General features: G+C 43.5%; 4 protein-coding genes, 2 long non-coding RNA genes and 1 pseudogene across 15 annotated transcripts; 2 read left to right on the forward strand and 5 right to left on the reverse strand.

The window, feature by feature from the left end:
* Positions 1-3471: 3471 nt before the first annotated feature.
* LOC146658104 (GTPase IMAP family member 8-like) lies at positions 3472-35698 on the reverse strand. 3 transcript variants are annotated; one of them, XM_085426523.1, is made up of 6 exons: positions 35595-35698; positions 30143-30202; positions 12065-12109; positions 9383-10021; positions 7593-8762; positions 3472-7502 (listed from the first exon to the last, which is right to left on the reverse strand). In XM_085426523.1, coding segments are annotated over exons 3-6 (3366 nt in total). In that variant the 5' UTR covers positions 12066-12109; positions 30143-30202; positions 35595-35698; the 3' UTR covers positions 3472-5946. The 3 variants fall into 3 exon arrangements, with proteins under 3 accessions (XP_085282649.1, XP_085282650.1, XP_085282651.1); XM_085426524.1 differs by lacking the exon at positions 30143-30202 and having other exon boundaries at positions 35595-35687; XM_085426525.1 differs by lacking the exons at positions 12065-12109; positions 30143-30202 and having other exon boundaries at positions 35595-35685.
* LOC146658105 (uncharacterized) lies at positions 13377-23681 on the reverse strand (annotated as a pseudogene).
* Positions 35699-44819: 9121 nt separating the features above from the next.
* Positions 44820-49929, reverse strand: LOC146658106 (actin, cytoplasmic). Its single transcript, XM_085426543.1, has 9 exons — positions 49775-49929; positions 47672-47796; positions 47471-47599; positions 46803-46913; positions 46547-46631; positions 46177-46338; positions 45886-46077; positions 45593-45774; positions 44820-45294 (listed from the first exon to the last, which is right to left on the reverse strand). Exons 2-9 carry the CDS (start codon positions 47792-47794, stop codon positions 45151-45153), a joined length of 1128 nt encoding a protein of 375 aa, XP_085282669.1. The 5' UTR covers positions 47795-47796; positions 49775-49929; the 3' UTR covers positions 44820-45150.
* Positions 49930-60005: 10076 nt separating this feature from the next.
* On the reverse strand, positions 60006-61523 carry LOC146658107 (uncharacterized). Its single transcript, XR_014914148.1, has 2 exons — positions 60720-61523; positions 60006-60634 (listed from the first exon to the last, which is right to left on the reverse strand). It is a non-coding gene; the product is annotated as an uncharacterized LOC146658107 (long non-coding RNA).
* Positions 61524-63692: 2169 nt separating this feature from the next.
* Positions 63693-90696, reverse strand: LOC146658108 (uncharacterized). 6 transcript variants are annotated; one of them, XM_085426509.1, is made up of 9 exons: positions 90528-90696; positions 88878-88965; positions 88102-88173; positions 83417-83489; positions 79405-79461; positions 78217-78801; positions 78077-78133; positions 68427-69539; positions 63702-68317 (listed from the first exon to the last, which is right to left on the reverse strand). In XM_085426509.1, the coding sequence occupies exons 4-9, from the start codon at positions 83433-83435 to the stop codon at positions 65946-65948; spliced, it is 4203 nt and encodes a 1400-aa protein (XP_085282635.1). In that variant the 5' UTR covers positions 83436-83489; positions 88102-88173; positions 88878-88965; positions 90528-90696; the 3' UTR covers positions 63702-65945. The 6 variants fall into 6 exon arrangements, with proteins under 6 accessions (XP_085282639.1, XP_085282635.1, XP_085282637.1 ...); XM_085426511.1 differs by lacking the exon at positions 90528-90696 and adding an exon at positions 89163-89485; XM_085426507.1 differs by lacking the exon at positions 88102-88173.
* Positions 69614-73727, forward strand: LOC146658109 (uncharacterized). The gene is made up of 3 exons (XR_014914149.1): positions 69614-70072; positions 71212-71334; positions 72597-73727. It is a non-coding gene; the product is annotated as an uncharacterized LOC146658109 (long non-coding RNA).
* An 18559-nt stretch (positions 90697-109255) lies between the features above and the next one.
* LOC146658110 (uncharacterized) lies at positions 109256-112860 on the forward strand. Of its 3 annotated transcripts, XM_085426550.1 has the most exons (5): positions 109256-110395; positions 110730-110821; positions 111200-111394; positions 111483-111559; positions 111806-112860. In XM_085426550.1, the coding sequence occupies exons 1-5, from the start codon at positions 110245-110247 to the stop codon at positions 112443-112445; spliced, it is 1155 nt and encodes a 384-aa protein (XP_085282676.1). In that variant the 5' UTR covers positions 109256-110244; the 3' UTR covers positions 112446-112860. The 3 variants fall into 3 exon arrangements, with proteins under 3 accessions (XP_085282676.1, XP_085282673.1, XP_085282674.1); XM_085426547.1 differs by lacking the exon at positions 110730-110821 and having other exon boundaries at positions 109261-110395; positions 111306-111394; positions 111806-112854; XM_085426548.1 differs by lacking the exon at positions 110730-110821 and having other exon boundaries at positions 110223-110395; positions 111806-112847.
* The last annotated feature ends 16379 nt before the right edge of the window (positions 112861-129239 follow it).

Consider the following 129239-nt stretch of genomic DNA (forward strand, 5'->3'; position numbering starts at 1 on the left):
GGAAGGTACCATCTGTGCAGTCTGCAATTTTGTTGAAGAAAGATGTTGAATCTATTTAATATTTCTTGAAAAATAATTGATTTCTGTGCATTTTTTTTCACACTGCATCAAATTAAGGTTGATTACGTCGATTAAGCATCATGAGGTGGCGCGTGAGGGGTGGTTCCCTATTTTTTATTTATTTATTTTTGTTGTTGCTGGGAGTTGGAACCCTATTAGTTAGGTTGCTTAATATTTACGCTAAGTACTCTTTAAAATACCAGAATAGGGAGGATGGTGTAGGTTTAAGTTTATTAGATTGATCAGTATTGCTGAACTATGAAATATTTTTTTTTGCATACAGGTATAACAGAATAGCTTTAGTGTAGTTGTTGTTTTAAACTTGAGTATGAACTTGCAGACTTTCAAAATGCAGCAAGATATTTTAAAAAAACAGTTTTGTTGATTAAAAAACACTATATCGGATTCATATCGGTATCGGCAGATATCCAAATTTATGATATCGGTATCGGTATCGGACATAAAAAAGTGGTATCGTGCCATCTCTATTTTGTACATAACTTTTTTGTGCGGCAAAGAAAAAACAAGAAGGTATTGGAAGCGGAGAAATAACATTTTGCGGTGCTGCAAATGCTTGCATTTGATGCGGTACTTGGATTGTTTTGCCACGAGTTCCTGGCATGCAATGCGCGAAAATCACGTGAGTGCTAAACAAGGGGGAGGGTGCATCCGGCCTCCTCGGCTGTAATTGGTCCAGCCCAGAGTCGATCATGACCAATTGGCCAATCCAACACCTTTCATTATATATACCCTTCCTAAAAAAAAAAGAAAAAGAAAAATCCATCGGCCCATAAAAACAAAAAATCGCCAGCGGCCCACCGGGCAATTGCGCGGTATGCCCGATGGCCAGTCCAGCTATGGTCTCAGCTGACTGCAGGTTTCAACCTTATAAACAGGACATTTGCATAATGACTGAAACCAGAACACTGAAGGAACAATGGGCTGGGAGGTCAATTCATTGATCATTAATATGCAAATTGTCACGAGCATTGATCAACAACCACTTATCAAAGCCTTGGGGAATGGCTGCAAAAAAGCACTTAATTTTTCATGGTGCATTTTATTTCTTCTTTCAAAGTCAATGGGTGTAGCAAGAAAAATTAAGAATAGACAAAAAAGCCGATCACATATAAAAGGTTACTGAGCAAAAGTTCTTATCATTTTCTACTTTAACTAATGCAAAACACACATTGTAATCTGTAATCTGTAATGACTTTGCCAGATGAAACGTATCTCATTTAAATAAACTGGTAAAATATCAAAAAGATAAAATAAAACATTTTCATTATGTTTGTTTGTTTTTTTTCCTTTAATATGTAACTTTGACCTTTGACCCAGGCGATCGTGACTCAAGAGTTGGCAGTTCATCTTGTAATCGGAAGGTTGCCGGTTCGAGCCCCGGCTTGGACAGTCTCGGTCGTTGTGTCCTTGGGCAAGACACTTCACCCGTTGCCTACTGGTGGTGGTCAGAGGGCCCGGTGGCGCCAGTGTCCGGCAGCCTCGCCTCTGTCAGTGCGCCCCAGGGTGGCTGTGGCTACAATGTAGCTGCCATCACCAGTGTGTGAATGTGTGTGTGAATGGGTGGATGACTGGATATGTAAAGCGCTTTGGGGTCCTTAGGGACTAGAAAAGCGCTATATAAATACAGGCCATTTACCATTTACCACTGTGCCAATAACACTGTTGGAAAACCATATTTAATGACCAAGTAAAATGAATCCATATGTAAAATTACAGTGAATTAAGACAATGCCCAGTCTGTCTGACACCGTCTTAATAAAATTGTCAAACATCATCTGTTTGGTTTGGCTCAAATGATTTGGTTTGCAGTTCTTTTCATTGGTTTGAGTTTTCTCAATTTGTTTTTCTAAAAAAATCAGGTTTGCTTTTTGAAAGAGGTGAAAATATTTTTCTAGCTTGCTTTTGTTTTGTCTATAACGATGAGAACGGTGTGTAGTTATTGGTGGCTTCCTTTCCTCACCTCCAACTGGTCACAGCAGATGCTCTCTCTCTCTCTGCTCTCTAAGGTTTCTTCCTGTTAAAAGGGAGTTTTTTTCTTCCCACTGTTGCAAACTACTTGCCGATCTGATTGTTGGGGCCCTTTCTGTATTATTGTAGTGTTTCTACCTTAAAATATAAATCCACTGTTGTTGTGACTCAGCACTATATAAACAATTGAACTGAATTGAGTTAAACTGATGAAAAATACAAATTAGAACGTTCAAAAACTCTTAAAACTGAAATGGTATCATGATTGATTGATTGAATCTTTATTTTGAACATGTTGAAAAAGTACAACAAAATAGAATTAAAAGAGACAAATGAACAAAGCAAAACAAAAGGAAAACGAGCGACCACCACTCCAAATAACGTTCATGTTCAAAAAGGAGCAGGAAGAAGCATAAGCTTATTTAATCCCACCCCTTTTCCACTATCTAGTATCATTAGACTACAGAAATACCTCCTTGCAATTACATTATATGTCATGTGTAATTTTATTTATTTTTTATATATACACATATATGTTTCTATCTATCCATACATACGTATATACACACATAAGCACATATACACATTTTCAATAACCCCATTAACACCTCAAGGATACACAACCTACAAATATATATATATATATAATCACTAATCATGGCAGCACAAGAACAAGCTCTGAGCACAAGATCCATAGAGGCTGGGGTCTATCACACCAGGCAAGACCCCAGGTGCAGGCTGTGTAAAGATGCCCCAGAGACAATCCAGCACATAACAGCAGGGTGCAAGATGCTAGCAGGCAAGGCATACATGGAACGCCATAACCAAGTGGCCGGCATAGTGTACAGGAACATCTGTGCCGAGTATAACCTGGAAGTCCCGAGGTCAAAATGGGAGATGCCCCCAAGGGTGGTGGAGAATGACCGAGCTAAGATCCTGTGGGACTTCCAGATACAGACGGACAAAATGGTGGTGGCTAACCAACCGGACATAGTGGTGGTAGACAAACAGAAGAAGACGGCCGTAGTGATCGATGTAGCGGTTCCGAATGACAGCAATATCAGGAAGAAGGAACACGAGAAGCTGGAGAAATACCAAGGGCTCAGAGAAGAGCTCGAGAGGATGTGGAGGGTGAAGGTAACGGTGGTCCCCGTGGTAATCGGAGCACTAGGTGCGGTGACTCCCAAGCTAGGCGAGTGGCTCCAGCAGATCCCGGGAACAACATCGGAGATCTCTGTCCAGAAGAGCGCAGTCCTGGGAACAGCTAAGATACTGCGCAGGACCCTCAAGCTCCCAGGCCTCTGGTAGAGGACCCGAGCTTGAAGGATAAACCGCCCGCAGGGGTGTGCTGGGTGTTTTATATATATATATATATATATATATATATATATATATATATATATATATATATATATACCCATACCAACATACCATACCATGCAAGCTCCTTTGACTACGATGACCTGGATGACTGAGAACCTTCACAGACATACCATACCATGATTACACTTAATATAAAATTAATATATGCACCATATTACCTTATTTACTTTTCTTTTACTAGATGCACAAAGCATAAGCCTAGAACTTCAGAATCTGTCATTAAATCTTCTGATTTGTCTCATTTAACACCCAAACTAGCGTACGCGTACCCCGAGGGTACGCAAGTGGCTGTAGGGGTACGCGGGTCAGGGTTGGAGTGGGGATCAAAAATTTTAAAAGCCGAAATTTGCGCTAATGCAGTTTTATGTGGCTATCAAATTCATGACTACATACCACCCTCTGGTATATAGTTCAGCAAAAAAATAGCTCTGACAAAATACATGGGCGTGACTCGCCTAAATGACTGACACCTAACAGTTGACATTGCCTCCAAGCATTCAGTGCAGTGCGAAAATGGACAAGTGGTTAACATGAAAAAAAGGCCCTACCACAGAGACACTGACCACAACAACCAATCAGTTCATATCTGAAGATGCATTTTCCAGTGACCGCACAGGTGATCAACAATGTGTTCGTCAGATTTGGATGCTAGCATGGATGTATCTGTGGTTACTAGCCAAGTGGCTAGCATAGCTAGAGCCAGTCATGTGGAAAGTGATGAAGTGTCTGATGCGGAGCGTCAAAGTGGGAGAAAGCAAGACAGCTCGGACTGTAACACAACCTCATCAAAGAAGCGCAAATATGATGACAATTATATTTCGCTGGGGTTCACGTGTATAAATATTGGTGGATTTTCACGGCCACAATGTGTTATTTGTGCAAAAGTATTTTCTCAGAACTCAATGAAACCTTCACTTTTGCGCAGACATTTAGAGACAAATGATCCCCATTTGAAAAATAAATCAAGAGAATATTTTGAGCGACAGCTAAAATCACTTTCAACAAGTAAAACCTGCATTCAAGGGCCAGATATTGTGAATAAAAACAGACTACAAGCATCTTACATGGTCAGTTACAGAGTGGCTAAAAACAACAAACCCCACACTATTGTGGAGGACCTCATTCTCCTTGCAGCTTTAGATATGGTAGGGACAATGTTGGGGGAAAAGGCAAAAAAGACGATAGAGTCCATTCCATCATCAAACAATACTGTCTCACGGCACATTAATGCAATGTCAGAAAATGTTTTACAGCAGCTACTTCTGCGCATACGCCACAGTGAATTTTATGCAATACAGCTAGATTACAGCTAGAGCTCTGGGTAGCTCCCCAGCAGGGTCTAGACTGGGTCTGGAGAGTATTTTAAATTCAGGGAATTTAAAATAGAAAGTAGCTCGTCCACAGAAGGACTGGTAGCTCCCCTTACGATAAGGGTTCAGATCGCGCGAACAGGTGTGAAATGTGTGTGTTTAGTTAGTTTGTTTGCTTGTTTTAATCATTTAAATCATGCTTTTTATTTGTTTTTGTTTCTAATGTCTCTGTAAAGCACTTTGAATCACCTTGTTGTTGAATTGTGCTATACAAATAAATTTGCCTTGCCTTGCCTTGCCTTGCCTAGATGAGTCCACGGATGTGGCTGGCCTGGCGCATCTCCTCGTATATGTGCGCTACATTCATAAAGGAACCATCAAGGAGGACATGCTGTTCTGTAAACCGCTGGAAGAAAGGACAACTGCTGCAGATATTTTTCAACAACTATACTGCAACTAGACTCCGGGTACTCCGGCTTCCTCCCACCGTCCAAAGACATGCAAGTTTGTGGGGATAGGTTAATTGGATAATCCAAATTGTCACTAGGTGTGAATGTGAGTGCAAATGGTTGTCTGTCCCTCTGTGTTGGCCCTGCGACAGACTGGCGACCTGTCCAGGGTGTACCCCGCCTCTCGCCCTATGACAGCTGGGATTGGCTCCAGCACCCCCCGCCACCCTGAAAAGGATAAGCGGTAGCGAATGGATGGATGGATGGATGGATATACTGCAACTATATTCAATGTTCAAGATAAAGTTGAGGCCATGATAAAGAAGTTAAACCTTTGGAAGAACTGCATGGATACAAACAACACTGAAGTCTTTCCCATGCTGCATGATTTTCTGCACTCTAATGATCTCACACTATCAAAAAGTGTAAAGCACGAATGTAACGTGAATGAAAAAAAAAAATCTTCCTCAAGCAGCAGGACAAAGTCTAATGACAAATTAGAAATGCAAAATAGACAGTAACAGATAAACTGAGTGTGGGTGTAGATCTCTGCTTGCCTGATCACAGAGTATATCCGTTTTGTTCTCTTAATGCCACCGTCTGTATTATTAAAGGAAATTAATCAATGAATCATCAATAAAAGAACAAATAACTGTCCAACTTCAAATTGCACCTTTCATTAAAAGTTGAAGTTTCAGGAACTCACACTTATAAAAAATTCATATCACAATCAGTTTATGAATGATGGTAGAACATCACGTGATCTTACAACTATTTTTGTATTTCTGTTGCAGCTCATTCATTTCTTTCTCATGCTCTCTCTTCAGTTCTTCTATTTTGTCCTTTAACTCTTTGACTTTGTGGGTTCCGTGTTCCTCTAAAAGTTTGTATTTCTCCTCTTTGTCTACAATTTGTTTCATATGTTGTTGCCTCAGACAATCAAGTTCCTTGCTGTACTCGTTACTCAGAGCTAAATAGTCGTTGGCATATTTCTTTTGGAATCCATTCAATATTTCAGCTTGCTTTCTGGCCTCTTCCTCATATTTGTTCTTCATAGTCTTTATTTCAGTCCTGAATTGTTTCTCTAATTCTTTTTTCTCTCTATCCTCTTCTTCTTTTCTGGCTTGTTCGTCTTTCTTCTTCTTCTTCTCTAAATCATCCCTTTCTTGCTCATATTCTTCCTGGAGATTCTTTAGTTTTTGTTCCTCCTCTTGGTGTCTCTGTTCTTCTTCCACGTGTCGTTTTTGCCACCAATCTTTCCGTTCCTCCTCCCAAGCTTCAATTTTATCTTTCATCTCTTTTCTGCTGTTTTCCAGTTTTCTGTCAATTGTTTCTTTTTCCAATTTTTCTACCTGGATTTGCTTCTCTAACTCATTCAGTTTACTTGTCCACTCCTGTCTCTGAACTGCTTCCTGCTCTTTCTTCCGTTCATCTTCTTCTTTCATCTTTTCCTCTACTCTCTTTCGTTCTTCACGCTCCCTCCTAATATATTCCTCTTTTTCCTCCAGTTTTTTGGCTTTCAGGTTCATCTCCTTCTCAATTTCTGCTCTCTGTTCCTCCATTTTTACTTTTATTCCTTTCAGTTCTTCCTCGTGTTTTCTTTCCAGCTCCTCTCTCTCTCTCTTCATCTCTTCTTCCTTCTCCTTCAGGATTCGCTCCATTTCCTTCTTTATTGCTGCTTCAGCCTCTTGCAGCATCTCATTGGTGAAGTAGTTTCCTCCATTGTTCTTCACCATGGTGTCAATCTTTGTTATCAGCTCACTAACTTGCGTGCGGTTTTGTTTATCATAGTTATTGAACACATGGTATCTTCCTCCACAGTCAGAGATCAGCTTCTTACAGGAGTCATCACATTTCTGATCAATGTACTCCTCTATGGACAGTTCATCATTTTGCAGTGAATCTCCTCTTGTAAAAAGAACAATTGTGAACTTTCCACAATTTTTTCCAAAGGCTTCCTTTATAAGTTTTAATGTCTCCTTCTCTTCATCTGTGAATCTTCCAACCTGTAACACCAGCAGGAAGACATGTGGTCCTGGAGCCAGAAGACTGACACATTTCACCATCTCCTCCTGAACTTCTTTGTGGGTCAATGTTGTGTCAAACAGACCAGGAGTGTCGACCACAACAACAGGACGACCGTCCACCTCACTCTGTTCTTTTTGACAGTACCTGGTGACTGATGTTTGTCTTGATTCAGCTTTAAACGTTTTTCTTCCTACAATGGTGTTTCCTGAGGAGCTCTTTCCACTGCCAGTCTTCCCTACCAGCACAATCCTAAAAGGCTCTGGGCTCTCCTGCTGAACATCACCTGCAACATCAAATGAGCTCAAGTTACTTCAGAGATTTTCCAATATATACATTAAAAGTTAGGAAACCCATAACATGTCAAAATACTTACAACTGGATGCAGTGTCATTTTTCAGCATCTGGAGCTCTGCTTGTTGCTTGGTGATACATTCTGTTTGCCTATAAATTTTATCTATTTGGGCATATGCAAATGTTTCTAATGTATAGCTGCCTGGTTTATCCTTATTGGTTCTAACATGGTCCACAATCTGCAACAATTCTGGGATCTGCTGTTTGTCCTTGATGTTGAGAACAACTGATCTTTCTCCACAGCTCTCACAGAGCTCCTGGATGTCCTTGCCTTCCTTTACAAAGTTACCAACAGCTGGATCTGTAGGATCTGAGTCCACAGTGAACAGAATCATGGTGAAGTCATTGACTCGAGAGCTGAATGTGTCCTGGATGGTCTTCAACTCTCCCTTGTCTTCATCAGTGAGGGGAGCCACAGGTAGGACCAGGATGAAGGCATGGACACCCTCAGGATCACAGAGGGAGATACACCTGAGTGATTCCTCCATCACTGCCTCCTGAGGTTTTCCATACAAGGCAGGCAGCTCCACCAGGGAAGCCCAACGTCCACACACCTCTCCCTGATGTTTAACACACTCTGATGAGTTGGAGGCTGAATGAAGCTCAGTCTGACCTAAAATGGCCTTGGCTGCTGACATCTTCCCTGCTCCTCTCCTCCCACACAGAACCAGGTTTAAAGATGGTTTGATCAGGTGATTGTATTGGTTTGTCATTTCCTGAATCTTCTGCATTAATGATCCATAGTTATTGTCAGACATGTTGCAGTACCTTCCTCCACATTCTCTGAGGACTTCATTCACAGAGAAACTCGTTTCATTCTCACGTGTGATGACGACCATTGAGTGTTTAAAGGCATTGTGACCAAACAGACTCAGGATGAACTTCAGAGTTTTTCTGTTCTCCTCAGTGAAATCAGAAGGTTTGACCAACAGCAGCAGAACATTTGGTCCAGGATGACAGAGACTCACACAGCTCTTCACTTCTCTTCTCATGTCCTCCTCAGACAGACTGAACAAGTTTGGAGTTTTGACCACTGTCAGTAGTTTTCCTCTCCACTCTCCACAGGAGGCCACGCAGTGAATGATGGGGGATTGTTTCTGGCAGTGAAATCCTTGGTACCCAATGATGAAGTTACCAAGTTTTGTCTTCTTATCCTCACTTTTGCCCAGCAGCACAATCCTGAACGCAGACACTGTGATACAACAACAACACAACAATAACACAAATTAATCTAAAATCACAACATTTGGCTTATATGAGGAGATCTCTTCAGTCCTCGTAATGCTCAGAGAACCTTTAGTGTTACTCATTGATTGACTTGGTCAAATGTGACGTGATTGTCCAAGTCACACTTAAAGATACAAATCCAGTTACCAATGCCGTCAGCAATTATGTTTGTGAATGTGTTAAATATTTAAGCTATTTGCACAACTGTTTGTTTAAAGTCAAAGTTAACTTAAACAAAATTGTGGTGTTACATTCTGAGATTACAAAGTTTAGCTGAATAATTTCTTTATTTTTAGAATTGTCAAGTTTAAACAACAGCTGACCAACGTGCTGCACAAGCTATAAAAATATATACTACACATAACAATTCAAACAGTTGGATGGATGAGCTAAGAAACAGAATGAGCTCTGAGATAATTTTATTTACTGTTGGTTGAAGTTGGTGTTTTTCCAGAAACTTGAGGAGTGATTAGTTTGAATTTATTGGACAGTCCTGTGAAAATGACACATTGCTACGTAACCTATTGATGCATATGTTATATATTCTGTGTATTTCATCCTTGTCAGAAGAGTTTCTCCTCTTACCTGCAGCTTTAACAGCATCAGTGATTGGAGTCTCTGAGTCCTTTTGTTTTTGGTATTGTTGATCTCCTGCTGAAGTCATTGCTGTGTCCTCAAAAGCTTCATAGCTGACATGCTCTCCATTGTTGTCCTTTGTAATTTCCCCCAAATGTGTTAACAGCTCTGGAAGTTCAACGTTGCTCCTCTTCAAGTATCTGCATTTACATTTTTTGATCATTTCATTTAATGCTGGACTCTTCATGAAGTCTTCCACAGAACCTGAGCTCTCCTCTCTGGGTGCTGAGGTCAGTATCAGTGAATGATCAAATGATCGATCATTGTAGCCTTCAAGGACTCTGCAGAGTCTCAGTTTGTGTTCTTCTGTAAAGTTTTCAGGCTGTACAAGCAGCAGGAACACATGAGGTCCAGGAGAAGAGAGTTTTGCACAGTCTTTTATAAACTCTGTCAGATCATGGTGGGAGGTGTTGAGAGGAGGCAGGTAGGGGGTGTTGATGACAGCAATTTTGTTGCCCTCCAGTGGTCCACTAATTCTCACACATGCTTTAGTTTTACTGGTGAACACAGTCTCTCCCAGTAACAGATTTCCCACTTCATTTTTCTCAGTCCAGCTGCTCCCCAGCAGAACAACCCTCAGCTCAGACACTGCGGGAAACACAGAATAGAAAAGCAAAATTAATTGTGTTTCAGTGCTGTTTAAATCCAGAGTTACTTTATTGCTAAGATACTACACCAACAAAATATTATCAACCCAGATATTCCAACAGCAGGTTGACACAGCTCAGTCTGACTCACTGTTTGGAACATAAGGACAAAGTTTGTAACAATACATTTTTTCTCCTCAGTTAAATGCATGTAGTCTAAAGAACTTGGAAAGAAAAGTGTCTGGACTTTTTTGAGTTGCATGAAGACATTTCCCCTCTCACCTGAGAAGCTTGTTCAGTTCTAGGGTCAGATCAAATCAAATCACTTTTATTGTCACATCACATGTGCAGGTACACTGGTGTAGTGCATGCGAGTGAAATTCATGTGTGCGAGCTTCACAGGCAACAGAGGTGACCAAAACTACAATAACATAAGAGCAAGCAAAATATAACAATGGGTAAATCTGAGAATTATATGAATAAATATATGTATAATATAAGAGTGTATGCGCATTACTGAATGTTCATACTAAATATGTATATCTACGTGTGTGTGTGTGTGTGTGTGTGTGTGTGTGTGTGTGTGTGTGTGTGTGTGTGTGTATTTATATATATACATATTTTAAAAAATTAAATAGCATAAACAAAATAAAATATACAGAGGTTGGCAGTTGGAAATGTGCAAAACAAATGGCATTTATATACAGTGTGGAGTATATAAATGCCACCTGTTGAAGCTCTGGTAAGTGAAGCTGAGGTGTCTATGAAGTGTTCAGCAGTCTGATGGCCTGATGGAAAAAGCTGTCTCTCAGTCTGCTGGTATGGGACCGGATGCTGCAGAACCTCCTTCCTGATGGAAGCAGTCTGAATAGTTTAGTGGTGGAGCGTCCCAGATTTAAGTCCTAGGGAAGTCTCCCCCAAGGGGGACAATGGACCACCTGATGATCCTCTACCTAATCCATTGGTTCTTAACCTTGTTGGAGGTACCGAACCCCACCAGTTTCATATGCGCAGTCACTGAACCCCTCTTTAGTGAAAAATAAAATGTGATTTTTTTCAAATTCAAGACATAGATATGTTTTTACTGGTGCACAAAATGAGCCGTGCATGTCACGGTGGAGGCTCTGCCGAACCCCTGAGACCAACTCACCGAACCCCAAGGGTTCGATCGAACCCAGGTTAAGAACCAGGTCCTAATCGCCTGAGCCAAGGTGTGAAACTGGGTGTGGGTCCCAATCAGCCAGAGTTTCGGGTGAGTTCATTGTGAAACCTGGCCCCACCTTATCATGCGAATTCCTGAGGTCAGATGGCCCAGGATGTGAGTGGGCGTTAAGGCGTCTGGGAAGGATCTCAAAACTGGATTATAGATGGCAGAGAGTTGGTGTCGTAAACCCCGCCTCTATTCAAAGATGGTCGCTCACAGTGGACATAGATGCTTCTTTCACTCCTCTTTCAAACCATCTGTCCTCTCTGTCCAAAATGTGAACATTGGCATCCTCAAAGAGTGTCCTTTATCCTTTAGATGCAGATGGACTGCTGAGTCTTGTCCTGTGGAGGTGGCTCTTCTGTGTTGTGCCATGCGCTTGTGAAGTGGCTGTTTGGTCTCTCCAATGTAGAGGTCTGGGCATTCCTCACTGCACTGTACAGCATACACCACGTTGTTAAGTCTGTGTTTTGGCGTTTTGTCTTTGGGATGAACCAGTTTTTGTCTGAGTGTGTTGCTGGGTCTGAAATGCACTGGGATGTCATGCTTGGAGAAAACTCTCCTTAGTTTTTTTTTTTTTTAAAGCAACTTAAAGAAGTCCAGACACTTCTCTTTCCAAGTTCTTTAGACTACCACTGAGAATCTTCACTACAGTGATAAAAAATTTTAGCAACAAAGGACATAGACAATATTTGGTCACTTTTTTGCAGTGTCTTAAAAGTGTGTGATTGCTCTCTTCATTTAAAGTAATGCATATTCTTTGTGTACAGTCTGTTTAATTAATATTCAATTTAATCATGAAATAATTAGCATAATATTTCTGGATTCAGAATGACTCACTGCTGTATGAACAACTGCTCTGAAGGGGCTGGGTCTCCACTGTGACTGTAGGAATAGAAACATGTTGAAACATGAAACCATTGCATCATCATCTAAATGAACAACAGTGGTAGATGTGCCTTTTTTACTTTTGGCTCCATCGGTATTTGGTGACATTGTTGGAATTTTGTACTCCACCATATTTGCACATAAATAAAAAAATCTACTTTAAGATAAACTAGAATAGTCATTGCATACATGTACAATGAGATTATAGACCAACACCCGTGGTACAGAATACTGAAAATGCAAAAGAGACTTAAAGTAAAAGAAGTATAACTTGTTTTTAAAATAAATTATCTCTCATAGTGAGAAACAGGTATATCTAATCAGCACAGGTCATTAAAAGTCATTAAATCATTTTTTAAATTGGTATTCTCATTGAGATCTCTTTTTCCAGAAAAACCTGTGTGCAAAACACATAAAACTATGACAAACTGCTAGACGATAAAAGGGCACATAGTCACGATTACGCCGACGATCAAAATCGTCAACAACTACTTTAATAGTCGACGCGTCGTTTGAAGCTTTGTAAGATCCCAAAAGATGCAGGAATAAGTAGCAGGATTTAAGAGTGTAATAACGGACTGAAACAGAAGATGGCAGCACTGCATGTACAAGGATGCCAGCTGCCGTAAAACCCCGAAGAAGAAGAAACAGTAGCTGTGTCCAAATTTAGGGGCCACATTGTTCGAAGATTTAAAGGATGGGTCAGGTGCAATGTTCCCTCTAAGCTGCGCACCTGCGCATATTTACTGCAGGAAGAAACGGTAAAAACTGCGTTTTATAAGGAAAACGCTCGAAAGCCTGTGATCAAAGACGAAACCAAAAAACCCCTCCCTTTCCTATTGGTGGAAAAATGTACCATGTTGACAAATCAAAAAATGATATGGCAACATGGCATTTAGTTGTTAAGAAACAGGAGGAAGTTTTAGGAGTGACGGCGTGTTTTGAGATGTGAGAGATTTGCAACTTTTAGTGCAAATCTTGTGTAGTTAGTGTGTAGTTAGTGTGTAGTGTAGTCAGTAGTGTTGTTGTGTGTCAGAACAATGAGGCGACTGCTGAGTGTTACAGGTGTTACAGCAGTGACACATCTGCTGCTGTCAGGCCTGCAGGTATCAGGCTGTTGTTCTCCTTCATCTCATAGTGGACAGGAATGATTTTTTGGAGCGGCACAAATAATTTCTGTGGCCTGTTTAGAGACAGTTACTCTCTCCAGGGCCTCCCTAGAGGCTGAGGTTCAGCTCTTAGCTGACTGTGGACCCCTGGAGGCTTAGAAGCCAGCTGAGGACTGCACCCCGGTGTTGGTTTCCACACTGTCACCTGCAGCGTCACCACCATCTGGTCCTGCGACTGCTACGCCGCTGTCCAGTCCACGTCCAGTGCCTAAACATTGCCGGCCTATTTCCAGGTTGCTGGCTGGACATCATTGCCGTAATGGACAGCCTCCTGAATGGTGTTGTTGCTGCCTTCTGCCTGGCCGGCCTCCGGACCCATTTAGTCTCCGTCACTACTGCTGCCTTCTGCAATTTTCTAAAAATTTCTTACACATAAATTCAACAGAAGTCAGTAGCCACGTGCACAAAGCCATCAGAGACACAGTGTCTGCTTTGCGAGTGCTGTAGCAGATATCCATTCACTTGGGCAACTCTGCTATTGAAGTTAAATACCGCTCTCTTGAAAAGTCAACCAACTTTTGACAATTTTGGAGGAAGAAGGGTCCTAATGTAATGTTAATGACCTGCAGTCTATCTGGGTCAGATATAAACCAAGTTTAGGTGCAATTTATTTTCATTGTGCTGACTTTTTACAGTCAGTTACGATAACTCGTACTGCGTGCTAGCTAGCATGACAGAGTTTCTACAGCTGGGTGGGTGCTATGATGTTACTGATAGTGAACTTTATTTTATTTATAAGGTTACTTATTAGAGTTTCCAACCATCATGTAACAAACTGAATCGTCCCGCATTCAGAGAAAATATTACGCGTTTCGTGTTGAGCTGAGAAGGAACACAGTTTGTCCCGAACTTCAGCTACAATGAAAAAGACACAAAGCTGGATTTATTCTGTCTTTACGCTGCAGCTGCCTCTTCTTCTCTCATTCTCCCCCCTCCCTCTCCTGTTTCTACTTTAATCATGAAACTGATCAATGATCAGCTTTTCTCTCTTGTTTATTTATCGCCCACTTTGCGGCAGAAACAGGAAACCAGCAGATGTCGTGCTTAACAACAGCAGCACGTTTAAGCTTGATCAGCTGTTGTTAGAATTTATTTAATATTAATTTCTAGTATAAGCTGATGCTTGCTGGAGCCACAGCTGTATAAGCTGCTGGTCATGATGTCGGTTTGGATATGTGGTGAGAGGGAAACATGAAGATGAAACCAGGAGATGTCCTTACTGAATCATCAGAGCTGAACAGGTGATGGAGAAACAGGTTTACCTTTTAGGTGACATGAATGAGTGAAAGGGACGTTATGAACAGTTTCTGAGCGACAAATAACACCAGGATCCTTTTCTAAGTAGCTGACAGCTGGTAACTGTGCAGGGGCGGATCTAGCAAAGTGTTGCCAGGGGGCAGGTAGGGCATTAACAGGGAGAGGTGGGAACAAAGAAATACTTTTCTTTCTTATCAGCAGTGTGCTCAGTGTTAACAATGGCTAACACTGAGCAGTGCTGATTTTCTAACACTGGAATATTTCTAACATTTTGAGTTATTTTCCAGTGTTAGAAAATCAGCACTGCTCAGTGTTAGCCATTGTTAATCTTCAAAACTGACTAGGTTACTTTTAAACATATAACACTGTCAAAAGTGATAATTTAACACTCAACAGTGTTGTATTTAACACTCAGAGTTGTGGACCCATATAGACACTCTCTAGTGTTAATTTAACACTGGAGATTTTGCTGTGTACATAGCTGATTATTAGAGATAAGTTGATCATATTTAAGATCGAAGCATTAATTAATGGTACTAAAAGTAGCTGTAGATAATATTACATCTATCGGATGATTATTGGTAAATTTTTTGTCTAATGATTAAAATGTTATTTGTGAAGAAGTTCATGAAGTCATTACTAGTTAACGTTAAAGGGATGGTTGGCTCAACAGAGCTCTGACTGTTTGTCAGCCTGGCTACAGAGCTGAAGAGAAACCTGGGGTTGTTCTTATTTTCTTCAATCAGTGATGAATAGTAAGATGTTCTGGCTTTGTGGAGGGCTTTCTTATGAAGCAACAAATTATTTCTCCAGGCTAAATGATGATCCTCTAAATTTGTGACACGCCATTTCCTCTCCAGCTTACGAGTCATCTGCTTTAGGGTACGTGTTTGAGAATTATACCACGGAGTCAGGCACTTCTGATTTGAGGCCTTAGTTTTCACTGGAGCTACAGTATCCAGAGTCGTACGTAGTGAGGAGGCAAAATTATTAACAAGATAATCGACCTCTGTTGGAGTAGCGTTCAGATAGCTGCTCTGCTCTGTGTTGGTACAGGGCATTGAAGAAGATAACAGTGGGTGGATTATATTCTTAAACTTAGTTACAGCACTTTCAGAAAGACATCTACTGTGATAAAGTCTACTCTCCACTGCTGTGTAATCAATTATTGTAAATGTAAATGTTATCAGGAAATGATCAGACAGGAGAGGGTTTTCAGGAAACACTGTTAAATGTTCAGTTTCTATGCCATATGTTAAAACAAGATCTAGAGTGTGATTAAAGTGGTGGGTGGGTTCTTTTACATTTTGAGAGAAACCAATAGTCTAATAACAGATTAAATGCCATGTTTAGGCTGTCATTTTTAGCATCTACATGGATGTTAAAATCACCCACAATAATTATTTTATCTGAGCTCAGAACTAAATCTGTCACGGCGGTGGAACGGACTCAGGCGCAGACTGAGGTAGCACAGTTCAACGATACTTTATTAATTACACTGGTGCGCTATATACACGTGAAGGGGGGGGGGGGGGGGGGGGGGGGGGGAACACCAGGGTCCCGGGGATCAATTGGCTGGGGAGACACACTTCCTCGCACTCACTCTGCTCCTCGTTCAAACAGTCTCCACACAAGCAGCTCAGCTCACTCTCCTACTCACGGGGTCCAGGAGTCACAAAAGGGCTGATCCAGGTAAACCTGTTTACACAGACGAGGGTAAGTCGAAGGCAAACACAGGAACAGTAGAGTCACAAGGAAGCCAGGCAATACTAACGAGAGTTATTCAATATTCCAGCGACAAACAGCTCAGAGCCCCAGCCTTAAGAGCCAGAGAACTGCAATCTGCTCGAGATCAGCTGCAGGTGCGTGGGCCAAGGGCAGGAGCCCAATCAGAGCTCCGCCCAGGCAGACAGGTAGGAGAGACAGAGTGAGAGAAAAACAACAAACACTTGTGGCCACACTGGGCTGGCCGGGGAGGCACAGGGACCATGACAGTACCCCCCCCCCCCCCCCTCAACGGGAGCCCCCCGGCGACCCACCAGGCTTACCCGGGTGCAGGCGGAAGTCACGGAGCAGGTCCCTACCCACGATAGCTGACCGGGGCACCCAGGAACGTTCCTCTGGCCCGTAGCCCTCCCAGTCAACCAGGTACTGAAAACCCCGACCCCGGCGGCGGGAGTCCATGATGCGCGAGACGGCGTAAACCAGCTGGCCACCCACGAGCCGGGGGGGCGGCGGGGGCCTGGAAGGAGGGCACAACGGGCTGGAGACCACCGGCTTGACCTGAGAGACATGGAACACATCATGAATACGCATATTGCGTGGCAGCGCCAAGCGGACGGATGCAGGGTTGATCACAGCACAGACTTCAAACGGGCCGATGAAGTTGGGGGTGAGCTTCCTGGATTCGGCACGTAAGGGCACGAAGCGAGTGGAGAGCCATACCTTCTGCCCCACCACATACTCAGGGGCGGCTGTCCGGTGGCGATCCGCGAGTGCCTTATTCCGTTCCTTCGTCCGGAGTAAAGCCACCCGAGTGGCCCGCCAGGCCCTGCGACACCTGCGGAGGTGATGTTGGACAGACGGAACAGTATGCTCACCTTCAACCATGGGAAACAGAGGTGGTTGGTATCCCAGAGACGCCTCGAAGGGTGACACACCGGTAGCAGAGGACGTGTGACTGTTGTGAGCATACTCTATCCACGGCAGGTGTTCACTCCAGATGGCCTGGTTATGGGAGGCGACACAGCGGAGGGCGGCCTCCAACTCCTGGTTGATGCGCTCCGTTTGGCCGTTGCTTTGCGGGTGGAAGCCAGAGGAGAGGCTCACCTTGGCACCTATGGCAGAGCAGAACTCCCTCCACACCCGCGACGTGAACTGAGGGCCCCGGTCCGAGACAACGTCCTCAGGGATGCCATGGAGCCGAAAAACGTGCGTGGTGAGGAGTCGGGCAGTGTCCAAGGCTGTGGGGAGCTTAGGAAGCGCAATGAAATGGGTAGCTTTGGAGAAACGGTCAACGATGGTCAATATTGTAGTGTTACCTGCAGATGGTGGCAGACCAGTGACAAAATCCAGAGAGATGTGGGACCAGGGTCGGCTGGGTGTGGAGAGTGGCTGCAGACATCCAGACGGATGTTGATTGGAGTGCTTATTTCGAGCACAAGTGGTGCAGGCGGTGACGTACTCCCGTGAGTCTTTAATGAGGGCGGGCCACCAGAAATACCTGCGCAGAAATGCAGTGGTGCGGTGAACTCCTGGATGGCAGGAAAAACGGGCCGTGTGAGCCCACTGGAGCACCCGGGACCGGACAGCCGCCGGAACAAAGAGTCGATCAGGGGGGCCCGTGCCAGGATCAGGGTCAGTTTCTTGTGCCTCCCGGATGAGCTCTTCGATCTCCCACGTAACTGCTCCAATAACGCAGGAAGTAGGCAGAACAGATCCAGGGTCGGACTCCTCTCCGACTGGGGCGTATTGCCGGGAAAGAGCGTCTGGCTTAACATTACGGGAGCCTGGCCTGTAAGTGATGGTGAAATGAAACCGGGTGAAAAACAAAGCCCACCTGGCCTGCCGTGAGTTGAGCCGTTTCGCCGAGCGGATGTATTCGAGATTTTTATGATCGTCCATACAATGAACGGCTGTGCAGCTCCCTCCAGCCAGTGCCTCCACTGCTCCAGAGCCAGCTTTACGGCCAGAAGTTCGCGGTCTCCGATGTCATAATTCCTCTCAGCTGGGGAAAGACAACGAGAGAATAAAGCACAGGGGTGGAGCTTACCCTCGAACCGTTGGGAGAGCACGGCCCCTACTCCAGACTCCGATGCATCCACCTCCACAATGAACTGCAGGGAGAGGTCAGGCTGACGAAGGATCGGGGCGGTGGCGAACCGTTCCTTGAGGCGAGAGAAGGCTTCCTGAGCCAGCTGGTCCCAGTGGAATGGCACCTTGGGTGACGTTAACCTAGAGAGAGGCAGAGCCACTTTACTAAAATCCCTGATGAAACGCCTGTAGAAGTTAGCAAACCCCAGAAAGCGCTGAAGCTGCCGGCGATCGGGTGGTCTGGGCCAGTCCAACACTGCCTGAACTTTTGCCGGGTCAGGTTTCAAGTCCCCTCTGGTGATGATGTAGCCCAGAAACGCCACTGAATCCATGTGGAAGTCACATTTCTCTCCTTTAACAAAGAGCCTATTCTCCAGCAGGCGCTGCAGGATCTGCCTTACATGGACCTCATGTTCCGCTTTAGATTTGGAGAAGATGAGAATGTCATCTAAGTAGACAAAAGCACATCGGTTAATAAAGTCTCTGAGAACATCGTTAACAAGAGCCTGGAACACGGCTGGGGCGTTGGTCAGGCCGAACGGCATCACAAGGTACTCGAAATGGCCTAGGTGAGTATTGAAGGCCGTTTTCCACTCATCCCCTTCACGGATTCTCACCAGATGGTAGGCGTTGCGCAGGTCCAACTTACTGAAGATAGTGGCACCCTGAAGTAACTCAAAAGCAGAAGAAAGAAGGGGCAGAGGATACTTGTTACGAACGGTGATTTTGTTAAGCCCGCGATAGTCGATACAGGGGCGAAGGGTCTTGTCTTTCTTAGCAACAAAGAAAAACCCCGCTCCCACTGGGGAGGACGACGGCCGAATGATGCCTGCAGCGAGAGACTCAGCAATGTAATTCTCCATAGACTCCCTCTCTGGCTGAGAAATGCTGTACAAACGACCAGAGGGAAGCGGAGCCCCAGGCAGGAGATCAATCGCACAGTCATACGGTCTATGAGGGGGAAGTGAACGTGCCCCATCTTTACTAAACACTTCAGCCAAATCATGATAAACACGCGGGACCGAGGTCAAATCCGGAGGCTCAACCGGCTGGTCAGGCCCTGGAGATGTGGTAGGAGCGGGTGCAGCTTGGAGACAGTTCATGTAGCAGTCAATGCTCCACCCGGTTACTCTCTCTTTCTTCCAATCGATGTGCGGATTGTGTTGGAGCAGCCATGGATAACCCAATACAAGGGGGGTGCGCGGTGCTTGAAACACGAAAAGCTCGATGCGCTCTGAGTGGTTACCCGAGAGAGTAAGAGACAGGGGTTCTGTGATTTGGGTTATGTCCGACAAGCGTTGCCCAGACAGGGCTGTGACAGCAAGTGGATCGGGTAGGGCGTGTAGTGTGACGTTTAGCTTTTTCGCCAGAGCTGCGTCAATGAAACTCTGCTCAGCACCTGAATCCACTAGAGCTTGAAGAGAGTGGGTAACATTCTTAATGGTGAGTTTTGCAGGTAACATAAGCCGGGGGAGAGAACTTTTAGTAGTTATATCGCCCACCAGTATTCTCTCAACTACTGGCGAGCGCGCCCTTTTGCCCGTGCGCGGCATGAAGAGGCAAAATGGCCCTGACGGCCGCAATATAGACACTCACCGGCAGCCATACGCCGTTGACGTTCTGCGGGTGAGAGCTGCGATCGTCCAAGTTGCATGGGCTGCTCCTCCTCCTCAACCTCGCCGTGCTCGAGTGTCGCTCCAGGCCCCGGTGAGGCGTCCCTCGGTGGCCGAGGCTGAGCGAAGCGACGTTGCGTGCTTCGCCGTGCACGCAGGCGATCGTCTATTCGGATGCATAGGGACATGATCGCACCTAAAGAGGAGGGTAACTCACGCACCATCAGTTCATCTTTAATCTCCTCACTCACATTGTTTAGCAGTGCCGTCTTTAATGCTTCCTGCCCCCACCCCGCTTGCGTCGCTAGTGTCCAAAAGTCAACTGAAAAATCTGCCATGCTCCGCTTACCTTGCTTCAGGTTCATGAGGCGGAGCCCAGCCGCCGCAGCAGTGGAGCTTTTATCAAAAACACTCCGAAACAGAGACAAAAAATCATCATAAGTAATTTCGGGACTAGCGCTCAGCACGGCTTGTGCCCAGGTCAGCGCACGATCTCGTAGCAACTGAACAAAATATGAGATCTTACTCCCGTCATTAGAGAAGGCATGAGGCCGCTGGCGAAACTGGAGAGCGCACTGCATAAGGAAACCCGCACACTTCCCTACATCCCCTGAAAACAGCTCAGGTGTGGGGAGATGAAACTCACACACAGCCGGGACCGGAACCGGTGAGGCAGCACTTACTGCGGAGCTTGATGACGCCTGGGCGGGTTCGCTGGTAGGGGAGGGTTCCGGCAATGGAGTGCGCTGAGCAGCTGCTAGAGTTAAGGCAGCGACATTCTCACCGAGGTGAACAAGCATTCGCTCGTGGCGTTGTAAGATTGCTTCCAGCGTGACCGGGGCGGAGGGAGACGGGGAGGAAGCAGAATCTGCTGAGTCCATGGTGGCTGGAATATTCTGTCACGGCGGTGGAACGGACTCAGGCGCAGACTGAGGTAGCACAGTTCAACGATACTTTATTAATTACATTATACACGTGAAAGGGGGGGGGGGGGAAACACCAGGGTCCCGGGGATCAATTGGCTGGGGAGACACACTTCATCGCACTTGCTCTGCTCCTCGTTCAAACAGTCTCCACACAAGCAGCTCAGCTCACTCTCCTACTCACGGGGTCCAGGAGTCACAAAAGGCCTGATCCAGGTAAACCTGTTTACACAGACGAGGGTAAGTCGAAGGCAAACACGGGAACAGTAGAGTCGCAAGGAAGCCAGGCAATACTAACGAGAGTTATTCAATATTCCAGCGACGAACAGCTCAGAGCCCCAGCCTTAAGAGCCAGAGAACTGCAATCTGCTCGAGATCAGCTGCAGGTGCGTGGGCCAAGGGCAGGAGCCCAATCAGAGCTCCGCCCAGGCAGACAGGTAGGAGAGACAGAGTGAGAGGAAAAACAACAAACACTTGTGGCCACACTGGGCTGGCCGGGGAGGCACAGGGACCATGACAAAATCAGATATAAAGTCTGAGAAATCAGACAGAAACTCTGTGTAAGGCCCAGGTGGACGATAGATGATAACAAATAAGACTGGTTTCTGAGTTTTACAGCTGGGGTGGACGAGGCGAAGCATCAGACTTTCAAATGAACTAAAAGTCTGTCTGGGTCTTTGGTTGATTAATAGGCTGGTGTGAAAAATTGCTGCCACACCTCCCCCTCGGCCTGTGCTTCGAGGTTTCTGGTAGTTAGAATGACTCGGGGGTGTTGATTCATTTAAACTAACATAATCATCTTGCTGCAACCAGGTTTCTGTAAGGCAGAGTAAATCAATTTGTTGATCAATTATTAAGTCATGTACTAATTAATAATCCACATTTCACTGTTTTACTCTTTGGTTCAGATGTGGATACTGTATTGTTCTTTCTTTGTGATTGTTTATGCTTAAGTTGTTTGTTGCTGGTTTTTAGTTTGTTTTTTGTCTTTTTGGAAGCTGACACAGTCTCTATGGAGATGGGTTTTTGGGGGGGTAGCAGGGGGAGAGAAGCTGCAGAGAGGCGTGTAAGACTGCAACTCTGCTTCCTGGTCCCAACTCTGGATAGTCATATTTTGGGGGGTTTAATAAATTTGCCCATATTTCTAGAAATGAGAGCTGCTCCATCCAAAGTGGGATGGATGCCATCTCTCCTAACAAGACCAGGTTTCCTCCAGAAGGTTTGCCAATTATCTTTGAAGCCCACATCGTTTCTGGGACACCACTCAGACAGCCAGAAATTTAAGGAGAACATGCGGCTAAACATGTCACTCCTTGTCTGATTCGGGAGGGGCCCAGAGAAAACTACAGAGTCCGACATTGTTTTGGCAAAGTTGCACACCGATTCAATATTGATTTTAGTGACCTCCGATTGGCGTAACCGGGTGTCATTACTGCCGACGTGAATTATGATTTTACTGAATTTACGTTTACCCTTAGCCAGCAGTTTTAAATTTCCTTCAATGTCGCCTGCTCTGGCCCCTGGAAGACAATTGACTATGGTTGCCGGTGTCTCTAGCTTCACATGTCTGAGAACAGAATCACCAATTACCAGAGTTTGACCTACGGCGGGTGTGTCGGCGAGTGGGGAAAAACGGTTAGACACATGAACAGGTTGGTGGTGTACCTGGGGCTTCTGTTTAGGACTATGCTTCCTCCTCACCATCACCCAGCCGCCCTCTTTCCCCAGCTGCTTGGGGTCTGCCAGGGAACAGCTAGCTATCTTTGGCTACAGGGGCCTGGCTAGCTACGAGTGAATGAAGGGTGGGAAGCCAAGTCTCCAATTCAGTAATCCTGGCCTCCAGAGCTGCAAATATGCTACATTTGTTACAGGTATCATTACTGCTAAAGGAGGCCGAGGAGTAACTAAACATCTGACACAATGAGCAGGAAAGTGCAGGAGGGACAGGTGAAATAGCCATGGTGCTAACGAGTCGCTTACGAGCTAAGCTAAGCTAGCGAAACAGTAAAGAGACAGTGAGTGAATACTTTGGCTATAAATTAGGTAGTGAGTACACAGAAAGTGTGCTTTGTATGAAGCACGTGAAGATTATACTATGAAAAAGGAATGTATTTTAAAGTTGTTAATTAAATTGCTAAGGAAATAAGCTACTCAGAAACACCACTGTGTTTGAGCAGGAACAGAAAGTGAGACTACCACAGAGCGAGCGAGTGACAGCGCCACCAAGAGTCAGGAGTCAATGTGCTAAAGCATTCCCATTCTGTGCTGTACTGACCGCAGGTTCAGCCTCCGCCTTCTCTTTCGACTTAGTTGTAGACATACAACTGCTTACCTCACTCCACACAAAAGCCGTAGCGTCCGCGGGAGAAAACCGGCACAGCCACGTTTAGCACCTGCTGCCCGCTAATATCCTCCCCGCTATCATCCACAGCGGGTCACGCTGCAAGCTGTCTGTGAGGACACATTATTTTCTTATGACCCACATCCCCACACTCAAAACATTTCATGTTCCCGGAACTAGCATACACCATGTAGAACCGTTCTTCATGTTTTACACAGAAGGAGACATCCAGTGTCTGTGTGGGGGGAGTCTAAAAACATGAACACTTGCCTCCGAAGGGACTGAACATGCTTTCACTTGGCGTCCTTACAGCCCAGACTCACCGTCCTCCAGCCACTTGCAAATTTCCCAAAACCGCTTCAGTTCTTGCTCCAAAGCCACATTGGGAATAAACGGAGGCGCCCCCGACACAGTGATCCAAGTGGAGGGCACTGCGAGGGGTGAAACCTGCATAAATTCCTCATTTAAATACAGGCCACTCTCTATAAGCTGATTGACAGACCCCTGCTCTTTCAAGAATATGATAACCGCTTTATTCATACGTGAAGCGTATGAAATGTTTCCATGTCCCACCTGCTCACCTACAGCCAACAACAACTGCTCGACAGTAGTGCTTGGCTGCGGCAAAACCCTGACTCCATGCTTCAAAGACAGGGATAGCATCCCACTCCCTGTCAAACTGAAAAACAAACTACACAATCACAGACAGCTATGAAACTATCATACATAAACACAGCGAGAAAACGGAAAAAAAAGCATTTAATGAAAAACTTACACACTCTCACTCAAACACACCAAACTCACCACCATCAAACTCCCAGCATGCAGTGCGAGAGAGAGAGAGACAGGAAGGGAGGAAGAAGAAAAAAAAACACAGCTCACAATAAGGAGCCGGCTCCCATTGTTCACTTCCAGTGTTGCCAACTTGGTGACTTTATCGCTATATTTAGCAAGTTTTCAGACCCCCTTAGTGACTTTTTTCCCAAAAAGCAACTAGCGACAAATCTGGCAACTTTTTCTGGTGTTATTGGAGACTTATTTCGACTTCGAGTTATTTCTTACTCTCAACAAGCACCGGGTGCTTCCGTGGGCAGCTCGCCCGTGCCATGCGCTCAGAGGCATCAGATACTCTTCACACAGCAGTCGCCCCAAGCAGGAGCAGGAGGTTTTCCCCCTTACGCGCCCAAACTGCAAATGAATCTCAGACGAGCGAAGCCACTGCCACTGGTGGTTCCATCACACTGTGGGGCTGTGTGGCCAGTGCAGGGACTGGGAATCTTGTCAAAGTTGAGGGACACATGGATTTCGCTCAATATCAGCAGATTCTGGGGACCAATGTCCAGGAATCAGTGACAAAGCTGAAGCTGCGCCGGGGCTGGATCTTTCAACAAGACAACGACCCGAAACACTGCTGAAAATCCACTAAGGCATTCATGCAGAAGAACAAGTACAACGTCCTGGAATGGCCATCTCAGTCCCCAAACCTGAATATTATTGAAAACATGTGGTGTTAGTTAAAAAGAGCTGTCTATGCTCGGAAGCCATCAAACCTGAATGAACTAGAGATGTTTTGTAAAGAGGAATGGTCCAAAATACCTTCAAAGACAAACAAGACTCTTATTGGAACCTACTTAGAGGCTGTAATTTCTGCAAAAGGCGGATCTACTAAATATTGATTTGATTTCTTTTTTTGTGGAGCCCAAACGTATGCACCTGCCTGATTTTGTTTAAACAATTACTGCACACTTTCTGTAAATCCAATAAACTTCATTTCACTTCTCAAATATCACTGTGTGTGTCTCCTATATAATATATTTAACTGACATTTTTTATTGTAACAACCAACGATTTATACAGGAAAATAATGACTATTAACAAGGTTGCCCAAATTTTTGCACTCCACTATATATCCAATTTCGACTGATGCTGTCTGGTAAGTCTTGCTATGTCCATTTTGATTGTTAAGAGTTAAAAATGTTCTTCTTTTACTGTTGCTTTTTTTGGATCACAAGGTTTAAAAGTACTTAAAAACACACACACAAAAAGTAACTCCGCCAAAGTGCCTATTTCGGATCACTTTTGCCACAACCAAGTCTGGATAAAGGATAAATTGTGACATTAAAAAAACAGTAATTGCTGAAATAATTAATTTGTAGATGTAAATAAATTCTATATGCATTTAGGGTGGGTTTTTTAACTTTTCACTATTCACTTTACGCCTTTTTCACAATGTTGTTTCTTTCTCCTACAGCGTCTGTTACAATTACATAGGCATGACCAATTATTCAAAGTAGGCGATGACGTCATTTGGCGACTTTTAGGACAGCCAATAGCAATTTTCCTTACTGAGGAGTTGGCAACACTGTTCACTTCAGAGAGACAGCTCTAAGAGCTGTTTCGTTTGTGACCGACCCATCACTACTTCATTAGGGTTGATATCTAAGAAATCTTTCAGCTGGAGCTTAAGCAGGCTAAGAAAAGTAGAATTAGTTAACAGGGATGTATTCAAGTGCCACCTAGGAGCCCTAGTCTTACTGTTAGGCAGGTCAACACTGCATTATAAAGCTGAGTGATCAAGATCGGCTAATTAGAAATAGATGTATCCGCCAGAGATGAATAAGATTGAGATCTTTTATGAGTGCATTTAACAGAGAAGATGAGAGATTAGATGTTGCATCTGGATTAGATTTATCAATAACAGGGTTGATGATGGCATTGAAGTCACCTCCCAACACTAAGGAACAATCATTGTGTTCTAATAGTATGCTGGCAATATAGATTAAAAAAAGTCTCTATCTGGCTAATTTGAATAGTATACGGATACAAATGCTAATTTGTGATTTAAAATACTGCAGTGCCAGCTGGTCATTTTCATCATTTGTGGTATACCTGATGGCAAAGTCAAATTTCCCCTTCAGCAAGATACAAACACCTTTGGTTTTATTTGGTGCACAGGATGAAGCTATTAATTTGTAATGTTTGTTTTGAAAACAAATATTGTCTAAGATGTGTTTCTTGAATTAGAGCAATGGCAGCCTTTTTACAGTAAAGGTACTCAAGAACGCTTAATGGCTGAGATAAGACCATTACCATTAAATTATAGAATAGTCAATGGTAGCATCGATGTCGCAAATATCCAATATTGGTCCCAATATAAAGATAACCAGAGAGGCACATTGTTGTGTAGATAAGATCGGGGCGATCGTGGCTCAAGAGTTGGGTGTTCGTCTTGTAATTGGAAGGTTGCCGGTTCAAGCCCCTGCTCGGACAGTCGCTGTCGTTGTGTCCTTGGGCAAGACACTTCACCTACCGCCTACTGGTGTTGGCCAGAGGGGCCGATGGTGCGATATGGCAGCCTCGCTTCTGTCAGTCTGCCGCAGGGCAGCTGTGGCTACAACCGTAGCTGCCTCCACCAGTGTGTGAATGTGAGAGTGAATGAATAGTGGTATTGTAAAAGCGCTTTGAGGGGTCCTGAAAAGCGTTATATAAATGCAATCCATTATTATTATTAAGATATACGGCTACTATATTCCTGCCAAGTACCATGATGATTTAGTGGAATTGTAGCATTACATAGGAATATATCTGTAAGGGAGGATCAGGAAAAGAAGAAACTATATACAAAAACTGGTGCAGACCGCACAGAAATCCCTCCATATGTGTGCAAGAACCCAAACTTCTGATTGATTCGTGACCAGTCCTTCCACTCCTACACATAACTACAGTGTCAGACGTGCACACATAGTCAACAAAAATTATGTGGGTGGGTATATCCTTCACCATCCCAACTGAGTAAAATTATCTTATGTAAAATGAAATTAAATGTGAGGATGTAAGACCAGCACTCACATTCACTCTTGGCAAGATTGTTCACATAACCTAATGGATATTGGTTCCTTGCGTGGCTGTTACGCATTCAGCCGCTGGTCTGCGCACAGTTTTTGCTGCAATTCACCTGCCTGCCTCCCTGCCCAGTTCTCCGCCTGCTACAGATCTATTTTTGGATTTGCCCAGCTCACCTCACCCGGGCCACCTTTCCCTCTAAGCTTCACCTCCACCCGCTATAAGTAGGACTGATTGCATATTGCTGCACAATCACGAAAACCTTGTCTAGTCCACTATCAACACCTGTTCTCCCTATCACGGTGACTCTGAGGTCTCTGCCTCATTACTTCACTTGCCTACAGCTTCAAGGTTCCTTCAAGGTTCCTACTCTGGATAATACCTAGTGTCTGGTCCCCTGTTCCTCGTGCTTGACAGCCCTAAGACTCCCTCATAGGAGCCCTCACTTCCCTGTTGTGACTTTGAGCCCGAGTCCTAGCTCATGTGGTGACTCATAGTACTGTTCATAGTGTTTTCCTTTAGTGCTACTGATAGTGTCTCTCAGCGTTGTCTCATAGATTAAAGAGAATTTCTCGTGATTCATTTGTTCATGCAAAGTGACGTGCTACCTTGTAAATTAGTTATTTACCTCATATCTGATTTTTAGGCTCTTGCCTTTAGTTCATGTTTCATTCGCTAAGATTGTTTTGTTTGCATCACTTCTTTTTGTCACACCTAACCTCCTGTAAAAAAACCTCACTTAATTCTACGCCATCAAGCCTCAAGTTTCGTCTGCACTTGAGTCCACTCAAGTCATTTCTGACCGCACAGCTGTCACACTGGGACATGTGATCACATCAGATGGTATCTCTCTACAAAGGATTGTAGTAATCCAATACATTCAACAACAAAAAGAAAACACACAAAAAAAAACCCACAGAAATGTTTTTGACATGATATTATAATGCTCCTGGCGGAGACTCAATTATACTGCGCAAGCAGCTCCACTGTCAACAAGGATACATGAGAATGGACTGATTGCAGAAATGGTGGCAGGGACCATTCAAGGTACTACTAACAGCCCAGACAGAGGTAACCCAAAGAAATAAAAAACAAAATGTCACGTTAGCACTGAGGAACACAACAATAATGTACAATATACTGTGCCCTTTCAACCTACATCTACACTGGAACATGAGTACATTCCCAGCCACACTGAAGCACATCTTGGTTGGTTGTAGGACTAGCCTTACTCAGGGCAGATACACATGGAGACACAACCAGATCCTCAGGTGTCTAGCCGAGCAAGTTGAGCGCAAAAGAAAATCCATCAATGCTCAACCTTTCACGAACCAAGAGGAGCGTCGGCTTTCATCAACATTTGTCCGGAAGGGAGACAAGCCAAGGACAAGCCCCTCAACTCCCGACCTGATTGGTTGGAAGGTTGCCTGGGATTGAACTTGGATCAGAGGCTAATTTTTCCCGCAGAGATCGTAACAACTTCTCTGCAACCTGACCTCGTCCTTTGGTCTAACCCCCAAAAACGTGTGTACATCATTGAGCTGACAGTACCATGGGAGCATGCAATTGAGGAAGCACTTGAGCAAAAGAAGCCGCGGTATGCCAACTTGGAAGCTGAGGCAGAAGACAGAGGCTGGAAGATCAAGGTGCGCCCGGTGGAAGTGGGGTGCAGGGACTTTGTTGCTAGTACAACAGCAAAACTGCTTAGAGAGATTGGGATCAGAGGACAGGTGCAACGGCAGGCTATAAGAGAACTAGCTAACACTGCTGAGAGGACCAGTCACTGGCTGTGTCTGAAGAGGGCAGCTAAGGCTGCAAGACACACGCCCAGGACTGATCAACCTGTGGTGGGCCTGCCTCAGTAGATGGGTCAAAAGGGTAGAATACCTAACATTAGAAATTCGGCTGTTTGACTGATACAGCTGTCTCATGGCCTCCTGGGGACTGTGCAGTTAACCTCATGGTAGTGAAACGTAAAGGAGGAATGAAAGAAAAAAGAAAAGGAAAAATATTCTGCTTTTCTCCCCTCTGCTCATCTTCCCTTTTCTGGGAGGCAGTGGGGAGGTGGAGCGTATAGCAGGATCCGGCGGGGAGGTGCGGGAAGCCAGATCGGGCGCCCTCCTTCCGGCTTTTCTCTCTGCTCTCTCCTATCTTGTCCCTTTTGTCTTACTTCTCTCTACCACCTTTTCTATCCCTTTGAAGAATCCATAAAGTTGAAGTTGAAGAGGTAAGTATTACTTCTCAGTTGCAGTGAATAGATAGAAAATAAATTGTGGAAAACTAAACAGAAGAAAGTAGAAGAGAAACAATTTAACAAAAACCAGTGACACACCTCCAGGGCCTGATCAACCCTGGTAGGGCCTCCTTGGATCAGGGTGTCTACTGATAACGTCGGAAACACCCGATGAATCCAAGGTCCACTACTGATGATGTGTCCAAATTTTAATATGATAATCTAGATCAGATCTCTAATCCCTAACCCTAACAAAGCAACAAAATAAATAAAACAAAATGGCAGATTAGCCTGGGTAAAAGACCAAAACCCTCTGTGAAGTTGAGGCACACAACAATGGGACCTGCTGGTAAATTTTCTGGGCTGCCTTTTCTCATAATAGCCATCCCTCAAGATATTCTCCACTTAAAGCAATGCATTATCAGGGATTGTAACATCTAGTCCTTTTACTGAATCATTAATTACTTAATTTTAAATATCCCACATGTGGCAATATGATTATTGAACATTTTATAGCAAATATATCATATTCATAAAATCAGACATATGAGCTCCTAATGCTTCACAGCAAGCTCTCTAATTTAAGTAGAATTAACTCAACTATATCAATAAAAACGCAAAGGTTTGTGTTTTAAAAATGTTCCAGTTCTGATTATACCCTGAATGAGGTGCATGCATGTCTATTAGAATGCTTTTATACTCTGATTATAAATTATGCTTAAATTAGGATAAAGGCACTATCTGGAATATGCCGTTAACTTGACCCATTGGATTAAAACAGCAATGCTGTTTTGTCTTTAATCATTTATTTTAACTACTGTATGATCAATAGACTCACAGTTAGGACGTGGTCTCTCCGGGCTGCTCTTGCACTTCCGAGCATTTACACAATCTTTCTCTGTAGCAATACAGAAACAATATACATTCGTTATTTTTTTAATTCAAATTCTGTATCCCACAACAAGTTTCAGCAATGAGCAAAAAGAGAGAAAAAAGAGACAGATAAACTGATTCAGCACATCTTTAAATCACTGACATCAAAACACTGTAGCAAAGTAAATAACTGATCACTGCTTTACGGACAGCTGTAGGTTTGAATTCCAAGTCAACCTATTTATAAAGGAAATAACAAGCACTATTAAACCATTTGCTCCATAATGTAGTGATTTACACAATTGCCCAACAAGCCAAAGATTCCAGGTCGTGTGTCCTTAAAAGACACACAACATTTGGGTGGGTGGTTGCATCAGCAAACACATCCCCTGTAAAAACAACAACAACAAAAAACCCAAAACTGTCTAATTAAATATGTGGCACTGCCTCCTGTGGAACCGTTGTTAATGAGGCTACAGCTGCTTCATATGCTGCACCGATGTATACTATTAAAGTACAGGAGGTTTTGTTCATCTAGATGCTTCTTCTTAAATGGGAAAACGTGATGAGTAATTCACTGAACTATTTGAACTAATAAACTACCTCTGGCAGCTCTAAATCTGTGTATGGTGGACTCCGTTATAGAAAACAGACTAGCCTATTTAATCATATTTACCTCTGTTCAACCTCATGAACCTTGTCAATATTTTGTGTCTTTTGGGTTAGATTTAAATCTTGTTAAATAGAAACAAGAATATAATTACTGATGAATAACTTTCATAGCATTCCACAAATCTGCCATATCTCCTTCAAATAATGTTGTAAGCTGAAGTTATTCAGTCAAATCACCTTTAAGACTCACAAATCTAATTTAAGATCTGGAGAGAAAGTTCTATTGTGCAAAATATATTCACATGAAAAAAAGTGCACCTTGCCTATATGGTTGGCTTTATCAACACATTTGAATCACTGTGAAAGAATCTCTATGATAATGATTTACAAACAAATCATAAACTGACATTTGTAACATCATATAAAAAAGATTAATCACACGTGATGTGTACAACTGTTTGACCACAGTCACAGTGGACATGTTTTCCATAGGAGAAGATCCCCATAACTAGAACCCCACAACTTCTGTAACAAATTATAGAGTACCCATAGCCAGTGTTTAAAAGTTGTACTGGAAGTCAGTTATTCAACAGAGTAAAATGTTTTAATAAATAAGCAAAACTGCCAAGGAATTTCCTTGGCAGTTTTGCTTATTGCTTTGAAGGAATGGATGAGAAAGAAATAAAATGCAGAACTTTAGTGAATGGCCAAGTCAAGTTCATCTGGATAAAATTTAAATGTTGTAGAGCAGTACATGCAGGAAATAAAACAACTTCCATCTTGTGTTGGAAGAGTTGTCAAAAATGTAATGACTTCATGAAATTAAAAAGACAGTGACAGCTAATGGTTCCTACTGGTGTACTTTCTTTTTCCATAAATCTGTGATGACTTAACTTATGTAAGAACCAAGTCAAAGAGGAAAGAGGATTAAATATTTGCTTTTCCAACTATGTAAAAAATAAATAAATAAAAATTATATATGTGTGTGTATGTATGTATGTATGTATGTATGTATGTATGTGGATAGTGTAAGAAGAGTTTGTTTTGCCAACACTAATTAATCCTAACAAGACTCACCATGTGCTGCCATTATTTCAACCAGGAAACTGGCTCAGCTGGAGAGAAGAATAAAAAGGCTTTAGATTATCTAATAGTAACTGCCAATATTCCTGCTATTGCCAAAAGCTGTGATTTTTGAAGAAAGAAAAATTTACTTACTTCTCAGTGTTTCACCTGTGTCTTTTGAGATCATGTAAGGTTGGGCTGTAATTAGGCACACAGAAACATCTGTTTTAAAGGCACAGAAACATAATGTTATTTGTCTAACATATATACATATACATACATAAATACATATATGCATATCTAAGTACATTGTGGGTGTCACCCCAAATCCAGCATACTGAGACTGTACGCTAAGAGAAAGGAAGGACGTCGAGGACTGGTGAGTTTCAGAACCACTGTGCAAGATGAGACAGCAAACATCTATGAGTAAGTAAAGTAAAACCTTTTTTATATAGCACCTTTCTAGACAAAAGATCACAAAGTGCTTCACACAACGATAAGAAAGCATAAAACAAAACAGACAACACATCAGGAAGATGGCTTTAACTGACAGTGTGCTCAGTGAATACCTCAGGCAGCAGAAACCCAAGAAAGAGGAGGAGCAAAGGAGGAACCATGATGGAAGGACAGGCCCCTGCATGGTCCAGAAGGCTGGACTGAAAGGCAGCACAGAGGCACTAATTATGGAGGTAACAAACTCTAAGAACAAGAGCCATACAGGCGGGGTTCTATTACACCAGGCACACATGCATCCAGCTGGGGAATACTCTTCATCCCAGCTACCAGTGGTTACACCAGCAGGCAACGCATTGGTGACTAGAACACTATACACTATATTGCCAAAAGTATTTGCTTGTCTGCCTTCACACACATATATGAACTTGAGTGACACCCCATTCTTAATCCATAGGGTTTAATATAATGTTAGTCCACCCTTTGCAGCTACAACAGCTTCAACTCTTCTGGGAAAGCTTTCCACAACGTTTAGAATTGTGTTTCTGGGACTTTTTGACCATTGTTCCAGAAGTGCGTTAGTGAGGTCAGACACTGATGTTGTACAAGAAGGCCCAGCTCGCAGTTTCCACTCTAATTCATCCCAGAGGTGGTGTGTTGGGTTGAGGTCAGAACTCTGTGTAAGCCAGACAAGTTCTTCCACATCAAACTTGCTCATCCATGTTTTGATGGGCCTTTTTTTGTGCATTTATGTACAGTCATGTTGGAACAGAAAGGGGCCGTCCTCAAACTGTTCTCAAAAAGTTGGGAGTCTGAAATTGGCCAAAATGTCTTGGTATGCTAAAGCATTCAAATCAAATCAAATCACTTTTATTGTGATTAACTTCCAGTGAAAGTGAGCTCGTTCACTGGAAGTCAGGGGACGAGCCCAACTCCTAAAAGAGCAACCCAATTATAATTCCCCCTGCACTAAACTTTACTCTTCGTACATTGCAGTCAGACAAGTACCATTCACCTTGCAACCGCCAAACACAGACTCATCCATCGGATTGCCAAATGGAGAAGCGTGATTCATCACTCCACAGAACATGTCTCCATTTCCCTGGAGTCCAGTGGTAACATGCTTTACACCATCCAACAGCATCCAACACTTTGCATTGTGTTTCGTGTTGTGAAGCTCAGTTTGAGCTCTTGGTCATGGAAACTTATTCCATGAAGCTCTTTATGCACTGCTCTTGAGCTACACACACCAAGTTTGGGTGTGTGTAGCTATTGATTCTGTAAAAAGCTGACAACCTCTGCACACTATGGGCCTCGGCATGCCCTGAAACTACTGTAATTTTACGTGGCCTACCTGTTTCTGGCTGAGTTGCTGTTGACTGTGAAATATTTAGTAGTGAGGAAATTTCATGACTGAACGTGTTGCACAGGTGGCATCCTATCCAATTACCCTGCTGGAATTCACTGAGCTCCTAAGAGAATGACCCATTCTTTCAGAAATGTGTGTAGAAGCAGTCTACATGCCTAACTTCTTCATTTTATACACCTGTGGCCATGAAAGTGATTGGAACACCCAAATTCAATGATTTGTCTGGGTAAAAAACCATCCTCTAACACAGAAATAAATCCTAGTGCAAACAGCAGGGTTATAGTGCTAGGCATTCCATCCATGCTTGTACACACACACATACACACAAAGTCAACAAGATGTTATAAAGCCAATGCAGCTTCTATTTTCCCCTTATTCATTGATGATGATTTCATATAGCTGAGCAATATGTTAGACAGTTATCAAATGTGGATCCCCACACTGCTCTTATAATAACTGAAGATTAGTCTTTTGTTATTTTTTAGTTGAACACAATGTTTTTGTGTTTGATTTTCAGCTCAAAGAAGTGAGGATGATGGAGAGAGAGACAGAGGGCACTGTACAAGTGCAGGAAGAACAAAAACGCAAATAGACAGACAGTAAGGAAAAGCAATTGTTTTTTCACCAAATAATTTTTCATGCAATTAATGGATGCTTTGTGTGCTTTCCAGTAGCATGTAGAAATAATTTCAGAGGGCATTTTCAACAGAATATTCTCATTTTACCGGTAGAATTGAACAGAATTCATATCACTCTAAAGGATGGCTGCAACTAGATTACTACAAACTTTGTAATACTACAGAGTCTCAACTCTTGGAATGAGGTACATGATGCTGCACAATAAAAAGCAGCTTTCTTATCAGTTCATGTCCATATAAATGGAATGGCAGTGTAATTTTGTACTATTCTTACTGAATTATACTACTTGTGTTTGATGATCTAGTGGACAGCCTCTATGTGGCTAAGAGACTGAAACATTCTCGTGCATGTTTTCTTTTCATCTCTTTTAGCACAAAATGTTATTTAACTTACTTTGGAAAATTCTGGTCAAGATGACCGAGTCTTTATCTCAGATTTGATACTAAAGTGTCCACCCTAACACCAGTGTTTTATATTAAAACTGTGATCATTCATTTTGAATTATTCTTAGACAGTGCAGAAGGCTATCCAACCAAATCTCCTGAATGTAACCTTGTAATATGTATGCAATTTAATTTGGGTTTGCAAATGTGAAAAGTTGACTGCATTTGCAAGTAGCATTTTCTGTTAATATTAATTACAATGGGCCCCATATTTATGACCATAACCCAAAAGGTTTTATCCTAAAATCGCATCTGCCGAAAACTATTACTTATCATTTCTTAACTGACCAAGCCACTGATCAGACAGCAGCACCACAAGGCTATAATGCTGACATCACTGGCTGAGAGTTTATGGAAGACACAGTGAGGCAGGGTTGACAAATAGATTTGAAAGGTAATAGAACTGAATGGCAGAAGACGCAACCATTTTTGGTTTATCTGGACTAGAGTAAGTCCATGTAAATAAATAGATAACGAAATCCTACAGAAGTGGGTCGTAACCTAAATTTCAGGAATGTATTCAGTAACTTCTTCCTGTATGTATTCTCAGACAGAAGTCTAAAATGGCGGAATCAGCGTAGGCAATATTAACATTGAATTTTTTTTTTAAATAAACAATAAAAACACCGTTAAAGTCGCATATAAACAAACTGATTGTAACCTGTAATTCACCAAGATTCTCTCATTTATATACAACCAAATGTCAATAAACAGCTTTGCTTCTTGATAGCTGCCTTCCGTGTTTAAACTTTCACCAGTGGCGATAGCAGTCCCAATAAATCAATAGTTGAAATATGCGTGTGTTATCCTGACAGTTTAGACAATGTTTCACTTACACAAAGTTATACCCGCTTGATCAAAAACTCTCCTCTTCGTGCTGTCTTCAACAGTTTTAATCGTCCAAATCACCACGAAAACACCGCGGAAGTGAAAGTTTCCAAGGGAAATCTGACACGAATGATATAGACACGCCTTTAACTTTCTGTCCATCCAGTTTTCAATAAATGACGTACTTACGGTACATTTTGATTCATGCAATGCGCATGTAGACGTGTTTTAACATTTACGGCAATATCTTTGAATTTTATTGTATAAAATGTCACTTCATAGCAGTCTGGACGTTAGCTAATCACTTCGGCCAGTCCTACAAATCTGAATACGATTCCCATGAATCAGTGTAGTTTACTGAGACACTGAGCTCAGGTAGAGTGAACGAAAACGGTTGTCCCTGTGATCACTACTGAAACCTTTACTGGGAAAACGCTGGACGAGTCCGTCATCACAGCAACAAACTCCAACGAGAAGAAAAGCACTTATTTGCTGCTCCATCCCCCACCATTTGTTTAAAGAAAAGAAATCTACAGTGAGCTCCAGAAGTTGTATTAAAATATGTAAATAAACTGCAAACTTAGTCTGATACATGTTTAAATTATACACCTTGTTGAAGGCTAGTGGAAGGATACCTGGAGTAAACAGTGGTGAGTCTAAAGGGGGGCAGAGTATATTTATTTTAAGGCTGTCATGGCGTTTTTCACATTAAATATAAAACAATCTAAAATATTTTATAAATTAAATTGCATGAATATTTAAAAATATACAAATAAAAACTTTTTTCACGAGCCAATAAAAAATGGATCTGGGCCAATAAACTCTGAGCCACTGATTTGAGTATTTTTTTCATTGGACACTGAATTATTGTTAATACTAATAATGGCTATACCATCAAACATCTGTTTTCAGCAGCACAAAAACTTGCATCATAGAAAGCCTTCCAAAAAGATGAAGTGATTGACCATCTTGCCAAGACCTTATTGGCTGTGGTCCAAAGAGAACACCAAAGTCTTCAATCTTCAAAACACAAAGGCCCAAACTTTATTTATTCATGTCACCCTCAAAGACAGCACATGCTATTGATGCACCATCGAGAGTATTCAGTCTGTCTGTGGTTCTGTCAGCCATCCAGGACCTCTACAGGTAGACAGGCCTGAAGATCCTCTCTGGTTCCATCCACCACAGCCGCACACTTCACAGAAGCATCAACAGCAGCAGATGGAGGAAGAATTTCTAGCCACAAGCCATCACTGAGCTGCTGAAATATTGGACTGTTTACACCAGGGATGGGCAGCTCCAGGCCTCGAGGGCCTGCAGCTTTTAGATCTCACCCTGGATCAACACAAATGGATCAAATGATTAGTTCATTGCCAGGCCTCTGGAGAGCTTCAAGACATGTTGAGGAGTCATTTAGCCGTTTAAATCAGCTGTGATGGATCAAGGATCATCTAAAACCTGCAGGACACCGGCCCTCGAGGCCTGGAGTTGCCCACCCCTGGTTTACACAATCACTGTACACACTGTGTGTATGTACCACTACCTCTGCACTACAGCTGCTACAGTATTTTTTAGGAATCTGTATTTATTTATTCTTATTCTTTATTCATATATGTTATTTTTATTTATATAGTTTATCTTATTTTTTTATCTAAGTCTTACTTATGTGCAGTTTTCTGTGTGCAATATTGAGGAGGCTGAGTATTTCATTGCTGGCAGTGATGTGCCATTGTTGCCTGTTTATGACAAACAACAACTTGAAACTTGATCTCTCAGATAATGGAGAGGATGTAGTGACTCATCTGTGAAATAACATTTGTGCAAAATCAAATAACACTTAGGTGCATTTTTCTAAATGTTAAATAAAGAATAGAAAACACCTTCAGCTTCTGTGGCAAATTAATTATCTCAACATCAGGCTGTCTGTCCTCTGCTGCTGAACATGATCAAATATATTAGCATACACACAGGTGGGAGCAGTGGCGGTCCTAGCCTGTTTGGTTTGGTGCCCCGGGCGAACACTCCCTCTGAAACACACAGACATATGAAGAGAGAGACAGAGTATGCATAGTATGCAAACAGGCATCATAATTCGTCACACAATGAGAACAGGACAAATCAACAACTGACAATGTAACATAATGTATTGTTTGGAGTTTAGTCTGTTACTGTTACTGTTTTTACCATTTCTTCTTGGTGAAACTGTAACCCACAGAGTTTCATCAGGGATTAACAAAGTATTCTGATTCTGATTGGTTCAGGATGACCTGCCATCATCCAATCACACATCTGCTTACCTGCATCTTTTGCTCGTTTCTCTTCTTTTCTCTTTTTTCTAAACTGAGCACCTGATGGCTTTGAACTTTTCTTGTCCATCTTCCATTGGTTTTAATTTTGCACTCCAGTATGAACACAAATCCCCCAACGAGGATCACCACAACATAACCTAACACACCTACACCTTAGTTCACAGATTCACTTTGTCTAAGGTTTATTTCTGGGATTTCACACAACCCAGGATTCAAATCATGAATACATGATGGGCTTGGATTTAAAACATTATGAATGAAATGTGCTCTATTTGGAAGCAGCCGGCCCCTCCCCTTTCGATGGTGTGTGAAACTTTAAATCATCAAACTGTAAATTATAAATTTTAAATTGTTATTGATCCTTTACCCCGAGTCCTAAAGTGTAGATTTATTTTCTTACTCTTCTTATATTTATTGTTTGTTTACTGCTGTAACTGCAGCCTCGTCGTCTCGTCTCTATATGCTGGACTGTCTGTAGCGGAGATGACAATAAAGTTTACTTTGACTTCAGCACCGCGCAGGCGCACCGAGGGCTCTCGAGCTCACTTTTGGCGTATAGAATTTTGAAAAAACATCGGTGCAAATTATAAGTTTGTATCATGATGTCTGGTGTTTTTGTGTTTGTTGGTTTGTTTTTATTTTGTTTTATTTTGTGAGTTGGTTATTAGACGCCGCCCCGCCCTCTCCTCCCTGCGCCGCAAGCAGCAGGGGCACCTCGCAAACGGAGGGCGCCCTTACTCCCAGCAAATGGGCGATAGAAAACCGATCGGTGCCTGTGACATTCCCAATATGCGCTGGCTGATGTCGGGCAGCATGAGTACGAGCAAAAAACAGTTCAACAAGTTCAAGTTTTTATTTTTACAGGTAACAATGGCATATTACTACCAGCAGTTAAATTCTTAGGCTCAGAGACCCTCAATATTGCACACGAGTAACACATACTGAATTGACTGGTATGAGTGTGGATGCTTCTGTGCCACATGATGAGTGTGTGGCTGTGGTCACAGAGGATCCTCAGGCAAAAAAAAAATTAAAGGTGTCTGTGAAGAAAGCTGCCAGTTTGAGAGCAGGACTGGGATGTTATCTGGTCTGTGTGTTTCTGTGTGTGTTACTGTAAGTGACTAAAAGTGAACAAAGTGTCGGCAGTAAAAAAAAAGAGTGTAGAGTAGTTTATGTTTCTGCTGTGGAAATGGTCTGGAGTTAAAAAGCAGAGTGGCTTTGGGGACAAAGGTGGCGCTCCTCCTCCTCAGTCCTGCAGGAAATGCAGCAGAGGCGCCGCCCAGAGGGGAGCAATTGAAATGCAGGGTGAACAATGTGAGAGGGGTCACCACCATCTCTTTGGTTTTGCTCACGTTCAGTTAAAGTGTGGAGCTGTCACATCACAAACTCCTGCAGAGCGTGGTGCTGTGAGGGCCTGACAGCAGTGACAGAACTGTGTCGTCAGCATATTTCACCAGGTGACAGTTGGGCTTTTTCACTAAGCTTCTGCTTAGAGTGAGTCTGTACAGTAACCCGTGGTATGATGTCATGAGTGTATTTACTGATGCATTCTGTGCAATCATTCACTCTATTGTTGGCAACAGCTTGAAAAAACTTACCACTCAGCAGTGCGGAAGCAGTGACGCAAGACGATGGCGGTCCAGCGCCTCAGCTTCTGCTTATAAGCTGGTAGCAGGACGACCAAGGAGAGATCTGATTTGCTGAAGGCTGGTTGGGGGCGGGCACATGTGAACGAGGTACTTTTGTTCTCACAGGACCACCAGCCAAGCCGGGAACTGAGGAATTCAGCCATTTCTCCGTATAGTATCCTGATGGAAAGTCATCCTGGTCATCCTTTTTCCAAAGTTAGGATGTTAGCTAGAACAATGGTGGGAAGTGAGGAATGGTGCTGTCTGTTCATCAGCTGGACCATGACCCCGGCTCCTTTCCTCCGGCGTAGTTTCTGCTCAGGGGCATTTGTGTGGTCGAAGGTGACCTGTGGCATTTAAACAGCACGTTTCCAACAGCTCATGCTGCACAAAGTACTTTACACACTAAAATGCAACTAAAATAAGTAAAATGCACAACAATCATGCAATACAATTTAAAAGAGAAATAATAATACAATAAGAAAATAAAAAACAACAACGACTAATCTGTTTAAACAAAAAGTGTTCGGGTCAATGTGTGCTAAGAGACAGTCCATAAAAATGTGTCCAGTGTTTGTGCAGATTGAATATTTAGACTCAGACTGTTGCAGAATCTGCAAGTGTTAAAAACACGAGGAAAACGTGAAACTGAGTATGATGGCGAGTGATGGCAGCCATCCTCGTCGGCGCCATCTGATAATCTAAAACACTGCATTAACCATGAAAAAACCCACTGCCATCTTTACACACAGCCCCCTGTTTTACTCCCCAATTATGCAAATGAACACAGTTTTAAAAACAAACAGTTTGATTGACTTTCTCAATCAAACTTTACAGGCAGCTGAAATCTGGAACTCATCCGCGACTCATCTTCATCCTGCCCCAAGTGGAGGAGTTCAAGTATCTCGGGGTCTTGTTCGCGAGTGATGGGAGAAGGGAGCCGGAGATCGACAGACGGATTGGGGCTGCAGCTGCAGTAATGCGGACGCTGCACCGGTCCGTCGTGGTGAAGAGGGAGCTGAGTGTAAAAGCGAAGCTCTCAATTTACCGGTCGATCTACGTCCCTACCCTCACCTATGGCCACGAGCTGTGGGTAGTGACCGAAAGAACGAGATCGCGGATACAAGCGGCAGAAATGAGCTTCCTCCGAAGGGTGGCTGGCCTCTCCCTTAGAGATAGGGTGAGGAGTTCGGCCATCCGGGAGGGGCTCAGAGTAGAGCCGCTGCTGCTCCACATCGAAAGGAGCCAGCTGAGGTGGTTCGGGCATCTGACAAGGATGCCCCCTGGGCGCCTCCTGGGTGAGGTGTTCCAGGCATGTCCCACCGGGAGGAGGCCCCGGGGCAGACCCAGGACACGCTGGAGAGATTGAGAGGTGGCTGGGGAGAGGGAGGTCTGGGCCTCTTTGCTTAGGCTGCTGCCCCCGCGACCCGGCCTCGGATAAAGCAGATGAAGATGGATGGATGGAATCTGGAACCTGCATTTTATCTGCATTTTAATTTTTTCATTTCTAAATGTGGAAATTGTCGTGATGCACAAACAAAATTTATGACATTATCTTATTGTATTATTTTTGTATAATAAAAAAAATGTATTATACAAATCTATAGAAATTCAAATGTATTATTTAAAAACACATGTTGCAATAAAAGATTACATTTGTAGATTCTGTGCTAACTTTTAACATTTTTGTTACCATTTCAGTGTCGGAGACGAGGGCTGTTCTGTGGGGAGCAGCTGGTCTGAGTGGGAAACTTCTTACTGGGAGAGACAAATTTAACAGAGTGGACGAAAAGTGGACTCAAAGCAAAGAAACAGTTCTCATCAACACAGATCTGCTTCATTCCAGCATCTCTGAAGACAAACTAAAAGGGCTCTCATGTGTTCCTGCTAGTCATACAGCCTGAGGACTTGACACAGCAACACAAACTGAGGCTCTCTGTAATTCTGAACATCTTCAGTGATTATTCTTTTGACCATTCACTGGTCCTGACATCAACACCCAGAGCTGATGGAGAGACCTTTGCAGGTCTTGATCAGATTTCAGTCTCGGAGACAGAAATTCTTCAAGTTCAGGAGTTGCAGACAAAAATGGATCTAAGTGTAGAGCGTAATGATGGGAGGCATGTGATCTGTCATCCAAGCAGAGCTGGAGCTCCTGTTAACTTTGTGCTCTATGGTTACGTTTACAGGAATATTCACATTGGTTGCAAGTTTTTATTTTAATACATTTGTAGGAATTTCAAGCTGTTTTTCACGTTGTCATTATGGATCATTGTGCTGAATTTTGAGAAGAAAAATGATTTTAATAAATTGTGGAATAAAGCTGTAACATGACAAAATGTGGAAGAAGTGAAGTGCTGTTAAAACCTTCAGCATGCTGTGTAGTTAGTAAATAATATAAATGTTTCATTTGGAAATCGAGTCAGTGCCAATAACTACACCACCTCCACTGTGACACCCAGGTTTCTCACTGGAAATACAGCACACACAGAGCTGTTACATAAAAGACACTGTCCACAAAACATGTCCAACACCAGCTTCATCTTTTCTGAACATAAGTCAGGATATTGTCTTTTTGAATTAATGGAACTAAAACAACATTTCACCGTTATATGTATACAGTTATAATTTACTGGAAATCACTAAGTAAACCTGGACAACCTGTCAAATAACAATCAAACCTCTTCTCAAACATAATCAGTGTGGAGAACATCTGTTCTCATCACTGGTTTTGTTTTTCCATCTCATAGATTAGAAAAGCTTCATGAAGCAGAGATTAATTTAATGCTGTAATAGAAAGACATGAGAACATACAAGAGAATAAAGGAAGCAATCATAGTAAAAGTAAGTAAATGTCATGAACCGAAGCAAAAGTTTATTTATATAGCACTCTTCACAGACAGACAGGTGAAGAAACATCGAGACGCTTGGGATAAAGAAAGAACGGCGATCTGGGAGCGAATGCATGAGGAGGATAAACTGAACCAGGAGGAGGTGAAAGCAAGTAACAGAAAGCTGCAGTAGGATGAAACACCGCATCTATTCATGGATTATTCTGCTGCTGTCATTGCTTTTATTTTTATGTAACACACTGATGCAAAGACCACAGAAAAAACACACGTGAAGTATTAAAACATGCATGTGTATTTGCATAAAAAGGAAACAAGTGTGTATTTAGGAGGTGAAGAACAAAAATCTAAATCAAAAGGTGACGAGTCAGTAACAGCTTGGATGCAGGTGCATCACCAGGAAGGTGACCTACCCACTGAATGTAAGCTTTTAACTGTCCAAAGTTACTTTACTTACGTCTGTGGTGAAACGTCATCGTTTTATTGTTGTGATTTTCTTTTCTAATTTTAGACAAATGTCCTCCTGACATGTGTGCGTTCGTCTGAGGCCTTTTTAATTTCTCTCATCTGTGAGATTAGCTGAAACACAAACACTGAAACAACAAAGCTGCTACTGATTCCTAAGCCTGTTCCCATGTCGGCAGATCGCAATATTGACATTATTTTGAAATGTACATGTTCATTTGTGTAAGTTACTCAGATGAGGTGGAAAGTTGAGCCTTGGGGAACAGATTTAAACTCTTTTAATGATGGAGCAAAAAAAAAATTACCCTGAAAATCTGCTCAAATTAAAAACAGTCGTGCTTTTAAATGTGATGAGATTGTTTGTTAGTGATGAATGTTTCATACATTTTTTTACATTTTTAGTGTGATGGTTGATCCTTTGTTTGCTAGTGTTTTTTATTTCTTTATCTTTGTTGCAGTTTGAGTGAGTGTGTAGTTCATGTTGAAAACTAACTTCTGGCTTAGCTGCAGATGAAACGTCTACACAGAGCTGAAACATTTTGCAGCAACGTGTTCACTCTGTGTGAGAGACGATTTAAACCCGTGTTCACAATAAAACATCAACTGTGTCCATTGTGAGTTGGATGACTGAGAACCTTCACAGACATATTGTGAGTTATTCTGTAACCAGGAGACATACAAGGCATTATGTCATCGCCTTCAAAGGTGGTTCAGATGCTTTTACAGGATTTTTGCAATTTTTTTTTTTTTTTTTTTTAACTTGTGCTGAAGCTCAGGAAACACAAAGAAATGCCATAAAAAAATACAGCTCACAGTACAGAGCAGTGTTCCTGTTGTGGAGCTACCGCAAGTTTGCAGAATGCAGCAGTCGCAGTTATGTACAACATGTTTAATGTTAATTATACACTAAAATGTTTGTGCAAACAGAAGCCAACAGGTGTGTTAATATATTATTAATACAAGTAATAGTCACACCCAAGATTTGCTGCCCCCCTGCTGGCAAGACCTTTGTTGGTAATAATGTTAATCGACATGCGCATAAGAGGGGAAGTCACCCTACTGCCTCTCAAATATATTAAGTTCAAACATTAATATATTCATTCCTGCAGACACAATTTTTTTCACTCTGTACGTTCCTCAAGATTTCCAATCACCTCTGCTCCGTTTGTATCCTACCACAATATTTTTAGTGGCTCTTATATAGCCACCACATATTGGCCCCTTTTATTTATCTCACACACACACACACACACACACAAAAAAAAAAAATAAAATAAAAAAAAAATATATAAAATGAAGGTCAAACAGGGAAAACAAGTGTCAGAATGAAGCTTATTTATATTCCTTTCCGGTACATTTGACTAAAGACCGTCATCAGGTAAAACTGCCAGCTCAGCCACAGCAGTGAGCTGTACTCTTCAGGTGTGCAGGTCAGTCCGGAGATGGCATTGTATCCTGGGTGAACGTCAGCTGAGCTGAGAGGACAGATCCTTCTGAAATTCTTAATGTTCAACAAATTCTGTATTCAGCAATTAAGCGGGTGACGGTGGGATGACCAACATTATGCACTCACTTGATCAGCCAATCCACAAAGTGGTGAAATGTAGTGAAACTGACAAACTGTAGCACAACACCTCAGTGTTTGCAGGTTTAACAAGACCAAATGTAAACTTACAGAAACTATTTTATAAATCAAATTTTCAAAACCATTTCCTGCATTTACTACAGAAATGTGCTTTTAGAGGGTTTGGATGAGTTTAAGAATTGCAGGTACCAATACTCTACCAGATGATGGCAGCCACTAGTCATTGTTTAAAGTTAGCACAAAGCTAAACTGCATTTAGCGAGAACGGACCATCAACTTTGCTTTCTCTATGCTAATCAGCATAAAATGTGGGATTAGACCAGAGTTCAATGTTTGCATTCAACAAATGCAAACATTGGTGCGGGGCTTATAGCAATAAACTCAAACCACTCAGTGATTAAGTAAATAAATGATATTTTATTGAAAGATTTACCTGAACAGTTTGTAGAGTTTTATGACAGGTTATTTGACCAGAGAGATGCAGTGGAACTTAATGTCTAACAGTTTGCAACAGCTCAAACCAACTTTCCTCAAACTGGACTAGAATTGCTAAGTGTGTTTTAAATGCTGTTTAAGTGAAACTTGTACTGTAACACTAAAACCCGAGTCCTCATATTCACAGCATCTTCAGGCGTGTCCATGCGAGACAAACCAGACGCACATCTAGCTGGGACAGTGGAAGTACGGCGAATCTTGCAAGGGCGGAGGGGGAGGAGCATGGAAGCATTTTAGAAGCACTTGCGGTGAACAATGGCGGGGCCGGACTCATCGTACTCCTGCTTGCTGATCCACATCTGCTGGAAAGTCGAGAGAGAGGCCAGGATGGAGCCGCCGATCCAGACGGAGTACTTCCTCTCGGGGGGAGCGATAATCTGGAGACGAGAACAGATTAGACACGAGGCAGGTAAGTACCTGTAGGCCCGTCTAGAGATGCACAGCAGCAGGTAGTTAAGTTTGAAAAAATGTACACTAGAGGGCAGCAAAACTAGCTTCAGAGATTTATGTAGTGGTGCCAAATGCCAGAGGAGGAGGAGGGTGTAAGTGGCACCGTTAAAGTGCAACACAGCCTCCTGTCATGCATGGGCAGAAGTTGATGACAGATTTAAAGTTTGCAGTTTTTAAAGTGCAACACTGCACAAGTTTACAGCTCAAGAGATCCAAGTAACAAACCTTAATTTTCATGGTGGGCGGGGCCAGGGCAGTGATCTCTTTCTGCATGCGGTCGGCGATGCCGGGGTACATGGTGGTGCCACCGGACAGCACAGTGTTGGCGTACAGGTCCTTACGGATGTCCACGTCACACTTCATGATGCTGTTGTAGGTCGTCTCGTGGATACCAGCCGACTCCATACCTGAATGAAGTTTTAGTGCAGAAGTGAGAGACCTGATGCACCAAGGCTTCAGCACCTTTCAGAAAAATTCAACAACAGGCGTCTCTGGAGGGTCATTGATGATTTACAAACCAAGGAACGAAGGCTGGAAGAGCGCCTCGGGACAGCGGAACCGCTCATTGCCGATGGTGATGACTTGTCCATCAGGAAGCTCGTAGCTCTTTTCCAGGGAGGAAGAGGAAGCTGCTGTCTGCATCTCCTGCTCAAAGTCCAGAGCCACGTAACAGAGCTTCTCCTTGATGTCACGCACGATCTCACGCTCGGCTGGAGGTCAGAGTTGACAGTTAAATGGACACTTCATGGTTTGTAACTGCAGATTATGGCTTTACATCAGCATGCTTGAAGGTAAAACTGCACACATACCAGTGGTGGTGAAGCTGTAGCCTCGCTCGGTCAGGATCTTCATCAGGTAGTCTGTCAGATCTCTGCCGGCCAGATCCAGACGGAGGATGGCGTGAGGCAGAGCGTAGCCCTCGTAGATGGGCACAGTGTGGCTGACACCGTCACCAGAGTCCATCACAATACCTGCAGGACAGAACACTCAGGTCACTCTGGAACCACTGAGCTTTGTGCTTCCTCTAATGGTCACTAGCTGCTGCTCTGAGCAGGGCCAGAGCATACTCAGAGCCTGCTGCCCTAACCCCCAACTGAAGAAACGAGCCCCAAGCTAAACAAGGAAGTTTATCTGAAGCAGAACTCTGCACAGCAAGATCCTGAAATGCTGGAGACCCACCTGTGGTACGGCCAGAAGCATACAGCGACAGCACGGCCTGGATGGCCACGTACATGGCAGGAGTGTTGAAGGTCTCGAACATGATCTGCACCAGAGAAAGACTTTAATGTACAAGTGCTATAATTACACCATTAGCCTGGAAATTAACTTCTTTTTCTACAAGTGCAAAATGCATCCAGGCTAGAAAACCTTCACAGGTACAGGATCAACAGGTTCAGCGTATCAGCGCTTTAATCAGAGATGGTCCTTCACACACCTGCGTCATCTTCTCCCTGTTGGCTTTGGGGTTGAGAGGAGCCTCAGTCAGCAGCACTGGATGCTCCTCAGGAGCAACACGGAGCTCGTTGTAGAAGGTGTGATGCCAGATCTGCACGACAAAGGCAGCTTGCAAGTTAAGTACAAGTGCGATTAAATCAGAAGGTATTCAGTCTGAACTCTGATTCTTCTCAGGTGATGAATTCAAAGTTGAAAAGTTGGCATCTTTCAGCAGCAAGACAAGAGCAAACCAAACAAATAAACCCCTCCCCCCCAAAAAAAAAAAAAAAAAAAATAAAGAAATAAAATAAAACCAGTTTAGCTTTTTGTGGTTTTCTATTGAAACTGGTCAGATTTCATTCAGGGGTTTAACCTCCTAAGACCCAAACTCTTCCACAACAGGCATTTTTAATTTCTCTTTGATATTTGGACATATTGGGGCCCCGATGAATGTGAAAATTAAGAATTGTTGTTTCTACGAAAAATGAGCCACATATGAGGAAACATTTTGACAGAACAGTAGCAGTATAATGTCCTCATAACTGGATATCAGGCCGAAATTGAGTATTTTCATCTTAATAACCCAAAATGTCCACATATGGACGCCAGGTCCTAAGAGGTTAAAGAAAACCTGTAGTGAGAGATGTCAGCTTTGATAAAGTCCTTCACCTTCTCCATGTCGTCCCAGTTTGTGACGATGCCGTGCTCGATGGGGTACTTCAGGGTCAGGATGCCCCTCTTGCTCTGAGCCTCGTCTCCCACGTAGCTGTCCTTCTGTCCCATTCCCACCATCACACCCTGCAGACACAGTTACACGCGTCAGGCTCATGCGCAGGGTTGCAGTCAAATTCCTGAGAGTGATGTTCGTACCTGGTGCCTCGGGCGACCGACGATAGAGGGGAAGACAGCACGGGGGGCGTCGTCTCCAGCGAAACCCGCTTTGCACATACCGGAGCCATTATCAACAACGAGGGCAGAGATTTCTTCATCCATGTCTGAAAGAACACAGTCATTCACATAATCAGAGGGTAAAACTCTTAAAGTAAATAGGTTAACAATTCTGTTCTGCAGTGTTAGTCAGTGACTGGCTGCTCCCGTATGGGATCAGAACGATGCCACCTTATCCCACAGTCCAGCCAATGATGCGATTCACTCGTATATACGCAGCTAATCCACGTGGCTGACAGGCTCTGACAGCGTCCTTATGTGCCGGTGTTTTAGCAAAGAGGCTGATGTGGAGTGAAGCCACGTTAATGACAACGTGTACAACCACTGGAGATGTGAGCAGGACAGACGGAACAACTGACGGAGAAAGTGTGGACTTTATAGCAGCTTTTATAAAAGTTTGATAAAAATATCTGCAATGTTTGGTTTTCTTCCTGAATACTGTCGTCGTTTATATTTACTGCAGGAAGAAACAGTAAAAAAAAACAGTGTTTTATAAGGAAAACACTCTCCGCCTGTGAGCAAACCCCTGCCCCCAGCCTTATGGGGACCAATCAAAAAAATTATATGGGAACATGGCATTCATTGTTGTGGCACAAAATTTGTGTTGTATCAGATTTGATGCAGAACAGCTGATTGTTCTGTAAATAGTTTTAAATGTTTATTTAAAAAAAAAAACAACCCTTGGCTGCATTTTTAGGCAAACAGCTGCAAAAAACTTTGTTGATTGCAAAATTCAGTTACTTTTTTGAAGAACTAAATAATTAATTGCCCAACATTGGTCATTATTTACTGCATTTCAGTTACAGGACTCTACTTATGACTCATTGTCATAATTATGAGTCAGAGCAAAAAAAATAAATACAAAGTTAGTCATTTTTACTTCCAATAGTGTTAACATACTGCACAGGTCCTGAACAAGATTTTTTTAAAACTTTCATTGTAAGTGGGCTAAAGCAGTTAATTAAAAGTAGTCTAACATAAATGCTGTAATTTGATTACTTTAATAAACCATGTAACTTGGATGATTCGATGCTGGCGTGATCACAGTGCACACGTCTGCTGTTGCTCACAGTGACCCAGGGACGCTCAGGGAGTTTGTGTGTTCGCTCAGACACATGAAACATTAGAGGGAACATTGATGGTGGGTGGGGCTTCTGGCTAAACTGAGTTGTTTTGTCACATTTTTCAGTCGAGAACATTTCAACAAGTTCAGACAGAACAAACTCTTCTGCTCTGCAAACCCAGATTCTCATCTGGCTCAGTCCATTATGAACAACGTTTGTAGTTTCTATGCACGTGTCCAGGTCACACATCTTTTTAAGTTGGCTGAACAGAAAACTACAGCAGCAGGTCTGATTATGTAAGAGTTAGAAACAGGAAGCACAGAGGAGCAGCCCTTCCCTCAGGTCATCACTCATTCACTGAAGATGGATTTTGACACAGTTTTTAAACTTGAATAAATCTCATGCAGTCATGAACATTAAAGAAATCATCACATTTCTCACTTTAAGTTTCAGAAAAACATGACCTGCACGTTTTACAAAACAGTGAGATGTTAGCTGACTTTGGCATTTTTTCCCTTTAACATCAGTTTGTTGTATATTTTCCTCCAGTTTTACTTAAAGATCTCAGCATCAATTCAGCTTTTATCGTGCAGGCTGGTTTAAACCAGCATCCTCCGGCCTCACAGAGGCTTTCCTCCGGCCTCACAGAGGGTTTCCTCCGGCCTCACAGAGGCTTTCCTCCGGCCTCACAGAGGCTTTCCTCCGGCCTCACAGAGGCTTTCCTCCGGCCTCACAGAGGCTTTCCTCCGGCCCCTGTGAGCTCAGTCAGATCAGAGTTAGCGGCTTGAGAACCGGTTTGTTCTTTAGCGCCTCTCTAATGAAACCGCAGCTCAGAGTAACATCGTGTTTCAGCTGCGGCAGCTTTAACTTTAAATCTGAGCTCTTTAATTAAACCGAGCTTCAGCCTCATTGTTCCACTTTGACCTCCGAACTACATGAGAAACTGTACTCTGAGTGTTACCTGTGCAGGTGAGTCAGGCGCGTCTGTGGTGAAGTCTCGCGGATGCTTCTCTGGCCCAGCTGTGCGGTTACTGCAGCAACATTAGCGCGAGCGCACCGGCTTTATCCGCGCTCGCGGGACAGCTGGCGTTTCCCATAAAAGGTAACGTTCTGACAGCCGCGCTCTAATTGGTCCAGGTGACCAGGACCTCGCAGGTGCTCTCAGCTGGCGCGCTGATTGGCTGTAGGAGGCATCCGTCAAAGGGGAGGGGCCAGCACCAGAGACGGAATCCTGATTTCTCCTCCGCCACAAAAATCCTGCAAAGGTTTTAATCTAATATGGAGTCCGCCTGAGAACGAGGACGCTGATTGGCCAGGAGCACCGGAAGTAAGCTCTGGATTAAATGTAGTTTATTCTCTGCGCTGATGAATATTAAAGAAAGCCCCAGTAAACCAAAAATAGCTGAGTATACATCACACAGAAGGTCAAACAGGAGGAAATAATAATACAAAAAAAACTTTATTTATTTATTCAAGTTCAAATGTTTGGTCACATGATTGCAATCAGGAACCACTGACTTGGAAAACTGTGACTGGAGTGAAGCGAGAGCATGAGGGGTGAAAGCAAACATCCCTTCATCATTCTCCTCTCTGAGACAGAAACGTGAAAGGAAACGTTTTAGTAGTTGTAGCTGCTCATGAAACAAGACTCCAGGAAACTGTCGAGGAACTCGGTGTGACTTTGTGGCTCTGCAGAGCTGCTCTCAGCCTGATGATCCACAGGTCTGTGCAGGTACAGATAAACGCTCACCTGAGGCAGAATAAGCGTTGGCGTCCTGTTCCTGCCTCTGTGAGCCGGACTGACACAGAGAGAAACAGGCTGAAACACTCAGGTCATGGTCTGAACGCAGTTTTCCTCTTCTAACACACAGAAGGTCTTTCCAAACTTAAGGTTAGTATTTTAACATTCATGGGAAAAACAGAGTTTCACAAGCCTGTGAGCTGAGTCAGATCACTGTGGGTGTGGAATTAATCTGACTCTAACGATCAGTGGCTGTTCTGGGATGTCGGCTGTGCAGCATCTGAGGTTTATAAGCTGTGAACAAATATTTAGTGACCTGAGCTTCATGAAATCACTGAGGTTCCCTCAGAGACAGAACACCTGCACAAACATCTGTAATCAGATATTTGAAATCTATATTGGATGATACAATTAAGCTGTTTCCAGCTCAGTGTTTTCTGCTGCACTCTGGACTCTATCAGATGACTCCAGGACATGCAGATTTTTATCACACAGCAGTTGGTGTCACTCCATGCTGGCTATGAATCCCTGCGGCGGCACGTTTCTGTAATCGTGCTTCTCTGATGTTGTTTTGTGCGGATAAAAGCCGTTCATGCTGAAAGTCCATCCTACCATGGAGCGACCGGCCCTGCAGACTACAAGAATAACTTACTGCAGTAAGCAAACATAACAGCAAATTAAAAACCACAACAATCTGTATTTCTTCTCATTTGTTATTGACTATGTAAAAAAAATATTACATATTCATAATGTAAATAAACTCCTGAGGGTGTCCTGCTCCTGCCTGACCCACCTCAGCGGCTCCTCCACCCTGTCTCTAAGGAAGAGACGGACACGGGACACAAGAAGCTCATTTCTGTTGTTTGTATCCATGATTCCACAGTGGCTCTGCAGCTCCGGACCTTCTCCACCTGAGACCACGGCCTCGATTAAGAGCAGCTGATTATTTTCTGCCTTTGATGCATGTATACAGTCATCATGTGAGAGAGGATGAGTGGAGAGAGAATTTCATACGGATGCAGATTTCTAAAAGTTTCTGATCTGGTGTAAAAGAAAGTGAGTTTTGGTTTTGTGTTAGTTTGAGTCTGCAGCTCCGCTGGATGAGGCGGCTGTGAGTTTACAAGAACAAAGTCACGCTCGCTGTCATCTACGTCCTCTTCTGCTGCGCTTTCTTTCCCTTTGTAAATATAATGAAACTGTGCAGTGTGTTTTTTAAAAGTTATCACAGATCGAACACTTGAAAATGTTTGACTGAACATCAAAAATTTGTCGAGTTATTTTGACTAATTTTGGTGGAAAAAAATCAAATCATAAGATCAACAAATGTATTTTGTGCACAGTTTAAGGAATAGTCGTCTAAGATATGTATATTTTCATTCACACACTCTAACATTATAAATGTATTCAGCATATGAAACAAACAGAAACCTGCTGAAGCAGAAATGCTAAAAGCTGCAGTTCCTCTAACGTCCACCAGGGGCTCCAGCACAGAGTCAGTCCCCGTAGGCTCCCGTGTTTAAACTTTACAGTAGAAATAAACATGTTTACATCCTGATACAAAAAATGTTTTGGTCTCTGTACCTAATGTCCCCCATCATACATCATACAACTGTATGGGAGGTTTTTATTATTATTATTATTAACTCATTTGTTTAAATTACCTAGCTTAAAGTTGGGGGCGTGGCCTCTTTGACTGACAGGTAGGTCTGGACTTTGCTTCTTATGTTTGTGGCTTTTGGAGAATTTGAATCCAGTTTTATGACAAATGATACGATTTCTGTGCCGTTAGCTGCTGTTAACTGTTAAATGTGCCTCGAGGTGACTGTTGCTGTGATGTGCTGTCTAAATAAAACTGAACTGAAATGCTTTGCATTATAAAACGTTGTTTAGTAAACAAAGTATTCACTGTTTTCTCTCTCAGCCACAGCATGACATTTTTACATGGAAAACAAGCTGATTGGTTTCTGTTGTTACCAAATCTAAACATTTATTTGCTCGATTTATGATCACAGAATAAAATGTGCAAAACTGAAATCTTTGTACGTTTGTCTTTTTCAGATCATCTCAGTCAGAAACAGAAATCCAAACTTCACTAGGATTGTGTGACGTGATGGACTATAAAATCCCACTAACTCAGCTGCTGGGCTCGTTCAGGTTTATCATGCTGAGTCCTTTTCTGTTTGAATGTGCGCACATTCATAGACCATCACAGTGCAGTGAAGCAGTTTTAGAGCAGCTGATGCGGCTGAGTCAGATCACTGGTTCAAAAATCAATCAAACAAGCATGGATGTGCATCTTTCCTGCACTGAACAGAGTTGATTATCACACACAGTCATACAGCTTTCAGATGAATTTGTCCTTATCTGCAGCTTCCAGTTTCACAGCAGCACAATGAGTCAAACTGTGAAGGTGGATCTGTGACTGATGCACAGCAGCAGAATCACACTGAGTCAAAGTCAGGCCTTATCTGTGTTCACAGCCTCACATGCTCTCATTTTTTAACTAGACAAACTTTCTTTGTTCTGATATGACACGCTGTCAGTTTCCTGGTACGGAGGTGAAACGTCTCTGCAGCTGCATCACAGACGCTGAACTGTCAGCTGTTGTTAGTTGGTTGTAAATTCAGATTTCAGATGATTTTTCACAGAAAGGTGAAGTTTTTGTGGTTTCAGTGTTGTCTTCATGCCTCTGAGACACGTTTTAATGTTCAGCCTTCATCCTCTTCCTCTCAGTCCTCTGACTCAGTGACATGTCCATTAGAACGACACACAGTGCTGCACCTGTGCTCTCGTGGTGCACACGGGTCAACATCTCCACTGAAGTCAGTTTATTTCTGTTTTTTGCCTCAGTTATTTTTTTACATTTGATTTCAATCTTGATTTGTTTCTGTTTTCCTCGTGTCGTACTCATTTTCACAGTTCAGTAAAACTGCTGTTGTGTTGTGTTCATCATTTATTGTCTTTCACTGTGTGAGGAAGCACCCGCCTGTGCTCGTATCCCCTTTTAATGCAGTCAAAACAAAGGATGAACCTTCCTGCTTCACAGTTGCTGCACATTTGTATGTTTTAGCTGCGCAGACGTGTTCCTGCTTCTGTGACGCGCCCTGAACCTGCACAGACGTGTTTGTGCGTTCAACCGCAAAATACAACAATCAAAAGGCTTCATGTATTTATTTATGTACGTGAGAAACTCTGAGACTCTTCTTGTTTTACATTTCAGGATGTGATTTACAGGATTCCTGGGTGATACCTGAGAGTCTGTCCTCCCTCCAACCCACCCCATCTGTCACTCAGTCTGTCCTTGTACGGACTTCACTACAGCTGCATCCTCCAGCTGACACACCTACTGCAGAGAGGAGGGAGGACGTTTTACAACATGTGGCGTTTCATACTTTCACAGATTTATCTGAACGCTGCAGAAACTTAAATTATACACATGCAGGACTCACAGCAGAGATTCAGAACCTGGGATTCAAATATGGAAATATTTAGAGATGAAGCAGATTTCAAAGCTTTATTGATCATTGAACCGTTTTGTACACATCTGTTAACTCTGAGGTTTGCTGCTTCCTTATATGGACGTACCTGACAGCAGAGCAGCCCGACTCTGCTGTCAGGTACGTCACTGTGCAGCAACACCGGACAGAGTCTAAGTTTCACTGAGAAAATCAATGTGAAGCTGACAGCCTGTGAAGCTGAGAGATCATCTGTAGTGAAAATCAAAAATACCTGTTTTTGTTGTTTCACACACAAACTGCCCAGAAATGTTCACACACATCATTCTGACTGTAGCTAGTTTGTAGATTCAGTCACACTTAAATGAACACATCTTTTTATCACCGTGGATGTTACACCATAACCAGATCACCCAATCTCAAGAGACTGCACGAGATTTGGGGAGACCTAAAAGGAAGTGAACCACGTTGCATTAAAATAAGGGGAAACGTTGAGTTCTTCCTCCCTGTTACTGTTCGGATCGTGTCGCCTGGCTGCAGAGCACCGACCTGTCTGCAGAGAGGCGACGCACCGGTCTGCCTCTGCACGCTGATTTAGATCTCCTGTTTGTCGCCCTGCAGTCAGGCAGAGCCGACATTGTCCACATTCTCCGGCTGGTTCGGGCCTGTTCAGGGAGACGGAGGCGTGTCGGCCCGTCTGTGAAACCAGGCAGGCTCCTCCCTCTCAAACTGATTAACATGGAACCACACAGAGACCAAAAAAGGCCTGAAAGCTGCAGCAGAAACTTCCTGGACTGGTCGGAAAATGCAGTCTCCCTGAGAGTCATGCGTGTTCTTCATGAAGCCAAACTGCTTTTCATGAAACTCGGCATGCAGAGACTTGAAGACCGTTCCACACAGTGTCTGTGTGTCTGTCAGAGATGCAGCTCCGTCCTGTGCATCGAAGAATTAGCCGTCAGGAAACGAAGACTTGCTGACTGACACAGATTATTACTTCAGTGCTCTGCAGGCTGATTGCAGTTAAGTCTCAAGTGTTGACAAGAGTGCATCTAAAAACATTTTTATTCATTAAATGATTAATTAATATTTTTATGTCATGAGTGAATAACGGTGGGAGTTCTGTAAGTAGAACGGGTCATCAGCATCTCTTTTTGGTTTTCTCCTTAAAAGCCTTTATTTCTATGTCTGATTTCTAAGTCCTTCGGCGTACGCAGCTTTTTCTCTTCTTTCATGAGGTTTCGTCTAACACTTTGTACTTTTTGCTGTTCCTTCAGAGCTTTGAGCTCCTCGTCATTTTTTTCCATCAGTGTTTCCTATATTTTTCTTTAAATTCTTTAAATTCTTCAGTTTTCCTTTTCTGCCTTTTTAAACCAACTCTTCATATTTCTGTCTCATCACTTTCTTTTCTTCTTTTTCCTTCTGCTCTTCTCATTTGTCTCTTTCCTTCTGAGTTTTTCTTCATCTTCCTGTTGTCATTAGCTTAAATTAGCAACCTAGTTACATTACTAGGTACTTCTATCAAAAATAACTCAGTTACTTCAAGTTACTCGTTACTTTCAAAGTAACTACAGGAAGTGCAGAATTATTAGGCAAATGAGTATTTTGTCCACATCATCCTCTTCATGCATGTTGTCTTACTCCAAGCTGTATAGGCTCGAAAGCCTACTACCAATTAAGCATATTAGGTGATGTGCATCTCTGTAATGAGAAGGGGTGTGGTCTAATGACATCAACACCCTATATCAGGTGTGCATAATTATTAGGCAACTTCCTTTCCTTTGGCAAAATGGGTCAAAAGAAGGACTTGACAGGCTCAGAAAAGTCAAAAATAGTGAGATATCTTGCAGAGGGATGCAGCAGTCTCAAAATTGCAAAGCTTCTGAAGCGTGATCATCGAACAATCAAGCGTTTCATTCAAAATAGTCAACAGGGTCGCAAGAAGCGTGTGGAAAAACCAAGGCGCAAAATAACTGCCCATGAACTGAGAAAAGTCAAGCGTGCAGCTGCCAAGATGCCACTTGCCACCAGTTTGGCCATATTTCAGAGCTGCAACATCACTGGAGTGCCCAAAAGCACAAGGTGTGCAATACTCAGAGACATGGCCAAGGTAAGAAAGGCTGAAAGACGACCACCACTGAACAAGACACACAAGCTGAAACATCAAGACTGGGCCAAGAAATATCTCAAGACTGGTTTTTCTAAGGTTTTATGGACTGATGAAATGAGAGTGAGTCTTGATGGGCCAGATGGATGGGCCCGTGGCTGGATTGGTAAAGGGCAGAGAGCTCCAGTCCGACTCAGACGCCAGCAAGGTGGAGGTGGAGTACTGGTTTGGGCTGGTATCATCAAAGATGAGCTTGTGGGGCCTTTTCGGGTTGAGGATGGAGTCAAGCTCAACTCCCAGTCCTACTGCCAGTTTCTGGAAGACACCTTTTTCAAGCAGTGGTACAGGAAGAAGTCTGCATCCTTCAAGAAAAACATGATTTTCATGCAGGACAATGCTCCATCACACGCGTCCAAGTACTCCACAGCGTGGCTGGTAAGAAAGGGTATAAAAGAAGAAAAACTAATGACATGGCCTCCTTGTTCACCTGATCTGAACCCCATTGAGAACCTGTGGTCCATCATCAAATGTGAGATTTACAAGGAGGGAAAACAGTACACCTCTCTGAACAGTGTCTGGGAGGCTGTGGTTGCTGCTGCACGCAATGTTGATGGTGAACAGATCAAAACACTGACAGAATCCATGGATGGCAGGCTTTTGAGTGTCCTTGCAAAGAAAGGTGGCTATATTGGTCGCTGATTTGTTTTTGTTTTGTTTTGAATGTCAGAAATGTATATTTGTGAATGTGGAGATGTTATATTGGTGTCACTGGTAAAAATAAATAATTGAAATGGGTATATATTTGTTTTTGTTAAGTTGCCTAATAATTATGCACAGTAATAGTCACCTGCACACACAGATATCCCCCTAAAATAGCTAAAACTAAAAACAAACTAAAAACTACTTCCAAAAACATTCAGCTTTGATATTAATGAGTTTTTTGGGTTCATTGAGAACATGGTTGTTGTTCAATAATAACATTATTCCTCAAAAATACAACTTGCCTAATAATTCTGCACTCCCTGTAGTTACTAGGGAAAGTAACTTTGGTCTTACTCAGATTTCTCTTGTTAATGTGTTGCTTCCATAACTTTGCCAGTCTTCTAGCTTGCTTATTTGCCACAAGTGCACTGTGCCACCTACCAATAGAAAGGAAAAAGTAATGTGCACATTTCCACGAGAGAAATCCCACGCCTGGACCGTCGCTGACCGCCGTATGATTCTAGCCTACGTCACAGCGTCATGTGCACTTTTTACACCCAACACAAAAACTGCAGTCGTGGTGCTTTCGATTGTACTCAGAACTCGGAAATTCTGCCTTTTTAATAGAAAGATGTAGGCAACACCAGACTGCAGATGAGCTGCATACAGGGCTGGACTGGGACAAAAAATCGTCCCGGGCATTTTGACTGGAGACCGGCCCACCATTGTAGGAAAAATCATAAAGCCTTTGAATGAAAACAAACACTGTTGTGACAGTGATGTACACTGTTCTGATGGTATATATGCATTAATCTATCAATTGTTTGTTGTAAGATTCAGATAATTATTTATTAAAAGCTAGACATTTTAAATCAGAATAAGAAAGTATTTCTTTGTGCCCCCCTTTCCCTGTTAATGCTCTACCTGCCCCCCTGGCAACACTTTGCTAGACCCGCCCCTGCACAGTTACCAGCTGTCAGCTACGTAAAAAAGGATCCTGGTGTTATTTGTCTCTCAGAAACAGTTCATAACTTCCCTTCAACTCATCCATGTCACCTAAAAGGTAAACCTGTTTCTCCATCACAGCTCTGATGATTCAGTAAGGACATCTCCTGGTTTCATCTTCATGTTTCCCTCTCACCACATATCCAAACCGATATCATGACCAGCAGCTTTACAGCTGTGGCTCCAGCAAACATCAGCTGATACTAGAAATTAATATTAAATAAATTCTAACAGCAGCTGATCAAACGTGCTGCTGTTGTTTAGCGCGACATCCGCTGGTTTCCTCTTTCTGGCGCAAAGTGGGCGATAAACAAACAAGAGAGAAAAGCCGATCAGCTGATCATTGATCAGTTTCATGATTGAAGTAGAAACAGGAGAGGGAGGGGGGAGAATGAGAGGAGAAGAGGCAGCTGTGCAGCGTAAACACAGAATAACTCCAGCTTTGTGCCTTTTTCATTGTAGCTGAAGTCCGGGACAAACTGTGTTTCTTTTCACCTCAATACAAAACGCGTGATATTTTCTCTGAATACCAGACGATTCAGTTTTTTACGGGACGGTTGGAAACTCTACTACTAACCTTATGAATAAAATAAAGTTCACTATCAGTAACATCATAGCACCCACCCAGCTGTATAGAAACTCCGTCATGCTAGCTAGCACGCAGTACGAGTTATTTTAACTGACTGTAAAAAGTCAGCATAACGAAAATAAACTCCACCTAAACTTGGTTTATATCTGACCCAGATAGACTGCAGGGCCCTGTTTCAGGAAGCCGGTTTGGAAAACTCAGAGTGAAAAACGACACTCACGGTTGAGTAACCCCGAACTGTCCAACTCGGAATATTCCGTTTCAGAAAGGCTGATAACAATTAGTTCAGTCAACGCGGAGTTGCTTTAACCCCAAGTGAAGCGCGCGGACGAGGATACATAAAGCCCTGATAAGCGGAGCACAGATTAAGCGAGTCACCATGGAGACGGAGGGAAAGAAGGCGTGGTCAATGTATTTCACAGCGCTTGAGGCCGAAATTCTGATGGCAGCATATGCCGATAACATGCAAATTCCGCGGAAAAAAGTAACACAGCCACAGCTGCAAAAGAAAGGGAGCATGCATGGCAAAACATAGCCGACAGAGTCAATGCGTGAGTGTTAATTTAAACATTGATCGAGGGATTTCCACCCATATAACACGTTATTTTATCATATGTTATTTTATTTGTTATTTTATACATTTTATTTTGTGATGTGATGTGAGCGCAGGTGCAACCCAACAGGCCCCAAACGTTCCTGGCAGCAAGTAAAAATGAAATATAAAAATATAGTCCAAACAGGTAAGGTGTAATTGTATTATGAGCCATAGTGCTTGGTCTGTTTGTCCCATGTAAATCAATTGCAGTTAGAGGCTACATTAATTTTCTTTCTGTAAGCACTTATTGAAATTATCTGAGCACATTACAAGTACATATTTGCTTACTCTGTATGCTCAAATGTGGCCCGTTATAGCCAACAGAAAAAAAGCAGAGGCCTGAAAAACAGGTGGGGGTCCTCCACCACCACCACTCACAGAGGCTGAGCAGTTGGTCCTCAGCCAAAACAGTGGGCGCCCTGTGGCCGAAGGCATCTCTGCGGGGACATCCTCTGAGTCAATAACCCCACAAGACACAAGTGCCTACATAGGGGGTAAATTCAAAATAATACATGATGTGCATACATCCTTTCTTCACAGTCACCTTTGCAGTGCTACTCATTCATTTGATAAACTCTTTACCATAATGGAGTATTTTGTAGTGAAGTTATTTTCCTACTGATTTTGCCTTCCCTCAGTCGTGGTTGTCTTTGAGAGCATAATGACAATGAAGTGTAAGGTGCTTGGTATGTTTGTTAATTGCCATTTGGTCCCTTGTAATTTATAAGTGACCTGTATAAACCTCATATTCTATCAGTTGATGGTGGTGGTGTACTGCATCTGGTGCAGCCTCCTGTTGAGCCAGACCAACATGCAGTTGTGAGTAATACTCCACAGATTATATGAGTTTACAGTAGAACAGCAATGTTGTCTATTTCTTTACTACAGGAAAATAATGAAGAAACATTGACAGCTGTTACAGAGGAGGAAGCAACAGAGACACTTTATGAGGTTTACATCTTTTAATACTTTGTGTACAGGAAACACAGGCGACCAATAAAGCCAGTTGAACAAAAAATCTGTTTATTCTTCTTTCAACATGTTGAGGTGATGGGTCAAAAGAAATGATTGTGACATATGGTGTCTCTGACTGCGCTTCCATCTTGTATGTCCGTGGGAGGGTCAGGATGTTCATGGTTTGGATCACTGCTGATGTTTGGTTCAGAAGGACAGTGTTCTCCTCTAATTGTGGCAATGTTGTGAAGAATCACACATGCCACAATAATGTCACATGCCCTTTCTGGGGTGACCCTGAGTCTTTGCAGGCACTGGAACCGGGCCTTAAGCATTCCGATAGTCATTTCAATTCTGGCTCTTGTCCTGCAATTAGCCAGATTATATCGCTGCTGTGGGCCCGGTTCAGGGTCAGGGTAAGGGGTAAGCAAATAGGGTAAACATGGATACCCCCCATCACCAAGCAAGTAGCCAGTGAACTCTCCTAAGACAGAAGGATACACTTCAGTTCAAATGTCCCTGAAGCAATTGGTCTTTATATATTTTAAAGTATTCTCAACTCACCATGTCCAAATTTTGTGCTCAGTGTACATTCACGGAATATTTGTGAGTCATGGACAGAGCCTGGCCACTTGGCTTCCACATTTGTGATAATGTTGGCAGCATCACATATGATCTTCACAGTGCAGAGAACACAAATTAGCATCCATTACTATGATGAAATAATTTGTTAGTTTGACATGCTACAGGGAACTATGTACCTGTACATTAATGCTGTGGAAAGACTTCCTGTTCACATAGTCTCCTTCATTTACTGAAGGAGCAATGATTGGAATGTGAGTGCCATCTGTACAGCCAATCACGCCTGGGAACCCTGAAAATAAATGTAAAATTTAAGTAGTAGTTCAAGTATCACCACATCATAAATTAAGTTTTGTTCATCCTGATACCTGCAATTTTGTGGCATCCCTCTTTGATAAATCTTGTGGGTCTGTGACCGGGGAACACCACAAACGGGTACAGGAGACGTTTCAGTGCAACTGTAACATTCCTGACTGCCCGACAGACGGTAGCCTTGGAAACGTGCTCAGCGTCACCAATATTATACAGAAAGCTCCCGTTTGCAAAAAACCGAAGTGCAATACAAATAATATGTACAGAACTGAGAGCATGTCCGCGATGTGTCACATGAGCAATATATGGCCTGAGGATGTTATCCAAATAAATTATAGATTGTGCTGAGAAACGGTAACGTTCGCACAGAAAATCATCAGGAAATGATAAAATGTCCAAACGCGCTCTGATCACTCTCTCCCGGCGGAGAGCTCTGCGGAGAATTTGGGCTTCAACATCTACTGGCTCTTCAAGGAAGTGGCACGCCATGTCCGACACTTCCTACTGTCAGGTTTCCGACAAAGGGGCGGAGACAGTCAGGGTTAGTTGTAGTAAACCTGCTAGGGGGCAGGTTAGCTTCACGGAGTGTGTCGTCATAGTGACTCACTCAGAATTAATCTAAACTCGCTTTGTGAAACCGAAAACCCAGAGTTTTCGTTAACTCAGGGTATACTTACTCAGTTTTTCCACTAAACCGGCTTCCTGAAACAGGGCCCAGGTCATAACTTCTTACCTGAAGTTCAGTTCACCGCCTCGGGTCTCTGCTCCTGCCTCCCCTTCCCTCATCCACCTGCTGGCCTCCACCACTTGCTAATGTGCCCAGGGTTGCCAGTTTAAAGGAATCTTCTCCAAACAAACTCAGGATGAACTTCAGAGTTTTCCTGTTCCCCTCAGTGAAACCAGAAGGTTTCACTAACAGCAGCAGAAGATTTGGTCCAGGAGGACAGAGACTCACACATCTCTTCATCTCCTCTCTTAGTGTCTCCATTGCGGTTTATTTCACACATCAAACATTTAGTAAACAGTTAAGCAAATACAAGTAATCTGCAGGTAGTAATAAAATAAACTACTAACTCTTTTAGGCTGCGTCCGCACCTACACGGGTATTTTTGAAAACACAGCTGTTTTGTCCACGTAAACGATGTTTCGAATCACCGAAAACTGAGATTTTTTAAAACTTCTTTTTTGCGTTTACGTGTGGACGAGGAATAAAGAGTTTCTCACGCAACATCAAAGGTATGTGCCTTTTTCCACGTCACGCTGTGGCCACGTTATTGTTTACATGAGATGAGCTGCAGAATGGCAGATAGAGACGAAATACTGTTAATCTGACTGTCTGCAGGTTTTACATGCAGTTACTGTCCCTCCATTTACAAAGGCAGAGGCGTCACGGTGTCATTATTTTACTGTAGTTGTTTTTCCTGTGTAATAATATTCAACATTGCTGTCAATACATTTTTCAAAAATGTAACACTGAATAAAATGTAATTAAAAAATGAATGCAATGATTGTATAAACCCATATTTTATTCACGATAGAGCATAGAAAACATATCAGATGGTTAAAATTAGACATTTTGCTGTTTTATAAAAAATATGAGCACATTTTGAATTTGATGGCAGCAATATGTCTCAAAAACAAAAGGATGGAGAAAGAAGTGATACTGAAAAAGGAAGAGCTACATTGAACACATCATCATCTACAGAACATAATATCGTCAGAACTGACTGAACTGGCACATCTGGAAAAGCTCCATCAGTGCTGAAAGGTATCTACAGGTTTCTTTTTCAGGGAGGGCTTTCACATTCCTGCAGGAAGATGCTAAACCACATCTGCAGGTAGTCCACCAGCACAGCTAGAAGGGTCTAGGTGTTGAACTGGTCTGCCTGCAGTCCAGATCTTTCACCAGCTGGGAACATCTGGAGCATCATGTATTTAAAAACACGTCAAAGAAGAGCCAGCAGTGCTGAGCAACCAGAATCCTCTATCAGACAAGAATGGGAAAAAATTCCTCTCCCAAAGTCCAGCTGCTGCTCACATCAGGCCACAGACATTTAAAGACTGAAGTTAAAGAAGGGAGGAAAATGAGTTTGTTAATTATGAGGTAATTTTTCCTTTCGAGACTGTTGACATAAGAAGAGAAAATGCTCTCAATTATGGAGACAGTCAAATGGTTCATTTATGTTTGATGTGTGCTTTACATTTGTGTGGCTGTTAATAAAGTTAGTGCGCTCTAGGGGTCGTATGCGTTCATTAAATTGGCCGAAGGCTGATGTGTGTTTATTCCTCCCTAAATATCGTCGGTGAAGTTTGCCATGCACGTCAGATTTTCCTGCGCATTTTCATACCTCTGCCAACAATTGTCATTAACAAATGTTAAATGTTATTATTGAGAGGCACAAGCAGGACTCCGCACGCACACACATTAAAAAAAATAAAAATGCCTCAGCAAAAAGGCACTTGGTGCACCCATCAGGAAAGGGGCAGATGCTCATGGCGTGTTTAATATATAGGGCTTTGGAGTTGACGTCATGCCGCAGTGCATTGTGGGATCGCGGCACCATGTCAGAAGGCCACAAATCAAAACAAACACACTGTGTTGAAAGCAGGACTGCCAGAACCATGCTTAAAATCAGCGCAAAAGACAAAGGGCTGTATCACGACCGATTGCTCCCAGACGCCAAGAGACAGTACTTGGAAAAAATAGCGTGCATCGGTAATGTGGACCCATATGAAAAAAGGCAGCGGAGTGGAAACCCAGACAGCCTACCGCCGTTGTCCTATGCCGATATCTTCGCTTACCCTGTCTGTGGAGTCAGCGAATACACGGCGAATCATTTTTGGAATCATAAATTCCTGGAGACACACATCTAGTTCAGAAATGGTTGGGTACAAGATTTGGCCGTTTTTAAGCCTGCACGTTGTGAGTACGTTGACCATATGGCCAAGATACAGCCAGGTTGCCAGCTGTGCGTTGCCATGTAAATAGTTTGCTTTTCATGTATATGTACTTGCTAAGTAAATGTGAACGGATCTGGAATAAAAAATAAATAAACATACTTTTCTTTCCTGTTTCATATTTCATATGCTGGTTTGCCTGCAATAATGCCAAATAATAAGCTACTCCGTCAACATGACGTGGTTCTGCAGCATCACACATTAGGATGTTTTATCTAATTATCTATGACCGCAGCGCATTCAAAACAAAACTAAAAGCCTATTAAGCGAGATATGAATTTATTTAGAACTCACCGGAAAGAAAATGTGCACAAACCAACAAAAAATTGGGGATGGCAGAGAACTCGATATCCGCTCGTCTCACCGCTGCAATCCAAGCCTGACGTCTTCGTTTAGTAATATCAGATACATGAGATCCCTCACGTTGCCTCCAGGAGGGGAAACGATGAAAAGAGAGCCCATTTTCCAGCTTCTTGCCTTCCCTATCATGTGATCTAACGTTGCAACCGACAACACAGCACGTACGAACCATAGCTGACGCTTCCGTGTGCTTTGTTTGGCCTACTGTCATGGCGGGAGGTGGCATCACGCTCCAAAGCCCTATAATTATAACTTCTTTCATTTAAATTCACAATATGGCAAAACGTGACAAGCTAGTATAACAAGGAAAAGAACAAAGAAAAGTTGCCAAAAAATACCACGAGGACATTCATCTCATAAGAAAAGAAACATCTACTAAACATTGCAAGCAAGTAGGAACCACAGGATGCTGGAAAGCTGCTCGGTCTCAGAGATGGAGAGATAAACACTCCTGTCTCATCTATTCCCTGCTTCTGTTTTCATGTTAGTGTGAAGTGTGTTTTTTTTTTTGTTTGTTTTTGTTTTTGTGGGGTTTGTGTGTGTATATGTCTGTATTTTTGTATTTAAGATATTTCTGTTTTGCTTAATTTTCTTTAGTATAACTCTGAATAAACCAAAGAACAGTGTCTTAAAATCAGTTTTCTTGATGAACAATTCTTATTCTCCATGTGATGAATTAATTCATTGAGTCATTTTTACATTTTCTGTGATTTTTTTTATTTAGAAACTGCATTCTTCCATGTTTACTAAAAATCCTCCATATTAACCATGGAATTAAAAAAAAGTTTTTAATAAGATGCCACCTGCAAGAATTACTTAAAAAAATGACAGGATAAAAACATCATATAGAAGATTTTATAACAACTGATAAAAGTGAACATTAAAGAAAAACCCCCACAAAGATGTTTCCTTTAGAAAATAAAAATACAAGGTTAAACATGATCCTGAAAATAAGAATTTAAATTTAAATCAAATATCTGCTGATTGTAAATTGTTTATGAATCAACCTTAAGATCAGTCAGACGAACCAAAGAGTCTGTTGTGCTCGTATGTAAAAATAATGTAGTACAGTCTCTCCTTTAATGCACCAGCAGCTACATCTGCATTCTCGTACTCCAAACGTAGTATTTTGTGCTGAAATATTACAAATTGTATTAAATGCACCGAAAATCATTTCTCCATGTAGCTGAAATCTGACAATAATTTTAATCAGCTCATAAAACGCTGCAGGACGAGTCATTCAGAAGTTTTTCTATGAACTCTGTGATCTCCTCTTCATGAATTTTCTGCAGGTTTTATTTTTTATCCTCGATGTTTGCAATCTTCATTTGGTCCTTGTGTTTTGTCAGCAAATCTCTGATTTTTGTCAGATTTCCTCTCTTCTTAGACAGACATACTTTTATTTATTACTAAATATTTCTAATTACAGCAAGCATGCAAATATCTAATAAGCTTCTTCTATTGTTTAATACGCTGGTGCCTGCAATAATCTAAATAAAATATACCAAAATATTAAACAGCGTTTCAAATATTTTCTAAAACCTTAAGTTACACGGCAGCAATTCATCCTACATGCATCATTGACATCATTGACATCATATAAGGTACAAAATGAAACACAATCCTGAAAATATAAAAGCTAAATCAAGAATTCCATCTGTAATTGTAAAATGTTTACAAACTGACCATAAAATATATCTCTTTATCTCAACTTTTAATGTACAGAAAATATTTTATCCAGCTGAGCTCCGTCACAAAAAGTAGAAAAAAAAATCTCATAAAATGCTGCAGTAAGATGTTTCAACTTCATCCAGAAGTTTTTGTATTAGTTCACTTATTTCTGTTTCATGATTTTTCTGCAGTTTTTCTTTTTCTTCCTCATTTTTTGCATTCTTCATTTGATCCTCATGTTTTATCAGCAAGTCTTGGATTTTTTTCACGTTCCCTCTCTTCTTAGACAGACACTTCACCACAGCACTGATTTGTCCAAGATGTTTTTCTCTCTTTTGTTTTTCCTTGAGCTCAGCCAGAGCCTTTAACAGGTCATACTTCTCATCTTTGTCTTTAATCTTCTTCTCGTGCTCCTCCTTCTGAGCTGCGAACTCTTTGTTGTGTTTCTCTTTGAAGTCATTGAACTCTTCAGCTTTCTTTCTGGCCTCATCTTCATGCATCTTCTTCAGATTTTCCACACGTATTTTATAGTTTTCCTCCAGCTGATTTCGTTCTTTCTTCTCCTCTTCTCTCCTCATTTCGTCTTCTTCTTTTCTTTTCTTTTCATGTTTTTCTTTTTCCTGCTGTATTTTTTCTTTCTCTTCTTTCAGTCGTCTTTCCTCCTCCTGTCGTCTCTGTTCATCTTCTTGTCTTCGTTTCTCTCTTTCTTCTCTTCGTTCTTTCTCCCAGGCTTCCTGTTTTCTTTTCATCTCTTCTCTGCTTTCTTCCAGTTTTTTGGCCATAATTTTCTTTTCCTCTTTTTCTGACTGAATTTGTTTGTCCAACATTTCAAGCTGCATTTTAAACTCCTGCCTACGTTTTTCTTCTTTCTCTTCCCGTTTCCTGTTCTCTTTTTCTCTTGCTTCCTGTTCTTTCTTTCGATTCTCTTCATGCTCCTTTTTCATATTTTCTTCCATCTCTTTGATTTTCAGCTCTTTTTCCTGCTGTATTTTTTCTTTCTCTTCTTTCAGTCGTTTTTCCTCCTCCTGTCGTCTCTGTTCATCTTCTTCTCTTTGTTTCTCTCTTTCTTCTCTTCGTTCTTTCTCCCAGGCTTCTTGTTTTCTCTTCATCTCTTCTCTGTTCTCTTCCAGCTTTTCGTCAATCCTTTTCTTTTCCTCTTTTTCTGACTGAATTTGTTTGTCCAACATTTCAAGCTGCATTTTAAACTCCTGCCTACGTTTTTCTTCTTTCTCTTCCCGTTTCCTGTTCTCTTTTTCTCTTGTTTCCTGTTCTTTCTTTCTCTTCTCTTCACGCTCCTTTTTCATATTTTCTTCCATCTCTTTAATTTTCAGCTCTGCTTCCTGCTGTATTTTTTCCTTCTCTTCTTTCAGTCGTCTTTCCTCTTCCTGTCGTCTCTGTTCATCTTCTTCTTTTTGTTTCTCTCTTTCTTCTCTTCGTTCTTTCTCCCAGGCTTCTTGTTTTCTTTTCATCTCGTCTCTGCTCTCTTCCAGCTTTTGATCCACATTTTTCTTTTCCTCTTTTTCTGACTGAATTTGTTTGTCCAACATTTCAAGCTGCATTTTAAAATCCTGCCTACGTTTTTCTTCCTCTTCTTCCCGTTTCCTGTTCTCTTCTTCTCTCGCTTCCTGTTCTTTCTTCCTCTCCTCACGCTCCTTATTTAGATATTCCTCCATCTCCTTGAGTTTCTGGTCTCTTTCCTGCTGTATTTTTTCTTTTTCTTCTTCCATTCTTGTTTTGATGGCGTCCTTTTCTTCCTCATGTTTTCTTTCTAGCTCCTCTCTCTCTCTCTTCATCTCTTCTTCCTTATCCTTCAGGATTCTCTTCATTTCCTTCTTTATCGCTGCTTCAGCCTCTTGCAGCATCTCATTGGTGAAGCAGTTTCCTCCATTGTCCTTCACCATGGTGTCAATCTTTGTTATCAGCTCACTGACTTGTTGGTGGTTCTTTTTGTCTGCATTATTGAACACATGGTATCTTCCTCCACAGTCAGCAATCAGCTTCTTAAACGAATCATCACATCCGCTTTCAAAATAATCTTCAGTGGATATTTCGTCACGTTCTAGTGAATCTCCTTCAGTAAAAAGAATGATGGTGAACTTTTCTGAATTCTTCCCAAAACCTTCCTTTATAAGTTTTAATGTCTCCTTCTCCTCTGGTGTGAGACGACCAATTTTTAACACCAGCAGGAAGACATGTGGTCCTGGAGCCAGAAGACTGACACATTTCACCATCTCCTCATGAACTTCTTCATGTGACAGAGTTGTGTCAAACAGACCAGGAGTGTCGACCACAACAACAGGACGGCCGTCCACCTCACCCTGTGCTTTCTGACAGTATTTGGTGACTGATGTTTGATTTGGCATGGCTTTAAACTCTCTCCTTCCTAGGATGGTGTTTCCTGATGAGCTCTTTCCACTGCCGGTCTTTCCTATCAGCACAATCCTGAGAGGCTCCGTGTTCTGCTTCTCTTCATCACCTGTAAAAACATGATTTTCTTAAAATGTGAACAGTTTATAAAGTAGATGTTAGAATATAATGTCGAACATGATTAATGATTAAAAAAACAACAACATTAAATTACTTACGAGTGACCATATTTTTAGTTATCAGATCAATCTGGGCTCGAGCAAATGTTACAGCTGTGTAGCAGCATGGTTTGTTTGTGCATCTCATCTGCTCCACAGTGTCCAACAACGTGTGGATCTGCTCTTTATCCTTGATGTTAACAATAACAGGCCTTTGTCCATAACGTTGACAGACCTCCTGGATATTTGGGTCTTTGCTTACAAAGTTACCAACAGCTGGAGCCATAGGATCTGAGTCCACGGTGAACAGAATCATGGTGAAGTCATTGACTCGAGAGCTGAATGTGTCCTGGATGATCTCTAACTCTCTCTTGTCTTCATCAGTGAGGGGAGCCACAGGTAGGACCAGGATGAAGGCATGGACACCCTCAGGATCACAGAGGGAGATACACCTGAGTGATTCCTCCATCACTGCCTCCTGAGGTTTTCCATACAAGGCAGGCAGCTCCACCAGGGAAACCCAACGTCCACACACCTCTCCCTGATGTTTAACACACTCTGATGAGTTGGAGGCTGAATGAAGCTCAGTCTGACCTAAAATGGCCTTGGCTGCTGACGTCTTCCCTGCTGCTCTCCTCCCACACAGAACCAGGTTTAAAGATGGTTTGATCAGGTGATTGTATTGGTTTGTCATTTCCTGAATCTTCGCCATTAATGATCCATAATTATTGTCAGACATGTTGTAGCGCCTTCCTCCACATTCTCTGAGGACTTCATTCACAGTGGAACTCATTTCATTCTCATGTGTGATGACGACCATTGAGTGTTTAAAGGCATTGTGACCAAACAGACTCAGGATGAACTTCAGAGTTGTTCTGTTCTCCTCACTGAGTTTTGATGGTTTCACCAACAGCAGCAGAACGTTTGGTCCAGGATGACAGAGACTCACACAGCTCTCCACTTCTCTTCTCATGTCCTCCTCAGACAGACTGAACATGTCTGGAGTTTTGACTACTGTTACTAGTTTTCCTCTCCACTTTCCACAGGAGGCCACACAGTGCGTGATGGGTGATTGTTTTTGGCAGTGAAATCCTTGGTGATCAATGATGAAGTTACCGAGTTTCGTCTTCTTATCTTCACTTTTGCCCAGCAGCACAATCCTGAATGCAGAGACTGATACAACAGAGAGAAATGCAATGTTACAAGCACATGGTTAAATCAGGTGTGACGTATTTGTATGTACACAACCACAAGGTACAGAAAATATTGTCTACCCTTTCAATTTGTTCAGTTTTGGTACATTGCAGCCTGATGATACTGTCGTTATAATAATGAGAAACTGATGACAAACAAAGCGAATTTTAGTCTTATCTGTTTGTGGCTTCTTATTTGGTCATTGCAGTATGTATAACCTTCTGTTCCTATTGCTAACCACACTGATTTTTTGTATAGTTTAACCTGTGCAGCTTGCACTGTAAAAAAAATCCGTAAAAATACAGTACTATCTACTGTATAAACGTGAAGGAATTTTCCGTATTAGTCATTTACAGGTATTTTTCTGTATTTCTCAACTACTGCAATGCATTGTGGGAAAAAGAACCCAAAAAGGAGGGAAAAGTAAGCGCAAGAGCAGCCATTAGGCTTCTTTCAGGCTTCATCTGGATTTTGGACTCTGAAGTTGGAGAAACTGCCTTCAAATTTCTGTGGTAAGTATTAAAACTCATGTTTCCTTTTATCAAAATAATAATTTTCAAAAGACTCTGCGTTTTTATTTAGAAAGAATTGTTAATTTATTTGTTAACTGGTTTCGGCTGTCTCCAGACAAGTCAGGAATATTTTGCTGACTCATTTTTAAAAAAATAATTGTTATTTAGGTTTAACATGACTTAAGCTTTATTTTAGTTAATGTTAAAATAATTTTTACTGTGATACCACCAGTTTTGCCCTTCAGTGGCTGAACCAGTTTTCATAAATATTATAGTTAGCTGTCTGTGTCTCTCTGGGTATTACACAGCTGTGACTGCTAACTAGCTAATTAGCGAAAGTCAGCGATGTGGATAACTGGGGAAAGTGAGAACTTATGGTCCTAGAAATTATTCTAGGACTCTCATAAGTACTGTATCAATACCCGTGTTTTACAGTTGGCTCTACTGTACACTTTAAAGGGTTTCGGGCAAAGTTACACTAACCCTAGTTTAACCCTCAGACCTTCCCGGCTGACGCTAGCAAATGCTAATGTAGCATTAGCTTTTGCTGATGATACTTTAGCAGCACTCTGATTTGGGCTGCTAAAGTAAATACTTTTAGCTAGCTGACCAGCATAGATTATTTCGGTGGTTAACAGACTGTAGTGGTAATATTATTGAAAGTATAGTTTCACCTCACCACATGTCTATTTTGTAGCACATAGAAATGTTTAGTTAATATTTATAGACAGACACATTTTCCCTGTAACTGTGTTTTTACTCCAGCATTTGTTGAAAATGTAATTTATGAAATGTTGAGCAGCATTTCTAGTATGTGGAATATTTTTGTCACCCCACTGTGCAAATATGATTAAATACTAATAATTATTACTAAAAAAAATTCAATAATAAATCAATAATAACTATTTCTTGATTGAACTATAATGTAAGCGCAGTGCTGGTGTGCAGGGGCTTTATATGCCTTGTCTATATCAAGCTTTTAGCCAAATATAAGCAGAGATATTTGTATCTTTCTTAAAAATCCAGATCCTTACAGATTATTTGAGAAATGGTTCAACAGCTATCACTACTTGACTCTAAGTCCTGCAGTGGAAAAATATCCCTTATTTCACCTTTGATCACACACTTTGGTTTTCCAGTGCAGAGCAATGAAAGACTTCACCAAGTGAAAAAAAAGATGAAGATACAAGCTGGTAATAATCCAGAGCAGCTGGTCTCAGGAAATGAAGAAAAACCCTGACCACCTTCTCTACAAACACAAGGTGAGTTTAATGTTGTGGTTGATTTCGTTTTTCAAGGTATGTATGTTACTTTAATTATAAACTGCTTTTGTTGCAACAGAATGGTGTTATGTGTATGCAACTCTACGTGAATTATAATCCTTTGTAGGGCTGTGTGATATGACCAAAATCTCACATCCCAATATAAGACATTTCTCTCCTGATAACGATATATATCACAAAATAGTGCATTTTCTGTAAATTCTGTGATTCTCGGGCAACTCGACTTATGTGAAGTGTTTTCAGTTGGGCGTCGTGTACCTGGAGTCGAGTGTTTTGACCGATGCATGAAACTATACATTTTTAGACATGAGTTTAAACGGCTGCCATTTTCTTTCTGAGTATTTATTTCACGGCGTGCTGCGAGGAAAAGCCTGTTCTAACGTTTGAGTCTAAGGATTATTTTGAGCACCTGACGGCTCTTTTTTGCTTTTCATTCGTAAACTCTCTCCATACTCTTTCATGTGATTCTTGTGTAGGTGGTTAAAGAGGTTTGTCGTGTTTGAGTGGTGGTGGGGACCAGTTTGTGGCATAATTTGCATAGTATAGCTTTCTGGGGCGTGTCAGACTTTTCATAACCAAACCATGTCCATGCTACAGAGGTAGCCCCTCGTTTAACAATAAGGTCCTCGATTTCTTTTGTCTGGTCCTTCTGATGGAGCTAGCTGGTTCTGCCTCATCCTCGCTGGTCATGCTGGTATTCTCTGTGCCTTCATCTGCGTGGTGACTGTAAGCGCCATTTATAGTCACTTCATGTTTTTATTTGAGGTCATTTGTTTGATGCATATTCTGAAATTTGATGTTTGGGAATAATGTACATCATTTGAGCTTTATTGTGAAAGGTTTATGTGGAAAATAAACAAGCGGACGGCGGAGCCACGCAATGGTTTTACCGTCATTGTTGGTAACGAAAGTACACGTAAAAACAGTCACTTGTCCGTCCATAGTGTGGTTATTTTAAGTATAAGAGAAAGAGAGAACTTTAAGAAATTAATATAGCCACTACAGTGACCATCAAAATCATGAAAAATATATTGCCATAAACAGTTTATTTTGCAACACCACATAACAAACAATAGTGTATAATATGAAACATACACATTTTTATATTGTCATCTGATATAAATCGTCATATCGCACAGCCCTAATCCTTTTTTGTTTATGTTGTTTATGTTCTAGGTAAAAAATAAAATAAAAATACAAACTTTTTAAAAATGACTTGTTGTTTCTCTTTTTTTTCTCAGAATAAATTGCGACTAGTCTCAATGGCTGACTTGGAGGAGCAACACAGCGACACGTTAATCCCGACTGCTGCAGTTCCTGTATGAACTGAGCAACTCTGAAAATCCAAGGAAAAGCTGAGTGTATTTTACTTAAAGCTCAGATGGACCTTGATGGACTAACATGCAGGCTGGATTCAGGACTTTGTCACACTGGTATATGAAGAGTGGTAACAAGACTTTGTAGTAATTTGCCTTACTATTGTCTTATTTGTTGTGATTTAGGGTCTGTGCGCACAAGCAGAGGTTTTTGTTTGTAACCGTAACCTTGTTTTCAGAGCCTTGTCTAACATTTAATGGTCATGAAATATGTCAGACTTTTTCCTCTACTTAAACAGCTAAGAGCATTTGAACACCATGGAGAAAAAGGTGTGCATTAAGGATTTTGAACTATGATGTTTAAGTGTTGTCACTGCTGAGGATGACACAGATCCTTATTCACTACGCTGCTGTTTACAGTTTAACTTTTCATCAGAACAAGCACTTCTAATTGTACTTTGCTCCTCACTGACAAAACAAGTCCAGTAAATACACTTTTATCTTTAAGTTTGGGACAGTGATCTGTCTTAATTTATTTTGTGTTTTAGTTATCATATGGTGAAAAGTCCTGTGGTTATCCATCCGTCCTGTTCGAATAAACCCAAAGTTCAGGAACATCTTCTTTAGATCTGTTCAGTTTTATTCATGTGGCACCACTTAAACAGTCAACAAATTTTGACTCAAGTATGTTATATTTTAAGGTAAAGAGTTCTCAGACAAATGTTCACACAAATGTGAATGACATTCACTTCATTAATGAAGTGAATGTAATTCAGTAATCAAAGGTGTTTGGCTATAACTGACTACATGTGTATACTGTATCATAAGTGGACAGACATGGATGTAAGCCACACCTTAACCATTTGGCTGAGGCAAAACTACCACAAGGCAGTGATTCTAACTAAAAGGTACTATGGATATTATTAAATGTGAACATATAGTTAAATATGACATTTTTTGTTTGTCAGGTGTCCTGTTTGAAGAAAACACTTGGTAGCCACTTGAATGAATGTAAATAAACACATTTACATGAGGGCAACCTGATTTTAAGGAAATAAAAATGCTCAAATTTGAAAGCTTGTGAGTTATTTTGTTCATGTATCAGCTGTTTAGTAGTTTTATGACAAGATGGATGCTGTCATTATATTTTAGTATAGTTTTAGAGTTGAGGAGAATAAAAGAATATTTAACATTAATTGTACCAATGTTGTTGTGTACGAAGCACAAATTAATTTAAGTTTTAATTTATGAATTTTTGAGTACATGGTGTACTAGGTTGTAATTGCATAGAAATGTACGTTTAAGGATATAAAGAACTATATTTAATGAGTTACAGTGAAAAGAAGTGCTTGGAAATAGTAATATAAACAGAAATTTCAAATTTTCTATTTACGGAAAATATCAGTTAATGATACAGAAAATATACTGTGAATAAACGGAATCTTCTGTTTTATAGCTGAAGGAAATGTCCGTAAATAGTACAGAGAGTATACTGTAAATCTACAGAATTTTCCGTTTTATCGTTTACAGAAAAGTCCGTCAAACTTCCGTAAAAAAACAGAAAATGTACTGGCAGAAAATTACCAGGACATTTTCCGTTTTTCTACGGAATATTTTTTTACAGTGTGTGTAATTATTGTGTAATCTAAAATCAGGCAGAGAAGAAGCCTGTCTAATCTCTAAAGGCAGATCGTTCCACAGTTTTGCGTAGCTATTAGCTTAGCTCTTCATCTTTGTCATCTGCCCCACTGGCACTTTTCTGGTCATTGTGTCACATGTTTTGCTCCTCTTCAGCCTCCTTAAATAATAACTATACTTTTAATAAATGCAGCCTGTTAGCAGCTTATGAGAGAGAGAGGTAAGTAAATATGAGTGTCAGTTTTATGCGCTGTGTCTGCTCAAAGCTGAATCCTACTTGGTTGGATCAGCTGGCTTTTGACAGTTTCGAGGGCAGGGTCCAAAAGAATAGAAGACCTAATGCAATTGGTCAGTTATATGGACAATTCAGATTCCTGCCTTAAACAGAGTTACAGATTAAAGTAGCCCTCATGTTGCTGCCACAGCGTATTTGTTTACAATTTGGAAAATAAAGTTTGCCAAATTATTTATCAGGAGTTGTTGTTTGCTGTGTAACTGTGGAAATATTGACAACTGTCACTGGATTACTTTACTGCTGAAAAAAATCTTTAAAACTGGAGGATTCAAAAAAAGGTTCTGAAGGTCATGTACTACTGCCCAATTGATCTGTTATACAATACCACATACCCATTTTAATTTTAGAAATAATGAGCAACACGCACCATTCTTGGGAAAAAAAATACTGTATTTTTTGGACTATAAGGCGCACCGGATTAAGCATTAAGCGAAACAAAAGAGTCAGATAAGCCAAACTTTACTCAACTCCTTCTTGCTTCCACTTCTGTACCATTGATTCATTAATGCTGTATTCTATCACAGCTGCTCTATTCCCATGTTGTTGCAGTATATTAATGACTAACCTCGTATTGTGGATGGATTATCTCAGTTGTTCTCCTGACTGAAGTTTGGTCTGTTTACAGCATCCTGCCATGCGACTGTATTTGTCTCTAACCATCAGGAACCCTCACGTTAACTTTTATCGAGTGGAAAAAGTGTTAGTGTTCATCCTCCAGCTTCACTGTTTATGTTATGCTAACATAGCTGTGTAGCTAGCGATCACGTAGCACATCATTATATAGCAGCTAGCCCAACTTCAGTAACCCTACAAACGTCACTGCGGTTTAGTTTCTGTCTTCATTCATGTTGGAAGTGACAGCAGAGCTGTACGTTTGAGTTCTTTCAGAAATCTCTCAGTCAGAACATGCTATATCATGTTTAGGTGGAAACTAGCGAGCTAACTTCCTGCTAACTTCTAACTTCGTTGAATTTACTAAATCCTGTTTTCATGGATGCCTGGATGTTAAACTTTGTTACACCTGGTAAAGCAGCAACACTGATCATTTTATTAAAGATGAAAGAATTTAGACAGTTTTTAACTCTCAGTGATGCTGCAGTGTTCGTTTGACTGAGTAAATTTAATTTTACAAATAATGAACAAATATAAAGCATGCTTATGTTGCTGCCAGTAAGTGTGCATCACTCAGTAAAACACAGCTGTACATATCTGGCTGCAGAGCTCCGCTCACTGTGGGTTCAGGCTCCACTGTTATAGTTCATTCAGATAATATTACAGGTTCTCTGAGCAGACCGTCTGTGTAGTGGACAGGACAGGTGGATATGGCTGTCTTTGGTAAGTAGCTCATCTGTCTGATCTAGTGTCTGATAAACAGTTCAGATTGTTGTCACCATTTTGTGTAAATCCATTTATAGCTGCTGCGTGCTTACAGAAAGGGGAAAAGTATTGAACACACATCATTTAACACTGAATTCAGTGTTAAATGATGTGTGTTGTTGGTGATGACAGCTTGTTTTCTTTTTAAAAAAAAATTGTACCTGTTGATTCCGGGTCTTTCTGTAGCAAGGGGTCGCTGGCTCCTGGACAACTCCTCATATACCGTAAATGTCGGGCTATAAGTCGCTACTTTTTGCACAAGCTTTGAACCCTGCGGCTTTTAGTCAGGTGCGGCTTTTCTATGGATTGTCCATGATTTTTGTCATATCGTAAGACGATTTGTTTTGTGTGTTCCGCTGTTGTACGGCACTACGTTGCCTGGCGGAAGGATCGGGGTTCAAGAGTGGTATGTTAGTCACATGTCCGTCCGCCAGGCAACGTAGTGCCGTACGAAGTAGCGCGAAAAACAAACTTCAAAGTAGCACTACGCGTTCAGCGGGAGTCGTGGATGATGAGCGGCGATAAACTTGCAAGTTATGCCCAAAAAGCAAGTTATGCCCAACTCCACCGGTGGATTCTGACAGCGTGGAAAAGTGTGAAAACATCCACGATCACCAACGGATTTTGAAGGGCTGGACTGCTGCATGATGGAGAGGAGGACACCGCCACGGCCCTTCTGAGGGTGTTCGACTCTGACACTGACAATGAGGATTTCTTTGGTTTTGAAAGTGACAACGAAGGAGAGAAGAAGAGTGGATGACGAAGCCATCCTGAGCCTGTTTGTATCCGACACTGGAGAAGAGGACTTTGGTGGTTTTAGTGCGCAGGAAGAAGAGAAAGATGGTGGTGAATGACTGACTTTTCTTCTTGTTAAAGCTGTGTCACTGCACCTGAGCCTAAAAGGTAGGCCGAATCTATTTTTCTGGTGTGCTGTAGGCTACTGTTATGTACTACATGTGCAAATATGTACCCATAACTTGTTTTTCAAAATATTAATAAAAGTGATGTCTCCAAACAGCCATCTCTTTCCTGACAATTCCCTTTGTGCATATTCTCTTACATATGATGAGTCAACATTGAAACACCTGCGGCTTTTGGTCAGGTGCGGCTAATGTATGTACAAAACAGGATTTTCCCCTGATTTTAGCTTGTGCGGCTAATATTTAGGTGCGCTTTGTAGTCCGGGAAATACGGTAATTCTTTTCCCTCTGTCTGAAATCTTGTGCGGATGTTGATGATGATGTTCTTTCCACTTGCAGATTATGGCCCAAATAGTGCTGGCTGGAACCTTCAGAAGTTTAGAAAATCTTCTGTAACCAGTGCCATCAGTATGTTTTGCAAGAATAAAGTTTTGAAGGTCTTGACAGAGCTCATTGGTTTTACCCATTATGAGGTGTTTCTTGTGTGACACCTTGGTGATGACACACCTTTTTACAGGTCATCATTTGGTCAGATAATATTAATTTGCACAAGTGGCCGGAGGGTTTCTAATTACTGATAGATTTCAGCTGTTGTCTTGACTTCCACTGCCCTTTTGCACCTCCCTGTCTTGCACATTTCCTTCGTGTCATTTCATAATATTACATAAACATTAATTTATAGACATCTATGTTTTGATTTCTTTGCGTGTGTGAATTGGCAACACGTTCTCATCCCAACATGTAACATACCAATGCTATGTGACCAATCTTCTGTATATTATGCGTTTGGAGGCATGAGAGCCAGCTGGAATTAATCTATACATGTAAATGTGTTTCACGTTCTGATCATGAATCACTCTGAAAAACACTATGTGATAGGGTTAAGGTTATAGTTGGGGCTGGAATGGATGGCTGGAGCCTCGGCTCTAAGCGTGTCTTACCGCCACAAGTGGAATTCTATTAGATTCAATTGACAGTCCGGAGCGTCTCAGGCCATGAAAAATCGTCGCTATGTTATGTGTTGGGAATGACAATGCTCTTGAATTGGATGGGTTCCTGCCAATTCGGTGTACATAGCACCTTTAGGAATGTATTTACTAAGAAATGTGGTGACATGTTCAATGCTTATTTTACCTGCTGTATATGTATATATCATCTCAGTTGCATTTACTTACTATGATGAGAGGAGATTTTCCCTAAGAGAGGGAATCTTGAAGTCACTCCACGAGTCCCTGCAAAAGTCATTTACAGCTCATTATTTCTGTTCAATAAAAGGTGATCTTGATTGAAGTTTTTTTTTTCTTTATCCACTTACGAGGTTTTTTAAGATTTCCTGGCAAAGTCTGTGTTGTTTCTTCAAATGGTTCATGGATAAGATGCTCTCCATTGTGCTCCTTTACAATTTGAACCAGACGTGTTAATAGCTCTCTACTCTCAAGGTTGCTCTGCCATAAGTATCTATACCTACATTTCTTGATCAGGCTTTTTATTGGTTCAGTTTGCATGCAACTGTCCACCCAGGTTGAGCTTTCCTCTTTTGGTGTTGATATGACTATCAATGAATGATCAAATGATCGTTCGCTGTAGTTTTCAAGGACTTTGCAGAGTATCTGTTTTTGTTGTTCATTGAAGTCTTCAGGTTGTAGAACTAACAGGAACACATGAGGTCCAGGATCTGAGTTTTTTGCACAGTTTTGTACAAATGCTGTCAGATGGTCCATTTTGGGAAAGTCCAGATCTGTAGTGTTGATAACATCAATTTTTTTGCCTTCCACTGTTCCACTCACTCTGAGATGGTAATAGTTAGATTGACTGAACACATCCTTGCCCAGTATTAAGTCTCCCAGTGACTCTCTGTCAGGCCATTTGCCCCCCAGCAGAATAACCCTCAGCTCAGACACTGAAATGGCAAAATAAAACACATGTCAATTTATATGCTGTACATGTAATTGAGGAAAGTGACCACAGATTAAATATGATTATTAAACATTAGATAATGCTTAAATAATGTACAATCTGGGTGTTGGACTGAGATTTTTAGCTTTGTATTTTTCTTACTACAAAAGGCAATCCACCCCCAGACCCAGGAGATGGTTCCCTTTACTCTAGGGTGGAAACAAGCAGACCGCCCCTGGTCCTGCAGCAGCAGGGAAGCCCAACAAACAGATGGCCAGCTCCTCCTCCTGGCCCCCAGTCGCAGATAGTGAACAGAGACCAGCGGTGTGAAGACCCCGTACCTAACTCTGCTCGCTCATATGTGGTGTTGCTGCGTGCTGTTCTAAAGTGCATTTAAAACTTGGGAGGGGCATAGTACCAACGACTCTCTGCCAGACAGCAGCTGTGTCAGCACGGCCCCTCCCGAGAACCTCAATGTCTACATGTACTTATATTGAGACGTGGGCCCCGGCACCAGAGGTGAGGCTGAGTAAACCGAAAAAATAAAAATAAAAATACATAACAAAGTTCTCTTGCTGCATAACTACAGTATGTTCAACATTCTTACTGTGTGGTGGCAGGAATTCATAGCTCCAACTGCGCGTCAGTGGCTGCACATCTGTGCCTGAAAAAAATACAGACACCATTTTAGTCACATTATCCTTTATTTTTCCAGCCTTATTGAGATTAACATGTCTTTTTCAGGAGAACAGGGCCCTATTTCAGGAAGCCGGTTTAGAAAACTCAGAGTGAAAAACGATACTCAGGGTTGAGTAACCCCGAACTGTCCAACTCGGAATATTCGGTTTCAGAAAGGCTGATAACAATTAGTTCAATCAACGCGGAGTTGCTTTAACCCCAAGTTAAGCGCGCGCACGAGGATACATAAAGCCCTGATTAGTGGAGCACAGATTTAAGCGAGTCACCATGGAGACGGAGGGAAAGAAGGCGCGGTCAATGTGTTTTACAGCGCTTGAGGCCGAAATTCTGATGGCAGCATATGCTGATAACATGAAAATTTTGCAGGAAAAAAAGTAACACAGCCTCAGCTGCCAAAGAAAGGGAGCATGCATGGCAAAACATAGCCGACAGAGTCAATGCGTGAGTGTTAATTTAAACATTGATCTAGGGATTTCCACCCATTTAACACGTTATTTATTATATTTTATTTTTTATTTTGTGACGTGATGTGAGCGCAGGTGCAACCCAACAGGCCCCAAACGTTCCTGGCAGCAAGTAAAAATGAAATATAAAAATATAGTCCAAACAGGTAAGGTGTAATTGTATTATGAGCCATAGTGCTTGGTCTGTTTGTCCCATGTAAATCAATTGCAGTTAGAGGCTACATTAATTTTCTTTCTGTAAGCACTTATTGAAATTATCTGAGCACATTACAAGTACATATTTGCTTACTCTGTATGCTCAAATGTGACCCGTTATGGCCACTAGAAAAAAAGCGGAGGCCCGAAAAACAGGTGGAGGTCGTCCACCACCACCACTCACAGAGCCTGGCCACTTGGCTTCCACATTTGTGATAATGTTGGCAGCATCACATATGATCTTCACAGTGCAGAGAACACAAATTAGCATCCATTACTATAATGAAATAATTTGTTAGTTTGAAATGCTACAGGGAACTATGTACCTGTACATTAATGCTGTGGAAAGACTTCCTGTTCACATAGTCTCCTTCATTTACTGAAGGAGCAATGATTGGAATGTGAGTGCCATCTGTACAGCCAATCACGCCTGGGAACCGTGAAAATAAATGTAAAATTTAAGTAGTAGTCCAAGTATCACCACATCATGAATTAAGTTCTGTTCATCCTGATACCTGCAATTTTGTGGCATCCCTCTTTGATAAATCTTGTGGGTCTGTGACCGGGGAACACAAACGAGTACAGGAGACGTTTCAGTGCAACTGTAACATTCCTGACTGCCCGACAGACGGTAGCCTTGGAAACGTGCTCAGCGTCACCAATATTATACAGAAAGCTCCCGTTTGCAAAAAACCGAAGTGCAATACAAATAATATGTACAGAACTGAGAGCATGTCCGCGATGTGTCACATGAGCAATATATGGCCTGAGGATGTTATTCAAATAAATTATAGATTGTGCTGAAAAACGGTGACGTTCACACAGGAAATCATCAGGAAATGATAAAACGCGCTCTAATCACTCTCTCCCGGCGGAGAGCTCTGCGGAGAATTTGGGCTTCAACATCTACTGGCTCTTCAAGGAAGGAGCACGCCATGTCTGACACTTCCTACTGTCAGGTTTCCGACAAAGAGGCGGAGAAGGTCAGGGTTAGTTGAAGTAAACCTGCTAGGGGGCAGGTTAGCTTCACGGAGTGTGTCGTCATAGTGACTCACTCAGAATTAATCTAAACTCGCTTTGTGAAACTGGAAACCCAGAGTTTTCGTTAACTCAGGGTATACTTAGAGTTTGCACTAAACCGGCTTCCTGAAATAGGGCCCTGTAGACATGCAAGTAAACACAAACATCCAAATCATGTGCAATAACAGATGACTGCAAGAGTGGCAGAGCAGTCACACAGACCAAAAGAGTTATTCTCTTGTTCCTTTAAAACGCACATTTTCCTGTTATAACCAGTTCTGATAATTTCAGCTCCTTCTGCAGGTCTTTAGTACTCTTTGGGGGGCTAACAGCTGAGGTGTGATTGGTTGATAATACTTTACTCATCCCGAGGGAAATTGGGTTAAGTCTGCCAGCCGTGCCAACGCCATCTGACCCTTCCGACCATACATACATTACACAAAAATCACATGGGGAAGACAGGTCAGAGAGGTATAACATGGAAAATGCACAACATGAGGAAAGATAAGGAGAAAAAAAGAACTCCCCCCAGACTGAGCTCCAACAGGGAGATCAGTCTGAGAACAGAAAAAAACCACCTCAGCACATGAATCATCACATCTCACAACACAGAAGACCTAACCTTCGAAGGCGTTTGGAGGGGTTAGTGCAGGTCTGTGTGAGTGTACATGCGTATGTGTGCGTGTGTGTGTTTCGTGTCAACCGAGAGAAAGTGTCCCGTCACCCGGTTAAGCAAAAGTCAACAATCTTCGATCAACGCGGATGGTCTAGAAGGAGGAACAAAGAGTTCTGACAACAATCCTGTTGCAAAATTAGCAATAGCTATAAACTCATGTGCCTTACATCAGTTTCATGTTTTGTACTTGAACTATGTTAAACTGCACTGTCCCTTTTAAATAAATACATTCAAATCATGAAGATTTTTGTTATTCCAATTCTCTCAATTCCCGTTGCTCTTCTCCAAGATCTTATCCATATTGCTTTCAAAACACAGTATGAGTGCTCACAGCCCTGCCCATCGTCTATCATGTCAGCCAACCTTGTGGGATTTTGAACAGCTGTAGCCGCTTCTTATACTTCGATAAGCAGGAAAGATAAGGGAGAGGAAGAAAAGCGCGACCGCCTCCGTCCTGGGCCTTCCTATGTTTTCTACTGGCTCTCAGGGGTCTTGTTGCGGCTTTTCAGTCCATATCAAGTATGTTTCATGACACGCATACGCACAGCAAAAATTTATGTTTGTCTTTTCTCTTTCTTACTTTATTTTATTACAGATGCAGCAGTTGGAGACCAATTGTGCTCATCCTCTATTTTAAATCGCGTTTCCATCTCCTTTCTTATCTCTGTTGGTCAACTCTCACTTTGCTACACAGGGGATTGGGAAGCTCATCTGCAGCCAGAAGGTCGCCGGTTCGATCCCCCTGCTCTCTCTGTCCTGGTCATTGTGTCCTTGGGCAAGACACTTCACCCTACCACCTATGGTGTTGGTCAGAGGGGCCGATGGCGCGATATGGCAGCCTCTCTTCTGTCAGTCTGCCCCAGGGCAGCTGTGGCTACAACTGTAGCTGCCTCCACCAGTGTGTGAATGTGAGAGTGAATGAATAGTGGTATTGTAAAGCGCTTTGAGGGTCTCGAAAAGCGCTTTATAAATGCAATCCATTATTATTATCATCATAATTATTATTTTTATCATTATTATTTTTATTATCATTAATAATAATAATAATAATAATAATAATAATAATAATAATAATAATAATAAATACTCAATGTGAAAAATGAAAAACAAAAAACCCAACATAAACAAATGTGTTTGACACAACAGGGAACGCAGATTACGATTCCGCTTCAAAAAGCTGAAATGAACAAAAAGAGAAATGACACTTTAAAAAAGTCTTTGTTTATGATTGCCTTTGCAGGCTAGTAAGCCAGTAAGTATTGCAAGTGTGATTTTATTTACACAATGAATGCAGTGCATTACATTGCAAAGGACTTTACAAGCAACCTGTCCTCTATCTGTCTTCCTCCTGTTTTGTACATATTTCTGTAGTTTGTATATCATCTGTTATTTCCTCTTGCTGTCCTATTTAAATTTTTAATTCCATACACAGTTTGTGTGGAGCACAATTTGCAATTTGCGATGACAATAAAAGGCTATTCTAATCTATTCACCACCAGAATGAGCAAAAAAAAAAACAAAAAACAAAAAAAAGATCTAGATGATTACGGCCTCCTTTAACTCACCAGGTGTTGCAGTTTCCATAATATCAACTGTCACATCAGAGTAATTCAACTGAAGAACAGCTGCTTCTAACACCTAGATGAAGAATGCAGATTTAGGTGAGACAAAGACATCATCAGTCAGGTTTATAGAAATTAAAATTTTTTGTCAAAGCAAAACAACACAAAAGTGAGTTACCGGTTGACAGATTATTTAAACACAGTTGCAAAGCTTCAGCTTGGATTACTGCAACTAAAATATTTCCAGCACACAGACACATACAAACAGTCTTACATTCATTCTAATATGCACTCATTAGATGAAAATTTACAGCCAAAAAGAATGGGAGAGAGATTACGAGAAAGCTAATTTTTAAAAATTACTTTTCTATAGTTTTTTTTTTTTAACAAACAAAGATTCAGCCAATCTGAGGAAGGCTGTTCCAGAGTTTAGGTGCTATAATCAAACGTGGGAAGCACCAAATGCTTTGTTGCTGTGCTTCAGTAGAATTTTCAGGTATTTGTACTCTACTCGAGTATTTTTTTTTCTGAAAACAAGTACAGAGTGTCCTGTGCAGCGTGCTCCGGGAGTTTGGGGTGTCTGGCCCACTGCTTACGGCCCATTCAATCCTTATAGGACAGTTGCAAGCGCTTGGTCCGCAAAGCCAGCAATAATTCGAACTTGTTCGCAATGGATGTTGGACTCTGCCAGGGCTGGAATTTGTCACAGATTCTCTGTATAGTTCCTATGAACAGAATTTCTAAGCGTAGCCTCGAAGGCCTCAATTTGGTGGTTTCAGAACCTCGTCTCTAGTCAGATGATGTGTTTCTGTTGGCTTCATCGGGTGAGGAGGAGGTGGAGGAGTTTAAGTGTTTCAGGGTCTAGTTCACAAGTGATGGGAGGAGGGAGCGGGAGATCGATACACGGATTGGTGCTGCAGCTACAGTGATGCAGATACTGCACTGCTCCATTGTGGTAAAAAGAGAGCAAAGCTCTCGGTTTACCTGCCGGCTGATTTACGTCCCTACCCTCACCTGTGGTCATGAGCTGTGGGTAAAAATCAAAGAAAGGTCGCGGACACAAGCAGCAGAAATGAGGTTTTGGGTCCAGTCCGCTCCATACAGCTCAGGCCGTAACAGAAACATAAAAACAAAAATATCTTCTATGATCTCATAAAACCAGAGACAGAAATAAAACAGGCTGCTGTCTTTCATTGTTTGTTCTACAACGCTTTCAAAATGTCGTCTTCTTTATGTTTTTATGGCATTTAGTATATGTCATGAACATCTCCAAAAGTTGATTCTGTTCATCTGGACATTTTCAGTGGGAGAAACGTTTCGTCACTCATCCAAGTGACTTCTTCAGTCTCAGCTGACTGCAGGTTTCAATCTTATAAACAGGACATTTGCATAATGACTGAAACCAGCCCACTGAAGGAACAATGGGCTGGGAGGTCAGTTCCTTAATCTTAATTATGCAAATTCTCATGACCATTGATCAAAAATCATGAACATTTTACTTTCATGACGCTGGCCTCACTGTGGCACAGGCAGTCAGTTTTCAGAATTCACCACTAGGTGGGGCTCTTTACTATAATTTTTCGGTACCAGTGACTTAAACACAGTTCACAGCAATGTTGGTAAAACCAGAAAATTAATGATAATAAAAACAACAACAACAACGAAGACGTGAAAGGAGGACCTGATTTATACCAACCTAAAGGGCAGTACAATAGTCAGGTTGTGATTAAAAACATGAGTAAAAAAAAAAAAAAGTAAAATATAAGAACTTTGTTGGGTCGGGGATGAGTTCCTGCCCCACGTGGAGGAGTTCAAGTATCTCGGGGTCTTGTTCGCGAGTGATGGGAGAAGGGAGCCGGAGATCGACAGACGGATTGGGGCTGCAGCTGCAGTAATGCGGACGCTGCACCGGTCCGTCGTGGTGAAGAGGGAGCTGAGCGTAAAAGCGAAGCTCTCAATTTACTGGTTGATCTACGTCCCTACCCTCACCTATGGCCACGAGCTGTGGGTAGTGACCGAAAGAACGAGATCGCGGATACAAGCGGCGGAAATGAGCTTCCTCCGAAGGGTGGCTGGCCTCTCCCTTAGAGATAGGGTGAGAAGTTCAGCCATCCGGGAGGGGCTCAGAGTAGAGCAGCTGCTGCTCCACATCGAAAGGAGCCAGCTGAGGTGGTTCGGGCATCTGACAAGGATGTCATCTTTCCCTCTTTCTTTCTCCCCTTCTTTCCCCCAGTCGAGTCTGTCCCGTATTCAGCAAGTGAAAATAAAATAAACAATAAAAGGTGAATCAAATGGACCATTATGGCAAAGCACTAATCATGGCAGCACAAGAACAAGCTCTGAGTACAAGAGCCATAGAGGCTGGGGTCTATCACACCAGGCAAGACCCCAGGTGCAGGCTGTGTAAAGATGCCCCAGAGACAATCCAGCACATAACAGCAGGGTGCAAGATGCTAGCAGGCAAGGCATACATGGAACGCCATAACCAAGTGGCCGGCATAGTGTACAGGAACATCTGTGCCGAGTATAATCTGGAAGTCCCGAGGTCAAAATGGGAGATGCCCCCAAGGGTGGTGGAGAATGACCGAGCTAAGATCCTGTGGGACTTCCAGATACAGACGGACAAGATGGTGGTGGCTAACCAACCGGACATAGTGGTGGTAGACAAACAGAAGCAGACGGCCGTAGTGATCGATGTAGCGGTTCCGAATGACAGCAATATCAGGAAGAAGGAACACGAGAAGCTGGAGAAATACCAAGGGCTCAGAGAAGAGCTCGAGAGGATGTGGAGGGTGAAGGTAACGGTGGTCCCCGTGGTAATCGGAGCACTAGGTGCGGTGACTCCCAAGCTAGGCGAGTGGCTCCAGCAGATCCCGGGAATAACATCGGAGATCTCTGTCCAGAAGAGCGCAGTCCTGGGAACAGCTAAGATACTGCGCAGGACCCTCAAGCTCCCAGGCCTCTGGTAGAGGACCCGAGCTTCAAGGACAAACCGCCCGCAGGGGCGTGCTGGGTGTGTGTGTGATATATATATATATATATATATATATATATATATATATATATATATAAATAAACCAATTTCAAAGTACATAGCTTTAAGGATTTTGTAAGTTATATTATTGCACAAAGTTGAGATAGTTTTGACATGCAAAGCAGGCATAGTGGATATACTGGACAAAGCACACTGAAGATGGAGCTGCCAGGAAAGAAAAGAAGAGGAAGACTACAAAGGAGCAGTGAGTGAAGGAGGACAAAGGGTTGGTGTGACAGAAGGAGGATTCTGGCAGCGGGATGAGATAGAGATGATCTGCTGTAAGTGAAGAGCTGTAAATAGATTCTATATGCACTTTAACTATATTATTCAAAAACAGTTTCTAACCTAATTTATCTTAATATAAACAATCAATGTTGAGCAGCGTTAACATATATACAGCTAACAGATATACAGATATAACAGATCTGTACAGAATAATGCAGTAAAATTATGCCAAGACCATATTTATATACATTTTTGACAGTGCTAGAAGTTATCTGTATAATATAATTCATTATAAATCCATGCAAACTGACATTCCTTTAATCAATATTGGATAATATTACTTTAAAACATATAAAGCACTATTTTATATAAGATGTATTTACATTAGATTTTACATTTAATTCTGGTAAAATATCCCAATTTTCTACCATGTCATTACCTTAAACAAACAATTCTGTTATAATTGCTCTCCTTGCTGTAAAACATCTCAAGTATGCTACAATCTTGTCTTCTAGCTGTAACCATAGTTAATTTATTTATATTAATTTTTTAACAAATATCTTACAAATAAAACTGAGTATGCTTTAAATGACGTTTTTCTCAAATTGGCGCAGCAGAAGGAAAGGACTGTAGTTCCATAAACATTCTCTCAAATAAAGTTTTGTCAGTTTTCGTCGGAATTTCTGTACAAATGAAGTCACTCTCTACTTTTTCAGAAAGAGCGTCTTAATTAACATGGACAGAGTAAGTATAGTCATCTACCTTCTGTTTGCTTTGAGTCAGAGGCGGAGCCAGACATTTGAAACACCCGGGGCTTAGCCCTGAAGGGTAGTATGCATGTGGGATTTTTTTTTCTTTTTTCTTTTTTTTGGGGGAGGGGGGGGGGGGGGGGTGTAGAAATGACTGAAAGATTAATTGGCTCTGTTTTGAGTTTTGTTCAAAAAAGAATGACTTCATATAGGGAAAAAAAGATATCACATATACAGGACACCTTAAACTAGTTTTTTAATTAAGCAGCAAGGCAGAACAAGGTCAGGGCTGCATCAAGACACGAGGACTAAACCCCAATTCAACCAGACCCAGAACTGATCCGGAATTAAAACAGGACTACAAGAGTTCAAAATCAGGACTACTTAGGATTTAACCAAGACAGAACCAGAATCAGAACTAGATGATAGTAGCACTAAAAATCATCATAGACCTGCACTACACTTATTTTTTAATTCTACCAAAGTACACTATGTAGATTCACAAAAGTTTATATAATTATTTAGCCTTGTTGTGCAAACAAGCCTGCATAACTTAATAAATATAGAATTTGAAAAATAACAAACCTAAAAAGAAACACTAGGTACGAGATACATGAGTACCTATGATACGGTGATACTTTTGGTAAACAACCATTTGACTAACATGTGTGTCTCACCTGCTCTTGTTCATCTCTGTTCTGTCCTGTCTCCTCTCTCTCCCTCTCTGTTCCTCTCTCTCCCTCTTTGTGCTGACAATCATCAAATATACAGTTGAAACCAGATATTTACAAACTCTTCAGATAAAAACACAACACTTTTATAATTGTAACATCAAATCAGACTAAATGTTTATTTTTTTAGATTGATAAATATAAAAAACATATTTGTTAACTTTAAGAGTGAAGAGAGAAACTCTGTATTTCTTAATTGCAAATGGCACCAAATTGTATTCAAACTGAGCCACACTTATGGAGCTCCACAATTCTTTTCCTGGTGTTTTGGTTGATATCTCTTAATTTTCCCATTTCAAAGAAACAGGCTCTGTGTTTTGCCTTATATGCATCCACAGCTGTGCCACCAGTTTACTCACATGGACTCTACTAACCTATCAGAAGCTTCTTCAGCTCAGAATGGAATCATCTGGTTTTCTTATTAATTAACAAACTTAGTGTACATGTACTCCTAAATTTGATCAAAGTGATAAAAAATAGAAGCTCTGTCTCTCTTTATTCTGACATTTAACTAATTCAAAATATATTTCAATATTTATCTAAAACAAAAGTTTAATCTAAATTGATGTTGTACAGTAAAAATGTTTTATGTTTTCTCCCTAAAGTGTATGTAAATATCTGGTTACAAATGTGAACATCCTGCTGTGTACTGAAATCCCTCTTGTTTTGCATAGAAATATACTGAACAACATACAAAGCATAATATATAAAATAACATTTACCTGAGTTTTTTCTTTGAAAGAAGCCTCTAATGTCCATTCTTATATTTCAGTACATAACTGAAACCGATTTAGTCGGGGAGGGTAAGAACTGAAAATATGAAATAAACACACATAAGATAAGACACTATTAAAAAAAAAAAAAAAAGCATTTGTTCGGCTTTTCATTTCGCCATTTGTTGATTCACTTGAAGAGCAAGTAACGTAATATTGGTCAAGTGATCAGTTTGATATCAATCTTTCGTGATTCACCGTCATTTGTACGGTATGAATGGTTTGCTTTGGTACCTGGTCAAACTTAAGCTCTCCTTAGTATGGCTGGCTCCGTTACTCCAACAGCGCACTCACAGGCACAAGAGCACCTGGCTGCAGCCCCGCCCCCTCGCTCAGTTGCTTAGTGCCTGAGCTCGGATCATACCAATATCAGGGGGGATTCACGCACAGTCGTAAATTCCCACTGTGTGCATTATGTGCTTCGAATATTGTGTGTACTTTTTGTTTTATACAGTTGTCAGCCAGGCATCTAACTATGAAAAAATTACACTCCAAAAGACCCCGGGCTTCTGACAAAACAACCCGGGCTTAAGCCCAGTAAGCCACCCCCACGCTCCGCCCCTGCTTTGAGTAACTGAGTGTTACAACTGCCTGCTGCTCCACCCCCACCCCCCCTTACTTTTGAAATGTCTTCTCTGCACTCTGCTAACGCCAAATCGGGTGTGGTCACCGACTACAAACAGGAACAGACGTTTTTGCATACAAATGAATAGGCCTAAATAAATCTCTGAAACAAAAGACCTAATAAATAATTTCTGAATTCTATAGCTATACGCAGCTAGGTAGATCTTTACAAGCCTTTACTGAGTATCTCTTGTTGAAAGGGTAAATTAAATTTACCAGCAGCTTCGTGTTACGTAAGCTCTTCTTCCTGTTTTGCCAAACCCGAATCTGAAATGGCGGAAATCATTTTTACTCAAACTTTACAATTTCAGATCTGATCCTTCAAAATGCTGTCAGTGTCACAGTGTCACCTTAAATGTACTCAATTTAAACACGAAATGAACATTAGATCGCACATTAAACCGCAGACATCGCGTCTGTTTGAGAAGTGATGTCCTTGTTTCCTTTTAAACACTTTTTGAAGTAAAAATACTTTTTAATTTCACCCATGTATCTGAAGTCGCGTCAGTTGTTACCTGATATGACAGTTTGTGTAGAGTCGAAGTGAGTTTCAGCTCAGTCAGAGTCGTTACTGTGACAAATAAGAAACTTTCGATTTAATCTGAGCAGACTCGAGCTGTACAATCAGTGATGGATTTTCAGTTAGTGAGGTCAATAAAGAAGCTTGTGTGGTTCAATGATCGGTTTATCAGCATGTTTCTCCCTTTGTTTTTATATTTTAATGTTATGTTGAGTTACTCTCCTTGAGTGTTCGCCACTAAGCTTCTCCGCAAGAAAAGTGAAAGTATTCAACAAGCTTAACGTTTGACAAGTACGAGCTTGCGCTGCAATCATGCTTTTCTGTTTTTTCCCGTAACTGGTAAAGCAGCAAATAAACACTAAACATTTCAACTGTGACATTTGTGAGGTTGATTTAAACCCGTCATTCTTGTTACTCTTGACCAATAAAATCTTAAAAACTGTCTAAAAGTTTACCTGCACGAGACGACCGCGAAAATGGCAAAACAAATTTACGTCACCACACCGATGCTGTTTACAGGACAAGTCGGCGATCTGGAGAATCTCGTTATCGTTCCTCGCTTTTTATTACTCCGATTTCAGCTTTTTCGCCCCACAACTAGAGTATGCAATTTACTTTGTGTGCATTGAAATTGAGTCGAGTCAACTAGCGCCCCCTGTGGCTAAATGCCATAGCCAGATTATTCCTCATTCATCTCCAAGAATGAGGGGAGCCCAGCTGGTGCTCCGTATGCAAGGAGAACTATCCTGGATCCAGGTGCGGATCTAGAGAAATTTTCTTAGGGTGGGATGGAAATCAAGTGGGCTGTCAAAATGAAAGCCTTTTCTAAAAAATAAAGAAAAACACATATGCAGGTGTTACATATGGTTAAAATGATTCAAATGCAATAAGTATACACGTTCTATATATTCTGTAACTTCATTTTCCGTAGCCCACATAATTAAACATTTCAGTTACATTAAAGATGTGAATTTTGATGTTATATACACTGCATGACCTGTATAATAAATAAACATGTAGTCCAATAAACATAAAATCCAGAAAGCTACACAACATGGAGTGGTTAATTTACAAACAAGTGTAATTTAAGTTTCACACTTTTTTGCCCCCAAAAACTCAAAAACGCTCACATGCTTACAGTGGGCCAAAAAGTATTTATTCAGCCACCAATTTTGCAAGTTCTCCCACTAACAAGATGAAGGAGGCCTGTAATTTTACCCATAGGTATACCTAAAAACAAAATCCAGAAAATCACATTGTTTGATTTTTAAACAATTTCTTTGCAAATTATGTTAGAAATTTTGGTCAATAACAAATGTTCATCTCAATACTTTGTTAAAAACCCTTTGGTGACAATAACAGAAGTCAAACATTTTCTGAAAATCTTCACGAGGTTTGCACACACAGTAGCTGGTATTTTGGCCCATTCCTCCATGCAGATCTCCTCTAGAGCAGTGATGTTTCGGGGCTGTCACTGGGCAACACGGACTTTCAACTCCCGCCACAGATTTTCTATGGGGTTGAGGTCTGGAGACTGGCTAGGCCACTCCACGACCTTAAAATGCTTCTTACGAAGCCACACCTTTGTTGCCCTCGTGGTGTGTTTGGGCTGAAAGACCCAGCCACGTTTCATCTTCTTTTCTTTTTTCTGCCTGTCCCATTTGGCTCTTTTGCTATCAGAATTATTGCCTAAAGGCAAAGAAAGATGCCCAACGGATTTTCTTTACCAAATGGACCATCCCAGCCTTGCCGTATTGGTCTATTTGATTCACCTTTTATTGTTTATTTTATTTTCATTTACTGAACAAGGGACAGACTTGACTGGGGGAAATGAAAAGAGAGAAAGAAAGAGGAAAAGAAAAACAGCGGGGAAGAGGGCAAAAACCAACAAAACAAACAGACAAAAAATACATCTATCAATCACCTGGATCACCTATTGAGAAAGAAAAAAGAGAAAACAAGCAAAGAAAAAGACAGCAATATAATAAACAACATCATCGCGGTGATCTATGGGAATATGACAGTAAATACTAAATATTAAACATTATTGTGCAGCACGTAAGATCAACAGAACACAGTGTGCTTTGAGGTAGGAGCCAAAAAGGGTGTAGTTTGTGGGTGTGATCACCCGTGTGTACACCTGTGAGCATGGACGCGCTTGTTTTAAAAGGTTCCTTCATGTAATGATCTGCTAGAGGGTGTGGGGGGGCCACAGCCCCGTCCTCCAGGGCATGAAGCAGGTATGGAGGAGATCCAGTCTCCAGACATCCAGAGGCCCCCAGAACACAAGAGACCATGGAAGACCCACAGAGGGGCAGCCGCGCCACTGTCCCAGAAAAAGCTGAGGAGAGTCCCAGATGAGGGTTCACCCAGCAGCTGGGGGGGGGGTTGCAGTGACGTGCCCGTGAGCTTCGCCAGCAGCCAGCTGTGCCAGAGTGACCAAACCCCAGGCCGAGAGGCCGAGGGCACCCCACCCCCAAAGGAGCCCAAGCGAGCCCCAGGCTCCAGGCCCCGACAAGCAGCCACCAGGAGTGAGCCAGTGTGTACCTGGACGCCCATCCCCGGACACAAAGAACCACCAACACACCGATGTCTGAGGGGGTCTGCCACTGGCAGGTGGAATGGTGGGGGGAATTCTTCCTCCACCTCTACTATATCTCTCCCCACCTGCAGAGTCAATTCCTGGAGAGAGGAGACCTCCTGCAAGATGTAACAGCCTGCCCCACCAGTTGAAGAGCCCCCCAGGTGGCTCGATGCACCGGCGGCACCCTGCGCCAGGGCTGAGCCCCCATACACCCACCCGCCCACAACCCCGGCGACACACCAACCAGGACCCAAGGCCCAGCCAGGGCCCCAGCCCGGAGACGGAGCACCCCCAGAACCTCCCGCCTGCCCCCTGGTCGGGGGCAGGCGGGAGGCTTCCAGGTCAGTAACCCACGTCTGTCAGTGTAGCCGCTAAGTCTGGTGGACCTAAATCTTCACCTCCAAGTCCGTTCACATACAAGAGGAAGGGGAGTGAGCAGGTCAGCGCTCAGGGCACAGAAACTAAGCTGGCTTCGAACACACCATTTATTTCCATAAAAAAAAAAAACACAGCCAGAGTCACAAATACCAGTTAAAATTCCCCATATACAATAAAAACAGTGTTTGCAACCCGCTAAAAACCCTGCCGGCAGAAATAACTATACACTATTAAAACAAGTCTAAAACATGTTTTCCATATACTAAAATTACCCTCCCACAGTCCCATAATCCCACAGTCTAGCCACACATGGGCGAATGGTCCTTATCTGAAAGAGACAGGAGAGGAATGTCTCTTCCGGTATGGTAAAACTTGCCAGCAGCAGACCAGGGAGGAGGCTCCTATCGCAGACCTGTCTCCTCCTGACAGCGCATCGCCGCACAGTCCCGCCCCACTCCACACCTGAACACGGCCTCCCTTGTCTCACCGTCAGACGCAGGCAGAGGGGCATCCCTGCCCTGTTGTGAATTGCGGCCATCGCCACCCACTGTTGCCGTTCCTGCGTTGGGACTGGATCACCGAACGACTCGCGGCACCCCACAGCCAGGCAGCAGTTCCTTCCACACACACGTGCGGGCTTGCACGCGTTCCTTTTTCTCCTGCTCACCTTTCGTGTGTCGCTTTTCTTGTCTCTGCGCTCACTATCCCCTTTAACAGGTCAACCTGGCGGCTGATAGGCCACCTTGGGGAACGCCCCCACCTCACGCCCACACCTGCCTACAATTGTCTGTTTAGTCCACAGTGGAATAAAAAAAAAGAGTATTGTACAATCAACACTAAACACACACTATAAATATGGGGATAAAATCATGCAATAGGAATATCAGTAAACAAACATGCAATATCACTATTACAATAAAATCATGCAAATAAAATCGACACTATGTACCAACACATAGCCTGATCCAAAACAAAATATAAAAACACAATTTTCCACTGTGTGACATCAGCACAGACCCTCCCCTAGCCCTGCTGCACGCAGCCACGAGAAAACCATCACCTAAGAGCCAACAAAGCCCTTAACAGGCCATGACCGCAACCCCGGGTTGAGCCCCCCAAGGAAGACGCTCCTGGGGAATCCCCCGATGCCCCAAGCCTGTCCCTACCCCCACACCAATCACAACAGCGAAGGTGGGACCAAACTATGACCCCCCACCCCCACTAGGTGATGGCGCTGATCAAAGGAGCTTCTCTCCTCCTGCTACCCCCCCAAAAACCCATCTCCATAGAGACTGTGTCAGCTTCCAAAAAGACAAAAAACAAACTAAAAACCAGCAACAAACAACTTAAACATAAACAATCACAAAGAAAGAACAATACAGTATCCACATCTGAACCAAAGAGTAAAACAGTGAAATGTGGATTATTAAATATTAGGTCTCTCTCCTCCAAGTCTCTGTTAGTACATGACTTAATAATTGATCAACAAATTGATTTACTCTGCCTTACAGAAACCTGGTTGCAGCAGGATGATTATGTTAGTTTAAATGAATCAACACCCCCGAGTCATTCTAACTACCAGAAATCTCGAAGCACAGGCCGAGGGGGAAGTGTGGCAGCAATTTTTCACACCAGCCTATTAATTAATGAAAGACCAAGACAGACTTTTAATTCATTTGAAAGCCTGATGCTTAACATTGTCCCCCCCAGCTGTGAAACTCAGAAACCAGTCTTACTTGTTATCATCTATCGTCCACCTGGGCCAGCTAAGAAGAGGAGGATGTCCTCCCCTGTGTGGGAACATTTTGATCTTATTCCTCCCAACAAGGTATGTAAATTTCTACAGAAGATGTATTTTCATAATACTGATGGTGCAATACAATTTATGTTGAGCTGTCTTGACTTTTGTACAAAGTGAAGTGTTTGCTATGTGCCAGGGAGCTGGGATATACAGTGGGGCAAAAAAGTATTTAGTCAGCCACCGATTGTGCAAGTTCCCCCACCTAAAATGATGACAGAGGTCAGTAATTTGCACCAGAGGTACACTTCAACTGTGAGAGACAGAATGTGAAAAAAAAATCCATGAATCCACATGGTAGGATTTGTAAAGAATTTATTGGTAAATCAGGGTGGAAAATAAGTATTTGGTCAATAACAAAAATACAACTCAATACTTTGTAACATAACCTTTGTTGGCAATAACAGAGGTCAAACGTTTACTATAGGTTTTTACCAGGTTTGCACACACAGTAGCTGGTATTTTGGCCCATTCCTCCATGCAGATCTTCTCGAGAGCAGTGATGTTTTGGGGCTGTCGCCGAGCAACACGGACTTTCAACTCCCGCCACAGATTTTCTATGGGGTTGAGGTCTGGAGACTGGCTAGGCCACTCCAGGACTTTCAAATGCTTCTTACGGAGCCACTCCTTTGTTGCCCGGGCGGTGTGTTTTGGATCATTGTCATGTTGGAAGACCCAGCCTCGTCTCATCTTCAAAGTTCTCACTGATGGAAGGAGGTTTTGGCTCAAAATCTCACGATACATGGCCCCATTCATTCTGTCCTTAACACGGATCAGTCGTCCTGTCCCCTTGGCAGAAAAACAGCCCCATAGCATGATGTTTCCACCCCCATGCTTCACAGTAGGTATGGTGTTCTTGGGATGCAACTCAGTATTCTTCGTCCTCCAAACACGACGAGTTGAGTTTATACCAAAAAGTTCTACTTTGGTTTCATCTGACCACATGACATTCTCCCAATCCTCTGCTGTATCATCCATGTGCTCTCTGGCAAACTTCAGACGGGCCTGGACATGCACTGGCTTCAGCAGCGGAACACGTCTGGCACTGCGGGATTTGATTTCCTGCCGTTGTAGTGTGTTACTGATGGTGACCTTTGTTACTTTGGTCCCAGCTCTCTGCAGGTCATTCACCAGGTCCCCCCGTGTGGTTCTGGGATCTTTGCTCACCGTTCTCATGATCATTTTGACCCCACGGGATGAGATCTTGCGTGGAGCCCCAGATCGAGGGAGATTATCAGTGGTCTTGTATGTCTTCCATTTTCTGATGATTGCTCCCACAGTTGATTTTTTCACACCAAGCTGCTTGCCTATTGTAGATTCACTCTTCCCAGTCTGGTGCAGGTCTACAATACTTTTCCTGGTGTCCTTCCAAAGCTCTTTGGTCTTGGCCATGGCGGAGTTTGGAGTCTGACTGTTTGAGGCTGTGGACAGGTGTCTTTTATACAGATGATGAGTTCAAACAGGTGCCATTCATACAGGTAACGAGTGGGGGACAGAAAAGCTTCTTACAGACGACGTTACAGGTCTGTGAGAGCCAGAGATTTTCCATGTTTGAGGTGACCAAATACTTATTTTCCACCCTGATTTACGAATAAATTCTTTACAAATCCTACCATGTGAATTCATGGATTTTTTTTTCACATTCTGTCTCTCACAGTTGAAGTGTACCTCTGGTGCAAATTACTGACCTCTGTCATCATTTTAAGTGGGGGAACTTGCACAATCGGTGGCTGACTAAATACTTTTTTGCTCCACTGTAACAACAACACCTCATCCATTCTTAGGCACTACAGAGCTTTGCATGAGAATAAGGGGAACACCGATTGTGCAGCAAGACCAGGTGAGCCATCAAATGCCATGATAATACAGCATGCAGTAATGTTACTAAATGATATAACAATATTATACAGCTTTAATAAGTTACGTGTGTGATATTTATATTTGTGCTTTGTCTTTATTGTCTTTCCTCAGGAGAACAATCTCAAATAGATGAAGACCTGGTCAGCATGGTGTTTGAGGACTCCCAGCCAGTTAGCATTGTGGAGGACAAAGGATTCAAAAGATTTGTTAAATCATTAAATCCTAGCTATGTTCTCCCCACTAAAAAGGTCATAAAAGCATGAAAATTTAGTTTTTACAGAATAAAATGTGAACAGGCAGGACTGAGTGTGTAGCTGTCCATACCTCAACGTTACAAAAGCACAACCACTGTCCACACCCCAACCACACCTCACCTCACAGTAAATGATCATTTCCATTTTAAGCATTTCCAAATGATCATTTTCCATACTGCCAGTATAAATATATAAAGTATACTGCATCACTACAATATAGATGTTTTACACACTCCTTTTGTTGTTGACATTTACAGGCTGTGTGCAAAAGGCCACACTCTTCAAATTCATGCCAACTAATATTTTTACGTCCAGTAGGTGTCCTACTAGAGCAAATGAAGCTTCAAGAAGCTTTGCGCTGGGGTGAACCAATTGGATGAAAAGCTTCAGTGCTTCATGAAGCTTCATCTGCCCATCACTACCGCTCAGTTAAGAACTACTCACAAAGAGCCACGCACGGTAGGGCTAGTCACACACAGCAGGCCTTTTCCACACCTAGACCAGACTCACACACTGACCATCACAGAGGAAATCCACCAGAAGCCTCTCCCACATCCACACTGCTCTTCTCAAGCTTATATCACCTCTGAGGGTAATTGGTGGTAAACGAGGGCAGATGAGCAACAGGTGTGTCCTAAAAGGAGAAGGCAGGGGCAGAGAGAGACAGGGGAGGGGCAATAAAGAAGGAGGAGGAGAGGGAGAGGACAACACCACGCCCACAGCCTCACAGGATGTAACATCCCCCCCCCCCCCCCCCCCCCCTTACATTCACACTATACAAAAGACAGAACAAACGCATCATTATGTGCTGCGCGAGAGGGCATCAGCCACCAGATTTTCAGTCCCTTTCTTGTGTTGGATAACCAGATCATAATCCTGCACCAGCAATGCCAAGCGCATTAGTCGCTGGTTGTGGTTGTACATGCGTTGGAGGAAAGTAAGGGGATTGTATACATATGTATCTGTATACACCGTTACTGGAAAGGAGCTAGAGCCCACATACACAGTGAAGTGCTGCAAGACTGGGTGACACATACCCTCTGCGTCGTCCTGCAACAGCAGTTCCGGTGGCACTGGCGTCGACTTCCAGTTTGAAAAGCTGAGAGAAGTTGGGGGCAGCCAGTACTGGGGCGCTGCAAAGGAGGGATTTTGCAGACTCAAATGCATGCTGGCATTCCCCTGACCACTCAAAAGGGATTTTGGGGCTACATAGATTTGTCAAAGGGGCCACAACTACCGCAAAGTTCTTGCAAAAACAGCGATAGTATCCAGTCATGCCCAGGAACCACTTTAACTCCCGCCTAGTGGCTGGGGCCGGGTAGCTGAGGACAGCCTCGACTTTTGCCTCTACCGGGCGAACCTGCCCGAAACCCACCTGCTTTCCCAGGTAGGTGACTGCCGCTTTGGCAAACTCGCACTTAGCGAGATTTAGAGTTAACGAGGCTTTGGCCAACCGCTGGAACGCTCTTCCCACGTGTCTGTGTATATCGCTACATCATCCAAGTACACATTACACTGAGGCACATCCCCCAACACCAGCTGCATTAAACGCTGAAATGTGGCCGGAGCGTTTTTCATGCCAAACGCCATCACGGTGTACTGCATGAAATGGTCGGGTGTGACAAATGCAGAAATGTCGGAGACTCTGGGGGTCAAAGGCACCTGCCAATACCCTTTAAGAAGGTCCAGTTTGGAAATGAATGTGGCAGGACCTATATTATTAATGCAATCCTCCATACGAGGAAGTGGAAAAGAATCAGAGACAGTCACTGCATTTACCTTCCGGTAGTCGTGCAGAAACGTGGGGTGCCATCAGACTTGGGCGTAAGCAAACATGGGGAGCTCCAAGGGCTGTGGCTCGGTTGTGCCAAACCATTCTCTACTAAATAACTGACTTCCTTCTTCATCACCTCGCGCTTTCCCATGGGGCAGCGGTACGCGTGCTGTTTGATTGGGGTTGCGTCACCAACATTGATATCATGTTCACAAACACTAGTATGTGAGGGCACATCACCAAAGAGAGAAGGGTAAGAGTGCAGTAGGCTAAGCACATCTTTGCATTGTGAAGGGGACAGATGAGAAAAGTGGGCCGTTACCTCGGCTAAGTAAGCTGAATTCGCCAACCGCCCACACTGTTGTCCCTCAGAAAGCATATGCAGATCGTCGTCAGCACTGGCCTCTACGCTCAGCACGGTGGCAGAGACAGAGCTGGAGGTTGCTGCGCTGGCAACAGTCTCATGGGTTTCCCTATCATGGTAGGGTTTTAACATGTGGCACAGGCGTGTTTTCCTCCTGCGTTCTGGAGTACTGAGGACATAATCTGTCTCAGACACCTTCCTCACTATAACATACGGTCCCGCAAAACGGGCCGAAAGAGCAGAACCAGGCACCGGTAGCAACACTAAAACTTTATCTCCATCCTGAAAATGTCTTTTCACAGTCTTTCTGTTGTTCCACTTCTTCATGCTTGCCTGGGAAGTACACAGGGCCTCTTTTGCTAATGAGGTAGCACGTTGCCAGCGATCCCTACACGTCTTCACAAAATCTGCCACGTTAGTTTTTGGAACACCCTCACTAAGGAACCTCTCTTTCAACATCTTTAGTGGGCCCCGCACCTCGCGGCCAAACACAAGGGTAGCTGGGCTGAACCCTAAGGACTCCTGCTTAACATTGCGTATCGCCAACAGTACAAAGGGGACACCACCATCCCAACTTCTGCCCGTGTCATGGCAGTACTTTTTCAGCATGGCCTTAAGTGTGTGGTGCCAACGCTCAAGTGCACCCTGCGACTCTGGGTGATAAGCACTGGACACAGAATGAGAAATGCCAAGGGAGATTAAAGTCTGTTTAAATGCTCGGGATAAGAAGTTAGTTCCCTGGTCTGGTTGCACTGTTTTTGGGAGACCAAAGGTGGTAAAAAATTAGATTAGCGCCTTAGTAATGTTTGCAGTGGTGATCCTCCGCAGAGGAATTGCTTCGGGGAACTGCGTGGACAAGCACATTATGGTCAATAAAAACTGATTACCTGCCCGTGTTCTTGGCAACGGACCAACACAATCGACCAAAACATGCTCAAATGGCTCACCAACAGCAGGTATTGGACATAGTGGGGCGGGGGGCACAGTTTGGTTTGGTTTGCCCACCAGTTGACACGTGTGACAAGTATTACAATACCTTGCAACATCTGCCTTCATTGCCGGCCAGAAGAAGTGCTGCAGAACACGGTCATATGTTTTAGTTATCCCCAAATGTTATATATATGTTGTTTTATATATTTTATTTTATTATTTTTTACTATTTAATTTGTAAAAATGTGTATACACACACACACACACACACACACACACACACACGTAGAAAAACATTTAGTATACACATCCAGAAATGCATACACTATTATATATTGTACATATATTTATTAGTTTCAGGTTGGCCATTCTTGTATTTTGCTCGTTTGTGTTGTTGTGTTTTGCACACCTCTGTTGCTTGTGGGGCTCGCACACAAGAATTTCACTCGCATGTGCTGTGCCAGTGTGCCTGCACATGTGATGTGACAATAAAAGTGATTTGATTTGATTTGATTTGATTTGAAATGTCCTGACCATGAATGGTCATGGGCTAATTGTAGCACGTGCTGACACAAACTAGCCGGGACTACTATCTGTTGGACTACACTCCAGTCCTCCCCTGGCTTTGAGGTCCACCTGCGCATTAACAATCCATCACAAACAGAAAATCTGCAAAGAGTGGTGCGCTCAGCCGAACGCATCATTCAATCACAGCTCCCTGACCTGCTGTCCATCTACACCAAGCGGTGTAAGTCCAAAGCTAGGAAGATTATGATGGACCTCTCCCATCCCAACAATGGACTCTTCTCACTGTTGAGGTCTGAGAAGCACTTCCGCTCCCTTAAGGCCAAAACAGAGAGAATGAGGAGGAGCTTCTTCCCACAGGCTATTCGGGCCCTGAACCAGGTGTAGGACTGGACTCTCACACACGTCACCACACGCACCACCACACATTTCCTATAATCCTATAATTTATAATCTTTATAATCTCTTCTGCTATTTGCACATTCTTTACTGTAAATTCCTAAGTTAATTTGTAAATTCTGTAGTAAACTGTAAATTGTAAATATTGTAAAACTTTTCTTCTGTCATTTAATGGTCGGGCATTGTACAGCTACAAGCATTTCACCCCCATGTCATACTGTGTATGGTTGTGTATGTGTGACAAAGAAAATTTGAATTTGAATTTGAAAATGTCTGCTTCCTGTCTCCTGTCGGACCATCACTCTCATCTACGGCGGCAAAACATTTGGCTAACGACAGGTCCTCTTTCTGAGCTATAATAAGGGCCTCCCGTGTGAGGAGAGGGGGGGCTGCGGGTTCAGGAGCAGGCTCAGCTACTTCTTGAGCCACTTCCTTGGCATCAGGACCCACCTCCTCCTCAGAGGGCATCACATCCTTTTCCAAAATAGAGCCGACCACTGACTCTGACATGTCAACCACTTCTCCCTGCCGATGGGCGTGTGACCAGGTAAGAACACCTACAGGAAATACATCCGGGTGCTGCCGGCTTAAAACATCTGACAAAGAACTTGGGTCAGGAGTCTTTGTGACCTCTGGGGTAGGATAAACCTTCCCGCCTGCAATGTCATTGCCCATTATGAAATCCACGCCTTCAATTGGGAAGCAAGGACACACAGCTACAGGAAAAATACCACTTACTAGGTCACTCTGCACCCAGACTCGATGGAGGGGGGCGGGCACATAAGTCATTCCAACGCCTCTAACAATAACATCAGTGCCGCTGGCAGTCTTTTCATCAAAGGCAAGTGCACTGGCCAGTATGAGGGACTATGAGCCACCTGTGTCACGTAAAATGGTCATAGTACGCTCATCTTCAGGCTCACTTGAGAGTGACACCGCTCCTTTGAAAATGAAGGGTTTAAAACATTCACCAGGAGTCTCAGTGCTAAGGGGTCTGTTAACAGGGGAAGCGATTTTAATCAGCCCTATCCCTTTTGGCTTACGTGGTGTTGAAGCTGGCTGTCTTCGCCTGTAGGCCTTGCAGTCCGCTATTACAGTTTTTTCTGAATGCTTAAACCCTAACTGTGATTCCTGTAGCACAATCTCTAAAACTATTCAGACTTATAGCAAAACCACTCACTGAGTTTGCAAAACTAAAAGCACAAAAACTGCTTTGCACTCAGTTTGCAATTTTGTAACACACACTTTGCAAAACTGTAGGCACAATTCACTGAACAACACTCAATTACCAAATTTCCAACACACTCCTAGCAAAAGTATACACATGTATGGCTATCATTAACACTAATTTGCCAACTGTCTGGCACACTTTCACATGTGAAGACTTTCTTAGATAATTCGTTCACCTAAGCACTATAATACAGGTAAGCTGTGTGTGCGGAGTACAATGGAGGGAGCAGGAAGAGTGAGAAGTAGAGGAGGCCGAGGAAGAGGACGTGGAGGTGAAGAAGTAGGATGAAGAGGACGACAAGGACAAGGAGGAGTAAGAGGAAGACGAGGAGGGGGCAGAGGAAGCATGTTCACTGCAGACCACGTAACCCATATAGTCATTATGGCGATTGCAAATAATCCTATACTTGGAAATAAACACTTGTGTTTGTTTTGATGTGTTTGAATAAACACCAGTACTTGAAGTTTGGATCCCTCTATGCTTATGGATCTATGACAGAAGTATGAGCTCAAACTGACATAGCCTACCTTGTGCACAGAGAAAGCAAAAGCCAGATGTGTTTTGTATTCATACCATCAGTGTGCAGTTGGCGCATTGTGTGCTTAGTAGATGATGGCTTGTGTGCACTGTTTGATACGGAAACACCATTTTTACGAAGGTGTGAAGAGTTAATCTAGCTGTGTTTGCTTTTGCAAGAGAACTACAATGTTTTGATGATTGGGTGACAGGTTTTCTTATTTGTGTGAAGAGTTTTGCAAAATTAGCCAATAGTTGCAAAAAAAGGGCTTAAGCAATCAGAAAAAACTGTAAATCCAAGGTGCTGTGGTAGAGGCCCCTAGAAGAAGGGGAAGTTTCTTTTTTCCATTTTACCACAAAGATTTCAACATATTCTGTGGGCACATCAAAGTCAGCAGCTTCAAGTAGAGAAACTGTGGTTACATGTAATTTGTACCACTTGGTTCTGATCACAATACATCTTTATAAATACTTTAGACTTTGGAACAGTGAAATTATTGATCATATCAAACTGATTCATTAGTAGGTCATTAGCAAGACTCTGTAGAACTTGTCTGCATGCTTAGGTGGGAACCCCTAACCCTACTCAAGTAAATTTAAATACAGTGGGGCAAAAAAGTATTTAGTCAGCCACCGATTGTGCAAGTTCCCCCACCTAAAATGATGACAGAGGTCAGTAATTTGCACCAGAGGTACACTTCAACTGTGAGAGACAGAATGTGAAAAAAAAATCCATGAATCCACATGGTAGGATTTGTAAAGAATTTATTCGTAAATCAGGGTGGAAAATAAGTATTTGGTCAATAACAAAAATACAACTCAATACTGTGTAACATAACCTTTGTTGGCAATAACAGAGGTCAAACGTTTACTATAGGTCTTTACCAGGTTTGCACACACAGTAGCTGGTATTTTGGCCCATTCCTCCATGCAGATCTTCTCGAGAGCAGTGATGTTTTGGGGCTGTCGCCGAGCAGCACGGACTTTCAACTCCCGCCACAGATTTTCTATGGGGTTGAGGTCTGGAGACTGGCTAGGCCACTCCAGGACTTTCAAATGCTTCTTACGGAGCCACTCCTTTGTTGCCCGGGCGGTGTGTTTTGGATCATTGTCATGTTGGAAGACCCAGCCTCGTCTCATCTTCAAAGTTCTCACTGATGGAAGGAGGTTTTGGCTCAAAATCTCACGATACATGGCCCCATTCATTCTGTCCTTAACACGGATCAGTCGTCCTGTCCCCTTGGCAGAAAAACAGCCCCATAGCATGATGTTTCCACCCCCATGCTTCACAGTAGGTATGGTGTTCTTGGGATGCAACTCAGTATTCTTCTTCCTCCAAACACGACGAGTTGAGTTTATACCAAAAAGTTCTACTTTGGTTTCATCTGACCACATGACATTCTCCCAATCCTCTGCTGTATCATCCATGTGCTCTCTGGCAAACTTCAGACGGGCCTGGACATGCACTGGCTTCAGCAGCGGAACACGTCTGGCACTGCGGGATTTGATTCCCTGCCGTTGTAGTGTGTTACTGATGGTGACCTTTGTTACTTTGGTCCCAGCTCTCTGCAGGTCATTCACCAGGTCCCCCCGTGTGGTTCTGGGATCTTTGCTCACCGTTCTCATGATCATTTTGACCCCACGGGATGAGATCTTGCGTGGAGCCCCAGATCGAGGGAGATTATCAGTGGTCTTGTATGTCTTCCATTTTCTGATGATTGCTCCCACAGTTGATTTTTTCACACCAAGCTGCTTGCCTATTGTAGATTCACTCTTCCCAGTCTGGTGCAGGTCTACAATACTTTTCCTGGTGTCCTTCGAAAGCTCTTTGGTCTTGGCCATGGCGGAGTTTGGAGTCTGACTGTTTGAGGCTGTGGACAGGTGTCTTTTATACAGATGATGAGTTCAAACAGGTGCCATTCATACAGGTAACGAGTGGGGGACAGAAAAGCTTCTTACAGAAGACGTTACAGGTCTGTGAGAGCCAGAGATTTTCCTTGTTTGAGGTGACCAAATACTTATTTTCCACCCTGATTTACGAATAAATTCTTTACAAATCCTACCATGTGGATTCATGGATTTTTTTTTCACATTCTGTCTCTCACAGTTGAAGTGTACCTCTGGTGCAAATTACTGACCTCTGTCATCATTTTAAGTGGGGGAACTTGCACAATCGGTGGCTGACTAAATACTTTTTTGCCCCACTGTAAATGTGAGTGTTTGGAAAAAAGTACTTCCAAAAGTACTTTTATTGCACCATATTCACTCACGAGCTGCTGTAACATGAATCAAATGGTTGAACTGCCACCTCAGCATGCAGTCAAGTTCTATAGAGTCTTGCTAATGACCTACTGATGTTATTCAGGTGTGCTGCAGCAGGGACACATGGAAAGGTTTAGGACACTGCCCATCGAGGACTGGAGTTTGACCCCATGCACTAGAGGATTGAAGGGTTGAAGCTTTCAGAATAATATAACATAATCATAGTTTAAATATGTAGCACAATAATCACAATAAAACTTTCCCTTATAAACCTACAAATCCGTTTCTTTTGTGTTAGACTTTGTGGTTTTGTCCTTACAACTGAGCAATATTTTCTGTTATATATTATGAAAATATTTGAAAAACCGCTGATAGCACAAGCACAGAATTATGTAAGCAAACAAAATCATCAAAAACTTAACATTAAAGAAGGGATCATGACTGTCGTGTCATTCTGACAAAGTCATTTTTCTTTCAATGCATTTTCGGTTGAGTCTGCCTACCTGACATTGGGCGACCGTGCCTCAGGGGGTTGGGAAGCGCATCTGTAACTGGAAGGTCGCCGGTTTGATCCCTGGGCTCTCTGTCTTGGTCGTTGTGTCCTTGGGCAAGACACTTCACCTGCCGCCTACTGGTGTTAGCCAGAGGGGCCGATGGTGCGATATGGCAGCCTCGCTTCTGTCCCAGGGATCATGACTGTCGCTACAACTGTAGCTGCCTCCACCAGTGTGAGAATGAATAGTGGAATTGTAAAGCGCTTTGGGTTCCTTGAAAAGCGCTATACAAATGCAATCCACTGTTATTACCTTGCCAGTTTATTATTTACCTCCACACTCAGAAGGAAAGTTCAAACTTCACAGGGATCACTGACTCACTGAGTACAGAGTTCATGCATGTAAAAGAAAGGTGTGTCAGGAGAAAGTAAAGAACCTGATTGGACAAAATAACCCCACAGCATGGACACAGTCACTTCCCTCAGGTATGTGGAAGGTGTAAAACTTAGATGACCTTTCTTTTATCATGAAAACATGAACAGTTTAGCCTGTGGCCCTTAAATCATCACAAGATCATCACATATGAGATACAAAATCATATACTTCAAGTTGTCTGCATGTACACACCTTCTCAATAAAATTTTGCCTAAAATAGAAAAAAAAAAGAATATTGTCCAACTTCTGAGAAGTGTAGTCCTTTGCTAATTAATTAATTGTTTAAATCTCTAGTTCAAAGAATCACTCAATGGTCATTCAGAGTGGACATGGCACAGTGGACATACTAGAAGGCCTCCTCTTTAACACCACCCATCTTCTTGGTCAAAAATGCTCCACCTATGTGCACGGTGAACGACCATCCTTGAACAGAGGGAGTGGCTTACAATACCAACTATCTGCCACCTACAATCCAGTTTTGAGATCCTTACCAGACCCCTAAACCCCCACTCACATCTTGCGTCAAGTGACCTCAATAGGTCATATGATGGGGTGAGGGAGGGTCTCACAATTGTTTCACCCAAAACCTCTGCTGATAATGACCCACACCTTTCTTCACACCTTGGCTCATGTGATGAGGCACAATAGTGGGTCTATGACCTTCTTAAGGGACAATTCCCAGTGGGATTTAAATGCATGGAATTCTTCACCATTTGCTTTTAGAACTGAAGAAAACTCTCAAATGAGAAGTGAAACATCTTCAAGAAAGAAAAGAAGTCCAGTCGCCTTGTTTCCAAGCTCCTTAGACATACATACTTTACATAGAAATTATCACTTCTTTTTTTTTCCTCACAATGCTTACATTCTGCTGTGTGGTTGGGTGCAGCAATCATCCATGATGGAAAGAATCTTTTTTTAATCACTTTCCTGTTGTTTCAAAAGAATACGGAAAGAACCCAAGTAACAGATTAACGGGGATCAGATAAATAGTATAACAATTATAAGTTACTTAAAATTTTAAAACCAATCATTTTTTACATTTTTTTTTCATTATTGCGTTCTACTTTTTTCTTTCTCATCTTCTTCATCTAGTTGACAGAGAAGCATCAACTACTCTCACCTTCTCATCTTCATCTCATCCTCTTCCTCCTCACCTTAAGCCTCACTTCTGAACTGAAGTTAAGGTTCTAACATAATAAATCCTACATGAACATATTTAATTTAATCTTGATATTATTGCAAATAGTTATGATCAGCAAATCAGACATGCTGAGAAGAGACGGCTAAACAACAACAAAAAAAGAAAACATTTTGCCAGGTAAGATTAGATGCTGGCATCCCAAACTTTTAAACTTCTTTTCCTCTGATCAACAGTTTGATTACATTCTAATATATCAACAGTTTATTTGCTAAGTTCAAGTCTGCCAACCTTAGATCCACTTCAAAAAAAAGTTTCAGTAACAGCTGCGAATGTCACGGCCCAGCGGCACGAGGGAACAGAGATGGACACAGGTGCAGAAACCAACCCGGAAGCGAGATGATAAGGAACAAAGGATTTATTTCCGCCCACAGGCAAACACAAGCAAAAAACAAAACAACGCCACCACACTAGTGGCGCGTAGGATAATCTAAGATAACGGAGGGTGACCTAGACACCTCTAGGAGACGGCTGAATAGCAGAGGCAGCGGGGAGGCGGAAACAGGACTAGGCAGGGGCCGGGGCATTGGTTCCAGGTGGAGGGGACAGGTGGGACGGAAGGCCCGGAAGCGGTCGAGACGTGGGGAGGCAGGCAAGTGAGTGGTGGGCCGGCAGGCCACGTCGTATCAGCAGCAAGCGGCCCAGGTCCAGGAAGGCGGGAGTGAGGGAGACAAGACCTCCACTGCAGGTGCTACCTCTGAGAACAAGGAGAGCAAGTAAGTCATCACACGGATTCTGGACAGAGTTATGATGCTCCACTTGACTAACATGGGGATAGCAGATACTCAGGCGATGAACGGTTGAGAGCGCAGGTCTGATATACTGCTGGAATAATTGCTCACAGGTGGTCAGCCAGGGAGGAGCAACCGAACTCCGCCTAAAGGAGGAGGGGCCGCTGTTGGAGACCTGCAGGTACCCACCCAGACCATGACAGCGAATAGCAGGACCAGGAGCTAACAGCAGCTAACAGAGGCAAAAAAAGCAGCGCTTGCTGATGGAAAATTACAGATATCCTCAACAACTCACCTAGGTATCACTGTCATTAATCACAAATGAGCAACGTTAACTTGTTGATAATGTAAGGGATGACGCACAGAGATTTGTCAATATCAAAATGTAACAAAAATCAGGTAAGTACCTGAGCAGTGACTGTGGTTTGTTACCCGTGTTGACACAAAAATTTATAGGCATCCAAACCTTTGTAGGTCTTCAGATCTTTTCCAGTATAAATTCAGGAGTTGTTGTTAACATAACGATATAAATCATGTTGTTTGAAGTCAGTGAGAAATCCAGGGTTACACTTCACAACATCAGTAAACACTGTTGGAGGGCACAAGATAACATCCATTGTCAACTCTCCCTTGCCAAGTTTCTCCACATAATGAGCAAAATGCTTGCCATGAATTTTTTTTATTTCCTCTGAGAGAGAATATATCCTTGTTTTTTACTCAAAGTTGCCATAGTTTATCTCATCTACATAATATTTTGTAGATGTTTCACTTTGTTTCAGGATTATTACATGTCTAAAACAGCCAACAAGTTAAAACGACGTGGTAAACGGTCACATGGCTGCAAAGCTTCTGTTCATATGTTGTCACCACAAAAAAAGCTGTAAGAGACATAGTTTTAAAATACATATTGAATTTCAGATCAATGTATTGATCTTGAATCAAACATCAGACGTCAAATGTTACATATTTTGAGTCTTTTTTTCTTTTTTTCTTTTTTTTGCTGCCTGTCCCTTTTGGTTCTTTAGCCATGAGAACTATTGTCTTAAGGCCAAGAAAGATGCCCAACGGATTTACTTTATCAAGTGGATCATCAAGGCCTTGCTATATTGGTCCATTTGATTGACCTTTGTTAATATTATTTATTTATTTTATTTTCAGTTGTTACAGATACTGTACAAGGAGATTTTTCTGTATATTCAGATATTCATTCAATGTATTTGTGGTACTTTTCACATTCAGAGCTTAATTCAATATTTTCAAGGTTCACTCAATAAATTTAAGGCTCATTCCATACATTTGAGTTTTATTCAATATGAACAAGCACTTTTGAAATCATGAACCTCCCACCACTAGTAGGAGCTGTGATGCCAATGTTTAGGCTGTTATTTTGATACCGCTCTGTGGTAGAGTATCACTTCCTGTTCCTTCTCAAACACAGTGGTGTTTCTGAGTAGCTTATTTGCTTAGCAATTTAATTAACAACTTTTAAATACATTCTTCTTTCATAGTATAATCTTCACGTGCTTCATCCGAAGCACACTTTCTGTGTACTCACTACCTAATTTATAGCCAAAGTATTCACTCACTGTCTCGCTAGCTTAGCTTAGCTCGTAGCACCATGGCCTCTTCACCTGTCCCTCCTGCACTTTCTTGCTCATTGTGTCAGATGTTTAGTTACTCCTCGGCCTCCTTTAGCAGTAATGATATCTGTAACAAATGTAGCATATTTGCAGCGCTGGAGGCCAGGATTACTGAATTGGAGACTCGGCTTCGCACCCTTCATTCACCCGTAGCTAGCCAGGCCCCTGTAGCTGGTGCAGCCGAAGATAGCGTAGGCCCCGCTAGCTGTTCCCCGGCAGACCCCAAGCAGCTGGGGAAAGAGGGCGGCTGGGTCACGGTGAGGAGGAAGCATAGTCCTAAACAGAAGCCCCAGGTACACCACCAACCCGTTCATGTGTCTAACCGTTTTTCCCCACTCGGCGACACACCCGCCGGGGGTCAAACTCTGGTAATTGGCGATTCTGTTCTCAGACATGTGAAGCTAGAGACACCGGCAACCATAGTCAATTGTCTTCCAGGGGCCAGAGCAGGCGACATTGAAGGAAATTTAAAACTGCTGGCTAAGGGTAAACGTAAATTCAGTAAAATCATAATTCACGTCGGCAGTAATGACACCCGGTTACGCCAATCGGAGGTCACTAAAATCAATATTGAATCGGTGTGCAACTTTGCCAAAACAATGTCGGACTCTGTAGTTTTCTCTGGTCCCCTCCCCAATCAGACCAGGAGTGACATGTTTAGCCGCATGTTCTCCTTAAATTGCTGACTGTCTGAGTGGTGTCCCAGAAACGATGTGGGCTTCATAGATAATGGACTACTTGCACTAACACTTCCGCGTTCTATGTAGTCCTGCCCCAGTGCTTCCGGTGCGGTTAAACCATGGCGACGTTCTACACTCGCTGCCTACAAGAGCTCCCAAAATTGAACATCACCGATGTTCATCGGATTTGCAGAGTGACGACTACCCCCGCCAGCAAATTAGATAAAGGATTTAAGTTATATGCTGCATCATATATACACAACTACGAAGGTAAGAAAACGTAAATTAACCGACAAAGAAACGCTAGCTAACGTCAAATGCAAACACTACGTTACTCCGCTATGTCCTTCATTTGATGTCAGTTCTCTACATTACATGTTTTCTTAAACGGTGTTTTATGTCGTCCTAAACTATAGTTGAGGTTTTCTTAACTAATGTCACTTTTGTAGTTAGACACTGTTATAATGGCGTTAGGTAGTTGGCTAACTATGGAGGTAGTTAACTACCTAATGCTACTCTTGCTAAGTGTAAAATATATATGTTTAAGACATGCTGAAATGAGTAATACAGAAATAATGCTAATGGTACTTGTATCTTTATTCAGTGTCCAATAAAGACAGGTTGTCAGGGGAGGTCGGTGTGAGAGCCCTGTGCTACAGGTCAATGAGGAAGAGTGAGGCACCACACAGACTAAGTGTAGGCAGGAAGCTGTGTAAAGTTGTTAATCCCCGTTCAGTGGGGTTCAGTTCATTTAAGCATTAGTTAAGTTCATTCCTAAAGGCCCATCAACTTGAATGTTTTCCTTGTCTCCCTGCTTTATCACTCCTAATTTGACTAGTCAGATAGTTAAATCAACGTGTGTTTGGGTGATCAGAAACATTTGACAACAAGTTAATACTGCAAATATACACAATCTAAGTTATTACAGTTATCAAGCATGGTTAAGTTGTTTTAATAGGGAGAGAAGGAAACACTAAGCATTCAGGAGGGTGCGTAACCATAACACTGAACTATGTTCCTGTTCGGCTCTTCCATGAAGATGTTACATTTTTAATTTTCGTTCTTTCTTCTTAGATTAAGCTTCTGGATTCATCGCCGGTGATACTGACACATAGCCAGTGCTCCTGTGTGGCAGGCGCTGTTATGTGCAATCACACAGTGGCACTGCTCTTCCAAACAGCACACTACTCACAACTCAGAGTGCCGGTTGTCCCCCCTGTGCATAGCTGCACGGAATCTGAACAGCAATGGCACAAGCCACGGACAGTGGTAATTTAAATGAGGTTAAAGTTTTTGAATTAGTCCATGTTTACATATGAACAGCAACACCATCCATAGTAAATGTGTCTTCTGTTAGGGTGTGAGGCCAGGACCCATCAACTCCATGATCTTCACTAAGCCAGTACCAAATAGGATGGCCCAGACTGGAGTACGGTAATTAGATTTGTAAAATTTGGTTTCATGTGTTACAAATGTATGTTGCTATTTTTTTCATACATACATGTGTCAGAATAGGTATTAATTTACATACATTACACTTTCTGAAGACGGCTAACTCAGTCATGTACATATACATCCCAGTCTCTAACTTATGCACCACTGTTTTACACCTTTTAGTTTAGTTGTTGTTCAGTATAACAACCTTCTTCCTTACATTATTGTCATTGATGTTTTCTTTAGGAGTGGCTTCTACAGAGGCATGGTGGGTCCGTTACCAGATCCCTGCTTGTTCAGAATAACGGAGGCATATGCAAAATTTAATATTGAGGACAGACCACGTGTGACCACAATGAACATGAGACCTGACAAGCCCCTTGTGGAAAGTGCCTTTGGGCTGGTGCAGGAGGGCAGTGTTCTGTCATATCAGCAGCCGGTTTTGACAACCCGGTACATCACACTACACCGCGATGCACCACCAACACCGCACTTGCCTCTGGAGGGGTATGACATCTTGCCATCAGATTGTGTGTTTGTGTGCTCAGAAGAAGAGCTTCTGCATCTGAAAAGCTTGTCTGTAACTCTGGAAATGGCTCACAAAATAGAGGAAGCTACACGTGAGCAAAGCTCTTCGTCTGAGTGGCATCAGCTCCGCAGGCCCAGAGTGACTGCCTCTAGGTTTCGGGAGGTGTGTCACGTCAGAGGCCAGAGCTCGGCCGAGTCACTAGCAGAGCGTATATTGAAGGGAACAAGGCAGACAGCAGACATGAGGAGAGGAACTGAGATGGAGCCTGCAATAGCAGCAGAGTATAGTAGGCTAATGAATGTTAACTACTCACCCTGTGGTCTGGTCATTCACCCCATTGCTTGCTGCATCTCCTGATGGTGTTGTTTTTGACCCCAATGAATACCCCCAGTTTGGCTTCGTCGAATTCAAATGTCCCAATGTACAAAACTTTATTGACTGCAAATATGTGCAGATGGAATGTGGTACCCCTAAACTAAAAAAGAGCCACGCATATTACTGGCAAGTGCAAGGACAACTGCTCATCAGTGGGATGCAGTGGTGTGACTTTGTTGTGTGGGCACAAGAGGACTACCTAGTGCAAAGAATATACATGGATACAGATGTGCACAATGCAATCAGAGAAAAGGCAGACTATTTCTTTTTTTACATATATATGCCAAGATACCTGTGTTTGGAAAAAATGAACAGTGAAAACATAGCAAAAAGAAAAACAGATCCTTCAGGCTGGCTGGAACAAAATAACTGATGTTTTATTTTCAATATATTTCATGAATTCTTTTGTTGTTACATGTTACCTTTATGTGACATCAATAAACTGTTATTTAAGCAATGGCATCAATTTAATTTTTAAAAACACACATTAAAACATTGAATTTGTGCAGAACTTATTTACATGGTAAGTATTTAAAACTCCATGCCTAGCATACTGATATACATTTAGACAATAACACAACTGAACTGTAGAAAATGACAAATGGTATTTTTGATGTTCCAAAAGCTCAATGTCACTTATGATTTTAAAACGATTTAGTGATTTACTTTATAATTTTGATAAACAGTTTTGTTGAATCTGAATAGTAATATAGTAATATAATTAAACAGTATTATTAACATTAAACATTTGCAATGAATTTGAATTATCAATAACTGAAACTCAACTATCAGCACTCAAGTACCAGTTCTGTAATCAAGTATTGTCAGCTGAGAAGGAAGAAATGCAACTGTAGTGGCCTCAGCTGCAGGTCATTTTCCATAAGTTACTGGCACTGGTGTCTTGGGAAAAATCCATCTTGTCTCACTTAACCCATTTTTTAACTAATGCTGTGTTCTGGTAATTTGACAGCATACATGCCACTGCAAACAGTTGGTTGATATTATAAACATGTGACATGGTAATGATGCTATCAAAAAGTTTGTTCTGTTTGATCCTCCTAATGACTCGCTCCACATGTACCCTGAGTCTGGCTATGGCCTGCGTCTCCTTAACCTGGTATGCTGGCATCTGCTTCTGCTTAGATAGAAAAGGTGGGCAGTACACTTTGCATTTACAACAATCAGTGATTAGGAAGCCCTTATCTACCATCACTGCCATGTCTTCAGTCAACTTCTCAGCAATGCCTGATTGTTTGAATAGTTCCTTGTCACTAACCGAACCAGCATACAGATTAGAGATGAAAAGTAAATATCTATTTTGTTTTCATTAAGACTGGAAAAACTTTCGAAATTTAACTGATGGTGACCTTGGTATATTTTAAACAGTTAGCTTGAATAGAACTTAGGTGTACCTGGTATAGAATCGGATGTCAGTGTCGGAGCCAGCAAAACGCTGTAACCCAAATTCTCGCTGGACACGTAACTCCTGTATTTCCTTCCTCAGAGTCTCCACGTCTTTGGACAGGTCTTCTGCAGCTGATGCAGATATGTCCAATGCAGACGGCTCAGGGACTGAGCAGTAGTCATGATCTCTTGTAAGACTGTGCTCTTCTTGATCGTCAGGAGGAACTAGTTCAGGGCGCCGCTCCGTTCTCTCCCAAACACTACGCCGCGGTGGTTCAACTTTATAGCCATTCCACTCAAAAAGTGTTGGTACAGCACCTTTAATAAGCCTCCTTCGACCATCGAGGGTTGTTGGCTCTATGAGTTGATCACTGGCAAAGTGTCTGCAGCAGACCCTGGTGTGAGAGGTGATCGTGAAATGATCCCGGCGTATGTTTACCGGCCATTGTCTTCTCAAGTCGGAATGGGTCGGAAAGGCATGAAAACTTAGTATGCCATTAAATTTGGCTGAAGCTGAACAAAGTGGGACACAGCAATGCTCGGAGTATTTCTTCTCCTGTTTTTGAAAATGTTCTGTTTTAAATACTTTCCTTTTTATACTCATTCTGAAGCGACATTAGCATAGCTACCGATAGATAAGCAAACGTACCGGAAGCGCACAAGCGGTACTATTTGGAAACGGAAATACGTCACATGCCCTAGTGCAAGTAGTCTATTGGCAAACCTTCTGGAGGAAACCTGGTCTTGTTAGGAGAGACGGCATCCATCCCACTTTGGATGGAGCAGCTCTCATTTCTAGAAATATGGACAAATTTATTAAACCCCCCAAAATATGACTATCCAGAGTTGGGACCAGGAAGCAGAGTTGCAGTCTTACACGCCTCTCTGCAGCTTCTCTCCTCCTGCTACCCCCCCAAAAACCCATCTCCATAGAGATCGTGTCAGCTTCCAAAAAGACAAAAAACAAACTAAAAACCAGCAACAAACAACTTAAACATAAACAATCACAAAGAAAGAACAATACAGTATCCACATCTGAACCAAAGAGTAAAACAGTGAAATGTGGATTATTAAATATTAGGTCTCTCTCCTCCAAGTCTCTGTTAGTACATGACTTAATAATTGATCAACAAATTGATTTACTCTGCCTTACAGAAACCTGGTTGCAGCAGGATGATTATGTTAGTTTTTTTTTTTTTTTTTTTTTTTTTCTTTTTTCTTTAAATGACATCAGAAACAGCAGTATGCGACATTACGTGATGGCAGAGCTTCAGTTCATCCTTTGTCATTTTTTTTTTTTTTTTTTTTTTTTATAAATAGGACAGGGGGAATGAATGAGAGAAAGAGGGGGAGAGAAAGAAAGAAAACCAAAGGGGAGAAGAGATGGTGAGAAGGGGGGGGAAGAGAGAGAAAAAAAAAAGAACTCCTGGGTCACCTGTATGGAGAAAAAACAAACAAACAAACAAACAAAAAAACAAACAAACAGAGGAGACAGCAAACAACAAAGAGCAACATAATAATAGAGAAAACAAAGCACCATCACAATAAACTAGCTAGTCATAGATATCAATATTTACTAAATAATAAACGATATTGTGCAGCACGCAAGATAGACAGCGCAGTGTGCTTTGAGGCAGCAGCCAAGAAAGCTTTAGTCCGCGTCTGTGAATACCCATGTGTGCATACCTGTGTGGATCAGCATGCTTGCATTCCAAAGGTTTCTCCATGTAATGATCTGCTAGGGAGTGTGGGGGGGCCACAGCCCCATCCTCCAGGGTGTGAAGCGGGTATGGAGGAGATCAAAACTCCAGACATCCAGAGGCCCCCAGAACACAAGAGACCATGGAAGACCAACAGAGGGGCAGCCGCGCCACTGTTCCAGTAAGAGCTGAGGAGAGTCCCAGATGAGGGCTCGCCCAGCAGCCGCGGAGCAGAAGTCAGGGGGAGTTGTAGTGACGCGCCCGTGAGCTCCGCCGGCCCCCAGCTGTGCCTGAGTGACCGAGCCCCAGGCCGAGAGGCCGGGGGCACCCCACCTCCAAAGGGGCCCGAGCGAGCCCCAGGCCCCAGGCCCCGACAAGCGGCCGCCAAGGAGTGAGCCGGTGTGTACCCGGACGCCCACCCCCAGACACAAAGAACCACCAACACACCGACACCTGAGGGAGTCCGCCACCGGCAGGGGAAGTGGTGGTGGGTGGAGATAGGCCTCCAAACCTTGGAGGGCCTGAGATGTCCCCAGAGAGGTGGCGTCTGATACCCAACCTGACATATAGACACAGACATACAGGCACACACAGACACAAACATCCATTCCCACCCTCATGCTCTCATATGCACTCACTCCACACTCAACCAACGTGGAGACAGACATAAAGAGACGCTGTACACACAATCACACTCCCCAAGCGTACTCTACAAACCGGGTCTAGGTACCCTTGCCCCTGGAGGGGGGAATTGCACCCAGACCCAGGTGGTGTTACCCTTTTCCCTGCGGTGGGGAGAGGCAGACCACCCCGACTCCGCAGTAGCAGGGAGGCCCCACACCCCAGACCGCAGTCGGACGGCCAACTCCTCCTACTAGCCCTCCCGCTCCAGCAGGCCGCAGAGAATGGGGGTGGGAGAAGACTCCAAACCTCCCTCCACCCGCTCATTGTAGTGTTGATGCATATGTGTTCTAAGGTGCAATTAAAACCCAGGAGGGCATGGAGCTACCTGCCAGAGAGCAGCAGGTAAGCGCATAGTCCCTCCTGCTAGCCCTCAATGACTAAGTGTATTTAAAATTGAGAGGTGGGCAACGACGTCAGGGGTGAGGTATACACCCTGATGGTGATTTGGACTCCGTGATTGTGCCCACCCCCAAGATCCTATATGTATGTGCAATGAGAGTGTGAATAATGTGAATGTCTAAGTTGTGGGATAAAATTGAGGCAGAGGCAGCCAGAAGGGGACAGGGGGGGGGGGGGGGGGGGTAGCCTCCTCTGCACCCTGGTGACATACCCCCACTCCAAGGCCCTGCATGTGTGGGTGGTTGTGGAGGAGCGGGAAGAGGGAGGCAGCTGGAGATGGGGAGGGAAGGAAGGGAGGGGCAGGTAACCCCTCCCTGGGGCCAGCTCCCCCGCTGACCCCAGTAGGCACTCCCACCCTCCGCGACCCGCCAGGGAAGGGGGGCCCAGGCCCATCAGACCGGGGCCCAGTGCAGTAGCGCCCCCCGGCTCCACAGAGCCCTGGACAGTCCACCCAACCCCACCACAGAGAAAACTGCACCCACCCCACCATCCACACATCTTCCAGACTACATAAGACGGTAAACGCCCAGGCTGAGATCTTCCTCCACCTCTCCTGTATCTCCCCCTCCTGCAGAGAGTTCCTGAAGAGAAGAAAGCTCCTGCAAGATGTGATTATGTTAGTTTAAATGAATCAACACCCCCGAGTCATTCTAACTACCAGAAATCTCGAAGCACAGGCCGAGGGGGCGGTGTGGCAGCAATTTTTCACACCAGCCTATTAATTAATGAAAGACCAAGACAGACTTTTAATTCATTTGAAAGCCTGATGCTTAACATTGTCCACCCCAGCTGTGAAACTCAGAAACCAGTCTTACTTGTTATCATCTATCGTCCACCTGGGCCTTACACAGAGTTTCTGTCTGATTTCTCAGACTTTATATCTAATTTAGTTCTGAGCTCAGATAAAATAATTATTGTGGGTGATTTTAACATCCATGTAGATGCTAAAAATGACAGCCTCAACATGGCATTTAATCTGTTATTAGACTCAATTGGTTTCTCTCAAAATGTAAAAGAACCCACCCACCACTTTAATCACACTCTAGATCTTGTTTTAACATATGGCATAGAAACTGAACATTTAACAGTGTTTCCTGAAAACCCTCTCCTGTCTGATCATTTCCTGATAACATTTACATTTACAATAATTGATTACACAGCGGTAAAGAGTAGACTTTATCAAAGTAGATGTCTTTCTGAAAGCGCTGTAACTAAGTTTAAGAATATAATCCACCCACTGTTATCATCTCCAATGCCCTGTACCAACACAGAGCAGAGCAGCTATCTGAACGCTACCCCAACAGAGGTCGATTATCTTGTTAATAATTTCACCTCCTCACTACGTACGACTCTGGATACTGTAGCTCCAGTGAAAACTAAGGTCTCTAATCAGAAGTACCTGACTCCGTGGTATAATTCTCAAACACGTACCCTAAAGCAGATGACTCGTAATCTGGAGAGGAAATGGCGTGTCACAAATCTAGAGGATCATCATTTAGCCTGGAGAAATAGTTTGCTGCTTTATAAGAAAGCCCTCCGCAAAGCCAGAACATCTTACTATTCATCACTGATTGAAGAAAATAAGAACAACCCCAGGTTTCTCTTCAGCTCTGTAGCCAGGCTGACAAAAAGTCAGAGCTCTTTTGAGCCAACCATCCCTTTAACGTTAACTAGTAATGACTTCATGAACTTCTTCACAAATAAAATTTTTATCATTAGAGAAAAAATTACCAATAATCATCCCACAGATGTAATATTATCTACAGCTACTCTTAATACCATTGATGTTAAGTTAGACTCTTTTTCTCCAATTGATCTTTCTGAGTTAACTTCAATAATTACTTCCTCCAAACCATCAACGTGTCTTTTAGACCCCATTCCTACAAAACTGCTCAAAGAAGTCCTGCCATTAATTAATTCTTCGATCTTAAATATGATCAACCTATCTCTAATAATCGGCTATGTACCACAGGCCTTCAAGCTGGCTGTAGTTAAACCTTTACTCAAAAAGCATCTCTAGACCCAGCAGTCTTAGCTAATTATAAGCCAATCTCCAACCTTCCTTTCATATCAAAAATCCTTGAAAGAGTAGTTGTCAAACAGCTAACAGATCATCTGCAGAGGAATGGTTTATTTGAAGAGTTTCAGTCAGGTTTCAGAGTTCATCACAGCACAGAAACAGCTTTAGTGAAGGTTACAAATGATCTTCTTATGGCCTCTGACAGTGGACTCATCTCTGTGCTTGTCCTGCTAGACCTCAGTGCAGCATTCGATACTGTTGACCATAATATCCTATTAGAGCGATTAGAACATGCTGTAGGTATTACAGGTACTGCACTGCAGTGGTTTGTATCATATCTATCTAATAGACTCCAGTTTGTGCATGTAAATGGAGAGTCCTCTTCACACACTGAGGTTAATTATGGAGTTCCACAGGGTTCAGTGCTAGGACCAATTCTCTTTACATTATACATGCTTCCCTTAGGCAGCATCATTAGAAGACATAGCATACATTTACACTGCTATGCAGATGACACCCAGCTCTATCTGTCCATGAAGCCAGATGACACACACCAATGAGTTAAACTGCAGGAATGTCTTAAAGACATAAAGACCTGGATGGCCGCTAACTTTCTGCTTCTTAATTCAGATAAAACTGAGGTTATTGTACTCGGCCCTGAAAATCTTAGAAATATGGTATCTAACCAGATTCTTACCCTGGATGGTATTACCTTGGCCTCCAGTAACGCTGTGAGGAACCTTGGAGTCATTTTTGACCAGGACATGTCCTTCAACGCACATATTAAACAAATATGTAAGACTGCTTTCTTCCATTTGCGCAACATCTCTAAAATTAGAAATATCCTGTCTCAGAGTGATGCTGAAAAACTAGTTCATGCATTTATTACTTCCAGGCTGGACGACTGTAATTCATTATTATCAGGATGTCCAAAAAACTCGCTGAAAAGCCTTCAGCTAATCCAAAATGCTGCAGCAAGAGTCCTGACAGGGACTAGAAAGAGTGAGCATATTTCTCCTGTTTTGGCTTCCCTTCATTGGCTTCCTGTTAAGTCCAGAATTGAATTCAAAATCCTGCTCCTCACATACAAGGTCTTAAATAATCAGGCCCCATCTTATCTTAATGACCTTGTAGTACCATATCACCCTATTAGAGCACTTCGCTCTCGCTCTGCAGGCCTACTTGCTGTTCCTAGAGTATTTAAAAGTAGAATGGGAGGGAGAGCCTGAAGTTTTCAGGCCCCTCTTCTGTGGAACCAGCTTCCAGTTTGGATTCGGGAGACAGACACTATCTCTACTTTTAAGATTAGGCTTAAAACTTTCCTTTTTGCTAAAGCATATAGTTAGGGCTGGACCAGGTGACCCTGAATCCTCCCTTAGTTATGCTGCAATAGATGTAGGCTGCCGGGGGATTCCCATGATGCATTGAGTTTTTCCTTTCCAGTCACCTTTCTCACTCACTATGTATTAATAGACCTCTCTGCATTGAATCATATCTGTTATTAACCTCTGTCTCTCTTCCACAGCATGTCTTTATCCTGTCTTCCTTCTCTCAGCCCAACCGGTCGCAGCAGATGGCCGCCCCTCCCTGAGCCTGGTTCTGCCGGAGGTTTCTTCCTGTTAAAAGGGAGTTTTTCCTTCCCACTGTCGCCAAAGTGCTTGCTCATAGGGGGTCATATGATTGTTGGGTTTTTCTCTGTATCTATGAAGCGCCTTGAGGCGACTTTTGTTGTGATTTGGCGCTATATAAATAAAATTGAATTGAATTGAATTGAATTATTTAATCAGTGACATCAGCAGACAGAATCTGGCAGTAGAGAGACAGAGCCAAAGATTTTTCACCTGCTGTCTTATTGATTGAATCATTTTTGTCATGGTCCCTGTGCCTCCCCGGCCACCCCAGTGTGGCCACAAGTGTTTGTTGTTTTTCTCTCGCTCTGTCTCTCCTACCTGTCTGCCTGGGCGGAGCTCTGATTGGGCTCCTGCCCTTGGTCCACGCACCTGCAGCTGATCTCGAGCGAATTGCAGTTCTCTGGCTCTTAAGGCTGGGGCTCTGAGCTATTCGTCGCTGGAATATTGAATAACTCTCGTTAGTATTGCCTGGCTTCCTTGCGATTCTACTGTTCCCGTGTTTGCCTTCGACTTACCCTCGTCTGTGTAAACAGGTTTTCCTGGATCAGCCCTTTTGTGACCCCTGGACCCCGTGAGTAGGAGAGTGAGCTGAGCTGCTTGTGTGGAGACTGTTTGGACGAGGAGCAGAGCGAGTGCGAAGAAGTGTGTCTCCCCAGCCTATTGATCCCCGGGACCCTGGTGTTTTCCCCCCCCCCTTCACGTGTATATAGTGCACCGGTGTGATTAATAAAGTGTCGTTGAACTGTGCTACCTCAGTCTGCGCCTGAGTCCGTTCCACCGCCGTGACAGAATATTCCAGCCACCATGGACTCAGCAGATTCAGATTCTGTCAGGCGTCGTGTGGAGGCGAGGAAGAAGGAACCCAAACGCAGGACTCGCAGGTAGGTGCAGATTTATTATGAGGAGTGGATGAACAGAACAAAGGGAGAAAATGGCTGGCTGGCTGGACAATTGACTGGAAGGTTGAATGGCTGGCTGGCTGAACGCAGGCGGAAACGACAACAGAACATCACATGAACATCAACATCAATGACACGACAGAGAACTGGTGAAACCGAGGAACTTAAATACACAGGTTGAATGATGACAATGATTGGAAACAGGTGAGTACAGGGCTGAACATAATCTGACTAATGACACGGGAGACAAGCTGACACGGGAAAAAACAGGAAGTGAGAACATTAATGTGGCGAACTAAACTGAACATGAACAAACTGAAATCACTGGGTCAACGACCCAGGAACCCTGACAGTACCCCCCCCTTCAAAGGCCGGCACCCGACGGCCAAACGAAAAAGAACCAGAACAGGGCGGGCGGAGGGGGCCCAGGACGGAGGGACGGAGTCCACACAGAGACAGTTCAGGTGGGTGGCCACGTGGCCCGAGGCCGAGACGAGACAGTTCAGGTGGGCGGCCACGTGGAAGGCAGCAGCGACCACTGAGCCGGTCCGGGGGCCGACCGCGCGGAAGGCAACGGCGGCGACGTGGACACAGTTCGGGAGGCCGGCCGTGCGGAAGGCAACAGCGGCCACTCAGGCAAAGGCGGTCCGGGGGCCGGCCGCGCGGAAGGCAGCGGAAGGCAGCGGAAGGCAGCGGCGGCGGCGAGGGAGACGACGGAGCAGGTCAGGGGGCCGGCCGCGCGGAAGGCAGCGGCGGCGACGTGGACACAGTTCGGGAGGCCGGCCGTGCGGAAGGCAACGGCGGCCACTAAGGCGAAGGCGGTCCGGGGGCCGGCCGCGCGGAAGGCAGCGGCGGCTCTCCAGTGTCAGGCGTGCTGGCCATGGCCCGGTGGGCACAGGACCAGACGAGGCAGGACCAGGCGACGACGGGGCCGGACCAGGCGAAGCACAGGCTGGAGCTGCAGCAGGCGAAACAAAAGCCAAAGTCGAGGCTGGGCCAGACGAGGACGAAGACTCTGAGGCTGGGCCAGACGAGGACGAAGACTCTGAGGCTGGAGCCGGACCAGGCGGAGCAGAAGCAGAGGCCGACGCCGGACCAGGCGGAGCAGAAGCAGAGGCCGACGCCAGACCGGGCGACGTCGAAGGCGATGCAGAGGCCGGGCCGGGCGTGGGTACAGCTGAGGCAGAGGCCGGGCCGGGCGTGGGTACAGCTGAGGCAGAGGCCGGGCCGGGCGTGGGTGCAGCTGAGGCAGAGGCCGGGCCGGGCGAGGCTGAAGCCTCTGGCTGGAGACAGGCCGGGCCAGCGGGTGCGGAAACCCCTGGCTGAGGAGCGGCCGGGCCAGCGGGTGCGGAAACCCCTGGCTGAGGAGCAGGAGAGCTCACAGCTGGCTCTGGGTGCTGTGGCTGCAGGTCCGGGAACTGAACAGGATGGTAGACGGGCGACTGGGCTACAGGCTGGACAGGGGCAGACTGGGCTACAGGTGAGTGGACAGGAGCAGATTGAGCTACAGGTGAGTGGACAGGAGCAGATTGAGCTACAGGTGAGTGGACAGGAGCAGATTGAGCTACAGGTGAGTGGACAGGAGCAGATTGAGCTACAGGTGAGTGGACAGGAGCAGACTGAGCTACAGGTGAGTGGACAGGAGCAGACTGAGCTACAGGGGACTGGAGGGCAGGAGGAGACTGAGCTACAGGGGACTGGAGGGCAGGAGGAGACTGAGCTACAGGGGACTGGAGGGCAGGAGGAGACTGAACTACAGGGGACTGGAGGGCAGGAGGAGACTGAACTGCAGGTGAGGGAACTGACTGGAGTGGACGCTGAACAGCAGGTGCGGGAACTGACTGGAGTGGAGGCTGAACAGCAGGTGAGGGAACTGACTGGAGTGGAGATGCTAAGGGATGAACAGGGGTAGGTGAGGCTGACGACGGAGCTGAGGTTGGTGTGGCTACTGGCTGAGCTACAGATTGAGCTAGTGACGGAGATAAAATTACGGCTTGGGCTAGTAAGGCTGGTGCCTGGGCAGGGGACAGTTCAGCTAATCTAACTAGGGATAGTGCGAGGGCGTGAAAGGCTGGGTCAGGAGGTGGATGAAGTGGTGACGTAGCAGGTGAACCGGTTAGCTCTTCCAGGTCTCTAGGGAGGTCAGGCTGGGTTCTGGCTGCCCTCAGCCTGGGCGCTGGGACAGGCACGGGAGGTGGCTGGACACCAGTCACCCCCACCCGAGAAACAGGAGCGGGTGTGGAGGTAGACTGGGTCGCAGCTGCCCTCCTCCTGGGAGCTGGCACTGGAGTGGGTGTAGGCTGACTGATAGGAGTGGAAATAACGACTGGGTGAGTGAATCTGCTAAGTTTTTCAGGGATTATGCTGGTCCTTCTGCCACCACTATTTACAGTCTTTGGGGGAGCAGAGCAGAACAAATCTTCCCAGTCCACAGAATCCTCCAGGAGGGAAACATCCCATGAATGAGAGATGGGGTTATTATTGGGTTTAAATGGAGAGTCAAATGAGGGTGGAAAACAGTCACTGGAACTCACCACCGGGAGTTGCTGGAAATGGTCCATTTTATGGCGGCGTGTGCGCCGCTTTCCCCGGGAGGAGGAAGCGGGCGGGGTACACGTCCGAGCCTCTGGCACGGGAGCCTCTGTTGAGCCGAGGTGGGAGGCGGAGCCGCTGTGCCGTGGTGAGGTTGAAGGTCCGGTGAATGAGGCAGGTGATGTGTGAGCAAGGAGCGGGGCGGCGAGAGAGGGAGCGGCCGAAGCGCGGCGTGAAACGTCCAGTCTCCGCGGCAAATGCTCCGGTGCAGGTGAGGCAGCAGGTGGGGGAACGCGGCGTCTCCGAGGCCCGCCCAGAGCCAGGCGAGTCCCCTCGAAGACGTGCTCTCTCTCCGCGAAGAGCCGCTGTTTTCCCCTGAGCTCCTTTGCCCAATGGGAAAGCGCTGCCTCCTGCCGCTCGTAGAGGTCCGAGTCTGCTGGGTTCCAATCGTGTCTTCGTGGCACGGGTCGTGTCATTCTGTCAGGCGTCGTGTGGAGGCGAGGAAGAAGGAACCCAAACGCAGGACTCGCAGGTAGGTGCAGATTTATTATGAGGAGTGGATGAACAGAACAAAGGGAGAAAATGGCTGGCTGGCTGGACAATTGACTGGAAGGCTGAATGGCTGGCTGGCTGAACGCAGGCGGAAACGACAACAGAACATCACATGAACATCAACATCAATGACACGACAGAGAACTGGTGAAACCGAGGAACTTAAATACACAGGTTGAATGATGACAATGATTGGAAACAGGTGAGTACAGGGCTGAACATAATCTGACTAATGACACGGGAGACAAGCTGACACGGGAAAAAACAGGAAGTGAGAACATTAATGTGGCGAACTAAACTGAACATGAACAAATTGAAATCACTGGGTCAACGACCCAGGAACCCTGACAGATTCAGCTTCCTCCCCGTCTCCCTCCATCTCCCTCTCCCTCAGCGCACTCCATTGCCGGAACCCTCGCCTACCAACGAACCCGCCCAGGCGTCATCAAGCTCCGCAGTAAGTGCTGCCTCACCGGTTCCGGTCCCGGCTGTGTGTGAGTTTCATCTCCCCACACCTGAGCTGTTTTCGGGGGATTTAGGGAAGTGTGCAGGTTTTCTTATGCAGTGCTCTCTCCAGTTTCGCCAGCGGCCGCATGCCTTCTCTAATGACGGGAGTAAGATCTCATATTTTGTTCAGTTACTACGAGATCGTGCGCTGACCTGGGCACAAGCCGTGCTGAGCGCTAGTCCCGAAATTACTTATGATGATTTTTTGTCTCTGTTTCGGAGTGTTTTTGATAAGGGCTCCACTGCTGCGGCGGCTGGGCTCCGCCTCATGAATCTGAAGCAAGGTAAGCGGAGCATGGCAGATTTTTCAGTTGACTTTTGGACACTAGCGACGCAAGCGGGGTGGGGGCAGGAAGCATTAAAGACGGCACTGCTAAACAATGTGAGTGAGGAGATTAAAGATGAACTGATGGTGCGTGAGTTACCCTCCTCTTTAGGTGCGATCATGTCTCTATGCATCCGAATAGACGATCGCCTGCGTGCACGGCGAAGCACGCAACGTCGCTTCGCTCAGCCTCGGCCACCGAGGGATGCCTCACCGGGGCCTGGAGCGGCACGCGAGCACGGCGAGGTTGAGGAGGAGGAGCAGCCCATGCAACTTGGACGTTCGCAGCTTTCGCCCGCAGAACGTCAACGGCGTATGGCCGCCGGTGAGTGTCTATATTGCGGTCGTCAGGGCCATTTTGCCTCTTCATGCCGCGCACGGGCAAAAGGGCGCGCTCGCCAGTAGTTGAGAGAATACTGGTGGGCGATATAACTACTAAAAGTTCTCTCCCCCGGCTTATGTTACCTGCAAAACTCACCATTAAGAATGTTACCCACTCTCTTCAAGCTCTAGTGGATTCAGGTGCTGAGCAGAATTTCATTGACGCAGCTCTGGCGAAAAAGCTAAACGTCACACTACACGCCCTACCCGATCCACTTGCTGTCACAGCCCTGTCGGGGCAACGCTTGTCGGACATAACCCAAATCACAGAACCCCTGTCTCTGACTCTCTCGGGTAACCACTCAGAGCGCATCGAACTTTTCGTGTTTCAAGCACCGCGCACCCCCCTTGTATTGGGTTATCCATGGCTGCTCCAACACAATCCGCACATCGATTGGAAGAAAGAGAGAGTAACCGGGTGGAGCATTGACTGCTACATGAACTGTCTCCAAGCTGCACCCGCTCCAACCACATCTCCAGGGTCTGACCAGCCGGTCGAGCCTCCGGATTTGACCTCGGTCCCGCGTGTTTATCATGATTTGGCTGAAGTGTTCACTTCCCCCTCATAGACCGTATGACTGTGCGATTGATCTCCTGCCTGGGGCTCCGCTTCCCTCTGGTCGTTTGTACAGCATTTCTCAGCCAGAGAGGGATTCTATGGAGAATTACATTGCTGAGTCTCTCGCTGCAGGCATCATTCGGCCGTCGTCCTCCCCAGTGGGAGCGGGGTTTTTCTTTGTTGCTAAGAAAGACAAGACCCTTAGCCCCTGTATCGACTATCGCGGGCTTAACAAAATAACCGTTCGTAACAAGTATCCTCTGCCCCTTCTTTCTTCTGCTTTTGAGTTACTTCAGGGTGCCACGATCTTCAGTAAGTTGGACCTGCGCAACGCCTACCATCTGGTGAGAATCCGTGAAGGGGATGAGTGGAAAACAGCCTTCAATACTCACCTAGGCCATTTCGAGTACCTTGTGATGCCGTTCGGCCTGACCAACGCCCCAGCCGTGTTCCAGGCTCTTGTTAACGATGTTCTCAGAGACTTTATTAACCGATGTGCTTTTGTCTATTTAGATGACATTCTCATCTTCTCCAAATCTAAAGCGGAACATGAGGTCCATGTAAGGCAGATCCTGCAGCGCCTGCTGGAGAATAGGCTCTTTGTTAAAGGAGAGAAATGTGACTTCCACATGGATTCAGTGGCATTTCTGGGCTACATCATCACCAGAGGGGACTTGAAACCAGACCCGGCAAAAGTTCAGGCAGTGTTGGACTGGCCCAGACCACCCGATCGCCGGCAGCTTCAGCGCTTTCTGGGGTTTGCTAACTTCTACAGACGTTTCATCAGGGATTTTAGTAAAGTTGCTCTGCCTCTCTCTAGGTTAACGTCACCCAAGGTGCCATTCCACTGGGACCGGCTGGCTCAGGAAGCCTTCTCTCGCCTCAAGGAACGGTTCGCCACCGCCCTGATCCTTCGCCAGCCTGACCTCTCCCTGCAGTTCGTTGTGGAGGTGGATGCATCGGAGTCTGGAGTAGGGGCCGTGCTCTCCCAACGGTTCGAGGGTAAGCTCCACCCCTGTGCTTTTTACTCTCGTCGTCTTTCCCCAGCTGAGAGGAATTATGACATCGGAGACCGCGAACTCCTGGCCGTAAAGCTGGCTCTGGAGCAGTGGAGGCACTGACTGGAGGGAGCTGCACAGCCGTTCATTGTCTGGACCGATCATAAAAATCTCGAATACATCCGCTCGGCGAAACGGCTCAACTCACGGCAGGCCAGGTGGGCTTTGTTTTTCACCCGGTTTAATTTCACCATCACTTACAGGCCAGGCTCCCGTAACGTTAAACCAGACGCTCTTTCCCGGCAATACGCCCCAGTCGGAGAGGAGTCCGACCCTGGATCTGTTCTGCCTACTTCCTGCGTTATTGGAGCAGTTACGTGGGAGATCGAAGAGCTCATCCGGGAGGCACAAGAAACCGACCCTGATCCTGGCACGGGCCCCCCTGATCGACTCTTTGTTCCGGCGACTGTCCGGTCCCGGGTGCTCCAGTGGGCTCACACGGCCCGTTTTTCCTGCCATCCAGGTGTTAACCGCACCACTGCATTCCTGCGCAGGTATTTCTGGTGGCCCGCCCTCATTAAAGACTCACGGGAGTACGTCACCGCCTGCACCACTTGTGTTCGGAATAAGCACTCCAATCAACATCCGTCTGGACGTCTGCAGCCACTCGCCACACCCAGCCAACCCTGGTCCCACATCTCTCTGGATTTCATCACTGGTCTGCCACCGTCTGCAGGTAACACCACAATATTGACCGTTGTTGACCGTTTCTCCAAAGCTGCCCATTTCATTGCGCTTCCTAAGCTCCCCACAGCCTTGGAGACTGCCCGACTCCTCACCACGCACGTTTTTCGGCTCCATGGCATCCCTGAGGACGTTGTCTCGGACCGGGGCCCTCAGTTCACGTCGCGGGTGTGGAGGGAGTTCTGCTCTGCCATAGGAGCCAAGGTGAGCCTCTCATCTGGCTTTCACCCGCAAAGCAACGGCCAAACAGAGCGCATCAACCAAGAATTGGAGGCCGCCCTCCGCTGTGTCGCCTCTCATAACCAGGCCATCTGGAGCGAACACCTGCCGTGGATAGAGTATGCTCACAACAGTCACACATCCTCTGCTACCGGCGTGTCACCCTTCGAGGCGTCTCTGGGATACCAACCACCTCTGTTTCCCATGGTTGAAGGTGAGCATACTGTTCCGTCTGTCCAACATCACCTCCGCAGGTGTCGCAGGGCCTGGCGGGCCACTCGGGTGGCTTTACTCCGGACGAAGGAACGGAATAAGGCACTCGCGGATCGCCACCGGACGGCCGCCCCTGAGTATGTGGTGGGGCAGAAGGTATGGCTCTCCACTCGCTTCGTGCCCTTACGTGCCGAGTCCAGGAAGCTCACCCCCAACTTCATCGGCCCGTTTGAAGTCTGTGCTGTGATCAACCCTGCATCCGTCCGATTGGCGCTGCCACGCAATATGCGTATTCATGATGTGTTCCATGTCTCTCAGGTCAAGCCGGTGGTCTCCAGCGCGTTGTGCCCTCCTTCCAGGCCCCCGCCGCCCCCCCGGCTCGTGGGTGGCCAGCTGGTTTACGCCGTCTCGCGCATCTTGGACTCCCGCCGCCGGGGTCGGGGTTTTCAGTACCTGGTTGACTGGGAGGGCTACGGGCCAGAGGAACGTTCCTGGGTGCCCCGGTCGGCTATCGTGGGTAGGGACCTGCTCCGGGACTTCCACCGCCTGCACCCGGGTAAGCCTGGTGGGTCGCCGGGGGGCTCCCGTTGAGGGGGGGGTACTGTCATGGTCCCTGTGCCTCCCCGGCCAGCCCAGTGTGGCCACAAGTGTTTGTTGTTTTTCTCTCGCTCTGTCTCTCCTACCTGTCTGCCTGGGCGGAGCTCTGATTGGGCTCCTGCCCTTGGCCCACGCACCTGCAGCTGATCTCGAGCGAATTGCAGTTCTCTGGCTCTTAAGGCTGGGGCTCTGAGCTATTCGTCGCTGGAATATTGAATAACTCTCGTTAGTATTGCCTGGCTTCCTTGTGATTCTACTGTTCCCGTGTTTGCCTTCGACTTACCCTCGTCTGTGTAAACAGGTTTTCCTGGATCAGCCCTTTTGTGACCCCTGGACCCCGTGAGTAGGAGAGTGAGCTGAGCTGCTTGTGTGGAGACTGTTTGGACGAGGAGCAGAGCGAGTGCGAAGAAGT

The sequence above is a fragment of the Rhamphochromis longiceps genome, linkage group LG12, assembly GCF_057381845.1.
Source record: "Rhamphochromis longiceps isolate RC_006_pf linkage group LG12, R_longiceps_female_GT1.1, whole genome shotgun sequence".
Classification (NCBI taxonomy): Eukaryota; Metazoa; Chordata; class Actinopteri; order Cichliformes; family Cichlidae; genus Rhamphochromis; species Rhamphochromis longiceps.

Coding starts and splice junctions, on each gene's coding strand:
- LOC146658104 (XM_085426523.1), bottom strand. Junction 8,763..9,382: donor TGATGCTGTTAAAGCTGCAG/GTAAGAGGAGAA, acceptor GTTGTATCACAG/TGTCTGCGTTCAGGATTGTG. Junction 7,503..7,592: donor AAATGACACTGCATCCAGTT/GTAAGTATTTTG, acceptor TTGATGTTGCAG/GTGATGTTCAGCAGGAGAGC.
- LOC146658106 (XM_085426543.1), bottom strand. CDS start 47,794: ATGGATGAAGAAATCTCTGCCCTCGTTGTTGATAATGGCTCCGGTATG. Junction 46,078..46,176: donor CTACAGCTTCACCACCACTG/GTATGTGTGCAG, acceptor TCTGACCTCCAG/CCGAGCGTGAGATCGTGCGT. Junction 45,295..45,592: donor CGCCCACCATGAAAATTAAG/GTTTGTTACTTG, acceptor TCTCGTCTCCAG/ATTATCGCTCCCCCCGAGAG.
- LOC146658108 (XM_085426512.1), bottom strand. Junction 78,802..79,404: donor TGAATTCCTGCCACCACACA/GTAAGAATGTTG, acceptor TTGCCATTTCAG/TGTCTGAGCTGAGGGTTATT. Junction 78,134..78,216: donor AGGAAATCTTAAAAAACCTC/GTAAGTGGATAA, acceptor TGACTTTTGCAG/GGACTCGTGGAGTGACTTCA.
- LOC146658110 (XM_085426550.1), top strand. CDS start 110,245: ATGGCGACGTTCTACACTCGCTGCCTACAAGAGCTCCCAAAATTGAAC. Junction 110,822..111,199: donor AGGCACCACACAGACTAAGT/GTAGGCAGGAAG, acceptor CTTTCTTCTTAG/ATTAAGCTTCTGGATTCATC. Junction 111,560..111,805: donor ATGGCCCAGACTGGAGTACG/GTAATTAGATTT, acceptor TGTTTTCTTTAG/GAGTGGCTTCTACAGAGGCA.